Raw genomic sequence first — 144,179 nt, 5'->3', positions numbered from 1 at the left:
AACTCTAAATCCAACACGGTTTGTGCTAGCTTCTTGAAACTTGACACAATAAAGTAGTTTCACGTTCTATCTCTATGTTTTGTTTCCTCTTGATGTAGCCCTAACAGTGACTGGCGAGAAACACTTTCATGGAAAGGGGTTGCCAGGCTTCCCAAATATACGAATCTCCAGAAATCTCAGCAAATATTTTTTCACCCAAACAGGATGATACTTTCAGGTAATGATCAGTACACTAAGGCGACTTGGTTCCCCAAATGTCGTTCTTCTATGTTGAAGCGTTCGTTTCCAGTAACAGTTTGAATTTTTAGGTTTCACTCTGTTTTCTCCTATATTGATAGATGTATTTGGAACTCTAAATCCAACACGGTTTGTGCTAGCTTCTTGAAACTTGACACAATAAAGCAGTTTCACGTTCTATCTCTATGTTTTGTTTCCTCTTGATGTAGCCCTAAGCAGTGACTGGCAAGAAACACTTTCATGGAAAGGGGTTGCCATGCTTCCCAAAATTACGAATCTCCAGAAATCTCAGCAAATATTTTTACACCCAAACTGGATGATACTTTCAGGTAATGATCAGTACACTAAGGCGACTTGGTTCCCCAAATGTCGTTCTTCTATGTTGAAGCGTTCGTTTCCAGTAACAGTTTGAATTTTTAGGTTTCACTCTGTTTTCTCCTATATTGATAGATGTATTTGGAACTCTAAATCCAACACGGTTTGTGCTAGCTTCTTGAAACTTGACACAATAAAATAGTTTCACGTTCTATCTCTATGTTTTGTTTCCTCTTGATGTAGCCCTAAGCAGTGACTGGCGAGAAACACTTTCATGGAAAGGGGTTGCCAGGCTTCCCAAAATTACGAATCTCCAGAAATCTCAGCAAATATTTTTACACCCAAACTGGATGATACTTTCAGGTAATGATCACTACACTAACGCGACTTGGTTCCCCAAATTTCGTTCTTCTATGTTGAAGCGTTCGTTTCCAGTAACAGTTTGAATTTTTAGGTTTCACTCTGTTTTCTCCTATATTGATAGATGTATTTGGAACTCTAAATCCAACACGGTTTGTGCTAGCTTCTTGAAACTTGACACAATAAAGCAGTTTCACGTTCTATCTCTATGTTTTGTTTCCTCTTGATGTAGCCCTAAGCAGTGACTGGCAAGAAACACTTTCATGGAAAGGGGTTGCCATGCTTCCGAAAATTACGAATCTCCAGAAATCTCAGCAAATATTTTTACACCCAAACTGGATGATACTTTCAGGTAATGATCAGTACACTAAGGCGACTTGGTTCCCCAAATGTCGTTCTTCTATGTTGAAGCGTTCGTTTCCAGTAACAGTTTGAATTTTTAGGTTTCACTCTGTTTTCTCCTATATTGATAGATGTATTTGGAACTCTAAATCCAACACGGTTTGTGCTAGCTTCTTGAAACTTGACACAATAAAGTAGTTTCACGTTCTATCTCTATGTTTTGTTTCCTCTTGATGTAGCCCTAAGCAGTGACTGGCGAGAAACACTTTCATGGAAAGAGGTTGCCAGGCTTCCCAAAATTACGAATCTCCAGAAATCTCAGCAAATATTTTTTCACCCAAACAGGATGATACTTTCAGGTAATGATCAGTACACTAAGGCGACTTGGTTCCCCAAATTTCGTTCTTCTATGTTGAAGCGTTCGTTTCCAGTAACAGTTTGAATTTTTAGGTTTCACTCTGTTTTCTCCTATATTGATAGGTGTATTTGGAACTCTAAATCCAACACGGTTTGTGCTAGCTTCTTGAAACTTGACACAATAAAGTAGTTTCACGTTCTATCTCTATGTTTTGTTTCCTCTTGATGTAGCCCTAACAGTGACTGGCGAGAAACACTTTCATGGAAAGGGGTTGCCAGGCTTCCCAAATATACGAATCTCCAGAAATCTCAGCAAATATTTTTTCACCCAAACAGGATGATACTTTCAGGTAATGATCAGTACACTAAGGCGACTTGGTTCCCCAAATGTCGTTCTTCTATGTTGAAGCGTTCGTTTCCAGTAACAGTTTGAATTTTTAGGTTTCACTCTGTTTTCCCCTATATTGATAGATGTATTTGGAACTCTAAATCCAACACGGTTTGTGCTAGCTTCTTGAAACTTGACACAATAAAGTAATTTCACGTTCTATCTCTATGTTTTGTTTCCTCTTGATGTAGCCCCAAGCAGTGACTGAGGAGAAACACTTTCATGGAAAGGGGTTGCCAAGCTTCCTAAAATTACAAATCTCCAGAAATCTCAGCAAATATTTTTTCACCCAAACTGGATGATACTTTCAGGTAATGATCACTACACTAACGCGACTTGGTTCCCCAAATGTCGTTCTTCTATGTTGAAGCGTTCGTTTCCAGTAGCAGTTTGAATTTTTAGGTTTCACTCTGTTTTCTCCTATATTGATAGATGTATTTGGAACGCTAAATCCAACACGGTTTGTGCTAGCTTCTTGAAACTTGACACAATAAAGTAGTTTCACGTTCTATCTCTATGTTTTGTTTCCTCTTGATGTAGCCCTAACAGTGACTGGCGAGAAACACTTTCATGGAAAGGGGTTGCCAGGCTTCCCAAATATACGAATCTCCAGAAATCTCAGCAAATATTTTTTCACCCAAACAGGATGATACTTTCAGGTAATGATCAGTACACTAAGGCGACTTGGTTCCCCAAATTTCGTTCTTCTATGTTGAAGCGTTCGTTTCCAGTAACAGTTTGAATTTTTAGGTTTCACTCTGTTTTCTCCTATATTGATAGATGTATTTGGAACTCTAAATCCAACACGGTTTGTGCTAGCTTCTTGAAACTTGACACAATAAAGTAGTTTCACGTTCTATCTCTATGTTTTGTTTCCTCTTGATGTAGCCCTAAGCAGTGACTGGCGAGAAACACTTTCATGGAAAGAGGTTGTCAGGCTTCCCAAAATTACGAATCTCCAGAAATCTCAGCAAATATTTTTTCACCCAAACAGGATGATACTTTCAGGTAATGATCAGTACACTAAGGCGACTTGGTTCCCCAAATTTCGTTCTTCATTGTTGAAGCGTTCGTTTCCAGTAACAGTTTGAATTTTTAGGTTTCACTCTGTTTTCTCCTACATTGATAGATGTATTTGGAACTCTAAATCCAACACGGTTTGTGCTAGCTTCTTGAAACTTGACACAATATAGTAGTTTCACGTTCTATCTCTATGTTTTGTTTCCTCTTGATGTAGCCCTAAGCAGTGACTGGCGAGAAACACTTTCATGGAAAGGGGTGGCTTCCCAAAATTACGAATCTCCAGAAATCTCAGCAAATATTTTTTCACCCAAACAGGATGATACTTTCAGGTAATGATCAGTACACTAAGGCGACTTGGTTCCCCAAATTTCATTCTTCTATGTTGAAGCGTTCGTTTCCAGTAACAGTTTGAATTTTTAGGTTTCACTCTGTTTTCTCCTATATTGATAGATGTATTTGGAACTCTAAATCCAACACGGTTTGTGCTAGCTTCTTGAAACTTGACACAATAAAGTAGTTTCACGTTCTATCTCTATGTTTTGTTTCCTCTTGATGTAGCCCTAAGCAGTGACTGGCGAGAAACACTTTCATGGAAAGAGGTTGCCAGGCTTCCCAAAATTACGAATCTCCAGAAATCTCAGCAAATATTTTTTCACCCAAACAGGATGATACTTTCAGGTAATGATCAGTACACTAAGGCGACTTGGTTCCCCAAATTTCGTTCTTCTATGTTGAAGCGTTCGTTTCCAGTAACAGTTTGAATTTTTAGGTTTCACTCTGTTTTCTCCTATATTGATAGGTGTATTTGGAACTCTAAATCCAACACGGTTTGTGCTAGCTTCTTGAAACTTGACACAATAAAGTAGTTTCACGTTCTATCTCTATGTTTTGTTTCCTCTTGATGTAGCCCTAACAGTGACTGGCGAGAAACACTTTCATGGAAAGGGGTTGCCAGGCTTCCCAAATATACGAATCTCCAGAAATCTCAGCAAATATTTTTTCACCCAAACAGGATGATACTTTCAGGTAATGATCAGTACACTAAGGCGACTTGGTTCCCCAAATGTCGTTCTTCTATGTTGAAGCGTTCGTTTCCAGTAACAGTTTGAATTTTTAGGTTTCACTCTGTTTTCTCCTATATTGATAGATGTATTTGGAACTCTAAATCCAACACGGTTTGTGCTAGCTTCTTGAAACTTGACACAATAAAGCAGTTTCACGTTCTATCTCTATGTTTTGTTTCCTCTTGATGTAGCCCTAAGCAGTGACTGGCAAGAAACACTTTCATGGAAAGGGGTTGCCATGCTTCCCAAAATTACGAATCTCCAGAAATCTCAGCAAATATTTTTACACCCAAACTGGATGATACTTTCAGGTAATGATCAGTACACTAAGGCGACTTGGTTCCCCAAATGTCGTTCTTCTATGTTGAAGCGTTCGTTTCCAGTAACAGTTTGAATTTTTAGGTTTCACTCTGTTTTCTCCTATATTGATAGATGTATTTGGAACTCTAAATCCAACACGGTTTGTGCTAGCTTCTTGAAACTTGACACAATAAAATAGTTTCACGTTCTATCTCTATGTTTTGTTTCCTCTTGATGTAGCCCTAAGCAGTGACTGGCGAGAAACACTTTCATGGAAAGGGGTTGCCAGGCTTCCCAAAATTACGAATCTCCAGAAATCTCAGCAAATATTTTTACACCCAAACTGGATGATACTTTCAGGTAATGATCACTACACTAACGCGACTTGGTTCCCCAAATTTCGTTCTTCTATGTTGAAGCGTTCGTTTCCAGTAACAGTTTGAATTTTTAGGTTTCACTCTGTTTTCTCCTATATTGATAGATGTATTTGGAACTCTAAATCCAACACGGTTTGTGCTAGCTTCTTGAAACTTGACACAATAAAGCAGTTTCACGTTCTATCTCTATGTTTTGTTTCCTCTTGATGTAGCCCTAAGCAGTGACTGGCAAGAAACACTTTCATGGAAAGGGGTTGCCATGCTTCCGAAAATTACGAATCTCCAGAAATCTCAGCAAATATTTTTACACCCAAACTGGATGATACTTTCAGGTAATGATCAGTACACTAAGGCGACTTGGTTCCCCAAATGTCGTTCTTCTATGTTGAAGCGTTCGTTTCCAGTAACAGTTTGAATTTTTAGGTTTCACTCTGTTTTCTCCTATATTGATAGATGTATTTGGAACTCTAAATCCAACACGGTTTGTGCTAGCTTCTTGAAACTTGACACAATAAAGTAGTTTCACGTTCTATCTCTATGTTTTGTTTCCTCTTGATGTAGCCCTAAGCAGTGACTGGCGAGAAACACTTTCATGGAAAGAGGTTGCCAGGCTTCCCAAAATTACGAATCTCCAGAAATCTCAGCAAATATTTTTTCACCCAAACAGGATGATACTTTCAGGTAATGATCAGTACACTAAGGCGACTTGGTTCCCCAAATTTCGTTCTTCTATGTTGAAGCGTTCGTTTCCAGTAACAGTTTGAATTTTTAGGTTTCACTCTGTTTTCTCCTATATTGATAGGTGTATTTGGAACTCTAAATCCAACACGGTTTGTGCTAGCTTCTTGAAACTTGACACAATAAAGTAGTTTCACGTTCTATCTCTATGTTTTGTTTCCTCTTGATGTAGCCCTAACAGTGACTGGCGAGAAACACTTTCATGGAAAGGGGTTGCCAGGCTTCCCAAATATACGAATCTCCAGAAATCTCAGCAAATATTTTTTCACCCAAACAGGATGATACTTTCAGGTAATGATCAGTACACTAAGGCGACTTGGTTCCCCAAATGTCGTTCTTCTATGTTGAAGCGTTCGTTTCCAGTAACAGTTTGAATTTTTAGGTTTCACTCTGTTTTCCCCTATATTGATAGATGTATTTGGAACTCTAAATCCAACACGGTTTGTGCTAGCTTCTTGAAACTTGACACAATAAAGTAATTTCACGTTCTATCTCTATGTTTTGTTTCCTCTTGATGTAGCCCCAAGCAGTGACTGAGGAGAAACACTTTCATGGAAAGGGGTTGCCAAGCTTCCTAAAATTACAAATCTCCAGAAATCTCAGCAAATATTTTTTCACCCAAACTGGATGATACTTTCAGGTAATGATCACTACACTAACGCGACTTGGTTCCCCAAATGTCGTTCTTCTATGTTGAAGCGTTCGTTTCCAGTAGCAGTTTGAATTTTTAGGTTTCACTCTGTTTTCTCCTATATTGATAGATGTATTTGGAACGCTAAATCCAACACGGTTTGTGCTAGCTTCTTGAAACTTGACACAATAAAGTAGTTTCACGTTCTATCTCTATGTTTTGTTTCCTCTTGATGTAGCCCTAACAGTGACTGGCGAGAAACACTTTCATGGAAAGGGGTTGCCAGGCTTCCCAAATATACGAATCTCCAGAAATCTCAGCAAATATTTTTTCACCCAAACAGGATGATACTTTCAGGTAATGATCAGTACACTAAGGCGACTTGGTTCCCCAAATTTCGTTCTTCTATGTTGAAGCGTTCGTTTCCAGTAACAGTTTGAATTTTTAGGTTTCACTCTGTTTTCTCCTATATTGATAGATGTATTTGGAACTCTAAATCCAACACGGTTTGTGCTAGCTTCTTGAAACTTGACACAATAAAGTAGTTTCACGTTCTATCTCTATGTTTTGTTTCCTCTTGATGTAGCCCTAAGCAGTGACTGGCGAGAAACACTTTCATGGAAAGAGGTTGTCAGGCTTCCCAAAATTACGAATCTCCAGAAATCTCAGCAAATATTTTTTCACCCAAACAGGATGATACTTTCAGGTAATGATCAGTACACTAAGGCGACTTGGTTCCCCAAATGTCATTCTTCTATGTTGAAGCGTTCGTTTCCAGTAACAGTTTGAATTTTTAGGTTTCACTCTGTTTTCTCCTATATTGATAGGTGTATTTGGAACTCTAAATCCAACACGGTTTGTGCTAGCTTCTTGAAACTTGACACAATAAAGTAGTTTCACGTTCTATCTCTATGTTTTGTTTCCTCTTGATGTAGCCCTAACAGTGACTGGCGAGAAACACTTTCATGGAAAGGGGTTGCCAGGCTTCCCAAATATACGAATCTCCAGAAATCTCAGCAAATATTTTTTCACCCAAACAGGATGATACTTTCAGGTAATGATCAGTACACTAAGGCGACTTGGTTCCCCAAATGTCGTTCTTCTATGTTGAAGCGTTCGTTTCCAGTAACAGTTTGAATTTTTAGGTTTCACTCTGTTTTCTCCTATATTGATAGATGTATTTGGAACTCTAAATCCAACACGGTTTGTGCTAGCTTCTTGAAACTTGACACAATAAAGCAGTTTCACGTTCTATCTCTATGTTTTGTTTCCTCTTGATGTAGCCCTAAGCAGTGACTGGCAAGAAACACTTTCATGGAAAGGGGTTGCCATGCTTCCCAAAATTACGAATCTCCAGAAATCTCAGCAAATATTTTTACACCCAAACTGGATGATACTTTCAGGTAATGATCAGTACACTAAGGCGACTTGGTTCCCCAAATGTCGTTCTTCTATGTTGAAGCGTTCGTTTCCAGTAACAGTTTGAATTTTTAGGTTTCACTCTGTTTTCTCCTATATTGATAGATGTATTTGGAACTCTAAATCCAACACGGTTTGTGCTAGCTTCTTGAAACTTGACACAATAAAGTAGTTTCACGTTCTATCTCTATGTTTTGTTTCCTCTTGATGTAGCCCTAAGCAGTGACTGGCGAGAAACACTTTCATGGAAAGGGGTTGCCAGGCTTCCCAAAATTACGAATCTCCAGAAATCTCAGCAAATATTTTTTCACCCAAACTGGATGATACTTTCAGGTAATGATCACTACACTAACGCGACTTGGTTCCCCAAATTTCGTTCTTCTATGTTGAAGCGTTCGTTTCCAGTAACAGTTTGAATTTTTAGGTTTCACTCTGTTTTCTCCTATATTGATAGATGTATTTGGAACTCTAAATCCAACACGGTTTGTGCTAGCTTCTTGAAACTTGACACAATAAAGCAGTTTCACGTTCTATCTCTATGTTTTGTTTCCTCTTGATGTAGCCCTAAGCAGTGACTGGCAAGAAACACTTTCATGGAAAGGGGTTGCCATGCTTCCCAAAATTACGAATCTCCAGAAATCTCAGCAAATATTTTTACACCCAAACTGGATGATACTTTCAGGTAATGATCAGTACACTAAGGCGACTTGGTTCCCCAAATGTCGTTCTTCTATGTTGAAGCGTTCGTTTCCAGTAACAGTTTGAATTTTTAGGTTTCACTCTGTTTTCTCCTATATTGATAGATGTATTTGGAACTCTAAATCCAACACGGTTTGTGCTAGCTTCTTGAAACTTGACACAATAAAGCAGTTTCACGTTCTATCTCTATGTTTTGTTTCCTCTTGATGTAGCCCTAAGCAGTGACTGGCAAGAAACACTTTCATGGAAAGGGGTTGCCATGCTTCCCAAAATTACGAATCTCCAGAAATCTCAGCAAATATTTTTACACCCAAACTGGATGATACTTTCAGGTAATGATCAGTACACTAAGGCGACTTGGTTCCCCAAATGTCGTTCTTCTATGTTGAAGCGTTCGTTTCCAGTAACAGTTTGAATTTTTAGGTTTCACTCTGTTTTCTCCTATATTGATAGATGTATTTGGAACTCTAAATCCAACACGGTTTGTGCTAGCTTCTTGAAACTTGACACAATAAAGTAGTTTCACGTTCTATCTCTATGTTTTGTTTCCTCTTGATGTAGCCCTAAGCAGTGACTGGCGAGAAACACTTTCATGGAAAGGGGTTGCCAGGCTTCCCAAAATTACGAATCTCCAGAAATCTCAGCAAATATTTTTTCACCCAAACTGGATGATACTTTCAGGTAATGATCACTACACTAATGCGACTTGGTTCCCCAAATTTCGTTCTTCTATGTTGAAGCGTTCGTTTCCAGTAACAGTTTGAATTTTTAGGTTTCACTCTGTTTTCTCCTATATTGATAGATGTATTTGGAACTCTAAATCCAACACGGTTTGTGCTAGCTTCTTGAAACTTGACACAATAAAGCAGTTTCACGTTCTATCTCTATGTTTTGTTTCCTCTTGATGTAGCCCTAAGCAGTGACTGGCGAGAAACACTTTCATGGAAAGGGGTTGCCATGCTTCCCAAAATTACGAATCTCCAGAAATCTCAGCAAATATTTTTACACCCAAACTGGATGATACTTTCAGGTAATGATCAGTACACTAAGGCGACTTGGTTCCCCAAATGTCGTTCTTCTATGTTGAAGCGTTCGTTTCCAGTAACAGTTTGAATTTTTAGGTTTCACTCTGTTTTCTCCTATATTGATAGATGTATTTGGAACTCTAAATCCAACACGGTTTGTGCTAGCTTCTTGAAACTTGACACAATAAAGTAGTTTCACGTTCTATCTCTATGTTTTGTTTCCTCTTGATGTAGCCCTAAGCAGTGACTGGCGAGAAACACTTTCATGGAAAGAGGTTGCCAGGCTTCCCAAAATTACGAATCTCCAGAAATCTCAGCAAATATTTTTTCACCCAAACAGGATGATACTTTCAGGTAATGATCAGTACACTAAGGCGACTTGGTTCCCCAAATTTCGTTCTTCTATGTTGAAGCGTTCGTTTCCAGTAACAGTTTGAATTTTTAGGTTTCACTCTGTTTTCTCCTATATTGATAGGTGTATTTGGAACTCTAAATCCAACACGGTTTGTGCTAGCTTCTTGAAACTTGACACAATAAAGTAGTTTCACGTTCTATCTCTATGTTTTGTTTCCTCTTGATGTAGCCCTAACAGTGACTGGCGAGAAACACTTTCATGGAAAGGGGTTGCCAGGCTTCCCAAATATACGAATCTCCAGAAATCTCAGCAAATATTTTTTCACCCAAACAGGATGATACTTTCAGGTAATGATCAGTACACTAAGGCGACTTGGTTCCCCAAATGTCGTTCTTCTATGTTGAAGCGTTCGTTTCCAGTAACAGTTTGAATTTTTAGGTTTCACTCTGTTTTCTCCTATATTGATAGATGTATTTGGAACTCTAAATCCAACACGGTTTGTGCTAGCTTCTTGAAACTTGACACAATAAAGCAGTTTCACGTTCTATCTCTATGTTTTGTTTCCTCTTGATGTAGCCCTAAGCAGTGACTGGCAAGAAACACTTTCATGGAAAGGGGTTGCCATGCTTCCCAAAATTACGAATCTCCAGAAATCTCAGCAAATATTTTTACACCCAAACTGGATGATACTTTCAGGTAATGATCAGTACACTAAGGCGACTTGGTTCGCCAAATGTCGTTCTTCTATGTTGAAGCTTTCGTTTCCAGTAACAGTTTGAATTTTTAGGTTTCACTCTGTTTTCTCCTATATTGATAGATGTATTTGGAACTCTATATCCAACACGGTTTGTGCTAGCTTCTTGAAACTTGACACAATAAAGTAGTTTCACGTTCTATCTCTATGTTTTGTTTCCTCTTGATGTAGCCCTAAGCAGTGACTGGCGAGAAACACTTTCATGGAAAGGGGTTGCCAGGCTTCCCAAAATTACGAATCTCCAGAAATCTCAGCAAATATTTTTTCACCCAAACTGGATGATACTTTCAGGTAATGATCACTACACTAACGCGACTTGGTTCCCCAAATTTCGTTCTTCTATGTTGAAGCGTTCGTTTCCAGTAACAGTTTGAATTTTTAGGTTTCACTCTGTTTTCTCCTATATTGATAGATGTATTTGGAACTCTAAATCCAACACGGTTTGTGCTAGCTTCTTGAAACTTGACACAATAAAGCAGTTTCACGTTCTATCTCTATGTTTTGTTTCCTCTTGATGTAGCCCTAAGCAGTGACTGGCGAGAAACACTTTCATGGAAAGGGGTTGCCAGGCTTCCCAAAATTACGAATCTCCAGAAATCTCAGCAAATATTTTTTCACCCAAACTGGATGATACTTTCAGGTAATGATCAGTACACTAAGGCGACTTGGTTCCCCAAATGTCGTTCTTCTATGTTGAAGCGTTCGTTTCCAGTAACAGTTTGAATTTTTAGGTTTCACTCTGTTTTCTCCTATATTGATAGATGTATTTGGAACTCTAAATCCAACACGGTTTGTGCTAGCTTCTTGAAACTTGACACAATAAAGTAGTTTCACGTTCTATCTCTATGTTTTGTTTCCTCTTGATGTAGCCCTAAGCAGTGACTGGCGAGAAACACTTTCATGGAAAGGGGTTGCCAGGCTTCCCAAAATTACGAATCTCCAGAAATCTCAGCAAATATTTTTTCACCCAAACTGGATGATACTTTCAGGTAATGATCAGTACACTAAGGCGACTTGGTTCCCCAAATTTCGTTCTTCTATGTTGAAGCGTTCGTTTCCAGTAACAGTTTGAATTTTTAGGTTTCACTCTGTTTTCTCCTATATTGATAGATGTATTTGGAACTCTAAATCCAACACGGTTTGTGCTAGCTTCTTGAAACTTGACACAATAAAGCAGTTTCACGTTCTATCTCTATGTTTTGTTTCCTCTTGATGTAGCCCTAAGCAGTGACTGGCGAGAAACACTTTCATGGAAAGGGGTTGCCAGGCTTCCCAAAATTACGAATCTCCAGAAATCTCAGCAAATATTTTTTCACCCAAACTGGATGATACTTTCAGGTAATGATCACTACACTAACGCGACTTGGATCCCCAAATTTCGTTCTTCTATGTTGAAGCGTTCGTTTCCAGTAACAGTTTGAATTTTTAGGTTTCACTCTGTTTTCTCCTATATTGATAGATGTATTTGGAACTCTAAATCCAACACGGTTTGTGCTAGCTTCTTGAAACTTGACACAATAAAGCAGTTTCACGTTCTATCTCTATGTTTTGTTTCCTCTTGATGTAGCCCTAAGCAGTGACTGGCAAGAAACACTTTCATGGAAAGGGGTTGCCATGCTTCCCAAAATTACGAATCTCCAGAAATCTCAGCAAATATTTTTACACCCAAACTGGATGATACTTTCAGGTAATGATCAGTACACTAAGGCGACTTGGTTCCCCAAATGTCGTTCTTCTATGTTGAAGCGTTCGTTTCCAGTAACAGTTTGAATTTTTAGGTTTCACTCTGTTTTCTCCTATATTGATAGATGTATTTGGAACTCTAAATCCAACACGGTTTGTGCTAGCTTCTTGAAACTTGACACAATAAAGTAGTTTCACGTTCTATCTCTATGTTTTGTTTCCTCTTGATGTAGCCCTAAGCAGTGACTGGCGAGAAACACTTTCATGGAAAGGGGTTGCCAGGCTTCCCAAAATTACGAATCTCCAGAAATCTCAGCAAATATTTTTTCACCCAAACTGGATGATACTTTCAGGTAATGATCAGTACACTAAGGCGACTTGGTTCCCCAAATTTCGTTCTTCTATGTTGAAGCGTTCGTTTCCAGTAACAGTTTGAATTTTTAGGTTTCACTCTGTTTTCTCCTATATTGATAGATGTATTTGGAACTCTAAATCCAACACGGTTTGTGCTAGCTTCTTGAAACTTGACACAATAAAGTAGTTTCACGTTCTATCTCTATGTTTTGTTTCCTCTTGATATAGCCCTAAGCAGTGACTGGCGAGAAACACTTTCATGGAAAGGGGTGGCTTCCCAATATTATGAATCTCCAGAAATCTCAGCAAATATTTTTTCACCCAAACTGGATGATACTTTCAGGTAATGATCAGTACACTAAGGCGACTTGGTTCCCCAAATTTTGTTCTTCTATGTTGAAGCGTTCGTTTCCAGTAACAGTTTGAATTTTTAGGTTTCACTCTGTTTTCTCCTATATTGATAGATGTATTTGGAACTCTAAATCCAACACGGTTTGTGCTAGCTTTTTGAAACTTGACACAATAAAGTAGTTTCACGTTCTATCTCTATGTTTTGTTTCCTCTTGATGTAGCCCTAAGCAGTGACTGGCGAGAAACACTTTCATGGAAAGGGGTTGCCAGGCTTTCCAAAATTACGAATCTCCAGAAATCTCAGCAAATATTTTTTCACCCAAACTGGATGATACTTTCAGGTAATGATCACTACACTAACGCGACTTGGTCCCCAAATGTCGTTCTTCTATGTTGAAGCGTTCGTTTCCAGTAACAGTTTGAATTTTTAGGTTTCACTCTGTTTTCTCCTATATTGATAGATGTATTTGGAACTCTAAATCCAACACGGTTTGTGCTAGCTTCTTGAAACTTGACACAATAAAGTAGTTTCACGTTCTATCTCTATGTTTTGTTTCCTCTTGATGTAGCCCTAACAGTGACTGGCGAGAAACACTTTCATGGAAAGGGGTTGCCAGGCTTCCCAAATATACGAATCTCCAGAAATCTCAGCAAATATTTTTTCACCCAAACAGGATGATACTTTCAGGTAATGATCAGTACACTAAGGCGACTTGGTTCCCCAAATTTCGTTCTTCTATGTTGAAGCGTTCGTTTCCAGTAACAGTTTGAATTTTTAGGTTTCACTCTGTTTTCTCCTATATTGATAGATGTATTTGGAACTCTAAATCCAACACGGTTTGTGCTAGCTTCTTGAAACTTGACACAATAAAGTAGTTTCACGTTCTATCTCTATGTTTTGTTTCCTCTTGATGTAGCCCTAAGCAGTGACTGGCGAGAAACACTTTCATGGAAAGGGGTTGCCAGGCTTCCCAAAATTACGAATCTCCAGAAATCTCAGCAAATATTTTTTCACCCAAACTGGATGATACTTTCAGGTAATGATCAGTACACTAAGGCGACTTGGTTCCCCAAATGTCGTTCTTCTATGTTGAAGCGTTCGTTTCCAGTAACAGTTTGAATTTTTAGGTTTCACTCTGTTTTCTCCTATATTGATAGATGTATTTGGAACTCTAAATCCAACACGGTTTGTGCTAGCTTCTTGAAACTTGACACAATAAAGTAATTTCACGTTCTATCTCTATGTTTTGTTTCCTCTTGATGTAGCCCCAAGCAGTGACTGAGGAGAAACACTTTCATGGAAAGGGGTTACCATGCTTCCTAAAATTACAAATCTCCAGAAATCTCAGCAAATATTTTTTCACCCAAACTGGATGATACTTTCAGGTAATGATCAGTACACTAAGGTGACTTGGTTCCCCAAATGTCGTTCTTCTATGTTGAAGCGTTCGTTTCCAGTAACAGTTTGAATTTTTAGGTTTCACTCTGTTTTGTCTTATATTGATAGATGTATTTGGAACTCTAAATCCAACATGGTTTGTGCTAGCTTCTTGAAACTTGACACAATAAAGTAGTTTCACGTTCTATCTCTATGTTTTGTTTCCTCTTGATGTAGCCCTAACAGTGACTGGCGAGAAACACTTTCATGGAAAGGTGTTGCCAGGCTTCCCAAATATACGAATCTCCAGAAATCTCAGCAAATATTTTTTCACCCAAACTGGATGATACTTTCAGGTAATGATCAGTACACTAAGGCGACTTGGTTCCCCAAATGTCGTTCTTCTATGTTGAAGCGTTCGTTTCCAGTAACAGTTTGAATTTTTAGGTTTCACTCTGTTTTCTCCTATATTGATAGATGTATTTGGAACTCTAAATCCAACACGGTTTGTGCTAGCTTCTTGAAACTTGACACAATAAAGTAGTTTCACGTTCTATCTCTATGTTTTGTTTCCTCTTGATGTAGCCCTAACAGTGACTGGCGAGAAACACTTTCATGGAAAGAGGTTGCCAGGCTTCCCAAAATTACGAATCTCCAGAAATCTCAGCAAATATTTTTTCACCCAAACTGGATGATACTTTCAGGTAATGATCACTACACTAACGCGACTTGGTTCCCCAAATTTCGTTCTTCTATGTTGAAGCGTTCGTTTCCAGTAACAGTTTGAATTTTTAGGTTTCACTCTGTTTTCTCCTATATTGATAGATGTATTTGGAACTCTAAATCCAACACGGTTTGTGCTAGGTTCTTGAAACTTGACACAATAAAGCAGTTTCACGTTCTATCTCTATGTTTTGTTTCCTCTTGATGTAGCCCTAAGCAGTGACTGGCGAGAAACACTTTCATGGAAAGGGGTTGCCAGGCTTCCCAAAATTACGAATCTCCAGAAATCTCAGCAAATATTTTTTCACCCAAACTGGATGATACTTTCAGGTAATGATCAGTACACTAAGGCGACTTGGTTCCCCAAATGTCGTTCTTCTATGTTGAAGCGTTCGTTTCCAGTAACAGTTTGAATTTTTAGGTTTCACTCTGTTTTCCCCTATATTGATAGATGTATTTGGAACTCTAAATCCAACACGGTTTGTGCTAGCTTCTTGAAACTTGACACAATAAAGTAATTTCACGTTCTATCTCTATGTTTTGTTTCCTCTTGATGTAGCCCCAAGCAGTGACTGAGGAGAAACACTTTCATGGAAAGGGGTTGCCAAGCTTCCTAAAATTACAAATCTCCAGAAATCTCAGCAAATATTTTTTCACCCAAACTGGATGATACTTTCAGGTAATGATCACTACACTAATGCGACTTGGTTCCCCAAATGTCGTTCTTCTATGTTGAAGCATTCGTTTCCAGTAACAGTTTGAATTTTTAGGTTTCACTCTGTTTTCTCCTATATTGATAGATGTATTTGGAACTCTAAATCCAACACGGTTTGTGCTAGCTTCTTGAAACTTGACACAATAAAGTAGTTTCACGTTCTATCTCTATGTTTTGTTTCCTCTTGATGTAGCCCTAACAGTGACTGGCGAGAAACACTTTAATGGAAAGGGGTTGCCAGGCTTCCCAAATATACGAATCTCCAGAAATCTCAGCAAATATTTTTTCACCCAAACAGGATGATACTTTCAGGTAATGATCAGTACACTAAGGCGACTTGGTTCCCCAAATTTCGTTCTTCTATGTTGAAGCGTTCGTTTCCAGTAACAGTTTGAATTTTTAGGTTTCACTCTGTTTTCTCCTATATTGATAGATGTATTTGGAACTCTAAATCCAACACGGTTTGTGCTAGCTTCTTGAAACTTGACACAATAAAGTAGTTTCACGTTCTATCGCTATGTTTTGTTTCCTCTTGATGTAGCCCTAAGCAGTGACTGGCGAGAAACACTTTCATGGAAAGAGGTTGCCAGGCTTCCCAAAATTACGAATTTCCAGAAATCTCAGCAAATATTTTTTCACCCAAACAGGATGATACTTTCAGGTAATGATCAGTACACTAAGGCGACTTGGTTCCCCAAATTTCGTTCTTCTATGTTGAAGCGTTCGTTTCCAGTAACAGTTTGAATTTTTAGGTTTCACTCTGTTTTCTCCTATATTGATAGGTGTATTTGGAACTCTAAATCCAACACGGTTTGTGCTAGTTTCTTGAAACTTGACACAATAAAGTAGTTTCACGTTCTATCTCTATGTTTTGTTTCCTCTTGATGTAGCCCTAACAGTGACTGGCGAGAAACACTTTCATGGAAAGGGGTTGCCAGGCTTCCCAAATATACGAATCTCCAGAAATCTCAGCAAATATTTTTTCACCCAAACAGGATGATACTTTCAGGTAATGATCAGTACACTAAGGCGACTTGGTTCCCCAAATGTCGTTCTTCTATGTTGAAGCGTTCGTTTCCAGTAACAGTTTGAATTTTTAGGTTTCACTCTGTTTTCTCCTATATTGATAGATGTATTTGGAACTCTAAATCCAACACGGTTTGTGCTAGCTTCTTGAAACTTGACACAATAAAGCAGTTTCACGTTCTATCTCTATGTTTTGTTTCCTCTTGATGTAGCCCTAAGCAGTGACTGGCAAGAAACACTTTCATGGAAAGGGGTTGCCATGCTTCCCAAAATTACGAATCTCCAGAAATCTCAGCAAATATTTTTACACCCAAACTGGATGATACTTTCAGGTAATGATCAGTACACTAAGGCGACTTGGTTCCCCAAATGTCGTTCTTCTATGTTGAAGCGTTCGTTTCCAGTAACAGTTTGAATTTTTAGGTTTCACTCTGTTTTCTCCTATATTGATAGATGTATTTGGAACTCTAAATCCAACACGGTTTGTGCTAGCTTCTTGAAACTTGACACAATAAAGTAGTTTCACGTTCTATCTCTATGTTTTGTTTCCTCTTGATGTAGCCCTAAGCAGTGACTGGCGAGAAACACTTTCATGGAAAGGGGTTGCCAGGCTTCCCAAAATTACGAATCTCCAGAAATCTCAGCAAATATTTTTTCACCCAAACTGGATGATACTTTCAGGTAATGATCACTACACTAACGCGACTTGGTTCCCCAAATTTCGTTCTTCTATGTTGAAGCGTTCGTTTCCAGTAACAGTTTGAATTTTTAGGTTTCACTCTGTTTTCTCCTATATTGATAGATGTATTTGGAACTCTAAATCCAACACGGTTTGTGCTAGCTTCTTGAAACTTGACACAATAAAGCAGTTTCACGTTCTATCTCTATGTTTTGTTTCCTCTTGATGTAGCCCTAAGCAGTGACTGGCAAGAAACACTTTCATGGAAAGGGGTTGCCATGCTTCCCAAAATTACGAATCTCCAGAAATCTCAGCAAATATTTTTACACCCAAACTGGATGATACTTTCAGGTAATGATCAGTACACTAAGGCGACTTGGTTCCCCAAATGTCGTTCTTCTATGTTGAAGCGTTCGTTTCCAGTAACAGTTTGAATTTTTAGGTTTCACTCTGTTTTCTCCTATATTGATAGATGTATTTGGAACTCTAAATCCAACACGGTTTGTGCTAGCTTCTTGAAACTTGACACAATAAAGTAGTTTCACGTTCTATCTCTATGTTTTGTTTCCTATTGATGTAGCCCTAAGCAGTGACTGGCGAGAAACACTTTCATGGAAAGAGGTTGCCAGGCTTCCCAAAATTACGAATCTCCAGAAATCTCAGCAAATATTTTTTCACCCAAACAGGATGATACTTTCAGGTAATGATCAGTACACTAAGGCGACTTGGTTCCCCAAATTTCGTTCTTCTATGTTGAAGCGTTCGTTTCCAGTAACAGTTTGAATTTTTAGGTTTCACTCTGTTTTCTCCTATATTGATAGGTGTATTTGGTACTCTAAATCCAACATGGTTTGTGCTAGCTTCTTGAAACTTGACACAATAAAGTAGTTTCACGTTCTATCTCTATGTTTTGTTTCCTCTTGATGTAGCCCTAACAGTGACTGGCGAGAAACACTTTCATGGAAAGGGGTTGCCAGGCTTCCCAAATATACGAATCTCCAGAAATCTCAGCAAATATTTTTTCACCCAAACAGGATGATACTTTCAGGTAATGATCAGTACAAAAGGCGACTTGGTTCCCCAAATGTCGTTCTTCTATGTTGAAGCGTTCGTTTCCAGTAACAGTTTGAATTTTTAGGTTTCACTCTGTTTTCTCCTATATTGATAGATGTATTTGGAACTCTAAATCCAACACGGTTTGTGCTAGCTTCTTGAAACTTGACACAATAAAGTAGTTTCACGTTCTATCTCTATGTTTTGTTTCCTCTTGATGTAGCCCTAACAGTGACTGGCGAGAAACACTTTCATGGAAAGGGGTTGCCAGGCTTCCCAAAATTACGAGTCTCCAGAAATCTCAGCAAATATTTTTTCACCCAAACTGGATGATACTTTCAGGTAATGATCACTACACTAACGCGACTTGGTTCCCCAAATTTCGTTCTTCTATGTTGAAGCGTTCGTTTCCAGTAACAGTTTGAATTTTTAGGTTTCACTCTGTTTTCTCCTATATTGATAGATGTATTTGGAACTCTAAATCCAACACGGTTTGTGCTAGGTTCTTGAAACTTGACACAATAAAGCAGTTTCACGTTCTATCTCTATGTTTTGTTTCCTCTTGATGTAGCCCTAAGCAGTGACTGGCGAGAAACACTTTCATGGAAAGGGGTTGCCAGGCTTCCCAAAATTACGAATCTCCAGAAATCTCAGCAAATATTTTTTCACCCAAACTGGATGATACTTTCAGGTAATGATCAGTACACTAAGGCGACTTGGTTCCCCAAATGTCGTTCTTCTATGTTGAAGCGTTCGTTTCCAGTAACAGTTTGAATTTTTAGGTTTCACTCTGTTTTCCCCTATATTGATAGATGTATTTGGAACTCTAAATCCAACACGGTTTGTGCTAGCTTCTTGAAACTTGACACAATAAAGTAATTTCACGTTCTATCTCTATGTTTTGTTTCCTCTTGATGTAGCCCCAAGCAGTGACTGAGGAGAAACACTTTCATGGAAAGGGGTTGCCAAGCTTCCTAAAATTACAAATCTCCAGAAATCTCAGCAAATATTTTTTCACCCAAACTGGATGATACTTTCAGGTAATGATCACTACACTAATGCGACTTGGTTCCCCAAATGTCGTTCTTCTATGTTGAAGCATTCGTTTCCAGTAACAGTTTGAATTTTTAGGTTTCACTCTGTTTTCTCCTATATTGATAGATGTATTTGGAACTCTAAATCCAACACGGTTTGTGCTAGCTTCTTGAAACTTGACACAATAAAGTAGTTTCACGTTCTATCTCTATGTTTTGTTTCCTCTTGATGTAGCCCTAACAGTGACTGGCGAGAAACACTTTAATGGAAAGGGGTTGCCAGGCTTCCCAAATATACGAATCTCCAGAAATCTCAGCAAATATTTTTTCACCCAAACAGGATGATACTTTCAGGTAATGATCAGTACACTAAGGCGACTTGGTTCCCCAAATTTCGTTCTTCTATGTTGAAGCGTTCGTTTCCAGTAACAGTTTGAATTTTTAGGTTTCACTCTGTTTTCTCCTATATTGATAGATGTATTTGGAACTCTAAATCCAACACGGTTTGTGCTAGCTTCTTGAAACTTGACACAATAAAGTAGTTTCACGTTCTATCTCTATGTTTTGTTTCCTCTTGATGTAGCCCTAAGCAGTGACTGGCGAGAAACACTTTCATGGAAAGAGGTTGCCAGGCTTCCCAAAATTACGAATTTCCAGAAATCTCAGCAAATATTTTTTCACCCAAACAGGATGATACTTTCAGGTAATGATCAGTACACTAAGGCGACTTGGTTCCCCAAATTTCGTTCTTCTATGTTGAAGCGTTCGTTTCCAGTAACAGTTTGAATTTTTAGGTTTCACTCTGTTTTCTCCTATATTGATAGGTGTATTTGGAACTCTAAATCCAACACGGTTTGTGCTAGCTTCTTGAAACTTGACACAATAAAGTAGTTTCACGTTCTATCTCTATGTTTTGTTTCCTCTTGATGTAGCCCTAACAGTGACTGGCGAGAAACACTTTCATGGAAAGGGGTTGCCAGGCTTCCCAAATATACGAATCTCCAGAAATCTCAGCAAATATTTTTTCACCCAAACAGGATGATACTTTCAGGTAATGATCAGTACACTAAGGCGACTTGGTTCCCCAAATGTCGTTCTTCTATGTTGAAGCGTTCGTTTCCAGTAACAGTTTGAATTTTTAGGTTTCACTCTGTTTTCTCCTATATTGATAGATGTATTTGGAACTCTAAATCCAACACGGTTTGTGCTAGCTTCTTGAAACTTGACACAATAAAGCAGTTTCACGTTCTATCTCTATGTTTTGTTTCCTCTTGATGTAGCCCTAAGCAGTGACTGGCAAGAAACACTTTCATGGAAAGGGGTTGCCATGCTTCCCAAAATTACGAATCTCCAGAAATCTCAGCAAATATTTTTACACCCAAACTGGATGATACTTTCAGGTAATGATCAGTACACTAAGGCGACTTGGTTCCCCAAATGTTGTTCTTCTATGTTGAAGCGTTCGTTTCCAGTAACAGTTTGAATTTTTAGGTTTCACTCTGTTTTCTCCTATATTGATAGATGTATTTGGAACTCTAAATCCAACACGGTTTGTGCTAGCTTCTTGAAACTTGACACAATAAAGTAGTTTCACGTTCTATCTCTATGTTTTGTTTCCTCTTGATGTAGCCCTAAGCAGTGACTGGCGAGAAACACTTTCATGGAAAGGGGTTGCCAGGCTTCCCAAAATTACGAATCTCCAGAAATCTCAGCAAATATTTTTTCACCCAAACTGGATGATACTTTCAGGTAATGATCACTACACTAACGCGACTTGTTTCCCCAAATTTCGTTCTTCTATGTTGAAGCGTTCGTTTCCAGTAACAGTTTGAATTTTTAGGTTTCACTCTGTTTTCTCCTATATTGATAGATGTATTTGGAACTCTAAATCCAACACGGTTTGTGCTAGCTTCTTGAAACTTGACACAATAAAGCAGTTTCACGTTCTATCTCTATGTTTTGTTTCCTCTTGATGTAGCCCTAAGCAGTGACTGGCAAGAAACACTTTCATGGAAAGGGGTTGCCATGCTTCCCAAAATTACGAATCTCCAGAAATCTCAGCAAATATTTTTACACCCAAACTGGATGATACTTTCAGGTAATGATCAGTACACTAAGGCGACTTGGTTCCCCAAATGTCGTTCTTCTATGTTGAAGCGTTCGTTTCCAGTAACAGTTTGAATTTTTAGGTTTCACTCTGTTTTCTCCTATATTGATAGATGTATTTGGAACTCTAAATCCAACACGGTTTGTGCTAGCTTCTTGAAACTTGACACAATAAAGTAGTTTCACGTTCTATCTCTATGTTTTGTTTCCTATTGATGTAGCCCTAAGCAGTGACTGGCGAGAAACACTTTCATGGAAAGAGGTTGCCAGGCTTCCCAAAATTATGAATCTCCAGAAATCTCAGCAAATATTTTTTCACCCAAAAAGGATGATACTTTCAGGTAATGATCAGTACACTAAGGCGACTTGGTTCCCCAAATTTCGTTCTTCTATGTTGAAGCGTTCGTTTCCAGTAACAGTTTGAATTTTTAGGTTTCACTCTGTTTTCTCCTATATTGATAGGTGTATTTGGTACTCTAAATCCAACATGGTTTGTGCTAGCTTCTTGAAACTTGACACAATAAAGTAGTTTCACGTTCTATCTCTATGTTTTGTTTCCTCTTGATGTAGCCCTAACAGTGACTGGCGAGAAACACTTTCATGGAAAGGGGTTGCCAGGCTTCCCAAATATACGAATCTCCAGAAATCTCAGCAAATATTTTTTCACCCAAACAGGATGATACTTTCAGGTAATGATCAGTACAAAAGGCGACTTGGTTCCCCAAATGTCGTTCTTCTATGTTGAAGCGTTCGTTTCCAGTAACAGTTTGAATTTTTAGGTTTCACTCTGTTTTCTCCTATATTGATAGATGTATTTGGAACTCTAAATCCAACACGGTTTGTGCTAGCTTCTTGAAACTTGACACAATAAAGCAGTTTCACGTTCTATCTCTATGTTTTGTTTCCTCTTGATGTAGCCCTAAGCAGTGACTGGCAAGAAACACTTTCATGGAAAGGGGTTGCCATGCTTCCCAAAATTACGAATCTCCAGAAATCTCAGCAAATATTTTTACACCCAAACTGGATGATACTTTCAGGTAATGATCAGTACACTAAGGCGACTTGGTTCCCCAAATGTCGTTCTTCTATGTTGAAGCGTTCGTTTCCAGTAACAGTTTGAATTTTTAGGTTTCACTCTGTTTTCTCCTATATTGATAGATGTATTTGGAACTCTAAATCCAACACGGTTTGTGCTAGCTTCTTGAAACTTGACACAATAAAGTAGTTTCACGTTCTATCTCTATGTTTTGTTTCCTCTTGATGTAGCCCTAAGCAGTGACTGGCGAGAAACACTTTCATGGAAAGGGGTTGCCAGGCTTCCCAAAATTACGAATCTCCAGAAATCTCAGCAAATATTTTTTCACCCAAACTGGATGATACTTTCAGGTAATGATCACTACACTAACGCGACTTGGTTCCCCAAATTTCGTTCTTCTATGTTGAAGCGTTCGTTTCCAGTAACAGTTTGAATTTTTAGGTTTCACTCTGTTTTCTCCTATATTGATAGATGTATTTGGAACTCTAAATCCAACACGGTTTGTGCTAGCTTCTTGAAACTTGACACAATAAAGCAGTTTCACGTTCTATCTCTATGTTTTGTTTCCTCTTGATGTAGCCCTAAGCAGTGACTGGCAAGAAACACTTTCATGGAAAGGGGTTGCCATGCTTCCCAAAATTACGAATCTCCAGAAATCTCAGCAAATATTTTTACACCCAAACTGGATGATACTTTCAGGTAATGATCAGTACACTAAGGCGACTTGGTTCCCCAAATGTCGTTCTTCTATGTTGAAGCGTTCGTTTCCAGTAACAGTTTGAATTTTTAGGTTTCACTCTGTTTTCTCCTATATTGATAGATGTATTTGGAACTCTAAATCCAACACGGTTTGTGCTAGCTTCTTGAAACTTGACACAATAAAGTAGTTTCACGTTCTATCTCTATGTTTTGTTTCCTCTTGATGTAGCCCTAAGCAGTGACTGGCGAGAAACACTTTCATGGAAAGGGGTTGCCAGGCTTCCCAAAATTACGAATCTCCAGAAATCTCAGCAAATATTTTTTCACCCAAACTGGATGATACTTTCAGGTAATGATCAGTACACTAAGGCGACTTAGTTCCCCAAATTTCGTTCTTCTATGTTGAAGCGTTCGTTTCCAGTAACAGTTTGAATTTTTAGGTTTCACTCTGTTTTCTCCTATATTGATAGATGTATTTGGAACTCTAAATCCAACACGGTTTGTGCTAGCTTCTTGAAACTTGACACAATAAAGTAGTTTCACGTTCTATCTCTATGTTTTGTTTCCTCTTGATGTAGCCCTAAGCAGTGACTGGCGAGAAACACTTTCATGGAAAGAGGTTGCCAGGCTTCCCAAAATTACGAATCTCCAGAAATCTCAGCAAATATTTTTTCACCCAAACAGGATGATACTTTCAGGTAATGATCAGTACACTAAGGCGACTTGGTTCCCCAAATTTCGTTCTTCTATGTTGAAGCGTTCGTTTCCAGTAACAGTTTGAATTTTTAGGTTTCACTCTGTTTTCTCCTATATTGATAGGTGTATTTGGAACTCTAAATCCAACACGGTTTGTGCTAGCTTCTTGAAACTTGACACAATAAAGTAGTTTCACGTTCTATCTCTATGTTTTGTTTCCTCTTGATGTAGCCCTAACAGTGACTGGCGAGAAACACTTTCATGGAAAGGGGTTGCCAGGCTTCCCAAATATACGAATCTCCAGAAATCTCAGCAAATATTTTTTCACCCAAACAGGATGATACTTTCAGGTAATGATCAGTACACTAAGGCGACTTGGTTCCCCAAATGTCGTTCTTCTATGTTGAAGCGTTCGTTTCCAGTAACAGTTTGAATTTTTAGGTTTCACTCTGTTTTCTCCTATATTGATAGATGTATTTGGAACTCTAAATCCAACACGGTTTGTGCTAGCTTCTTGAAACTTGACACAATAAAGCAGTTTCACGTTCTATCTCTATGTTTTGTTTCCTCTTGATGTAGCCCTAAGCAGTGACTGGCAAGAAACACTTTCATGGAAAGGGGTTGCCATGCTTCCCAAAATTACGAATCTCCAGAAATCTCAGCAAATATTTTTACACCCAAACTGGATGATACTTTCAGGTAATGATCAGTACACTAAGGCGACTTGGTTCCCCAAATGTCGTTCTTCTATGTTGAAGCGTTCGTTTCCAGTAACAGTTTGAATTTTTAGGTTTCACTCTGTTTTCTCCTATATTGATAGATGTATTTGGAACTCTAAATCCAACACGGTTTGTGCTAGCTTCTTGAAACTTGACACAATAAAGTAGTTTCACGTTCTATCTCTATGTTTTGTTTCCTCTTGATGTAGCCCTAAGCAGTGACTGGCGAGAAACACTTTCATGGAAAGGGGTTTCCAGGCTTCCCAAAATTACGAATCTCCAGAAATCTCAGCAAATATTTTTTCACAAAAAATGGATGATACTTTCAGGTAATGATCACTACACTAACGCGACTTGGTTCCCCAAATTTCGTTCTTCTATGTTGAAGCGTTCGTTTCCAGTAACAGTTTGAATTTTTAGGTTTCACTCTGTTTTCTCCTATATTGATAGATGTATTTGGAACTCTAAATCCAACACGGTTTGTGCTAGCTTCTTGAAACTTGACACAATAAAGCAGTTTCACGTTCTATCTCTATGTTTTGTTTCCTCTTGATGTAGCCCTAAGCAGTGACTGGCAAGAAACACTTTCATGGAAAGGGGTTGCCATGCTTCCCAAAATTACGAATCTCCAGAAATCTCAGCAAATATTTTTACACCCAAACTGGATGATACTTTCAGGTAATGATCAGTACACTAAGGCGACTTGGTTCCCCAAATGTCGTTCTTCTATGTTGAAGCGTTCGTTTCCAGTAACAGTTTGAATTTTTAGGTTTCACTCTGTTTTCTCCTATATTGATAGATGTATTTGGAACTCTAAATCCAACACGGTTTGTGCTAGCTTCTTGAAACTTGACACAATAAAGTAGTTTCACGTTCTATCTCTATGTTTTGTTTCCTCTTGATGTAGCCCTAAGCAGTGACTGGCGAGAAACACTTTCATGGAAAGAGGTTGCCAGGCTTCCCAAAATTACGAATCTCCAGAAATCTCAGCAAATATTTTTTCACCCAAACAGGATGATACTTTCAGGTAATGATCAGTACACTAAGGCGACTTGGTTCCCCAAATTTCGTTCTTCTATGTTGAAGCGTTCGTTTCCAGTAACAGTTTGAATTTTTAGGTTTCACTCTGTTTTCTCCTATATTGATAGGTGTATTTGGAACTCTAAATCCAACATGGTTTGTGCTAGCTTCTTGAAACTTGACACAATAAAGTAGTTTCACGTTCTATCTCTATGTTTTGTTTCCTCTTGATGTAGCCCTAACAGTGACTGGCGAGAAACACTTTCATGGAAAGGGGTTGCCAGGCTTCCCAAATATACAAATCTCCAGAAATCTCAGCAAATATTTTTTCACCCAAACAGGATGATACTTTCAGGTAATGATCAGTACAAAAGGCGACTTGGTTCCCCAAATGTCGTTCTTCTATGTTGAAGCGTTCGTTTCCAGTAACAGTTTGAATTTTTAGGTTTCACTCTGTTTTCTCCTATATTGATAGATGTATTTGGAACTCTAAATCCAACACGGTTTGTGCTAGCTTCTTGAAACTTGACACAATAAAGCAGTTTCACGTTCTATCTCTATGTTTTGTTTCCTCTTGATGTAGCCCTAAGCAGTGACTGGCAAGAAACACTTTCATGGAAAGGGGTTGCCATGCTTCCCAAAATTACGAATCTCCAGAAATCTCAGCAAATATTTTTACAACCAAACTGGATGATACTTTCAGGTAATGATCAGTACACTAAGGCGACTTGGTTCCCCAAATGTCGTTCTTCTATGTTGAAGCGTTCGTTTCCAGTAACAGTTTGAATTTTTAGGTTTCACTCTGTTTTCTCCTATATTGATAGATGTATTTGGAACTCTAAATCCAACACGGTTTGTGCTAGCTTCTTGAAACTTGACACAATAAAGTAGTTTCACGTTCTATCTCTATGTTTTGTTTCCTCTTGATGTAGCCCTAAGCAGTGACTGGCGAGAAACACTTTCATGGAAAGGGGTTGCCAGGCTTCCCAAAATTACGAATCTCCAGAAATCTCAGCAAATATTTTTTCACCCAAACAGGATGATACTTTCAGGTAATGATCAGTACACTAAGGCGACTTGGTTCCCCAAATGTCGTTCTTCTATGTTGAAGCGTTCGTTTCCAGTAACAGTTTGAATTTTTAGGTTTCACTCTGTTTTCTCCTATATTGATAGATGTATTTGGAACTCTAAATCCAACACGGTTTGTGCTAGCTTCTTGAAACTTGACACAATAAAGCAGTTTCACGTTCTATCTCTATGTTTTGTTTCCTCTTGATGTAGCCCTAAGCAGTGACTGGCGAGAAACACTTTCATGGAAAGGGGTTGCCAGGCTTCCCAAAATTACGAATCTCCAGAAATCTCAGCAAATATTTTTTCACCCAAACTGGATGATACTTTCAGGTAATGATCACTACACTAACGCGACTTGGTTCCCCAAATTTCGTTCTTCTATGTTGAAGCGTTCGTTTCCAGTAACAGTTTGAATTTTTAGGTTTCACTCTGTTTTCTCCTATATTGATAGATGTATTTGGAACTCTAAATCCAACACGGTTTGTGCTAGGTTCTTGAAACTTGACACAATAAAGCAGTTTCACGTTCTATCTCTATGTTTTGTTTCCTCTTGATGTAGCCCTAAGCAGTGACTGGCGAGAAACACTTTCATGGAAAGGGGTTGCCAGGCTTCCCAAAATTACGAATCTCCAGAAATCTCAGCAAATATTTTTTCACCCAAACTGGATGATACTTTCAGGTAATGATCAGTACACTAAGGCGACTTGGTTCCCCAAATGTCGTTCTTCTATGTTGAAGCGTTCGTTTCCAGTAACAGTTTGAATTTTTAGGTTTCACTCTGTTTTCCCCTATATTGATAGATGTATTTGGAACTCTAAATCCAACACGGTTTGTGCTAGCTTCTTGAAACTTGACACAATAAAGTAATTTCACGTTCTATCTCTATGTTTTGTTTCCTCTTGATGTAGCCCCAAGCAGTGACTGAGGAGAAACACTTTCATGGAAAGGGGTTGCCAAGCTTCCTAAAATTACAAATCTCCAGAAATCTCAGCAAATATTTTTTCACCCAAACTGGATGATACTTTCAGGTAATGATCACTACACTAATGCGACTTGGTTCCCCAAATGTCGTTCTTCTATGTTGAAGCATTCGTTTCCAGTAACAGTTTGAATTTTTAGGTTTCACTCTGTTTTCTCCTATATTGATAGATGTATTTGGAACTCTAAATCCAACACGGTTTGTGCTAGCTTCTTGAAACTTGACACAATAAAGTAGTTTCACGTTCTATCTCTATGTTTTGTTTCCTCTTGATGTAGCCCTAACAGTGACTGGCGAGAAACACTTTAATGGAAAGGGGTTGCCAGGCTTCCCAAATATACGAATCTCCAGAAATCTCAGCAAATATTTTTTCACCCAAACAGGATGATACTTTCAGGTAATGATCAGTACACTAAGGCGACTTGGTTCCCCAAATTTCGTTCTTCTATGTTGAAGCGTTCGTTTCCAGTAACAGTTTGAATTTTTAGGTTTCACTCTGTTTTCTCCTATATTGATAGATGTATTTGGAACTCTAAATCCAACACGGTTTGTGCTAGCTTCTTGAAACTTGACACAATAAAGTAGTTTCACGTTCTATCGCTATGTTTTGTTTCCTCTTGATGTAGCCCTAAGCAGTGACTGGCGAGAAACACTTTCATGGAAAGAGGTTGCCAGGCTTCCCAAAATTACGAATTTCCAGAAATCTCAGCAAATATTTTTTCACCCAAACAGGATGATACTTTCAGGTAATGATCAGTACACTAAGGCGACTTGGTTCCCCAAATTTCGTTCTTCTATGTTGAAGCGTTCGTTTCCAGTAACAGTTTGAATTTTTAGGTTTCACTCTGTTTTCTCCTATATTGATAGGTGTATTTGGAACTCTAAATCCAACACGGTTTGTGCTAGTTTCTTGAAACTTGACACAATAAAGTAGTTTCACGTTCTATCTCTATGTTTTGTTTCCTCTTGATGTAGCCCTAACAGTGACTGGCGAGAAACACTTTCATGGAAAGGGGTTGCCAGGCTTCCCAAATATACGAATCTCCAGAAATCTCAGCAAATATTTTTTCACCCAAACAGGATGATACTTTCAGGTAATGATCAGTACACTAAGGCGACTTGGTTCCCCAAATGTCGTTCTTCTATGTTGAAGCGTTCGTTTCCAGTAACAGTTTGAATTTTTAGGTTTCACTCTGTTTTCTCCTATATTGATAGATGTATTTGGAACTCTAAATCCAACACGGTTTGTGCTAGCTTCTTGAAACTTGACACAATAAAGCAGTTTCACGTTCTATCTCTATGTTTTGTTTCCTCTTGATGTAGCCCTAAGCAGTGACTGGCAAGAAACACTTTCATGGAAAGGGGTTGCCATGCTTCCCAAAATTACGAATCTCCAGAAATCTCAGCAAATATTTTTACACCCAAACTGGATGATACTTTCAGGTAATGATCAGTACACTAAGGCGACTTGGTTCCCCAAATATCGTTCTTCTATGTTGAAGCGTTCGTTTCCAGTAACAGTTTGAATTTTTAGGTTTCACTCTGTTTTCTCCTATATTGATAGATGTATTTGGAACTCTAAATCCAACACGGTTTGTGCTAGCTTCTTGAAACTTGACACAATAAAGTAGTTTCACGTTCTATCTCTATGTTTTGTTTCCTCTTGATGTAGCCCTAAGCAGTGACTGGCGAGAAACACTTTCATGGAAAGGGGTTGCCAGGCTTCCCAAAATTACGAATCTCCAGAAATCTCAGCAAATATTTTTTCACCCAAACTGGATGATACTTTCAGGTAATGATCACTACACTAACGCGACTTGGTTCCCCAAATTTCGTTCTTCTATGTTGAAGCGTTCGTTTCCAGTAACAGTTTGAATTTTTAGGTTTCACTCTGTTTTCTCCTATATTGATAGATGTATTTGGAACTCTAAATCCAACACGGTTTGTGCTAGCTTCTTGAAACTTGACACAATAAAGCAGTTTCACGTTCTATCTCTATGTTTTGTTTCCTCTTGATGTAGCCCTAAGCAGTGACTGGCAAGAAACACTTTCATGGAAAGGGGTTGCCATGCTTCCCAAAATTACGAATCTCCAGAAATCTCAGCAAATATTTTTACACCCAAACTGGATGATACTTTCAGGTAATGATCAGTACACTAAGGCGACTTGGTTCCCCAAATGTCGTTCTTCTATGTTGAAGCGTTCGTTTCCAGTAACAGTTTGAATTTTTAGGTTTCACTCTGTTTTCTCCTATATTGATAGATGTATTTGGAACTCTAAATCCAACACGGTTTGTGCTAGCTTCTTGAAACTTGACACAATAAAGTAGTTTCACGTTCTATCTCTATGTTTTGTTTCCTATTGATGTAGCCCTAAGCAGTGACTGGCGAGAAACACTTTCATGGAAAGAGGTTGCCAGGCTTCCCAAAATTACGAATCTCCAGAAATCTCAGCAAATATTTTTTCACCCAAACAGGATGATACTTTCAGGTAATGATCAGTACACTAAGGCGACTTGGTTCCCCAAATTTCGTTCTTCTATGTTGAAGCGTTCGTTTCCAGTAACAGTTTGAATTTTTAGGTTTCACTCTGTTTTCTCCTATATTGATAGGTGTATTTGGTACTCTAAATCCAACATGGTTTGTGCTAGCTTCTTGAAACTTGACACAATAAAGTAGTTTCACGTTCTATCTCTATGTTTTGTTTCCTCTTGATGTAGCCCTAACAGTGACTGGCGAGAAACACTTTCATGGAAAGGGGTTGCCAGGCTTCCCAAATATACGAATCTCCAGAAATCTCAGCAAATATTTTTTCACCCAAACAGGATGATACTTTCAGGTAATGATCAGTACAAAAGGCGACTTGGTTCCCCAAATGTCGTTCTTCTATGTTGAAGCGTTCGTTTCCAGTAACAGTTTGAATTTTTAGGTTTCACTCTGTTTTCTCCTATATTGATAGATGTATTTGGAACTCTAAATCCAACACGGTTTGTGCTAGCTTCTTGAAACTTGACACAATAAAGTAGTTTCACGTTCTATCTCTATGTTTTGTTTCCTCTTGATGTAGCCCTAACAGTGACTGGCGAGAAACACTTTCATGGAAAGGGGTTGCCAGGCTTCCCAAAATTACGAGTCTCCAGAAATCTCAGCAAATATTTTTTCACCCAAACTGGATGATACTTTCAGGTAATGATCACTACACTAACGCGACTTGGTTCCCCAAATTTCGTTCTTCTATGTTGAAGCGTTCGTTTCCAGTAACAGTTTGAATTTTTAGGTTTCACTCTGTTTTCTCCTATATTGATAGATGTATTTGGAACTCTAAATCCAACACGGTTTGTGCTAGGTTCTTGAAACTTGACACAATAAAGCAGTTTCACGTTCTATCTCTATGTTTTGTTTCCTCTTGATGTAGCCCTAAGCAGTGACTGGCGAGAAACACTTTCATGGAAAGGGGTTGCCAGGCTTCCCAAAATTACGAATCTCCAGAAATCTCAGCAAATATTTTTTCACCCAAACTGGATGATACTTTCAGGTAATGATCAGTACACTAAGGCGACTTGGTTCCCCAAATGTCGTTCTTCTATGTTGAAGCGTTCGTTTCCAGTAACAGTTTGAATTTTTAGGTTTCACTCTGTTTTCCCCTATATTGATAGATGTATTTGGAACTCTAAATCCAACACGGTTTGTGCTAGCTTCTTGAAACTTGACACAATAAAGTAATTTCACGTTCTATCTCTATGTTTTGTTTCCTCTTGATGTAGCTTCAAGCAGTGACTGAGGAGAAACACTTTCATGGAAAGGGGTTGCCAAGCTTCCTAAAATTACAAATCTCCAGAAATCTCAGCAAATATTTTTTCACCCAAACTGGATGATACTTTCAGGTAATGATCACTACACTAATGCGACTTGGTTCCCCAAATGTCGTTCTTCTATGTTGAAGCATTCGTTTCCAGTAACAGTTTGAATTTTTAGGTTTCACTCTGTTTTCTCCTATATTGATAGATGTATTTGGAACTCTAAATCCAACACGGTTTGTGCTAGCTTCTTGAAACTTGACACAATAAAGTAGTTTCACGTTCTATCTCTATGTTTTGTTTCCTCTTGATGTAGCCCTAACAGTGACTGGCGAGAAACACTTTAATGGAAAGGGGTTGCCAGGCTTCCCAAATATACGAATCTCCAGAAATCTCAGCAAATATTTTTTCACCCAAACAGGATGATACTTTCAGGTAATGATCAGTACACTAAGGCGACTTGGTTCCCCAAATTTCGTTCTTCTATGTTGAAGCGTTCGTTTCCAGTAACAGTTTGAATTTTTAGGTTTCACTCTGTTTTCTCCTATATTGATAGATGTATTTGGAACTCTAAATCCAACACGGTTTGTGCTAGCTTCTTGAAACTTGACACAATAAAGTAGTTTCACGTTCTATCTCTATGTTTTGTTTCCTCTTGATGTAGCCCTAAGCAGTGACTGGCGAGAAACACTTTCATGGAAAGAGGTTGCCAGGCTTCCCAAAATTACGAATTTCCAGAAATCTCAGCAAATATTTTTTCACCCAAACAGGATGATACTTTCAGGTAATGATCAGTACACTAAGGCGACTTGGTTCCCCAAATTTCGTTCTTCTATGTTGAAGCGTTCGTTTCCAGTAACAGTTTGAATTTTTAGGTTTCACTCTGTTTTCTCCTATATTGATAGGTGTATTTGGAACTCTAAATCCAACACGGTTTGTGCTAGCTTCTTGAAACTTGACACAATAAAGTAGTTTCACGTTCTATCTCTATGTTTTGTTTCCTCTTGATGTAGCCCTAACAGTGACTGGCGAGAAACACTTTCATGGAAAGGGGTTGCCAGGCTTCCCAAATATACGAATCTCCAGAAATCTCAGCAAATATTTTTTCACCCAAACAGGATGATACTTTCAGGTAATGATCAGTACACTAAGGCGACTTGGTTCCCCAAATGTCGTTCTTCTATGTTGAAGCGTTCGTTTCCAGTAACAGTTTGAATTTTTAGGTTTCACTCTGTTTTCTCCTATATTGATAGATGTATTTGGAACTCTAAATCCAACACGGTTTGTGCTAGCTTCTTGAAACTTGACACAATAAAGCAGTTTCACGTTCTATCTCTATGTTTTGTTTCCTCTTGATGTAGCCCTAAGCAGTGACTGGCAAGAAACACTTTCATGGAAAGGGGTTGCCATGCTTCCCAAAATTACGAATCTCCAGAAATCTCAGCAAATATTTTTACACCCAAACTGGATGATACTTTCAGGTAATGATCAGTACACTAAGGCGACTTGGTTCCCCAAATGTTGTTCTTCTATGTTGAAGCGTTCGTTTCCAGTAACAGTTTGAATTTTTAGGTTTCACTCTGTTTTCTCCTATATTGATAGATGTATTTGGAACTCTAAATCCAACACGGTTTGTGCTAGCTTCTTGAAACTTGACACAATAAAGTAGTTTCACGTTCTATCTCTATGTTTTGTTTCCTCTTGATGTAGCCCTAAGCAGTGACTGGCGAGAAGCACTTTCATGGAAAGGGGTTGCCAGGCTTCCCAAAATTACGAATCTCCAGAAATCTCAGCAAATATTTTTTCACCCAAACTGGATGATACTTTCAGGTAATGATCACTACACTAACGCGACTTGTTTCCCCAAATTTCGTTCTTCTATGTTGAAGCGTTCGTTTCCAGTAACAGTTTGAATTTTTAGGTTTCACTCTGTTTTCTCCTATATTGATAGATGTATTTGGAACTCTAAATCCAACACGGTTTGTGCTAGCTTCTTGAAACTTGACACAATAAAGCAGTTTCACGTTCTATCTCTATGTTTTGTTTCCTCTTGATGTAGCCCTAAGCAGTGACTGGCAAGAAACACTTTCATGGAAAGGGGTTGCCATGCTTCCCAAAATTACGAATCTCCAGAAATCTCAGCAAATATTTTTACACCCAAACTGGATGATACTTTCAGGTAATGATCAGTACACTAAGGCGACTTGGTTCCCCAAATGTCGTTCTTCTATGTTGAAGCGTTCGTTTCCAGTAACAGTTTGAATTTTTAGGTTTCACTCTGTTTTCTCCTATATTGATAGATGTATTTGGAACTCTAAATCCAACACGGTTTGTGCTAGCTTCTTGAAACTTGACACAATAAAGTAGTTTCACGTTCTATCTCTATGTTTTGTTTCCTATTGATGTAGCCCTAAGCAGTGACTGGCGAGAAACACTTTCATGGAAAGAGGTTGCCAGGCTTCCCAAAATTATGAATCTCCAGAAATCTCAGCAAATATTTTTTCACCCAAAAAGGATGATACTTTCAGGTAATGATCAGTACACTAAGGCGACTTGGTTCCCCAAATTTCGTTCTTCTATGTTGAAGCGTTCGTTTCCAGTAACAGTTTGAATTTTTAGGTTTCACTCTGTTTTCTCCTATATTGATAGGTGTATTTGGTACTCTAAATCCAACATGGTTTGTGCTAGCTTCTTGAAACTTGACACAATAAAGTAGTTTCACGTTCTATCTCTATGTTTTGTTTCCTCTTGATGTAGCCCTAACAGTGACTGGCGAGAAACACTTTCATGGAAAGGGGTTGCCAGGCTTCCCAAATATACGAATCTCCAGAAATCTCAGCAAATATTTTTTCACCCAAACAGGATGATACTTTCAGGTAATGATCAGTACAAAAGGCGACTTGGTTCCCCAAATGTCGTTCTTCTATGTTGAAGCGTTCGTTTCCAGTAACAGTTTGAATTTTTAGGTTTCACTCTGTTTTCTCCTATATTGATAGATGTATTTGGAACTCTAAATCCAACACGGTTTGTGCTAGCTTCTTGAAACTTGACACAATAAAGCAGTTTCACGTTCTATCTCTATGTTTTGTTTCCTCTTGATGTAGCCCTAAGCAGTGACTGGCAAGAAACACTTTCATGGAAAGGGGTTGCCATGCTTCCCAAAATTACGAATCTCCAGAAATCTCAGCAAATATTTTTACACCCAAACTGGATGATACTTTCAGGTAATGATCAGTACACTAAGGCGACTTGGTTCCCCAAATGTCGTTCTTCTATGTTGAAGCGTTCGTTTCCAGTAACTGTTTGAATTTTTAGGTTTCACTCTGTTTTCTCCTATATTGATAGATGTATTTGGAACTCTAAATCCAACACGGTTTGTGCTAGCTTCTTGAAACTTGACACAATAAAGTAGTTTCACGTTCTATCTCTATGTTTTGTTTCCTCTTGATGTAGCCCTAAGCAGTGACTGGCGAGAAACACTTTCATGGAAAGGGGTTGCCAGGCTTCCCAAAATTACGAATCTCCAGAAATCTCAGCAAATATTTTTTCACCCAAACTGGATGATACTTTCAGGTAATGATCACTACACTAACGCGACTTGGTTCCCCAAATTTCGTTCTTCTATGTTGAAGCGTTCGTTTCCAGTAACAGTTTGAATTTTTAGGTTTCACTCTGTTTTCTCCTATATTGATAGATGTATTTGGAACTCTAAATCCAACACGGTTTGTGCTAGCTTCTTGAAACTTGACACAATAAAGCAGTTTCACGTTCTATCTCTATGTTTTGTTTCCTCTTGATGTAGCCCTAAGCAGTGACTGGCAAGAAACACTTTCATGGAAAGGGGTTGCCATGCTTCCCAAAATTACGAATCTCCAGAAATCTCAGCAAATATTTTTACACCCAAACTGGATGATACTTTCAGGTAATGATCAGTACACTAAGGCGACTTGGTTCCCCAAATGTCGTTCTTCTATGTTGAAGCGTTCGTTTCCAGTAACAGTTTGAATTTTTAGGTTTCACTCTGTTTTCTCCTATATTGATAGATGTATTTGGAACTCTAAATCCAACACGGTTTGTGCTAGCTTCTTGAAACTTGACACAATAAAGTAGTTTCACGTTCTATCTCTATGTTTTGTTTCCTCTTGATGTAGCCCTAACAGTGACTGGCGAGAAACACTTTCATGGAAAGGGGTTGCCAGGCTTCCCAAATATACGAATCTCCAGAAATCTCAGCAAATATTTTTTCACCCAAACAGGATGATACTTTCAGGTAATGATCAGTACACTAAGGCGACTTGGTTCCCCAAATGTCGTTCTTCTATGTTGAAGCGTTCGTTTCCAGTAACAGTTTGAATTTTTAGGTTTCACTCTGTTTTCTCCTATATTGATAGATGTATTTGGAACTCTAAATCCAACACGGTTTGTGCTAGCTTCTTGAAACTTGACACAATAAAGCAGTTTCACGTTCTATCTCTATGTTTTGTTTCCTCTTGATGTAGCCCTAAGCAGTGACTGGCAAGAAACACTTTCATGGAAAGGGGTTGCCATGCTTCCCAAAATTACGAATCTCCAGAAATCTCAGCAAATATTTTTACACCCAAACTGGATGATACTTTCAGGTAATGATCAGTACACTAAGGCGACTTGGTTCCCCAAATGTCGTTCTTCTATGTTGAAGCGTTCGTTTCCAGTAACAGTTTGAATTTTTAGGTTTCACTCTGTTTTCTCCTATATTGATAGATGTATTTGGAACTCTAAATCCAACACGGTTTGTGCTAGCTTCTTGAAACTTGACACAATAAAGTAGTTTCACGTTCTATCTCTATGTTTTGTTTCCTCTTGATGTAGCCCTAAGCAGTGACTGGCGAGAAACACTTTCATGGAAAGGGGTTGCCAGGCTTCCCAAAATTACGAATCTCCAGAAATCTCAGCAAATATTTTTTCACCCAAACTGGATGATACTTTCAGGTAATGATCAGTACACTAAGGCGACTTAGTTCCCCAAATTTCGTTCTTCTATGTTGAAGCGTTCGTTTCCAGTAACAGTTTGAATTTTTAGGTTTCACTCTGTTTTCTCCTATATTGATAGATGTATTTGGAACTCTAAATCCAACACGGTTTGTGCTAGCTTCTTGAAACTTGACACAATAAAGTAGTTTCACGTTCTATCTCTATGTTTTGTTTCCTCTTGATGTAGCCCTAAGCAGTGACTGGCGAGAAACACTTTCATGGAAAGAGGTTGCCAGGCTTCCCAAAATTACGAATCTCCAGAAATCTCAGCAAATATTTTTTCACCCAAACAGGATGATACTTTCAGGTAATGATCAGTACACTAAGGCGACTTGGTTCCCCAAATTTCGTTCTTCTATGTTGAAGCGTTCGTTTCCAGTAACAGTTTGAATTTTTAGGTTTCACTCTGTTTTCTCCTATATTGATAGGTGTATTTGGAACTCTAAATCCAACACGGTTTGTGCTAGCTTCTTGAAACTTGACACAATAAAGTAGTTTCACGTTCTATCTCTATGTTTTGTTTCCTCTTGATGTAGCCCTAACAGTGACTGGCGAGAAACACTTTCATGGAAAGGGGTTGCCAGGCTTCCCAAATATACGAATCTCCAGAAATCTCAGCAAATATTTTTTCACCCAAACAGGATGATACTTTCAGGTAATGATCAGTACACTAAGGCGACTTGGTTCCCCAAATGTCGTTCTTCTATGTTGAAGCGTTCGTTTCCAGTAACAGTTTGAATTTTTAGGTTTCACTCTGTTTTCTCCTATATTGATAGATGTATTTGGAACTCTAAATCCAACACGGTTTGTGCTAGCTTCTTGAAACTTGACACAATAAAGCAGTTTCACGTTCTATCTCTATGTTTTGTTTCCTCTTGATGTAGCCCTAAGCAGTGACTGGCAAGAAACACTTTCATGGAAAGGGGTTGCCATGCTTCCCAAAATTACGAATCTCCAGAAATCTCAGCAAATATTTTTACACCCAAACTGGATGATACTTTCAGGTAATGATCAGTACACTAAGGCAACTTGGTTCCCCAAATGTCGTTCTTCTATGTTGAAGCGTTCGTTTCCAGTAACAGTTTGAATTTTTAGGTTTCACTCTGTTTTCTCCTATATTGATAGATGTATTTGGAACTCTAAATCCAACACGGTTTGTGCTAGCTTCTTGAAACTTGACACAATAAAGTAGTTTCACGTTCTATCTCTATGTTTTGTTTCCTCTTGATGTAGCCCTAAGCAGTGACTGGCGAGAAACACTTTCATGGAAAGGGGTTTCCAGGCTTCCCAAAATTACGAATCTCCAGAAATCTCAGCAAATATTTTTTCACAAAAAATGGATGATACTTTCAGGTAATGATCACTACACTAACGCGACTTGGTTCCCCAAATTTCGTTCTTCTATGTTGAAGCGTTCGTTTCCAGTAACAGTTTGAATTTTTAGGTTTCACTCTGTTTTCTCCTATATTGATAGATGTATTTGGAACTCTAAATCCAACACGGTTTGTGCTAGCTTCTTGAAACTTGACACAATAAAGCAGTTTCACGTTCTATCTCTATGTTTTGTTTCCTCTTGATGTAGCCCTAAGCAGTGACTGGCAAGAAACACTTTCATGGAAAGGGGTTGCCATGCTTCCCAAAATTACGAATCTCCAGAAATCTCAGCAAATATTTTTACACCCAAACTGGATGATACTTTCAGGTAATGATCAGTACACTAAGGCGACTTGGTTCCCCAAATGTCGTTCTTCTATGTTGAAGCGTTCGTTTCCAGTAACAGTTTGAATTTTTAGGTTTCACTCTGTTTTCTCCTATATTGATAGATGTATTTGGAACTCTAAATCCAACACGGTTTGTGCTAGCTTCTTGAAACTTGACACAATAAAGTAGTTTCACGTTCTATCTCTATGTTTTGTTTCCTCTTGATGTAGCCCTAAGCAGTGACTGGCGAGAAACACTTTCATGGAAAGAGGTTGCCAGGCTTCCCAAAATTACGAATCTCCAGAAATCTCAGCAAATATTTTTTCACCCAAACAGGATGATACTTTCAGGTAATGATCAGTACACTAAGGCGACTTGGTTCCCCAAATTTCGTTCTTCTATGTTGAAGCGTTCGTTTCCAGTAACAGTTTGAATTTTTAGGTTTCACTCTGTTTTCTCCTATATTGATAGGTGTATTTGGAACTCTAAATCCAACATGGTTTGTGCTAGCTTCTTGAAACTTGACACAATAAAGTAGTTTCACGTTCTATCTCTATGTTTTGTTTCCTCTTGATGTAGCCCTAACAGTGACTGGCGAGAAACACTTTCATGGAAAGGGGTTGCCAGGCTTCCCAAATATACAAATCTCCAGAAATCTCAGCAAATATTTTTTCACCCAAACAGGATGATACTTTCAGGTAATGATCAGTACAAAAGGCGACTTGGTTCCCCAAATGTCGTTCTTCTATGTTGAAGCGTTCGTTTCCAGTAACAGTTTGAATTTTTAGGTTTCACTCTGTTTTCTCCTATATTGATAGATGTATTTGGAACTCTAAATCCAACACGGTTTGTGCTAGCTTCTTGAAACTTGACACAATAAAGCAGTTTCACGTTCTATCTCTATGTTTTGTTTCCTCTTGATGTAGCCCTAAGCAGTGACTGGCAAGAAACACTTTCATGGAAAGGGGTTGCCATGCTTCCCAAAATTACGAATCTCCAGAAATCTCAGCAAATATTTTTACAACCAAACTGGATGATACTTTCAGGTAATGATCAGTACACTAAGGCGACTTGGTTCCCCAAATGTCGTTCTTCTATGTTGAAGCGTTCGTTTCCAGTAACAGTTTGAATTTTTAGGTTTCACTCTGTTTTCTCCTATATTGATAGATGTATTTGGAACTCTAAATCCAACACGGTTTGTGCTAGCTTCTTGAAACTTGACACAATAAAGTAGTTTCACGTTCTATCTCTATGTTTTGTTTCCTCTTGATGTAGCCCTAAGCAGTGACTGGCGAGAAACACTTTCATGGAAAGGGGTTGCCAGGCTTCCCAAAATTACGAATCTCCAGAAATCTCAGCAAATATTTTTTCACCCAAACAGGATGATACTTTCAGGTAATGATCAGTACACTAAGGCGACTTGGTTCCCCAAATGTCGTTCTTCTATGTTGAAGCGTTCGTTTCCAGTAACAGTTTGAATTTTTAGGTTTCACTCTGTTTTCTCCTATATTGATAGATGTATTTGGAACTCTAAATCCAACACGGTTTGTGCTAGCTTCTTGAAACTTGACACAATAAAGCAGTTTCACGTTCTATCTCTATGTTTTGTTTCCTCTTGATGTAGCCCTAAGCAGTGACTGGCGAGAAACACTTTCATGGAAAGGGGTTGCCAGGCTTCCCAAAATTACGAATCTCCAGAAATCTCAGCAAATATTTTTTCACCCAAACTGGATGATACTTTCAGGTAATGATCACTACACTAACGCGACTTGGTTCCCCAAATTTCGTTCTTCTATGTTGAAGCGTTCGTTTCCAGTAACAGTTTGAATTTTTAGGTTTCACTCTGTTTTCTCCTATATTGATAGATGTATTTGGAACTCTAAATCCAACACGGTTTGTGCTAGCTTCTTGAAACTTGACTCAATAAAGCAGTTTCACGTTCTATCTCTATGTTTTGTTTCCTCTTGATGTAGCCCTAAGCAGTGACTGGCAAGAAACACTTTCATGGAAAGGGGTTGCCATGCTTCCCAAAATTACGAATCTCCAGAAATCTCAGCAAATATTTTTTCACCCAAACTGGATGATACTTTCAGGTAATGATCAGTACACTAAGGCGACTTGGTTCCCCAAATGTCGTTCTTCTATGTTGAAGCGTTCGTTTCCAGTAACAGTTTGAATTTTTAGGTTTCACTCTGTTTTCTCCTATATTGATAGATGTATTTGGAACTCTAAATCCAACACGGTTTGTGCTAGCTTCTTGAAACTTGACACAATAAAGTAGTTTCACGTTCTATCTCTATGTTTTGTTTCCTCTTGATGTAGCCCTAAGCAGTGACTGGCGAGAAACACTTTCATGGAAAGAGGTTGCCAGGCTTCCCAAAATTACGAATCTCCAGAAATCTCAGCAAATATTTTTTCACCCAAACAGGATGATACTTTCAGGTAATGATCAGTACACTAAGGCGACTTGGTTCCCCAAATTTCGTTCTTCTATGTTGAAGCGTTCGTTTCCAGTAACAGTTTGAATTTTTAGGTTTCACTCTGTTTTCTCCTATATTGATAGGTGTATTTGGAACTCTAAATCCAACACGGTTTGTGCTAGCTTCTTGAAACTTGACACAATAAAGTAGTTTCACGTTCTATCTCTATGTTTTGTTTCCTCTTGATGTAGCCCTAACAGTGACTGGCGAGAAACACTTTCATGGAAAGGGGTTGCCAGGCTTCCCAAATATACGAATCTCCAGAAATCTCAGCAAATATTTTTTCACCCAAACAGGATGATACTTTCAGGTAATGATCAGTACACTAAGGCGACTTGGTTCCCCAAATGTTGTTCTTCTATGTTGAAGCGTTCGTTTCCAGTAACAGTTTGAATTTTTAGGTTTCACTCTGTTTTCTCCTATATTGATAGATGTATTTGGAACTCTAAATCCAACACGGTTTGTGCTAGCTTCTTGAAACTTGACACAATAAAGCAGTTTCACGTTCTATCTCTATGTTTTGTTTCCTCTTGATGTAGCCCTAAGCAGTGACTGGCAAGAAACACTTTCATGGAAAGGGGTTGCCATGCTTCCCAAAATTACGAATCTCCAGAAATCTCAGCAAATATTTTTACACCCAAACTGGATGATACTTTCAGGTAATGATCAGTACACTAAGGCGACTTGGTTCCCCAAATGTCGTTCTTCTATGTTGAAGCGTTCGTTTCCAGTAACAGTTTGAATTTTTAGGTTTCACTCTGTTTTCTCCTATATTGATAGATGTATTTGGAACTCTAAATCCAACACGGTTTGTGCTAGCTTCTTGAAACTTGACACAATAAAGTAGTTTCACGTTCTATCTCTATGTTTTGTTTCCTCTTGATGTAGCCCTAAGCAGTGACTGGCGAGAAACACTTTCATGGAAAGGGGTTGCCAGGCTTCCCAAAATTACGAATCTCCAGAAATCTCAGCAAATATTTTTTCACCCAAACTGGATGATACTTTCAGGTAATGATCACTACACTAACGCGACTTGGTTCCCCAAATTTCGTTCTTCTATGTTGAAGCGTTCGTTTCCAGTAACAGTTTGAATTTTTAGGTTTCACTCTGTTTTCTCCTATATTGATAGATGTATTTGGAACTCTAAATCCAACACGGTTTGTGCTAGCTTTTTGAAACTTGACACAATAAAGCAGTTTCACGTTCTATCTCTATGTTTTGTTTCCTCTTGATGTAGCCCTAAGCAGTGACTGGCGAGAAACACTTTCATGGAAAGGGGTTGCCAGGCTTCCCAAAATTACGAATCTCCAGAAATCTCAGCAAATATTTTTTCACCCAAACTGGATGATACTTTCAGGTAATGATCACTACACTAACGCGACTTGGTTCCCCAAATTTCGTTCTTCTATGTTGAAGCGTTCGTTTCCAGTAACAGTTTGAATTTTTAGGTTTCACTCTGTTTTCTCCTATATTGATAGATGTATTTGGAACTCTAAATCCAACACGGTTTGTGCTAGCTTCTTGAAACTTGACACAATAAAGCAGTTTCACGTTCTATCTCTATGTTTTGTTTCCTCTTGATGTAGCCCTAAGCAGTGACTGGCAAGAAACACTTTCATGGAAAGGGGTTGCCATGCTTCCCAAAATTACGAATCTCCAGAAATCTCAGCAAATATTTTTACACCCAAACTGGATGATACTTTCAGGTAATGATCAGTACACTAAGGCGACTTGGTTCCCCAAATGTCGTTCTTCTATGTTGAAGCGTTCGTTTCCAGTAACAGTTTGAATTTTTAGGTTTCACTCTGTTTTCTCCTATATTGATAGATGTATTTGGAACTCTAAATCCAACACGGTTTGTGCTAGCTTCTTGAAACTTGACACAATAAAGTAGTTTCACGTTCTATCTCTATGTTTTGTTTCCTCTTGATGTAGCCCTAAGCAGTGACTGGCGAGAAACACTTTCATGGAAAGGGGTTGCCAGGCTTCCCAAAATTACGAATCTCCAGAAATCTCAGCAAATATTTTTTCACCCAAACTGGATGATACTTTCAGGTAATGATCACTACACTAACGCGACTTGGTTCCCCAAATTTCGTTCTTCTATGTTGAAGCGTTCGTTTCCAGTAACAGTTTGAATTTTTAGGTTTCACTCTGTTTTCTCCTATATTGATAGATGTATTTGGAACTCTAAATCCAACACGGTTTGTGCTAGCTTCTTGAAACTTGACACAATAAAGCAGTTTCACGTTCTATCTCTATGTTTTGTTTCCTCTTGATGTAGCCCTAAGCAGTGACTGGCAAGAAACACTTTCATGGAAAGGGGTTGCCATGCTTCCCAAAATTACGAATCTCCAGAAATCTCAGCAAATATTTTTTCACCCAAACTGGATGATACTTTCAGGTAATGATCAGTACACTAAGGCGACTTGGTTCCCCAAATGTCGTTCTTCTATGTTGAAGCGTTCGTTTCCAGTAACAGTTTGAATTTTTAGGTTTCACTCTGTTTTCTCCTATATTGATAGATGTATTTGGAACTCTAAATCCAACACGGTTTGTGCTAGCTTCTTGAAACTTGACACAATAAAGTAGTTTCACGTTCTTTCTCTATGTTTTGTTTCCTCTTGATGTAGCCCTAAGCAGTGACTGGCGAGAAACACTTTCATGGAAAGAGGTTGCCAGGCTTCCCAAAATTACGAATCTCCAGAAATCTCAGCAAATATTTTTTCACCCAAACAGGATGATACTTTCAGGTAATGATCAGTACACTAAGGCGACTTGGTTCCCCAAATTTCGTTCTTCTATGTTGAAGCGTTCGTTTCCAGTAACAGTTTGAATTTTTAGGTTTCACTCTGTTTTCTCCTATATTGATAGATGTATTTGGAACTCTAAATCCAACACGGTTTGTGCTAGCTTCTTGAAACTTGACACAATAAAGCAGTTTCACGTTCTATCTCTATGTTTTGTTTCCTCTTGATGTAGCCCTAAGCAGTGACTGGCAAGAAACACTTTCATGGAAAGGGGTTGCCATGCTTCCCAAAATTACGAATCTCCAGAAATCTCAGCAAATATTTTTACACCCAAACTGGATGATACTTTCAGGTAATGATCAGTACACTAAGGCGACTTGGTTCCCCAAATGTCGTTCTTCTATGTTGAAGCGTTCGTTTCCAGTAACAGTTTGAATTTTTAGGTTTCACTCTGTTTTCTCCTATATTGATAGATGTATTTGGAACTCTAAATCCAACACGGTTTGTGCTAGCTTCTTGAAACTTGACACAATAAAGTAGTTTCACGTTCTATCTCTATGTTTTGTTTCCTCTTGATGTAGCCCTAACAGTGACTGGCGAGAAACACTTTCATGGAAAGGGGTTGCCAGGCTTCCCAAATATACGAATCTCCAGAAATCTCAGCAAATATTTTTTCACCCAAACAGGATGATACTTTCAGGTAATGATCAGTACACTAAGGCGACTTGGTTCCCCAAATGTCGTTCTTCTATGTTGAAGCGTTCGTTTCCAGTAACAGTTTGAATTTTTAGGTTTCACTCTGTTTTCTCCTATATTGATAGATGTATTTGGAACTCTAAATCCAACACGGTTTGTGCTAGCTTCTTGAAACTTGACACAATAAAGCAGTTTCACGTTCTATCTCTATGTTTTGTTTCCTCTTGATGTAGCCCTAAGCAGTGACTGGCAAGAAACACTTTCATGGAAAGGGGTTGCCATGCTTCCCAAAATTACGAATCTCCAGAAATCTCAGCAAATATTTTTACACCCAAACTGGATGATACTTTCAGGTAATGATCAGTACACTAAGGCGACTTGGTTCCCCAAATGTCGTTCTTCTATGTTGAAGCGTTCGTTTCCAGTAACAGTTTGAATTTTTAGGTTTCACTCTGTTTTCTCCTATATTGATAGATGTATTTGGAACTCTAAATCCAACACGGTTTGTGCTAGCTTCTTGAAACTTGACACAATAAAGTAGTTTCACGTTCTATCTCTATGTTTTGTTTCCTCTTGATGTAGCCCGAAGCAGTGACTGGCGAGAAACACTTTCATGGAAAGAGGTTGCCAGGCTTCCCAAAATTACGAATCTCCAGAAATCTCAGCAAATATTTTTTCACCCAAACAGGATGATACTTTCAGGTAATGATCAGTACACTAAGGCGACTTGGTTCCCCAAATTTCGTTCTTCTATGTTGAAGCGTTCGTTTCCAGTAACAGTTTGAATTTTTAGGTTTCACTCTGTTTTCTCCTATATTGATAGGTGTATTTGGAACTCTAAATCCAACATGGTTTGTGCTAGCTTCTTGAAACTTGACACAATAAAGTAGTTTCACGTTCTATCTCTATGTTTTGTTTCCTCTTGATGTAGCCCTAACAGTGACTGGCGAGAAACACTTTCATGGAAAGGGGTTGCCAGGCTTCCCAAATATACAAATCTCCAGAAATCTCAGCAAATATTTTTTCACCCAAACAGGATGATACTTTCAGGTAATGATCAGTACAAAAGGCGACTTGGTTCCCCAAATGTCGTTCTTCTATGTTGAAGCGTTCGTTTCCAGTAACAGTTTGAATTTTTAGGTTTCACTCTGTTTTCTCCTATATTGATAGATGTATTTGGAACTCTAAATCCAACACGGTTTGTGCTAGCTTCTTGAAACTTGACACAATAAAGCAGTTTCACGTTCTATCTCTATGTTTTGTTTCCTCTTGATGTAGCCCTAAGCAGTGACTGGCAAGAAACACTTTCATGGAAAGGGGTTGCCATGCTTCCCAAAATTACGAATCTCCAGAAATCTCAGCAAATATTTTTACAACCAAACTGGATGATACTTTCAGGTAATGATCAGTACACTAAGGCGACTTGGTTCCCCAAATGTCGTTCTTCTATGTTGAAGCGTTCGTTTCCAGTAACAGTTTGAATTTTTAGGTTTCACTCTGTTTTCTCCTATATTGATAGATGTATTTGGAACTCTAAATCCAACACGGTTTGTGCTAGCTTCTTGAAACTTGACACAATAAAGTAGTTTCACGTTCTATCTCTATGTTTTGTTTCCTCTTGATGTAGCCCTAAGCAGTGACTGGCGAGAAACACTTTCATGGAAAGGGGTTGCCAGGCTTCCCAAAATTACGAATCTCCAGAAATCTCAGCAAATATTTTTTCACCCAAACAGGATGATACTTTCAGGTAATGATCAGTACACTAAGGCGACTTGGTTCCCCAAATGTCGTTCTTCTATGTTGAAGCGTTCGTTTCCAGTAACAGTTTGAATTTTTAGGTTTCACTCTGTTTTCTCCTATATTGATAGATGTATTTGGAACTCTAAATCCAACACGGTTTGTGCTAGCTTCTTGAAACTTGACACAATAAAGCAGTTTCACGTTCTATCTCTATGTTTTGTTTCCTCTTGATGTAGCCCTAAGCAGTGACTGGCGAGAAACACTTTCATGGAAAGGGGTTGCCAGGCTTCCCAAAATTACGAATCTCCAGAAATCTCAGCAAATATTTTTTCACCCAAACTGGATGATACTTTCAGGTAATGATCACTACACTAACGCGACTTGGTTCCCCAAATTTCGTTCTTCTATGTTGAAGCGTTCGTTTCCAGTAACAGTTTGAATTTTTAGGTTTCACTCTGTTTTCTCCTATATTGATAGATGTATTTGGAACTCTAAATCCAACACGGTTTGTGCTAGCTTCTTGAAACTTGACACAATAAAGCAGTTTCACGTTCTATCTCTATGTTTTGTTTCCTCTTGATGTAGCCCTAAGCAGTGACTGGCAAGAAACACTTTCATGGAAAGGGGTTGCCATGCTTCCCAAAATTACGAATCTCCAGAAATCTCAGCAAATATTTTTTCACCCAAACTGGATGATACTTTCAGGTAATGATCAGTACACTAAGGCGACTTGGTTCCCCAAATGTCGTTCTTCTATGTTGAAGCGTTCGTTTCCAGTAACAGTTTGAATTTTTAGGTTTCACTCTGTTTTCTCCTATATTGATAGATGTATTTGGAACTCTAAATCCAACACGGTTTGTGCTAGCTTCTTGAAACTTGACACAATAAAGTAGTTTCACGTTCTATCTCTATGTTTTGTTTCCTCTTGATGTAGCCCTAAGCAGTGACTGGCGAGAAACACTTTCATGGAAAGAGGTTGCCAGGCTTCCCAAAATTACGAATCTCCAGAAATCTCAGCAAATATTTTTTCACCCAAACAGGATGATACTTTCAGGTAATGATCAGTACACTAAGGCGACTTGGTTCCCCAAATTTCGTTCTTCTATGTTGAAGCGTTCGTTTCCAGTAACAGTTTGAATTTTTAGGTTTCACTCTGTTTTCTCCTATATTGATAGGTGTATTTGGAACTCTAAATCCAACACGGTTTGTGCTAGCTTCTTGAAACTTGACACAATAAAGTAGTTTCACGTTCTATCTCTATGTTTTGTTTCCTCTTGATGTAGCCCTAAGCAGTGACTGGCGAGAAACACTTTCATGGAAAGGGGTTGCCAGGCTTCCCAAAATTACGAATCTCCAGAAATCTCAGCAAATATTTTTTCACCCAAACTGGATGATACTTTCAGGTAATGATCACTACACTAACGCGACTTGGTTCCCCAAATTTCGTTCTTCTATGTTGAAGCGTTCGTTTCCAGTAACAGTTTGAATTTTTAGGTTTCACTCTGTTTTCTCCTATATTGATAGATGTATTTGGAACTCTAAATCCAACACGGTTTGTGCTAGCTTCTTGAAACTTGACACAATAAAGCAGTTTCACGTTCTATCTCTATGTTTTGTTTCCTCTTGATGTAGCCCTAAGCAGTGACTGGCGAGAAACACTTTCATGGAAAGGGGTTGCCAGGCTTCCCAAAATTACGAATCTCCAGAAATCTCAGCAAATATTTTTTCACCCAAACTGGATGATACTTTCAGGTAATGATCACTACACTAACGCGACTTGGTTCCCCAAATTTCGTTCTTCTATGTTGAAGCGTTCGTTTCCAGTAACAGTTTGAATTTTTAGGTTTCACTCTGTTTTCTCCTATATTGATAGATGTATTTGGAACTCTAAATCCAACACGGTTTGTGCTAGCTTCTTGAAACTTGACACAATAAAGCAGTTTCACGTTCTATCTCTATGTTTTGTTTCCTCTTGATGTAGCCCTAAGCAGTGACTGGCAAGAAACACTTTCATGGAAAGGGGTTGCCATGCTTCCCAAAATTACGAATCTCCAGAAATCTCAGCAAATATTTTTTCACCCAAACTGGATGATACTTTCAGGTAATGATCAGTACACTAAGGCGACTTGGTTCCCCAAATGTCGTTCTTCTATGTTGAAGCGTTCGTTTCCAGTAACAGTTTGAATTTTTAGGTTTCACTCTGTTTTCTCCTATATTGATAGATGTATTTGGAACTCTAAATCCAACACGGTTTGTGCTAGCTTCTTGAAACTTGACACAATAAAGTAGTTTCACGTTCTATCTCTATGTTTTGTTTCCTCTTGATGTAGCCCTAAGCAGTGACTGGCGAGAAACACTTTCATGGAAAGAGGTTGCCAGGCTTCCCAAAATTACGAATCTCCAGAAATCTCAGCAAATATTTTTTCACCCAAACAGGATGATACTTTCAGGTAATGATCAGTACACTAAGGCGACTTGGTTCCCCAAATTTCGTTCTTCTATGTTGAAGCGTTCGTTTCCAGTAACAGTTTGAATTTTTAGGTTTCACTCTGTTTTCTCCTATATTGATAGGTGTATTTGGAACTCTAAATCCAACACGGTTTGTGCTAGCTTCTTGAAACTTGACACAATAAAGTAGTTTCACGTTCTATCTCTATGTTTTGTTTCCTCTTGATGTAGCCCGAAGCAGTGACTGGCGAGAAACACTTTCATGGAAAGAGGTTGCCAGGCTTCCCAAAATTACGAATCTCCAGAAATCTCAGCAAATATTTTTTCACCCAAACAGGATGATACTTTCAGGTAATGATCAGTACACTAAGGCGACTTGGTTCCCCAAATTTCGTTCTTCTATGTTGAAGCGTTCGTTTCCAGTAACAGTTTGAATTTTTAGGTTTCACTCTGTTTTCTCCTATATTGATAGGTGTATTTGGAACTCTAAATCCAACATGGTTTGTGCTAGCTTCTTGAAACTTGACACAATAAAGTAGTTTCACGTTCTATCTCTATGTTTTGTTTCCTCTTGATGTAGCCCTAACAGTGACTGGCGAGAAACACTTTCATGGAAAGGGGTTGCCAGGCTTCCCAAATATACAAATCTCCAGAAATCTCAGCAAATATTTTTTCACCCAAACAGGATGATACTTTCAGGTAATGATCAGTACAAAAGGCGACTTGGTTCCCCAAATGTCGTTCTTCTATGTTGAAGCGTTCGTTTCCAGTAACAGTTTGAATTTTTAGGTTTCACTCTGTTTTCTCCTATATTGATAGATGTATTTGGAACTCTAAATCCAACACGGTTTGTGCTAGCTTCTTGAAACTTGACACAATAAAGCAGTTTCACGTTCTATCTCTATGTTTTGTTTCCTCTTGATGTAGCCCTAAGCAGTGACTGGCAAGAAACACTTTCATGGAAAGGGGTTGCCATGCTTCCCAAAATTACGAATCTCCAGAAATCTCAGCAAATATTTTTACAACCAAACTGGATGATACTTTCAGGTAATGATCAGTACACTAAGGCGACTTGGTTCCCCAAATGTCGTTCTTCTATGTTGAAGCGTTCGTTTCCAGTAACAGTTTGAATTTTTAGGTTTCACTCTGTTTTCTCCTATATTGATAGATGTATTTGGAACTCTAAATCCAACACGGTTTGTGCTAGCTTCTTGAAACTTGACACAATAAAGTAGTTTCACGTTCTATCTATATGTTTTGTTTCCTCTTGATGTAGCCCTAAGCAGTGACTGGCGAGAAACACTTTCATGGAAAGGGGTTGCCAGGCTTCCCAAAATTACGAATCTCCAGAAATCTCAGCAAATATTTTTTCACCCAAACAGGATGATACTTTCAGGTAATGATCAGTACACTAAGGCGACTTGGTTCCCCAAATGTCGTTCTTCTATGTTGAAGCGTTCGTTTCCAGTAACAGTTTGAATTTTTAGGTTTCACTCTGTTTTCTCCTATATTGATAGATGTATTTGGAACTCTAAATCCAACACGGTTTGTGCTAGCTTCTTGAAACTTGACACAATAAAGCAGTTTCACGTTCTATCTCTATGTTTTGTTTCCTCTTGATGTAGCCCTAAGCAGTGACTGGCGAGAAACACTTTCATGGAAAGGGGTTGCCAGGCTTCCCAAAATTACGAATCTCCAGAAATCTCAGCAAATATTTTTTCACCCAAACTGGATGATACTTTCAGGTAATGATCACTACACTAACGCGACTTGGTTCCCCAAATTTCGTTCTTCTATGTTGAAGCGTTCGTTTCCAGTAACAGTTTGAATTTTTAGGTTTCACTCTGTTTTCTCCTATATTGATAGATGTATTTGGAACTCTAAATCCAACACGGTTTGTGCTAGCTTCTTGAAACTTGACACAATAAAGCAGTTTCACGTTCTATCTCTATGTTTTGTTTCCTCTTGATGTAGCCCTAAGCAGTGACTGGCAAGAAACACTTTCATGGAAAGGGGTTGCCATGCTTCCCAAAATTACGAATCTCCAGAAATCTCAGCAAATATTTTTTCACCCAAACTGGATGATACTTTCAGGTAATGATCAGTACACTAAGGCGACTTGGTTCCCCAAATGTCGTTCTTCTATGTTGAAGCGTTCGTTTCCAGTAACAGTTTGAATTTTTAGGTTTCACTCTGTTTTCTCCTATATTGATAGATGTATTTGGAACTCTAAATCCAACACGGTTTGTGCTAGCTTCTTGAAACTTGACACAATAAAGTAGTTTCACGTTCTATCTCTATGTTTTGTTTCCTCTTGATGTAGCCCTAAGCAGTGACTGGCGAGAAACACTTTCATGGAAAGAGGTTGCCAGGCTTCCCAAAATTACGAATCTCCAGAAATCTCAGCAAATATTTTTTCACCCAAACAGGATGATACTTTCAGGTAATGATCAGTACACTAAGGCGACTTGGTTCCCCAAATTTCGTTCTTCTATGTTGAAGCGTTCGTTTCCAGTAACAGTTTGAATTTTTAGGTTTCACTCTGTTTTCTCCTATATTGATAGGTGTATTTGGAACTCTAAATCCAACACGGTTTGTGCTAGCTTCTTGAAACTTGACACAATAAAGTAGTTTCACGTTCTATCTCTATGTTTTGTTTCCTCTTGATGTAGCCCTAACAGTGACTGGCGAGAAACACTTTCATGGAAAGGGGTTGCCAGGCTTCCCAAATATACGAATCTCCAGAAATCTCAGCAAATATTTTTTCACCCAAACAGGATGATACTTTCAGGTAATGATCAGTACACTAAGGCGACTTGGTTCCCCAAATGTTGTTCTTCTATGTTGAAGCGTTCGTTTCCAGTAACAGTTTGAATTTTTAGGTTTCACTCTGTTTTCTCCTATATTGATAGATGTATTTGGAACTCTAAATCCAACACGGTTTGTGCTAGCTTCTTGAAACTTGACACAATAAAGCAGTTTCACGTTCTATCTCTATGTTTTGTTTCCTCTTGATGTAGCCCTAAGCAGTGACTGGCAAGAAACACTTTCATGGAAAGGGGTTGCCATGCTTCCCAAAATTACGAATCTCCAGAAATCTCAGCAAATATTTTTACACCCAAACTGGATGATACTTTCAGGTAATGATCAGTACACTAAGGCGACTTGGTTCCCCAAATGTCGTTCTTCTATGTTGAAGCGTTCGTTTCCAGTAACAGTTTGAATTTTTAGGTTTCACTCTGTTTTCTCCTATATTGATAGATGTATTTGGAACTCTAAATCCAACACGGTTTGTGCTAGCTTCTTGAAACTTGACACAATAAAGTAGTTTCACGTTCTATCTCTATGTTTTGTTTCCTCTTGATGTAGCCCTAAGCAGTGACTGGCGAGAAACACTTTCATGGAAAGGGGTTGCCAGGCTTCCCAAAATTACGAATCTCCAGAAATCTCAGCAAATATTTTTTCACCCAAACTGGATGATACTTTCAGGTAATGATCACTACACTAACGCGACTTGGTTCCCCAAATGTCGTTCTTCTATGTTGAAGCGTTCGTTTCCAGTAACAGTTTGAATTTTTAGGTTTCACTCTGTTTTCTCCTATATTGATAGATGTATTTGGAACTCTAAATCCAACACGGTTTGTGCTAGCTTCTTGAAACTTGACACAATAAAGCAGTTTCACGTTCTATCTCTATGTTTTGTTTCCTCTTGATGTAGCCCTAAGCAGTGACTGGCGAGAAACACTTTCATGGAAAGGGGTTGCCAGGCTTCCCAAAATTACGAATCTCCAGAAATCTCAGCAAATATTTTTTCACCCAAACTGGATGATACTTTCAGGTAATGATCACTACACTAACGCAACTTGGTTCCCCAAATTTCGTTCTTCTATGTTGAAGCGTTCGTTTCCAGTAACAGTTTGAATTTTTAGGTTTCACTCTGTTTTCTCCTATATTGATAGATGTATTTGGAACTCTAAATCCAACACGGTTTGTGCTAGCTTCTTGAAACTTGACACAATAAAGCAGTTTCACGTTCTATCTCTATGTTTTGTTTCCTCTTGATGTAGCCCTAAGCAGTGACTGGCAAGAAACACTTTCATGGAAAGGGGTTGCCATGCTTCCCAAAATTACGAATCTCCAGAAATCTCAGCAAATATTTTTTCACCCAAACTGGATGATACTTTCAGGTAATGATCAGTACACTAAGGCGACTTGGTTCCCCAAATGTCGTTCTTCTATGTTGAAGCGTTCGTTTCCAGTAACAGTTTGAATTTTTAGGTTTCACTCTGTTTTCTCCTATATTGATAGATGTATTTGGAACTCTAAATCCAACACGGTTTGTGCTAGCTTCTTGAAACTTGACACAATAAAGTAGTTTCACGTTCTATCTCTATGTTTTGTTTCCTCTTGATGTAGCCCTAAGCAGTGACTGGCGAGAAACACTTTCATGGAAAGAGGTTGCCAGGCTTCCCAAAATTACGAATCTCCAGAAATCTCAGCAAATATTTTTTCACCCAAACAGGATGATACTTTCAGGTAATGATCAGTACACTAAGGCGACTTGGTTCCCCAAATTTCGTTCTTCTATGTTGAAGCGTTCGTTTCCAGTAACAGTTTGAATTTTTAGGTTTCACTCTGTTTTCTCCTATATTGATAGGTGTATTTGGAACTCTAAATCCAACACGGTTTGTGCTAGCTTCTTGAAACTTGACACAATAAAGTAGTTTCACGTTCTATCTCTATGTTTTGTTTCCTCTTGATGTAGCCCTAACAGTGACTGGCGAGAAACACTTTCATGGAAAGGGGTTGCCAGGCTTCCCAAATATACGAATCTCCAGAAATCTCAGCAAATATTTTTTCACCCAAACAGGATGATACTTTCAGGTAATGATCAGTACACTAAGGCGACTTGGTTCCCCAAATGTTGTTCTTCTATGTTGAAGCGTTCGTTTCCAGTAACAGTTTGAATTTTTAGGTTTCACTCTGTTTTCTCCTATATTGATAGATGTATTTGGAACTCTAAATCCAACACGGTTTGTGCTAGCTTCTTGAAACTTGACACAATAAAGCAGTTTCACGTTCTATCTCTATGTTTTGTTTCCTCTTGATGTAGCCCTAAGCAGTGACTGGCAAGAAACACTTTCATGGAAAGGGGTTGCCATGCTTCCCAAAATTACGAATCTCCAGAAATCTCAGCAAATATTTTTACACCCAAACTGGATGATACTTTCAGGTAATGATCAGTACACTAAGGCGACTTGGTTCCCCAAATGTCGTTCTTCTATGTTGAAGCGTTCGTTTCCAGTAACAGTTTGAATTTTTAGGTTTCACTCTGTTTTCTCCTATATTGATAGATGTATTTGGAACTCTAAATCCAACACGGTTTGTGCTAGCTTCTTGAAACTTGACACAATAAAGTAGTTTCACGTTCTATCTCTATGTTTTGTTTCCTCTTGATGTAGCCCTAAGCAGTGACTGGCGAGAAACACTTTCATGGAAAGGGGTTGCCAGGCTTCCCAAAATTACGAATCTCCAGAAATCTCAGCAAATATTTTTTCACCCAAACTGGATGATACTTTCAGGTAATGATCACTACACTAACGCGACTTGGTTCCCCAAATTTCGTTCTTCTATGTTGAAGCGTTCGTTTCCAGTAACAGTTTGAATTTTTAGGTTTCACTCTGTTTTCTCCTATATTGATAGATGTATTTGGAACTCTAAATCCAACACGGTTTGTGCTAGCTTCTTGAAACTTGACACAATAAAGCAGTTTCACGTTCTATCTCTATGTTTTGTTTCCTCTTGATGTAGCCCTAAGCAGTGACTGGCAAGAAACACTTTCATGGAAAGGGGTTGCCATGCTTCCCAAAATTACGAATCTCCAGAAATCTCAGCAAATATTTTTACAACCAAACTGGATGATACTTTCAGGTAATGATCAGTACACTAAGGCGACTTGGTTCCCCAAATGTCGTTCTTCTATGTTGAAGCGTTCGTTTCCAGTAACAGTTTGAATTTTTAGGTTTCACTCTGTTTTCTCCTATATTGATAGATGTATTTGGAACTCTAAATCCAACACGGTTTGTGCTAGCTTCTTGAAACTTGACACAATAAAGTAGTTTCACGTTCTATCTATATGTTTTGTTTCCTCTTGATGTAGCCCTAAGCAGTGACTGGCGAGAAACACTTTCATGGAAAGGGGTTGCCAGGCTTCCCAAAATTACGAATCTCCAGAAATCTCAGCAAATATTTTTTCACCCAAACAGGATGATACTTTCAGGTAATGATCAGTACACTAAGGCGACTTGGTTCCCCAAATGTCGTTCTTCTATGTTGAAGCGTTCGTTTCCAGTAACAGTTTGAATTTTTAGGTTTCACTCTGTTTTCTCCTATATTGATAGATGTATTTGGAACTCTAAATCCAACACGGTTTGTGCTAGCTTCTTGAAACTTGACACAATAAAGCAGTTTCACGTTCTATCTCTATGTTTTGTTTCCTCTTGATGTAGCCCTAAGCAGTGACTGGCGAGAAACACTTTCATGGAAAGGGGTTGCCAGGCTTCCCAAAATTACGAATCTCCAGAAATCTCAGCAAATATTTTTTCACCCAAACTGGATGATACTTTCAGGTAATGATCACTACACTAACGCGACTTGGTTCCCCAAATTTCGTTCTTCTATGTTGAAGCGTTCGTTTCCAGTAACAGTTTGAATTTTTAGGTTTCACTCTGTTTTCTCCTATATTGATAGATGTATTTGGAACTCTAAATCCAACACGGTTTGTGCTAGCTTCTTGAAACTTGACACAATAAAGCAGTTTCACGTTCTATCTCTATGTTTTGTTTCCTCTTGATGTAGCCCTAAGCAGTGACTGGCAAGAAACACTTTCATGGAAAGGGGTTGCCATGCTTCCCAAAATTACGAATCTCCAGAAATCTCAGCAAATATTTTTTCACCCAAACTGGATGATACTTTCAGGTAATGATCAGTACACTAAGGCGACTTGGTTCCCCAAATGTCGTTCTTCTATGTTGAAGCGTTCGTTTCCAGTAACAGTTTGAATTTTTAGGTTTCACTCTGTTTTCTCCTATATTGATAGATGTATTTGGAACTCTAAATCCAACACGGTTTGTGCTAGCTTCTTGAAACTTGACACAATAAAGTAGTTTCACGTTCTATCTCTATGTTTTGTTTCCTCTTGATGTAGCCCTAAGCAGTGACTGGCGAGAAACACTTTCATGGAAAGAGGTTGCCAGGCTTCCCAAAATTACGAATCTCCAGAAATCTCAGCAAATATTTTTTCACCCAAACAGGATGATACTTTCAGGTAATGATCAGTACACTAAGGCGACTTGGTTCCCCAAATTTCGTTCTTCTATGTTGAAGCGTTCGTTTCCAGTAACAGTTTGAATTTTTAGGTTTCACTCTGTTTTCTCCTATATTGATAGGTGTATTTGGAACTCTAAATCCAACACGGTTTGTGCTAGCTTCTTGAAACTTGACACAATAAAGTAGTTTCACGTTCTATCTCTATGTTTTGTTTCCTCTTGATGTAGCCCTAACAGTGACTGGCGAGAAACACTTTCATGGAAAGGGGTTGCCAGGCTTCCCAAATATACGAATCTCCAGAAATCTCAGCAAATATTTTTTCACCCAAACAGGATGATACTTTCAGGTAATGATCAGTACACTAAGGCGACTTGGTTCCCCAAATGTTGTTCTTCTATGTTGAAGCGTTCGTTTCCAGTAACAGTTTGAATTTTTAGGTTTCACTCTGTTTTCTCCTATATTGATAGATGTATTTGGAACTCTAAATCCAACACGGTTTGTGCTAGCTTCTTGAAACTTGACACAATAAAGCAGTTTCACGTTCTATCTCTATGTTTTGTTTCCTCTTGATGTAGCCCTAAGCAGTGACTGGCAAGAAACACTTTCATGGAAAGGGGTTGCCATGCTTCCCAAAATTACGAATCTCCAGAAATCTCAGCAAATATTTTTACACCCAAACTGGATGATACTTTCAGGTAATGATCAGTACACTAAGGCGACTTGGTTCCCCAAATGTCGTTCTTCTATGTTGAAGCGTTCGTTTCCAGTAACAGTTTGAATTTTTAGGTTTCACTCTGTTTTCTCCTATATTGATAGATGTATTTGGAACTCTAAATCCAACACGGTTTGTGCTAGCTTCTTGAAACTTGACACAATAAAGTAGTTTCACGTTCTATCTCTATGTTTTGTTTCCTCTTGATGTAGCCCTAAGCAGTGACTGGCGAGAAACACTTTCATGGAAAGGGGTTGCCAGGCTTCCCAAAATTACGAATCTCCAGAAATCTCAGCAAATATTTTTTCACCCAAACTGGATGATACTTTCAGGTAATGATCACTACACTAACGCGACTTGGTTCCCCAAATGTCGTTCTTCTATGTTGAAGCGTTCGTTTCCAGTAACAGTTTGAATTTTTAGGTTTCACTCTGTTTTCTCCTATATTGATAGATGTATTTGGAACTCTAAATCCAACACGGTTTGTGCTAGCTTCTTGAAACTTGACACAATAAAGCAGTTTCACGTTCTATCTCTATGTTTTGTTTCCTCTTGATGTAGCCCTAAGCAGTGACTGGCGAGAAACACTTTCATGGAAAGGGGTTGCCAGGCTTCCCAAAATTACGAATCTCCAGAAATCTCAGCAAATATTTTTTCACCCAAACTGGATGATACTTTCAGGTAATGATCACTACACTAACGCAACTTGGTTCCCCAAATTTCGTTCTTCTATGTTGAAGCGTTCGTTTCCAGTAACAGTTTGAATTTTTAGGTTTCACTCTGTTTTCTCCTATATTGATAGATGTATTTGGAACTCTAAATCCAACACGGTTTGTGCTAGCTTCTTGAAACTTGACACAATAAAGCAGTTTCACGTTCTATCTCTATGTTTTGTTTCCTCTTGATGTAGCCCTAAGCAGTGACTGGCAAGAAACACTTTCATGGAAAGGGGTTGCCATGCTTCCCAAAATTACGAATCTCCAGAAATCTCAGCAAATATTTTTTCACCCAAACTGGATGATACTTTCAGGTAATGATCAGTACACTAAGGCGACTTGGTTCCCCAAATGTCGTTCTTCTATGTTGAAGCGTTCGTTTCCAGTAACAGTTTGAATTTTTAGGTTTCACTCTGTTTTCTCCTATATTGATAGATGTATTTGGAACTCTAAATCCAACACGGTTTGTGCTAGCTTCTTGAAACTTGACACAATAAAGTAGTTTCACGTTCTATCTCTATGTTTTGTTTCCTCTTGATGTAGCCCTAAGCAGTGACTGGCGAGAAACACTTTCATGGAAAGAGGTTGCCAGGCTTCCCAAAATTACGAATCTCCAGAAATCTCAGCAAATATTTTTTCACCCAAACAGGATGATACTTTCAGGTAATGATCAGTACACTAAGGCGACTTGGTTCCCCAAATTTCGTTCTTCTATGTTGAAGCGTTCGTTTCCAGTAACAGTTTGAATTTTTAGGTTTCACTCTGTTTTCTCCTATATTGATAGGTGTATTTGGAACTCTAAATCCAACACGGTTTGTGCTAGCTTCTTGAAACTTGACACAATAAAGTAGTTTCACGTTCTATCTCTATGTTTTGTTTCCTCTTGATGTAGCCCTAACAGTGACTGGCGAGAAACACTTTCATGGAAAGGGGTTGCCAGGCTTCCCAAATATACGAATCTCCAGAAATCTCAGCAAATATTTTTTCACCCAAACAGGATGATACTTTCAGGTAATGATCAGTACACTAAGGCGACTTGGTTCCCCAAATGTTGTTCTTCTATGTTGAAGCGTTCGTTTCCAGTAACAGTTTGAATTTTTAGGTTTCACTCTGTTTTCTCCTATATTGATAGATGTATTTGGAACTCTAAATCCAACACGGTTTGTGCTAGCTTCTTGAAACTTGACACAATAAAGCAGTTTCACGTTCTATCTCTATGTTTTGTTTCCTCTTGATGTAGCCCTAAGCAGTGACTGGCAAGAAACACTTTCATGGAAAGGGGTTGCCATGCTTCCCAAAATTACGAATCTCCAGAAATCTCAGCAAATATTTTTACACCCAAACTGGATGATACTTTCAGGTAATGATCAGTACACTAAGGCGACTTGGTTCCCCAAATGTCGTTCTTCTATGTTGAAGCGTTCGTTTCCAGTAACAGTTTGAATTTTTAGGTTTCACTCTGTTTTCTCCTATATTGATAGATGTATTTGGAACTCTAAATCCAACACGGTTTGTGCTAGCTTCTTGAAACTTGACACAATAAAGTAGTTTCACGTTCTATCTCTATGTTTTGTTTCCTCTTGATGTAGCCCTAAGCAGTGACTGGCGAGAAACACTTTCATGGAAAGGGGTTGCCAGGCTTCCCAAAATTACGAATCTCCAGAAATCTCAGCAAATATTTTTTCACCCAAACTGGATGATACTTTCAGGTAATGATCACTACACTAACGCGACTTGGTTCCCCAAATTTCGTTCTTCTATGTTGAAGCGTTCGTTTCCAGTAACAGTTTGAATTTTTAGGTTTCACTCTGTTTTCTCCTATATTGATAGATGTATTTGGAACTCTAAATCCAACACGGTTTGTGCTAGCTTCTTGAAACTTGACACAATAAAGCAGTTTCACGTTCTATCTCTATGTTTTGTTTCCTCTTGATGTAGCCCTAAGCAGTGATTGGCAAGAAACACTTTCATGGAAAGGGGTTGCCATGCTTCCCAAAATTACGAATCTCCAGAAATCTCAGCAAATATTTTTACACCCAAACTGGATGATACTTTCAGGTAATGATCAGTACACTAAGGCGACTTGGTTCCCCAAATGTCGTTCTTCTATGTTGAAGCGTTCGTTTCCAGTAACAGTTTGAATTTTTAGGTTTCACTCTGTTTTCTCCTATATTGATAGATGTATTTGGAACTCTAAATCCAACACAGTTTGTGCTAGCTTCTTGAAACTTGACACAATAAAGTAGTTTCACGTTCTATCTCTATGTTTTGTTTCCTCTTGATGTAGCCCTAAGCAGTGACTGGCGAGAAACACTTTCATGGAAAGGGGTTGCCAGGCTTCCCAAAATTACGAATCTCCAGAAATCTCAGCAAATATTTTTTCACCCAAACTGGATGATACTTTCAGGTAATGATCACTACACTAACGCGACTTGGTTCCCCAAATTTCGTTCTTCTATGTTGAAGCGTTCGTTTCCAGTAACAGTTTGAATTTTTAGGTTTCACTCTGTTTTCTCCTATATTGATAGATGTATTTGGAACTCTAAATCCAACACGGTTTGTGCTAGCTTCTTGAAACTTGACACAATAAAGTAATTTCACGTTCTATCTCTATGTTTTTTTTCCTCTTGATGTAGCCCCAAGCAGTGACTGAGGAGAAACACTTTCATGGAAAGGGGTTGCCAAGCTTCCTAAAATTACAAATCTCCAGAAATCTCAGCAAATATTTTTTCACCCAAACTGGATGATACTTTCAGGTAATGATCAGTACACTAAGGCGACTTGGTTCCCCAAATGTCGTTCTTCTATGTTGAAGCGTTCGTTTCCAGTAACAGTTTGAATTTTTAGGTTTCACTCTGTTTTCTCCTATATTGATAGATGTATTTGTAACTCTAAATCCAACACGGTTTGTGCTAGCTTCTTGAAACTTGACACAATAAAGTAGTTTCACGTTCTATCTCTATGTTTTGTTTCCTCTTGATGTAGCCCTAACAGTGACTGGCGAGAAACACTTTCATGGAAAGGGGTTGCCAGGCTTCCCAAATATACGAATCTCCAGAAATCTCAGCAAATATTTTTTCACCCAAACAGGATGATACTTTCAGGTAATGATCAGTACACTAAGGCGACTTGGTTCCCCAAATTTCGTTCTTCTATGTTGAAGCGTTCGCTTCCAGTAACAGTTTGAATTTTTAGGTTTCACTCTGTTTTCTCCTATATTGATAGATGTATTTGGAACTCTAAATCCAACACGGTTTGTGCTAGCTTCTTGAAACTTGACACAATAAAGCAGTTTCACGTTCTATCTCTATGTTTTGTTTCCTCTTGATGTAGCCCTAAGCAGTGACTGGCGAGAAATACTTTCATGGAAAGGGGTTGCCAGGCTTCCCAAAATTACGAATCTCCAGAAATCTCAGCAAATATTTTTTCACCCAAACTGGATGATACTTTCAGGTAATGATCAGTACACTAAGGCGACTTGGTTCCCCAAATGTCGTTCTTCTATGTTGAAGCGTTCGTTTCCAGTAACAGTTTGAATTTTTAGGTTTCACTCTGTTTTCCCCTATATTGATAGATGTATTTGGAACTCTAAATCCAACACGGTTTGTGCTAGCTTCTTGAAACTTGACACAATAAAGTAATTTCACGTTCTATCTCTATGTTTTGTTTCCTCTTGATGTAGCCCCAAGCAGTGACTGAGGAGAAACACTTTCATGGAAAGGGGTTGCCAAGCTTCCTAAAATTACAAATCTCCAGAAATCTCAGCAAATATTTTTTCACCCAAACTGGATGATACTTTCAGGTAATGATCACTACACTAACGCGACTTGGTTCCCCAAATTTCGTTCTTCTATGTTGAAGCGTTCGTTTCCAGTAACAGTTTGAATTTTTAGGTTTCGCTCTGTTTTCTCCTATATTGATAGATGTATTTGGAACTCCAAATTCAACACGGTTTGTGCTAGCTTCTTGAAACTTGACACAATAAAGTAGTTTCACGTTCTATCTCTATGTTTTGTTTCCTCTTGATGTAGCCCTAACAGTGACTGGCGAGAAACACTTTCATGGAAAGGGGTTGCCAGGCTTCCCAAATATACGAATCCCCAGAAATCTCAGCAAATATTTTTTCACCCAAACAGGATGATACTTTCAGGTAATGATCAGTACACTAAGGCGACTTGGTTCCCCAAATTTCGTTCTTCTATGTTGAAGCGTTCGTTTCCAGTAACAGTTTGAATTTTTAGGTTTCACTCTGTTTTCTCCTATATTGATAGATGCATTTGGAACTCCAAATCCAACACGGTTTGTGCTAGCTTCTTGAAACTTGACACAATAAAGTAGTTTCACGTTCTATCTCTATGTTTTGTTTCCTCTTGATGTAGCCCTAAGCAGTGACTGGCGAGAAACACTTTCATGGAAAGGGGTTGCCAGGCTTCCCAAAATTACGAATCTCCAGAAATCTCAGCAAATATTTTTTCACCCAAACTGGATGATACTTTCAGGTAATGATCACTACACTAACGCGACTTGGTTCCCCAAATTTCGTTCTTCTATGTTGAAGCGTTCGTTTCCAGTAACAGTTTGAATTTTTAGGTTTCACTCTGTTTTCTCCTATATTGATAGATGTATTTGGAACTCTAAATCCAACACGGTTTGTGCTAGCTTCTTGAAACTTGACACAATAAAGCAGTTTCACGTTCTATCTCTATGTTTTGTTTCCTCTTGATGTAGCCCTAAGCAGTGACTGGCGAGAAACACTTTCATGGAAAGGGGTTGCCAGGCTTCCCAAATATACGAATCTCCAGAAATCTCAGCAAATATTTTTTCACCCAAACAGGATGATACTTTCAGGTAATGATCAGTACACTAAGGCGACTTGGTTCCCCAAATGTCGTTCTTCTATGTTGAAGCGTTCGTTTCCAGTAACAGTTTGAATTTTTAGGTTTCACTCTGTTTTCTCCTATATTGATAGATGTATTTGGAACTCTAAATCCAACACGGTTTGTGCTAGCTTCTTGAAACTTGACACAATAAAGCAGTTTCACGTTCTATCTCTATGTTTTGTTTCCTCTTGATGTAGCCCTAAGCAGTGACTGGCGAGAAACACTTTCATGGAAAGGGGTTGCCAGGCTTCCCAAATATACGAATCTCCAGAAATCTCAGCAAATATTTTTTCACCCAAACAGGATGATACTTTCAGGTAATGATCAGTACACTAAGGCGACTTGGTTCCCCAAATGTCGTTCTTCTATGTTGAAGCGTTCGTTTCCAGTAACAGTTTGAATTTTTAGGTTTCACTCTGTTTTCTCCTATATTGATAGATGCATTTGGAACTCCAAATCCAACACGGTTTGTGCTAGCTTCTTGAAACTTGACACAATAAAGTAGTTTCACGTTCTATCTCTATGTTTTGTTTCCTCTTGATGTAGCCCTAAGCAGTGACTGGCGAGAAACACTTTCATGGAAAGGGGTTGCCAGGCTTCCCAAAATTACGAATCTCCAGAAATCTCAGCAAATATTTTTTCACCCAAACTGGATGATACTTTCAGGTAATGATCACTACACTAACGCGACTTGGTTCCCCAAATTTCGTTCTTCTATGTTGAAGCGTTCGTTTCCAGTAACAGTTTGAATTTTTAGGTTTCACTCTGTTTTCTCCTATATTGATAGATGTATTTGGAACTCTAAATCCAACACGGTTTGTGCTAGCTTCTTGAAACTTGACACAATAAAGCAGTTTCACGTTCTATCTCTATGTTTTGTTTCCTCTTGATGTAGCCCTAAGCAGTGACTGGCGAGAAACACTTTCATGGAAAGGGGTTGCCAGGCTTCCCAAATATACGAATCTCCAGAAATCTCAGCAAATATTTTTTCACCCAAACAGGATGATACTTTCAGGTAATGATCAGTACACTAAGGCGACTTGGTTCCCCAAATGTCGTTCTTCTATGTTGAAGCGTTCGTTTCCAGTAACAGTTTGAATTTTTAGGTTTCACTCTGTTTTCTCCTATATTGATAGATGTATTTGGAACTCTAAATCCAACACGGTTTGTGCTAGCTTCTTGAAACTTGACACAATAAAGCAGTTTCACGTTCTATCTCTATGTTTTGTTTCCTCTTGATGTAGCCCTAAGCAGTGACTGGCGAGAAACACTTTCATGGAAAGGGGTTGCCAGGCTTCCCAAATATACGAATCTCCAGAAATCTCAGCAAATATTTTTTCACCCAAACAGGATGATACTTTCAGGTAATGATCAGTACACTAAGGCGACTTGGTTCCCCAAATGTCGTTCTTCTATGTTGAAGCGTTCGTTTCCAGTAACAGTTTGAATTTTTAGGTTTCACTCTGTTTTCTCCTATATTGATAGATGCATTTGGAACTCCAAATCCAACACGGTTTGTGCTAGCTTCTTGAAACTTGACACAATAAAGTAGTTTCACGTTCTATCTCTATGTTTTGTTTCCTCTTGATGTAGCCCTAAGCAGTGACTGGCGAGAAACACTTTCATGGAAAGGGGTTGCCAGGCTTCCCAAAATTACGAATCTCCAGAAATCTCAGCAAATATTTTTTCACCCAAACTGGATGATACTTTCAGGTAATGATCACTACACTAACGCGACTTGGTTCCCCAAATTTCGTTCTTCTATGTTGAAGCGTTCGTTTCCAGTAACAGTTTGAATTTTTAGGTTTCACTCTGTTTTCTCCTATATTGATAGATGTATTTGGAACTCTAAATCCAACACGGTTTGTGCTAGCTTCTTGAAACTTGACACAATAAAGCAGTTTCACGTTCTATCTCTATGTTTTGTTTCCTCTTGATGTAGCCCTAAGCAGTGACTGGCGAGAAACACTTTCATGGAAAGGGGTTGCCAGGCTTCCCAAATATACGAATCTCCAGAAATCTCAGCAAATATTTTTTCACCCAAACAGGATGATACTTTCAGGTAATGATCAGTACACTAAGGCGACTTGGTTCCCCAAATGTCGTTCTTCTATGTTGAAGCGTTCGTTTCCAGTAACAGTTTGAATTTTTAGGTTTCACTCTGTTTTCTCCTATATTGATAGATGTATTTGGAACTCTAAATCCAACACGGTTTGTGCTAGCTTCTTGAAACTTGACACAATAAAGTAATTTCACGTTCTATCTCTATGTTTTGTTTCCTCTTGATGTAGCCCCAAGCAGTGACTGAGGAGAAACACTTTCATGGGAAGGGGTTGCCAAGCTTCCTAAAATTACAAATCTCCAGAAATCTCAGCAAATATTTTTTCACCCAAACTGGATGATACTTTCAGGTAATGATCAGTACACTAAGGCGACTTGGTTCCCCAAATTTCGTTCTTCTATGTTGAAGCGTTCGTTTCCAGTAACAGTTTGAATTTTTAGGTTTCGCTCTGTTTTCCCCTATATTGATAGATGTATTTGGAACTCCAAATCCAACACGGTTTGTGCTAGCTTCTTGAAACTTGACACAATAAAGTAGTTTCACGTTCTATCTCTATGTTTTGTTTCCTCTTGATGTAGCCCTAAGCAGTGACTTCGAGAAACACTTTCATGGAAAGGGGTGGCTTCCCAATATTATGAATCTCCAGAAATCTGAGCAAATATTTTTTCACCCAAACTGGATGATATTTTCAGGTAACGATCAGTACACTAAGGCGACTTGGTTCCCCAAATTTCGTTCTTCTATGTTGAAGCGTTCGTTTCCAGTAACAGTTTGAATTTTTAGGTTTCACTCTGTTTTCTCCTATATTGATAGATGTATTTGGAACTCTAAATCCAACACGGTTTGTGCTAGCTTCTTGAAACTTGACACAATAAAGTAGTTTCACGTTCTATCTCTATGTTTTGTTTCCTCTTGATGTAGCCCTAAGCAGTGACTGGCGAGAAACACTTTCATGGAAAGGGGTTGCCAGGCTTCCCAAAATTACGAATCTCCAGAAATCTCAGCAAATATTTTTTCACCCAAACTGGATGATACTTTCAGGTAATGATCAGTACACTAAGGCGACTTGGTTCCCCAAATGTCGTTCTTCTATGTTGAAGCGTTCGTTTCCAGTAACAGTTTGAATTTTTAGGTTTCACTCTGTTTTCTCCTATATTGATAGATGTATTTGGAACTCTAAATCCAACACGGTTTGTGCTAGCTTCTTGAAACTTGACACAATAAAGTAGTTTCACGTTCTATCTCTATGTTTTGTTTCCTCTTGATGTAGCCCTAAGCAGTGACTGGCGAGAAACACTTTCATGGAAAGGGGTTGCCAGGCTTCCCAAAATTACGAATCTCCAGAAATCTCAGCAAATATTTTTTCACCCAAACTGGATGATACTTTCAGGTAATGATCACTACACTAACGCGACTTGGTTCCCCAAATTTCGTTCTTCTATGTTGAAGCGTTCGTTTCCAGTAACAGTTTGAATTTTTAGGTTTCACTCTGTTTTCTCCTATATTGATAGATGTTTTTGGAACTCTAAATCCAACACGGTTTGTGCTAGCTTCTTGAAACTTGACACAATAAAGCAGTTTCACGTTCTATCTCTATGTTTTGTTTCCTCTTGATGTAGCCCTAAGCAGTGACTGGCAAGAAACACTTTCATGGAAAGGGGTTGCCATGCTTCCCAAAATTACGAATCTCCAGAAATCTCAGCAAATATTTTTACACCCAAACTGGATGATACTTTCAGGTAATGATCAGTACACTAAGGCGACTTGGTTCGCCAAATGTCGTTCTTCTATGTTGAAGCGTTCGTTTCCAGTAACAGTTTGAATTTTTAGGTTTCACTCTGTTTTCTCCTATATTGATAGATGTATTTGGAACTCTAAATCCAACACGGTTTGTGCTAGCTTCTTGAAACTTGACACAATAAAGTAGTTTCACGTTCTATCTCTATGTTTTGTTTCCTCTTGATGTAGCCCTAAGCAGTGACTGGCGAGAAACACTTTCATGGAAAGGGGTTGCCAGGCTTCCCAAAATTACGAATCTCCAGAAATCTCAGCAAATATTTTTTCACCCAAACTGGATGATACTTTCAGGTAATGATCACTACACTAACGCGACTTGGTTCCCCAAATTTCGTTCTTCTATGTTGAAGCGTTCGTTTCCAGTAACAGTTTGAATTTTTAGGTTTCACTCTGTTTTCTCCTATATTGATAGATGTATTTGGAACTCTAAATCCAACACGGTTTGTGCTAGCTTCTTGAAACTTGACACAATAAAGCAGTTTCACGTTCTATCTCTATGTTTTGTTTCCTCTTGATGTAGCCCTAAGCAGTGACTGGCGAGAAACACTTTCATGGAAAGGGGTTGCCAGGCTTCCCAAAATTACGAATCTCCAGAAATCTCAGCAAATATTTTTTCACCCAAACTGGATGATACTTTCAGGTAATGATCACTACACTAACGCGACTTGGTTCCCCAAATTTCGTTCTTCTATGTTGAAGCGTTCGTTTCCAGTAACAGTTTGAATTTTTAGGTTTCACTCTGTTTTCTCCTATATTGATAGATGTATTTGGAACTCTAAATCCAACACGGTTTGTGCTAGCTTCTTGAAACTTGACACAATAAAGTAGTTTCACGTTCTATCTCTATGTTTTGTTTCCTCTTGATGTAGCCCTAAGCAGTGACTGGCGAGAAACACTTTCATGGAAAGGGGTTGCCAGGCTTCCCAAAATTACGAATCTCCAGAAATCTCAGCAAATATTTTTTCACCCAAACTGGATGATACTTTCAGGTAATGATCACTACACTAACGCGACTTGGTTCCCCAAATTTCGTTCTTCTATGTTGAAGCGTTCGTTTCCAGTAACAGTTTGAATTTTTAGGTTTCACTCTGTTTTCTCCTATATTGATAAATGTATTTGGAACTCTAAATCCAACACGGTTTGTGCTAGCTTCTTGAAACTTGACACAATAAAGCAGTTTCACGTTCTATCTCTATGTTTTGTTTCCTCTTGATGTAGCCCTAAGCAGTGACTGGCGAGAAACACTTTCATGGAAAGGGGTTGCCAGGCTTCCCAAAATTACGAATCTCCAGAAATCTCAGCAAATATTTTTTCACCCAAACTGGATGATACTTTCAGGTAATGATCACTACACTAACGCGACTTGGATCCCCAAATTTCGTTCTTCTATGTTGAAGCGTTCGTTTCCAGTAACAGTTTGAATTTTTAGGTTTCACTCTGTTTTCTCCTATATTGATAGATGTATTTGGAACTCTAAATCCAACACGGTTTGTGCTAGCTTCTTGAAACTTGACACAATAAAGCAGTTTCACGTTCTATCTCTATGTTTTGTTTCCTCTTGATGTAGCCCTAAGCAGTGACTGGCGAGAAACACTTTCATGGAAAGGGGTTGCCATGCTTCCCAAAATTACGAATCTCCAGAAATCTCAGCAAATATTTTTACACCCAAACTGGATGATACTTTCAGGTAATGATCAGTACACTAAGGCGACTTGGTTCCCCAAATGTCGTTCTTCTATGTTGAAGCGTTCGTTTCCAGTAACAGTTTGAATTTTTAGGTTTCACTCTGTTTTCTCCTATATTGATAGATGTATTTGGAACTCTAAATCCAACACGGTTTGTGCTAGCTTCTTGAAACTTGACACAATAAAGTAGTTTCACGTTCTATCTCTATGTTTTGTTTCCTCTTGATGTAGCCCTAATCAGTGACTGGCGAGAAACACTTTCATGGAAAGGGGTTGCCAGGCTTCCCAAAATTACGAATCTCCAGAAATCTCAGCAAATATTTTTTCACCCAAACTGGATGATACTTTCAGGTAATGATCAGTACACTAAGGCGACTTGGTTCCCCAAATTTCGTTCTTCTATGTTGAAGCGTTCGTTTCCAGTAACAGTTTGAATTTTTAGGTTTCACTCTGTTTTCTCCTATATTGATAGATGTATTTGGAACTCTAAATCCAACACGGTTTGTGCTAGCTTCTTGAAACTTGACACAATAAAGTAGTTTCACGTTCTATCTCTATGTTTTGTTTCCTCTTGATATAGCCCTAAGCAGTGACTGGCGAGAAACACTTTCATGGAAAGGGGTGGCTTCCCAATATTATGAATCTCCAGAAATCTCAGCAAATATTTTTTCACCCAAACTGGATGATACTTTCAGGTAATGATCAGTACACTAAGGCGACTTGGTTCCCCAAATGTCGTTCTTCTATGTTGAAGCGTTCGTTTCCAGTAACAGTTTGAATTTTTAGGTTTCACTCTGTTTTCTCTTATATTGATAGATGTATTTGGAACTCTAAATCCAACATGGTTTGTGCTAGCTTCTTGAAACTTGACACAATAAAGTAGTTTCACGTTCTATCTCTATGTTTTGTTTCCTCTTGATGTAGCCCTAACAGTGACTGGCGAGAAACACTTTCATGGAAAGGTGTTGCCAGGCTTCCCAAATATACGAATCTCCAGAAATCTCAGCAAATATTTTTTCACCCAAACTGGATGATACTTTCAGGTAATGATCAGTACACTAAGGCGACTTGGTTCCCCAAATGTCGTTCTTCTATGTTGAAGCGTTCGTTTCCAGTAACAGTTTGAATTTTTAGGTTTCACTCTGTTTTCTCCTATATTGATAGATGTATTTGGAACTCTAAATCCAACACGGTTTGTGCTAGCTTCTTGAAACTTGACACAATAAAGTAGTTTCACGTTCTATCTCTATGTTTTGTTTCCTCTTGATGTAGCCCTAACAGTGACTGGCGAGAAACACTTTCATGGAAATGGGTTGCCAGGCTTCCCAAAATTACGAATCTCCAGAAATCTCAGCAAATATTTTTTCACCCAAACTGGATGATACTTTCAGGTAATGATCACTACACTAACGCGACTTGGTTCCCCAAATTTCGTTCTTCTATGTTGAAGCGTTCGTTTCCAGTAACAGTTTGAATTTTTAGGTTTCACTCTGTTTTCTCCTATATTGATAGATGTATTTGGAACTCTAAATCCAACACGGTTTGTGCTAGGTTCTTGAAACTTGACACAATAAAGCAGTTTCACGTTCTATCTCTATGTTTTGTTTCCTCTTGATGTAGCCCTAAGCAGTGACTGGCGAGAAACACTTTCATGGAAAGGGGTTGCCAGGCTTCCCAAAATTACGAATCTCCAGAAATCTCAGCAAATATTTTTTCACCCAAACTGGATGATACTTTCAGGTAATGATCAGTACACTAAGGCGACTTGGTTCCCCAAATGTCGTTCTTCTATGTTGAAGCGTTCGTTTCCAGTAACAGTTTGAATTTTTAGGTTTCACTCTGTTTTCCCCTATAATGATAGATGTATTTGGAACTCTAAATCCAACACGGTTTGTGCTAGCTTCTTGAAACTTGACACAATAAAGTAATTTCACGTTCTATCTCTATGTTTTGTTTCCTCTTGATGTAGCCCCAAGCAGTGACTGAGGAGAAACACTTTCATGGAAAGGGGTTGCCAAGCTTCCTAAAATTACAAATCTCCAGAAATCTCAGCAAATATTTTTTCACCCAAACTGGATGATACTTTCAGGTAATGATCACTACACTAATGCGACTTGGTTCCCCAAATGTCGTTCTTCTATGTTGAAGCATTCGTTTCCAGTAACAGTTTGAATTTTTAGGTTTCACTCTGTTTTCTCCTATATTGATAGATGTATTTGGAACTCTAAATCCAACACGGTTTGTGCTAGCTTCTTGAAACTTGACACAATAAAGTAGTTTCACGTTCTATCTCTATGTTTTGTTTCCTCTTGATGTAGCCCTAACAGTGACTGGCGAGAAACACTTTCATGGAAAGGGGTTGCCAGGCTTCCCAAATATACGAATCTCCAGAAATCTCAGCAAATATTTTTTCACCCAAACAGGATGATACTTTCAGGTAATGATCAGTACACTAAGGCGACTTGGTTCCCCAAATTTCGTTCTTCTATGTTGAAGCGTTCGTTTCCAGTAACAGTTTGAATTTTTAGGTTTCACTCTGTTTTCTCCTATATTGATAGATGTATTTGGAACTCTAAATCCAACACGGTTTGTGCTAGCTTCTTGAAACTTGACACAATAAAGTAGTTTCACGTTCTATCTCTATGTTTTGTTTCCTCTTGATGTAGCCCTAAGCAGTGACTGGCGAGAAACACTTTCATGGAAAGAGGTTGCCAGGCTTCCCAAAATTACGAATCTCCAGAAATCTCAGCAAATATTTTTTCACCCAAACAGGATGATACTTTCAGGTAATGATCAGTACACTAAGGCGACTTGGTTCCCCAAATTTCGTTCTTCTATGTTGAAGCGTTCGTTTCCAGTAACAGTTTGAATTTTTAGGTTTCACTCTGTTTTCTCCTATATTGATAGGTGTATTTGGAACTCTAAATCCAACACGGTTTGTGCTAGCTTCTTGAAACTTGACACAATAAAGTAGTTTCACGTTCTATCTCTATGTTTTGTTTCCTCTTGATGTAGCCCTAACAGTGACTGGCGAGAAACACTTTCATGGAAAGGGGTTGCCAGGCTTCCCAAATATACGAATCTCCAGAAATCTCAGCAAATATTTTTTCACCCAAACAGGATGATACTTTCAGGTAATGATCAGTACACTAAGGCGACTTGGTTCCCCAAATGTCGTTCTTCTATGTTGAAGCGTTCGTTTCCAGTAACAGTTTGAATTTTTAGGTTTCACTCTGTTTTCTCCTATATTGATAGATGTATTTGGAACTCTAAATCCAACACGGTTTGTGCTAGCTTCTTGAAACTTGACACAATAAAGCAGTTTCACGTTCTATCTCTATGTTTTGTTTCCTCTTGATGTAGCCCTAAGCAGTGACTGGCAAGAAACACTTTCATGGAAAGGGGTTGCCATGCTTCCCAAAATTACGAATCTCCAGAAATCTCAGCAAATATTTTTACACCCAAACTGGATGATACTTTCAGGTAATGATCAGTACACTAAGGCGACTTGGTTCCCCAAATGTCGTTCTTCTATGTTGAAGCGTTCGTTTCCAGTAACAGTTTGAATTTTTAGGTTTCACTCTGTTTTCTCCTATATTGATAGATGTATTTGGAACTCTAAATCCAACACGGTTTGTGCTAGCTTCTTGAAACTTGACACAATAAAGTAGTTTCACGTTCTATCTCTATGTTTTGTTTCCTCTTGATGTAGCCCTAATCAGTGACTGGCGAGAAACACTTTCATGGAAAGGGGTTGCCAGGCTTCCCAAAATTACGAATCTCCAGAAATCTCAGCAAATATTTTTTCACCCAAACTGGATGATACTTTCAGGTAATGATCAGTACACTAAGGCGACTTGGTTCCCCAAATTTCGTTCTTCTATGTTGAAGCGTTCGTTTCCAGTAACAGTTTGAATTTTTAGGTTTCACTCTGTTTTCTCCTATATTGATAGATGTATTTGGAACTCTAAATCCAACACGGTTTGTGCTAGCTTCTTGAAACTTGACACAATAAAGTAGTTTCACGTTCTATCTCTATGTTTTGTTTCCTCTTGATATAGCCCTAAGCAGTGACTGGCGAGAAACACTTTCATGGAAAGGGGTGGCTTCCCAATATTATGAATCTCCAGAAATCTCAGCAAATATTTTTTCACCCAAACTGGATGATACTTTCAGGTAATGATCAGTACACTAAGGCGACTTGGTTCCCCAAATGTCGTTCTTCTATGTTGAAGCGTTCGTTTCCAGTAACAGTTTGAATTTTTAGGTTTCACTCTGTTTTCTCTTATATTGATAGATGTATTTGGAACTCTAAATCCAACATGGTTTGTGCTAGCTTCTTGAAACTTGACACAATAAAGTAGTTTCACGTTCTATCTCTATGTTTTGTTTCCTCTTGATGTAGCCCTAACAGTGACTGGCGAGAAACACTTTCATGGAAAGGTGTTGCCAGGCTTCCCAAATATACGAATCTCCAGAAATCTCAGCAAATATTTTTTCACCCAAACTGGATGATACTTTCAGGTAATGATCAGTACACTAAGGCGACTTGGTTCCCCAAATGTCGTTCTTCTATGTTGAAGCGTTCGTTTCCAGTAACAGTTTGAATTTTTAGGTTTCACTCTGTTTTCTCCTATATTGATAGATGTATTTGGAACTCTAAATCCAACACGGTTTGTGCTAGCTTCTTGAAACTTGACACAATAAAGTCGTTTCACGTTCTATCTCTATGTTTTGTTTCCTCTTGATGTAGCCCTAAGCAGTGACTGGCGAGAAACACTTTCATGGAAAGGGGTTGCCAGGCTTCCCAAAATTACGAATCTCCAGAAATCTCAGCAAATATTTTTTCACCCAAACTGGATGATACTTTCAGGTAATGATCACTACACTAACGCGACTTGGTTCCCCAAATTTCGTTCTTCTATGTTGAAGCGTTCGTTTCCAGTAACAGTTTGAATTTTTAGGTTTCACTCTGTTTTCTCCTATATTGATAGATGTATTTGGAACTCTAAATCCAACACGGTTTGTGCTAGGTTCTTGAAACTTGACACAATAAAGCAGTTTCACGTTCTATCTCTATGTTTTGTTTCCTCTTGATGTAGCCCTAAGCAGTGACTGGCGAGAAACACTTTCATGGAAAGGGGTTGCCAGGCTTCCCAAAATTACGAATCTCCAGAAATCTCAGCAAATATTTTTTCACCCAAACTGGATGATACTTTCAGGTAATGATCAGTACACTAAGGCGACTTGGTTCCCCAAATGTCGTTCTTCTATGTTGAAGCGTTCATTTCCAGTAACAGTTTGAATTTTTAGGTTTCACTCTGTTTTCTCCTATATTGATAGATGTATTTGGAACTCTAAATCCAACACGGTTTGTGCTAGCTTCTTGAAACTTGACACAATAAAGTAATTTCACGTTCTATCTCTATGTTTTGTTTCCTCTTGATGTAGCCCCAAGCAGTGACTGAGGAGAAACACTTTCATGGAAAGGGGTTGCCAAGCTTCCTAAAATTACAAATCTCCAGAAATCTCAGCAAATATTTTTTCACCCAAACTGGATGATACTTTCAGGTAATGATCACTACACTAATGCGACTTGGTTCCCCAAATGTCGTTCTTCTATGTTGAAGCATTCGTTTCCAGTAACAGTTTGAATTTTTAGGTTTCACTCTGTTTTCTCCTATATTGATAGATGTATTTGGAACTCTAAATCCAACACGGTTTGTGCTAGCTTCTTGAAACTTGACACAATAAAGTAGTTTCACGTTCTATCTCTATGTTTTGTTTCCTCTTGATGTAGCCCTAACAGTGACTGGCGAGAAACACTTTCATGGAAAGGGGTTGCCAGGCTTCCCAAATATACGAATCTCCAGAAATCTCAGCAAATATTTTTTCACCCAAACAGGATGATACTTTCAGGTAATGATCAGTACACTAAGGCGACTTGGTTCCCCAAATTTCGTTCTTCTATGTTGAAGCGTTCGTTTCCAGTAACAGTTTGAATTTTTAGGTTTCACTCTGTTTTCTCCTATATTGATAGATGTATTTGGAACTCTAAATCCAACACGGTTTGTGCTAGCTTCTTGAAACTTGACACAATAAAGTAGTTTCACGTTCTATCTCTATGTTTTGTTTCCTCTTGATGTAGCCCTAAGCAGTGACTGGCGAGAAACACTTTCATGGAAAGAGGTTGCCAGGCTTCCCAAAATTACGAATCTCCAGAAATCTCAGCAAATATTTTTTCACCCAAACAGGATGATACTTTCAGGTAATGATCAGTACACTAAGGCGACTTGGTTCCCCAAATTTCGTTCTTCTATGTTGAAGCGTTCGTTTCCAGTAACAGTTTGAATTTTTAGGTTTCACTCTGTTTTCTCCTATATTGATAGGTGTATTTGGAACTCTAAATCCAACACGGTTTGTGCTAGCTTCTTGAAACTTGACACAATAAAGTAGTTTCACGTTCTATCTCTATGTTTTGTTTCCTCTTGATGTAGCCCTAACAGTGACTGGCGAGAAACACTTTCATGGAAAGGGGTTGCCAGGCTTCCCAAATATACGAATCTCCAGAAATCTCAGCAAATATTTTTTCACCCAAACAGGATGATACTTTCAGGTAATGATCAGTACACTAAGGCGACTTGGTTCCCCAAATGTCGTTCTTCTATGTTGAAGCGTTCGTTTCCAGTAACAGTTTGAATTTTTAGGTTTCACTCTGTTTTCTCCTATATTGATAGATGTATTTGGAACTCTAAATCCAACACGGTTTGTGCTAGCTTCTTGAAACTTGACACAATAAAGCAGTTTCACGTTCTATCTCTATGTTTTGTTTCCTCTTGATGTAGCCCTAAGCAGTGACTGGCAAGAAACACTTTCATGGAAAGGGGTTGCCATGCTTCCCAAAATTACGAATCTCCAGAAATCTCAGCAAATATTTTTACACCCAAACTGGATGATACTTTCAGGTAATGATCAGTACACTAAGGCGACTTGGTTCCCCAAATGTCGTTCTTCTATGTTGAAGCGTTCGTTTCCAGTAACAGTTTGAATTTTTAGGTTTCACTCTGTTTTCTCCTATATTGATAGATGTATTTGGAACTCTAAATCCAACACGGTTTGTGCTAGCTTCTTGAAACTTGACACAATAAAGTAGTTTCACGTTCTATCTCTATGTTTTGTTTCCTCTTGATGTAGCCCTAAGCAGTGACTGGCGAGAAACACTTTCATGGAAAGGGGTTGCCAGGCTTCCCAAAATTACGAATCTCCAGAAATCTCAGCAAATATTTTTTCACCCAAACTGGATGATACTTTCAGGTAATGATCACTACACTAACGCGACTTGGTTCCCCAAATTTCGTTCTTGTATGTTGAAGCGTTCGTTTCCAGTAACAGTTTGAATTTTTAGGTTTCACTCTGTTTTCTCCTATATTGATAGATGTATTTGGAACTCTAAATCCAACACGGTTTGTGCTAGCTTCTTGAAACTTGACACAATAAAGCAGTTTCACGTTCTATCTCTATGTTTTGTTTCCTCTTGATGTAGCCCTAAGCAGTGACTGCCAAGAAACACTTTCATGGAAAGGGGTTGCCATGCTTCCCAAAATTACGAATCTCCAGAAATCTCAGCAAATATTTTTACACCCAAACTGGATGATACTTTCAGGTAATGATCAGTACACTAAGGCGACTTGGTTCCCCAAATGTCGTTCTTCTATGTTGAAGCGTTCATTTACAGTAACAGTTTGAATTTTTAGGTTTCACTCTGTTTTCTCCTATATTGATAGATGTATTTGGAACTCTAAATCCAACACGGTTTGTGCTAGCTTCTTGAAACTTGACACAATAAAGTAGTTTCACGTTCTATCTCTATGTTTTGTTTCCTATTGATGTAGCCCTAAGCAGTGACTGGCGAGAAACACTTTCATGGAAAGAGGTTGCCAGGCTTCCCAAAATTACGAATCTCCAGAAATCTCAGCAAATATTTTTTCACCCAAACAGGATGATACTTTCAGGTAATGATCAGTACACTAAGGCGACTTGGTTCCCCAAATTTCGTTCTTCTATGTTGAAGCGTTCGTTTCCAGTAACAGTTTGAATTTTTAGGTTTCACTCTGTTTTCTCCTATATTGATAGGTGTATTTGGTACTCTAAATCCAACATGGTTTGTGCTAGCTTCTTGAAACTTGACACAATAAAGTAGTTTCACGTTCTATCTCTATGTTTTGTTTCCTCTTGATGTAGCCCTAACAGTGACTGGCGAGAAACACTTTCATGGAAAGGGGTTGCCAGGCTTCCCAAATATACGAATCTCCAGAAATCTCAGCAAATATTTTTTCACCCAAACAGGATGATACTTTCAGGTAATGATCAGTACAAAAGGCGACTTGGTTCCCCAAATGTCGTTCTTCTTTGTTGAAGCGTTCGTTTCCAGTAACAGTTTGAATTTTTAGGTTTCACTCTGTTTTCTCCTATATTGATAGATGTATTTGGAACTCTAAATCCAACACGGTTTGTGCTAGCTTCTTGAAACTTGACACAATAAAGCAGTTTCACGTTCTATCTCTATGTTTTGTTTCCTCTTGATGTAGCCCTAAGCAGTGACTGGCAAGAAACACTTTCATGGAAAGGGGTTGCCATGCTTCCCAAAATTACGAATCTCCAGAAATCTCAGCAAATATTTTTACACCCAAACTGGATGATACTTTCAGGTAATGATCAGTACACTAAGGCGACTTGGTTCCCCAAATGTCGTTCTTCTATGTTGAAGCGTTCGTTTCCAGTAACAGTTTGAATTTTTAGGTTTCACTCTGTTTTCTCCTATATTGATAGATGTATTTGGAACTCTAAATCCAACACGGTTTGTGCTAGCTTCTTGAAACTTGACACAATAAAGCAGTTTCACGTTCTATCTCTATGTTTTGTTTCCTCTTGATGTAGCCCTAAGCAGTGACTGGCAAGAAACACTTTCATGGAAAGGGGTTGCCATGCTTCCCAAAATTACGAATCTCCAGAAATCTCAGCAAATATTTTTACACCCAAACTGGATGATACTTTCAGGTAATGATCAGTACACTAAGGCGACTTGGTTCCCCAAATGTCGTTCTTCTATGTTGAAGCGTTCGTTTCCAGTAACAGTTTGAATTTTTAGGTTTCACTCTGTTTTCTCCTATATTGATAGATGTATTTGGAACTCTAAATCCAACACGGTTTGTGCTAGCTTCTTGAAACTTGACACAATAAAGTAGTTTCACGTTCTATCTCTATGTTTTGTTTCCTCTTGATGTAGCCCTAACAGTGACTGGCGAGAAACACTTTCATGGAAAGGGGTTGCCAGGCTTCCCAAATATACGAATCTCCAGAAATCTCAGCAAATATTTTTTCACCCAAACAGGATGATACTTTCAGGTAATGATCAGTACACTAAGGCGACTTGGTTCCCCAAATGTCGTTCTTCTATGTTGAAGCGTTCGTTTCCAGTAACAGTTTGAATTTTTAGGTTTCACTCTGTTTTCTCCTATATTGATAGATGTATTTGGAACTCTAAATCCAACACGGTTTGTGCTAGCTTCTTGAAACTTGACACAATAAAGCAGTTTCACGTTCTATCTCTATGTTTTGTTTCCTCTTGATGTAGCCCTAAGCAGTGACTGGCAAGAAACACTTTCATGGAAAGGGGTTGCCATGCTTCCCAAAATTACGAATCTCCAGAAATCTCAGCAAATATTTTTACACCCAAACTGGATGATACTTTCAGGTAATGATCAGTACACTAAGGCGACTTGGTTCCCCAAATGTCGTTCTTCTATGTTGAAGCGTTCGTTTCCAGTAACAGTTTGAATTTTTAGGTTTCACTCTGTTTTCTCCTATATTGATAGATGTATTTGGAACTCTAAATCCAACACGGTTTGTGCTAGCTTCTTGAAACTTGACACAATAAAGTAGTTTCACGTTCTATCTCTATGTTTTGTTTCCTCTTGATGTAGCGCTAAGCAGTGACTGGCGAGAAACACTTTCATGGAAAGGGGTTGCCAGGCTTCCCAAAATTACGAATCTCCAGAAATCTCAGCAAATATTTTTTCACCCAAACTGGATGATACTTTCAGGTAATGATCAGTACACTAAGGCGACTTTGTTCCCCAAATTTCGTTCTTCTATGTTGAAGCGTTCGTTTCCAGTAACAGTTTGAATTTTTAGGTTTCACTCTGTTTTCTCCTATATTGATAGATGTATTTGGAACTCTAAATCCAACACGGTTTGTGCTAGCTTCTTGAAACTTGACACAATAAAGTAGTTTCACGTTCTATCTCTATGTTTTGTTTCCTCTTGATGTAGCCCTAAGGAGTGACTGGCGAGAAACACTTTCATGGAAAGAGGTTGCCAGGCTTCCCAAAATTACGAATCTCCAGATATCTCAGCAAATATTTTTTCACCCAAACAGGATGATACTTTCAGGTAATGATCAGTACACTAAGGCGACTTGGTTCCCCAAATATCGTTCTTCTATGTTGAAGCGTTCGTTTCCAGTAACAGTTTGAATTTTTAGGTTTCACTCTGTTTTCTCCTATATTGATAGGTGTATTTGGAACTCTAAATCCAACACGGTTTGTGCTAGCTTCTTGAAACTTGACACAATAAAGTAGTTTCACGTTCTATCTCTATGTTTTGTTTCCTCTTGATGTAGCCCTAACAGTGACTGGCGAGAAACACTTTCATGGAAAGGGGTTGCCAGGCTTCCCAAATATACGAATCTCCAGAAATCTCAGCAAATATTTTTTCACCCAAACAGGATGATACTTTCAGGTAATGATCAGTACACTAAGGCGACTTGGTTCCCCAAATGTCGTTCTTCTATGTTGAAGCGTTCGTTTCCAGTAACAGTTTGAATTTTTAGGTTTCACTCTGTTTTCTCCTATATTGATAGATGTATTTGGAACTCTAAATCCAACACGGTTTGTGCTAGCTTCTTGAAACTTGACACAATAAAGCAGTTTCACGTTCTATCTCTATGTTTTGTTTCCTCTTGATGTAGCCCTAAGCAGTGACTGGCAAGAAACACTTTCATGGAAAGGGGTTGCCATGCTTCCCAAAATTACGAATCTCCAGAAATCTCAGCAATTATTTTTACACCCAAACTGGATGATACTTTCAGGTAATGATCAGTACACTAAGGCGACTTGGTTCCCCAAATGTCGTTCTTCTATGTTGAAGCGTTCGTTTCCAGTAACAGTTTGAATTTTTAGGTTTCACTCTGTTTTCTCCTATATTGATAGATGTATTTGGAACTCTAAATCCAACACGGTTTGTGCTAGCTTCTTGAAACTTGACACAATAAAGTAGTTTCACGTTCTATCTCTATGTTTTGTTTCCTCTTGATGTAGCCCTAAGCAGTGACTGGCGAGAAACACTTTCATGGAAAGGGGTTGCCAGGCTTCCCAAAATTACGAATCTCCAGAAATCTCAGCAAATATTTTTTCACCCAAACTGGATGATACTTTCAGGTAATGATCACTACACTAACGCGACTTGGTTCCCCAAATTTCGTTCTTCTATGTTGAAGCGTTCGTTTCCAGTAACAGTTTGAATTTTTAGGTTTCACTCTGTTTTCTCCTATATTGATAGATGTATTTGGAACTCTAAATCCAACACGGTTTGTGCTAGCTTCTTGAAACTTGACACAATAAAGCAGTTTCACGTTCTATCTCTATGTTTTGTTTCCTCTTGATGTAGCCCTAAGCAGTGACTGGCAAGAAACACTTTCATGGAAAGGGGTTGCCATGCTTCCCAAAATTACGAATCTCCAGAAATCTCAGCAAATATTTTTACACCCAAACTGGATGATACTTTCAGGTAATGATCAGTACACTAAGGCGACTTGGTTCCCCAAATGTCGTTCTTCTATGTTGAAGCGTTCGTTTCCAGTAACAGTTTGAATTTTTAGGTTTCACTCTGTTTTCTCCTATATTGATAGATGTATTTGGAACTCTAAATCCAACACGGTTTGTGCTAGCTTCTTGAAACTTGACACAATAAAGTAGTTTCACGTTCTATCTCTATGTTTTGTTTCCTCTTGATGTAGCCCTAAGCAGTGACTGGCGAGAAACACTTTCATGGAAAATGGTTGCCAGGCTTCCCAAAATTACGAATCTCCAGAAATCTCAGCAAATATTTTTTCACCCAAACAGGATGATACTTTCAGGTAATGATCAGTACACTAAGGCGACTTGGTTCCCCAAATTCCGTTCTTCTATGTTGAAGCGTTCGTTTCCAGTAACAGTTTGAATTTTTAGGTTTCACTCTGTTTTCTCCTATATTGATAGGTGTATTTGGAACTCTAAATCCAACATGGTTTGTGCTAGCTTCTTGAAACTTGACACAATAAAGTAGTTTCACGTTCTATCTCTATGTTTTGTTTCCTCTTGATGTAGCCCTAACAGTGACTGGCGAGAAACACTTTCATGGAAAGGGGTTGCCAGGCTTCCCAAATATACAAATCTCCAGAAATCTCAGCAAATATTTTTTCACCCAAACAGGATGATACTTTCAGGTAATGATCAGTACAAAAGGCGACTTGGTTCCCCAAATGTCGTTCTTCTATGTTGAAGCGTTCGTTTGCAGTAACAGTTTGAATTTTTAGGTTTCACTCTGTTTTCTCCTATATTGATAGATGTATTTGGAACTCTAAATCCAACACGGTTTGTGCTAGCTTCTTGAAACTTGACACAATAAAGCAGTTTCACGTTCTATCTCTATGTTTTGTTTCCTCTTGATGTAGCCCTAAGCAGTGACTGGCAAGAAACACTTTCATGGAAAGGGGTTGCCATGCTTCCCAAAATTACGAATCTCCAGAAATCTCAGCAAATATTTTTACACCCAAACTGGATGATACTTTCAGGTAATGATCAGTACACTAAGGCGACTTGGTTCCCCAAATGTCGTTCTTCTATGTTGAAGCGTTCGTTTCCAGTAACAGTTTGAATTTTTAGGTTTCACTCTGTTTTCTCCTATATTGATAGATGTATTTGGAACTCTAAATCCAACACGGTTTGTGCTAGCTTCTTGAAACTTGACACAATAAAGCAGTTTCACGTTCTATCTCTATGTTTTGTTTCCTCTTGATGTAGCCCTAAGCAGTGACTGGCAAGAAACACTTTCATGGAAAGGGGTTGCCATGCTTCCCAAAATTACGAATCTCCAGAAATCTCAGCAAATATTTTTACACCCAAACTGGATGATACTTTCAGGTAATGATCAGTACACTAAGGCGACTTGGTTCCCCAAATGTCGTTCTTCTATGTTGAAGCGTTCGTTTCCAGTAACAGTTTGAATTTTTAGGTTTCACTCTGTTTTCTCCTATATTGATAGATGTATTTGGAACTCTAAATCCAACACGGTTTGTGCTAGCTTCTTGAAACTTGACACAATAAAGTAGTTTCACGTTCTATCTCTATGTTTTGTTTCCTCTTGATGTAGCCCTAACAGTGACTGGCGAGAAACACTTTCATGGAAAGGGGTTGCCAGGCTTCCCAAATATACGAATCTCCAGAAATCTCAGCAAATATTTTTTCACCCAAACAGGATGATACTTTCAGGTAATGATCAGTACACTAAGGCGACTTGGTTCCCCAAATGTCGTTCTTCTATGTTGAAGCGTTCGTTTCCAGTAACAGTTTGAATTTTTAGGTTTCACTCTGTTTTCTCCTATATTGATAGATGTATTTGGAACTCTAAATCCAACACGGTTTGTGCTAGCTTCTTGAAACTTGACACAATAAAGCAGTTTCACGTTCTATCTCTATGTTTTGTTTCCTCTTGATGTAGCCCTAAGCAGTGACTGGCAAGAAACACTTTCATGGAAAGGGGTTGCCATGCTTCCCAAAATTACGAATCTCCAGAAATCTCAGCAAATATTTTTACACCCAAACTGGATGATACTTTCAGGTAATGATCAGTACACTAAGGCGACTTGGTTCCCCAAATGTCGTTCTTCTATGTTGAAGCGTTCGTTTCCAGTAACAGTTTGAATTTTTAGGTTTCACTCTGTTTTCTCCTATATTGATAGATGTATTTGGAACTCTAAATCCAACACGGTTTGTGCTAGCTTCTTGAAACTTGACACAATAAAGTGGTTTCACGTTCTATCTCTATGTTTTGTTTCCTCTTGATGTAGCGCTAAGCAGTGACTGGCGAGAAACACTTTCATGGAAAGGGGTTGCCAGGCTTCCCAAAATTACGAATCTCCAGAAATCTCAGCAAATATTTTTTCACCCAAACTGGATGATACTTTCAGGTAATGATCAGTACACTAAGGCGACTTTGTTCCCCAAATTTCGTTCTTCTATGTTGAAGCGTTCGTTTCCAGTAACAGTTTGAATTTTTAGGTTTCACTCTGTTTTCTCCTATATTGATAGATGTATTTGGAACTCTAAATCCAACACGGTTTGTGCTAGCTTCTTGAAACTTGACACAATAAAGTAGTTTCACGTTCTATCTCTATGTTTTGTTTCCTCTTGATGTAGCCCTAAGGAGTGACTGGCGAGAAACACTTTCATGGAAAGAGGTTGCCAGGCTTCCCAAAATTACGAATCTCCAGATATCTCAGCAAATATTTTTTCACCCAAACAGGATGATACTTTCAGGTAATGATCAGTACACTAAGGCGACTTGGTTCCCCAAATATCGTTCTTCTATGTTGAAGCGTTCGTTTCCAGTAACAGTTTGAATTTTTAGGTTTCACTCTGTTTTCTCCTATATTGATAGGTGTATTTGGAACTCTAAATCCAACACGGTTTGTGCTAGCTTCTTGAAACTTGACACAATAAAGTAGTTTCACGTTCTATCTCTATGTTTTGTTTCCTCTTGATGTAGCCCTAACAGTGACTGGCGAGAAACACTTTCATGGAAAGGGGTTGCCAGGCTTCCCAAATATACGAATCTCCAGAAATCTCAGCAAATATTTTTTCACCCAAACAGGATGATACTTTCAGGTAATGATCAGTACACTAAGGCGACTTGGTTCCCCAAATGTCGTTCTTCTATGTTGAAGCGTTCGTTTCCAGTAACAGTTTGAATTTTTAGGTTTCACTCTGTTTTCTCCTATATTGATAGATGTATTTGGAACTCTAAATCCAACACGGTTTGTGCTAGCTTCTTGAAACTTGACACAATAAAGCAGTTTCACGTTCTATCTCTATGTTTTGTTTCCTCTTGATGTAGCCCTAAGCAGTGACTGGCAAGAAACACTTTCATGGAAAGGGGTTGCCATGCTTCCCAAAATTACGAATCTCCAGAAATCTCAGCAATTATTTTTACACCCAAACTGGATGATACTTTCAGGTAATGATCAGTACACTAAGGCGACTTGGTTCCCCAAATGTCGTTCTTCTATGTTGAAGCGTTCGTTTCCAGTAACAGTTTGAATTTTTAGGTTTCACTCTGTTTTCTCCTATATTGATAGATGTATTTGGAACTCTAAATCCAACACGGTTTGTGCTAGCTTCTTGAAACTTGACACAATAAAGTAGTTTCACGTTCTATCTCTATGTTTTGTTTCCTCTTGATGTAGCCCTAAGCAGTGACTGGCGAGAAACACTTTCATGGAAAGGGGTTGCCAGGCTTCCCAAAATTACGAATCTCCAGAAATCTCAGCAAATATTTTTTCACCCAAACTGGATGATACTTTCAGGTAATGATCACTACACTAACGCGACTTGGTTCCCCAAATTTCGTTCTTCTATGTTGAAGCGTTCGTTTCCAGTAACAGTTTGAATTTTTAGGTTTCACTCTGTTTTCTCCTATATTGATAGATGTATTTGGAACTCTAAATCCAACACGGTTTGTGCTAGCTTCTTGAAACTTGACACAATAAAGCAGTTTCACGTTCTATCTCTATGTTTTGTTTCCTCTTGATGTAGCCCTAAGCAGTGACTGGCAAGAAACACTTTCATGGAAAGGGGTTGCCATGCTTCCCAAAATTACGAATCTCCAGAAATCTCAGCAAATATTTTTACACCCAAACTGGATGATACTTTCAGGTAATGATCAGTACACTAAGGCGACTTGGTTCCCCAAATGTCGTTCTTCTATGTTGAAGCGTTCGTTTCCAGTAACAGTTTGAATTTTTAGGTTTCACTCTGTTTTCTCCTATATTGATAGATGTATTTGGAACTCTAAATCCAACACGGTTTGTGCTAGCTTCTTGAAACTTGACACAATAAAGTAGTTTCACGTTCTATCTCTATGTTTTGTTTCCTCTTGATGTAGCCCTAAGCAGTGACTGGCGAGAAACACTTTCATGGAAAATGGTTGCCAGGCTTCCCAAAATTACGAATCTCCAGAAATCTCAGCAAATATTTTTTCACCCAAACAGGATGATACTTTCAGGTAATGATCAGTACACTAAGGCGACTTGGTTCCCCAAATTCCGTTCTTCTATGTTGAAGCGTTCGTTTCCAGTAACAGTTTGAATTTTTAGGTTTCACTCTGTTTTCTCCTATATTGATAGGTGTATTTGGAACTCTAAATCCAACATGGTTTGTGCTAGCTTCTTGAAACTTGACACAATAAAGTAGTTTCACGTTCTATCTCTATGTTTTGTTTCCTCTTGATGTAGCCCTAACAGTGACTGGCGAGAAACACTTTCATGGAAAGGGGTTGCCAGGCTTCCCAAATATACAAATCTCCAGAAATCTCAGCAAATATTTTTTCACCCAAACAGGATGATACTTTCAGGTAATGATCAGTACAAAAGGCGACTTGGTTCCCCAAATGTCGTTCTTCTATGTTGAAGCGTTCGTTTGCAGTAACAGTTTGAATTTTTAGGTTTCACTCTGTTTTCTCCTATATTGATAGATGTATTTGGAACTCTAAATCCAACACGGTTTGTGCTAGCTTCTTGAAACTTGACACAATAAAGCAGTTTCACGTTCTATCTCTATGTTTTGTTTCCTCTTGATGTAGCCCTAAGCAGTGACTGGCAAGAAACACTTTCATGGAAAGGGGTTGCCATGCTTCCCAAAATTACGAATCTCCAGAAATCTCAGCAAATATTTTTACACCCAAACTGGATGATACTTTCAGGTAATGATCAGTACACTAAGGCGACTTGGTTCCCCAAATGTCGTTCTTCTATGTTGAAGCGTTCGTTTCCAGTAACAGTTTGAATTTTTAGGTTTCACTCTGTTTTCTCCTATATTGATAGATGTATTTGGAACTCTAAATCCAACACGGTTTGTGCTAGCTTCTTGAAACTTGACACAATAAAGTAGTTTCACGTTCTATCTCTATGTTTTGTTTCCTCTTGATGTAGCCCTAAGCAGTGACTGGCGAGAAACACTTTCATGGAAAGGGGTTGCCAGGCTTCCCAAAATTACGAATCTCCAGAAATCTCAGCAAATATTTTTTCACCCAAACTGGATGATACTTTCAGGTAATGATCACTACACTAACGCGACTTGGGTCCCCAAATTTCGTTCTTCTATGTTGAAGCGTTCGTTTCCAGTAACAGTTTGAATTTTTAGGTTTCACTCTGTTTTCTCCTATATTGATAGATGTATTTGGAACTCTAAATCCAACACGGTTTGTGCTAGCTTCTTGAAACTTGACACAATAAAGCAGTTTCACGTTCTATCTCTATGTTTTGTTTCCTCTTGATGTAGCCCTAAGCAGTGATTGGCAAGAAACACTTTCATGGAAAGGGGTTGCCATGCTTCCCAAAATTACGAATCTCCAGAAATCTCAGCAAATATTTTTACACCCAAACTGGATGATACTTTCAGGTAATGATCAGTACACTAAGGCGACTTGGTTCCCCAAATGTCGTTCTTCTATGTTGAAGCGTTCGTTTCCAGTAACAGTTTGAATTTTTAGGTTTCACTCTGTTTTCTCCTATATTGATAGATGTATTTGGAACTCTAAATCCAACACGGTTTGTGCTAGCTTCTTGAAACTTGACACAATAAAGCAGTTTCACGTTCTATCTCTATGTTTTGTTTCCTCTTGATGTAGCCCTAAGCAGTGACTGGCAAGAAACACTTTCATGGAAAGGGGTTGCCATGCTTCCCAAAATTACGAATCTCCAGAAATCTCAGCAATTATTTTTACACCCAAACTGGATGATACTTTCAGGTAATGATCAGTACACTAAGGCGACTTGGTTCCCCAAATGTCGTTCTTCTATGTTGAAGCGTTCGTTTCCAGTAACAGTTTGAATTTTTAGGTTTCACTCTGTTTTCTCCTATATTGATAGATGTATTTGGAACTCTAAATCCAACACGGTTTGTGCTAGCTTCTTGAAACTTGACACAATAAAGTAGTTTCACGTTCTATCTCTATGTTTTGTTTCCTCTTGATGTAGCCCTAAGCAGTGACTGGCGAGAAACACTTTCATGGAAAGGGGTTGCCAGGCTTCCCAAAATTACGAATCTCCAGAAATCTCAGCAAATATTTTTTCACCCAAACTGGATGATACTTTCAGGTAATGATCACTACACTAACGCGACTTGGTTCCCCAAATTTCGTTCTTCTATGTTGAAGCGTTCGTTTCCAGTAACAGTTTGAATTTTTAGGTTTCACTCTGTTTTCTCCTATATTGATAGATGTATTTGGAACTCTAAATCCAACACGGTTTGTGCTAGCTTCTTGAAACTTGACACAATAAAGCAGTTTCACGTTCTATCTCTATGTTTTGTTTCCTCTTGATGTAGCCCTAAGCAGTGACTGGCAAGAAACACTTTCATGGAAAGGGGTTGCCATGCTTCCCAAAATTACGAATCTCCAGAAATCTCAGCAAATATTTTTACACCCAAACTGGATGATACTTTCAGGTAATGATCAGTACACTAAGGCGACTTGGTTCCCCAAATGTCGTTCTTCTATGTTGAAGCGTTCGTTTCCAGTAACAGTTTGAATTTTTAGGTTTCACTCTGTTTTCTCCTATATTGATAGATGTATTTGGAACTCTAAATCCAACACGGTTTGTGCTAGCTTCTTGAAACTTGACACAATAAAGTAGTTTCACGTTCTATCTCTATGTTTTGTTTCCTCTTGATGTAGCCCTAAGCAGTGACTGGCGAGAAACACTTTCATGGAAAATGGTTGCCAGGCTTCCCAAAATTACGAATCTCCAGAAATCTCAGCAAATATTTTTTCACCCAAACAGGATGATACTTTCAGGTAATGATCAGTACACTAAGGCGACTTGGTTCCCCAAATTCCGTTCTTCTATGTTGAAGCGTTCGTTTCCAGTAACAGTTTGAATTTTTAGGTTTCACTCTGTTTTCTCCTATATTGATAGGTGTATTTGGAACTCTAAATCCAACATGGTTTGTGCTAGCTTCTTGAAACTTGACACAATAAAGTAGTTTCACGTTCTATCTCTATGTTTTGTTTCCTCTTGATGTAGCCCTAACAGTGACTGGCGAGAAACACTTTCATGGAAAGGGGTTGCCAGGCTTCCCAAATATACAAATCTCCAGAAATCTCAGCAAATATTTTTTCACCCAAACAGGATGATACTTTCAGGTAATGATCAGTACAAAAGGCGACTTGGTTCCCCAAATGTCGTTCTTCTATGTTGAAGCGTTCGTTTGCAGTAACAGTTTGAATTTTTAGGTTTCACTCTGTTTTCTCCTATATTGATAGATGTATTTGGAACTCTAAATCCAACACGGTTTGTGCTAGCTTCTTGAAACTTGACACAATAAAGCAGTTTCACGTTCTATCTCTATGTTTTGTTTCCTCTTGATGTAGCCCTAAGCAGTGACTGGCAAGAAACACTTTCATGGAAAGGGGTTGCCATGCTTCCCAAAATTACGAATCTCCAGAAATCTCAGCAAATATTTTTACACCCAAACTGGATGATACTTTCAGGTAATGATCAGTACACTAAGGCGACTTGGTTCCCCAAATGTCGTTCTTCTATGTTGAAGCGTTCGTTTCCAGTAACAGTTTGAATTTTTAGGTTTCACTCTGTTTTCTCCTATATTGATAGATGTATTTGGAACTCTAAATCCAACACGGTTTGTGCTAGCTTCTTGAAACTTGACACAATAAAGCAGTTTCACGTTCTATCTCTATGTTTTGTTTCCTCTTGATGTAGCCCTAAGCAGTGACTGGCAAGAAACACTTTCATGGAAAGGGGTTGCCATGCTTCCCAAAATTACGAATCTCCAGAAATCTCAGCAAATATTTTTACACCCAAACTGGATGATACTTTCAGGTAATGATCAGTACACTAAGGCGACTTGGTTCCCCAAATGTCGTTCTTCTATGTTGAAGCGTTCGTTTCCAGTAACAGTTTGAATTTTTAGGTTTCACTCTGTTTTCTCCTATATTGATAGATGTATTTGGAACTCTAAATCCAACACGGTTTGTGCTAGCTTCTTGAAACTTGACACAATAAAGTAGTTTCACGTTCTATCTCTATGTTTTGTTTCCTCTTGATGTAGCCCTAACAGTGACTGGCGAGAAACACTTTCATGGAAAGGGGTTGCCAGGCTTCCCAAATATACGAATCTCCAGAAATCTCAGCAAATATTTTTTCACCCAAACAGGATGATACTTTCAGGTAATGATCAGTACACTAAGGCGACTTGGTTCCCCAAATGTCGTTCTTCTATGTTGAAGCGTTCGTTTCCAGTAACAGTTTGAATTTTTAGGTTTCACTCTGTTTTCTCCTATATTGATAGATGTATTTGGAACTCTAAATCCAACACGGTTTGTGCTAGCTTCTTGAAACTTGACACAATAAAGCAGTTTCACGTTCTATCTCTATGTTTTGTTTCCTCTTGATGTAGCCCTAAGCAGTGACTGGCAAGAAACACTTTCATGGAAAGGGGTTGCCATGCTTCCCAAAATTACGAATCTCCAGAAATCTCAGCAAATATTTTTACACCCAAACTGGATGATACTTTCAGGTAATGATCAGTACACTAAGGCGACTTGGTTCCCCAAATGTCGTTCTTCTATGTTGAAGCGTTCGTTTCCAGTAACAGTTTGAATTTTTAGGTTTCACTCTGTTTTCTCCTATATTGATAGATGTATTTGGAACTCTAAATCCAACACGGTTTGTGCTAGCTTCTTGAAACTTGACACAATAAAGTGGTTTCACGTTCTATCTCTATGTTTTGTTTCCTCTTGATGTAGCGCTAAGCAGTGACTGGCGAGAAACACTTTCATGGAAAGGGGTTGCCAGGCTTCCCAAAATTACGAATCTCCAGAAATCTCAGCAAATATTTTTTCACCCAAACTGGATGATACTTTCAGGTAATGATCAGTACACTAAGGCGACTTTGTTCCCCAAATTTCGTTCTTCTATGTTGAAGCGTTCGTTTCCAGTAACAGTTTGAATTTTTAGGTTTCACTCTGTTTTCTCCTATATTGATAGATGTATTTGGAACTCTAAATCCAACACGGTTTGTGCTAGCTTCTTGAAACTTGACACAATAAAGTAGTTTCACGTTCTATCTCTATGTTTTGTTTCCTCTTGATGTAGCCCTAAGGAGTGACTGGCGAGAAACACTTTCATGGAAAGAGGTTGCCAGGCTTCCCAAAATTACGAATCTCCAGATATCTCAGCAAATATTTTTTCACCCAAACAGGATGATACTTTCAGGTAATGATCAGTACACTAAGGCGACTTGGTTCCCCAAATATCGTTCTTCTATGTTGAAGCGTTCGTTTCCAGTAACAGTTTGAATTTTTAGGTTTCACTCTGTTTTCTCCTATATTGATAGGTGTATTTGGAACTCTAAATCCAACACGGTTTGTGCTAGCTTCTTGAAACTTGACACAATAAAGTAGTTTCACGTTCTATCTCTATGTTTTGTTTCCTCTTGATGTAGCCCTAACAGTGACTGGCGAGAAACACTTTCATGGAAAGGGGTTGCCAGGCTTCCCAAATATACGAATCTCCAGAAATCTCAGCAAATATTTTTTCACCCAAACAGGATGATACTTTCAGGTAATGATCAGTACACTAAGGCGACTTGGTTCCCCAAATGTCGTTCTTCTATGTTGAAGCGTTCGTTTCCAGTAACAGTTTGAATTTTTAGGTTTCACTCTGTTTTCTCCTATATTGATAGATGTATTTGGAACTCTAAATCCAACACGGTTTGTGCTAGCTTCTTGAAACTTGACACAATAAAGCAGTTTCACGTTCTATCTCTATGTTTTGTTTCCTCTTGATGTAGCCCTAAGCAGTGACTGGCAAGAAACACTTTCATGGAAAGGGGTTGCCATGCTTCCCAAAATTACGAATCTCCAGAAATCTCAGCAATTATTTTTACACCCAAACTGGATGATACTTTCAGGTAATGATCAGTACACTAAGGCGACTTGGTTCCCCAAATGTCGTTCTTCTATGTTGAAGCGTTCGTTTCCAGTAACAGTTTGAATTTTTAGGTTTCACTCTGTTTTCTCCTATATTGATAGATGTATTTGGAACTCTAAATCCAACACGGTTTGTGCTAGCTTCTTGAAACTTGACACAATAAAGTAGTTTCACGTTCTATCTCTATGTTTTGTTTCCTCTTGATGTAGCCCTAAGCAGTGACTGGCGAGAAACACTTTCATGGAAAGGGGTTGCCAGGCTTCCCAAAATTACGAATCTCCAGAAATCTCAGCAAATATTTTTTCACCCAAACTGGATGATACTTTCAGGTAATGATCACTACACTAACGCGACTTGGTTCCCCAAATTTCGTTCTTCTATGTTGAAGCGTTCGTTTCCAGTAACAGTTTGAATTTTTAGGTTTCACTCTGTTTTCTCCTATATTGATAGATGTATTTGGAACTCTAAATCCAACACGGTTTGTGCTAGCTTCTTGAAACTTGACACAATAAAGCAGTTTCACGTTCTATCTCTATGTTTTGTTTCCTCTTGATGTAGCCCTAAGCAGTGACTGGCAAGAAACACTTTCATGGAAAGGGGTTGCCATGCTTCCCAAAATTACGAATCTCCAGAAATCTCAGCAAATATTTTTACACCCAAACTGGATGATACTTTCAGGTAATGATCAGTACACTAAGGCGACTTGGTTCCCCAAATGTCGTTCTTCTATGTTGAAGCGTTCGTTTCCAGTAACAGTTTGAATTTTTAGGTTTCACTCTGTTTTCTCCTATATTGATAGATGTATTTGGAACTCTAAATCCAACACGGTTTGTGCTAGCTTCTTGAAACTTGACACAATAAAGTAGTTTCACGTTCTATCTCTATGTTTTGTTTCCTCTTGATGTAGCCCTAAGCAGTGACTGGCGAGAAACACTTTCATGGAAAATGGTTGCCAGGCTTCCCAAAATTACGAATCTCCAGAAATCTCAGCAAATATTTTTTCACCCAAACAGGATGATACTTTCAGGTAATGATCAGTACACTAAGGCGACTTGGTTCCCCAAATTCCGTTCTTCTATGTTGAAGCGTTCGTTTCCAGTAACAGTTTGAATTTTTAGGTTTCACTCTGTTTTCTCCTATATTGATAGGTGTATTTGGAACTCTAAATCCAACATGGTTTGTGCTAGCTTCTTGAAACTTGACACAATAAAGTAGTTTCACGTTCTATCTCTATGTTTTGTTTCCTCTTGATGTAGCCCTAACAGTGACTGGCGAGAAACACTTTCATGGAAAGGGGTTGCCAGGCTTCCCAAATATACAAATCTCCAGAAATCTCAGCAAATATTTTTTCACCCAAACAGGATGATACTTTCAGGTAATGATCAGTACAAAAGGCGACTTGGTTCCCCAAATGTCGTTCTTCTATGTTGAAGCGTTCGTTTGCAGTAACAGTTTGAATTTTTAGGTTTCACTCTGTTTTCTCCTATATTGATAGATGTATTTGGAACTCTAAATCCAACACGGTTTGTGCTAGCTTCTTGAAACTTGACACAATAAAGCAGTTTCACGTTCTATCTCTATGTTTTGTTTCCTCTTGATGTAGCCCTAAGCAGTGACTGGCAAGAAACACTTTCATGGAAAGGGGTTGCCATGCTTCCCAAAATTACGAATCTCCAGAAATCTCAGCAATTATTTTTACACCCAAACTGGATGATACTTTCAGGTAATGATCAGTACACTAAGGCGACTTGGTTCCCCAAATGTCGTTCTTCTATGTTGAAGCGTTCGTTTCCAGTAACAGTTTGAATTTTTAGGTTTCACTCTGTTTTCTCCTATATTGATAGATGTATTTGGAACTCTAAATCCAACACGGTTTGTGCTAGCTTCTTGAAACTTGACACAATAAAGTAGTTTCACGTTCTATCTCTATGTTTTGTTTCCTCTTGATGTAGCCCTAAGCAGTGACTGGCGAGAAACACTTTCATGGAAAGGGGTTGCCAGGCTTCCCAAAATTACGAATCTCCAGAAATCTCAGCAAATATTTTTTCACCCAAACTGGATGATACTTTCAGGTAATGATCACTACACTAACGCGACTTGGTTCCCCAAATTTCGTTCTTCTATGTTGAAGCGTTCGTTTCCAGTAACAGTTTGAATTTTTAGGTTTCACTCTGTTTTCTCCTATATTGATAGATGTATTTGGAACTCTAAATCCAACACGGTTTGTGCTAGCTTCTTGAAACTTGACACAATAAAGCAGTTTCACGTTCTATCTCTATGTTTTGTTTCCTCTTGATGTAGCCCTAAGCAGTGACTGGCAAGAAACACTTTCATGGAAAGGGGTTGCCATGCTTCCCAAAATTACGAATCTCCAGAAATCTCAGCAAATATTTTTACACCCAAACTGGATGATACTTTCAGGTAATGATCAGTACACTAAGGCGACTTGGTTCCCCAAATGTCGTTCTTCTATGTTGAAGCGTTCGTTTCCAGTAACAGTTTGAATTTTTAGGTTTCACTCTGTTTTCTCCTATATTGATAGATGTATTTGGAACTCTAAATCCAACACGGTTTGTGCTAGCTTCTTGAAACTTGACACAATAAAGTAGTTTCACGTTCTATCTCTATGTTTTGTTTCCTCTTGATGTAGCCCTAAGCAGTGACTGGCGAGAAACACTTTCATGGAAAATGGTTGCCAGGCTTCCCAAAATTACGAATCTCCAGAAATCTCAGCAAATATTTTTTCACCCAAACAGGATGATACTTTCAGGTAATGATCAGTACACTAAGGCGACTTGGTTCCCCAAATTCCGTTCTTCTATGTTGAAGCGTTCGTTTCCAGTAACAGTTTGAATTTTTAGGTTTCACTCTGTTTTCTCCTATATTGATAGGTGTATTTGGAACTCTAAATCCAACATGGTTTGTGCTAGCTTCTTGAAACTTGACACAATAAAGTAGTTTCACGTTCTATCTCTATGTTTTGTTTCCTCTTGATGTAGCCCTAACAGTGACTGGCGAGAAACACTTTCATGGAAAGGGGTTGCCAGGCTTCCCAAATATACAAATCTCCAGAAATCTCAGCAAATATTTTTTCACCCAAACAGGATGATACTTTCAGGTAATGATCAGTACAAAAGGCGACTTGGTTCCCCAAATGTCGTTCTTCTATGTTGAAGCGTTCGTTTGCAGTAACAGTTTGAATTTTTAGGTTTCACTCTGTTTTCTCCTATATTGATAGATGTATTTGGAACTCTAAATCCAACACGGTTTGTGCTAGCTTCTTGAAACTTGACACAATAAAGCAGTTTCACGTTCTATCTCTATGTTTTGTTTCCTCTTGATGTAGCCCTAAGCAGTGACTGGCAAGAAACACTTTCATGGAAAGGGGTTGCCATGCTTCCCAAAATTACGAATCTCCAGAAATCTCAGCAAATATTTTTACACCCAAACTGGATGATACTTTCAGGTAATGATCAGTACACTAAGGCGACTTGGTTCCCCAAATGTCGTTCTTCTATGTTGAAGCGTTCGTTTCCAGTAACAGTTTGAATTTTTAGGTTTCACTCTGTTTTCTCCTATATTGATAGATGTATTTGGAACTCTAAATCCAACACGGTTTGTGCTAGCTTCTTGAAACTTGACACAATAAAGTAGTTTCACGTTCTATCTCTATGTTTTGTTTCCTCTTGATGTAGCCCTAAGCAGTGACTGGCGAGAAACACTTTCATGGAAAGGGGTTGCCAGGCTTCCCAAAATTACGAATCTCCAGAAATCTCAGCAAATATTTTTTCACCCAAACTGGATGATACTTTCAGGTAATGATCACTACACTAACGCGACTTGGGTCCCCAAATTTCGTTCTTCTATGTTGAAGCGTTCGTTTCCAGTAACAGTTTGAATTTTTAGGTTTCACTCTGTTTTCTCCTATATTGATAGATGTATTTGGAACTCTAAATCCAACACGGTTTGTGCTAGCTTCTTGAAACTTGACACAATAAAGCAGTTTCACGTTCTATCTCTATGTTTTGTTTCCTCTTGATGTAGCCCTAAGCAGTGATTGGCAAGAAACACTTTCATGGAAAGGGGTTGCCATGCTTCCCAAAATTACGAATCTCCAGAAATCTCAGCAAATATTTTTACACCCAAACTGGATGATACTTTCAGGTAATGATCAGTACACTAAGGCGACTTGGTTCCCCAAATGTCGTTCTTCTATGTTGAAGCGTTCGTTTCCAGTAACAGTTTGAATTTTTAGGTTTCACTCTGTTTTCTCCTATATTGATAGATGTATTTGGAACTCTAAATCCAACACAGTTTGTGCTAGCTTCTTGAAACTTGACACAATAAAGTAGTTTCACGTTCTATCTCTATGTTTTGTTTCCTCTTGATGTAGCCCTAAGCAGTGACTGGCGAGAAACACTTTCATGGAAAGGGGTTGCCAGGCTTCCCAAAATTACGAATCTCCAGAAATCTCAGCAAATATTTTTTCACCCAAACTGGATGATACTTTCAGGTAATGATCACTACACTAACGCGACTTGGTTCCCCAAATTTCGTTCTTCTATGTTGAAGCGTTCGTTTCCAGTAACAGTTTGAATTTTTAGGTTTCACTCTGTTTTCTCCTATATTGATAGATGTATTTGGAACTCTAAATCCAACACGGTTTGTGCTAGCTTCTTGAAACTTGACACAATAAAGTAATTTCACGTTCTATCTCTATGTTTTTTTTCCTCTTGATGTAGCCCCAAGCAGTGACTGAGGAGAAACACTTTCATGGAAAGGGGTTGCCAAGCTTCCTAAAATTACAAATCTCCAGAAATCTCAGCAAATATTTTTTCACCCAAACAGGATGATACTTTCAGGTAATGATCAGTACACTAAGGCGACTTGGTTCCCCAAATTTCGTTCTTCTATGTTGAAGCGTTCGTTTCCAGTAACAGTTTGAATTTTTAGGTTTCACTCTGTTTTCTCCTATATTGATAGATGCATTTGGAACTCCAAATCCAACACGGTTTGTGCTAGCTTCTTGAAACTTGACACAATAAAGTAGTTTCACGTTCTATCTCTATGTTTTGTTTCCTCTTGATGTAGCCCTAAGCAGTGACTGGCGAGAAACACTTTCATGGAAAGGGGTTGCCAGGCTTCCCAAAATTACGAATCTCCAGAAATCTCAGCAAATATTTTTTCACCCAAACTGGATGATACTTTCAGGTAATGATCACTACACTAACGCGACTTGGTTCCCCAAATTTCGTTCTTCTATGTTGAAGCGTTCGTTTCCAGTAACAGTTTGAATTTTTAGGTTTCACTCTGTTTTCTCCTATATTGATAGATGTATTTGGAACTCTAAATCCAACACGGTTTGTGCTAGCTTCTTGAAACTTGACACAATAAAGCAGTTTCACGTTCTATCTCTATGTTTTGTTTCCTCTTGATGTAGCCCTAAGCAGTGACTGGCGAGAAACACTTTCATGGAAAGGGGTTGCCAGGCTTCCCAAATATACGAATCTCCAGAAATCTCAGCAAATATTTTTTCACCCAAACAGGATGATACTTTCAGGTAATGATCAGTACACTAAGGCGACTTGGTTCCCCAAATGTCGTTCTTCTATGTTGAAGCGTTCGTTTCCAGTAACAGTTTGAATTTTTAGGTTTCACTCTGTTTTCTCCTATATTGATAGATGTATTTGGAACTCTAAATCCAACACGGTTTGTGCTAGCTTCTTGAAACTTGACACAATAAAGTAATTTCACGTTCTATCTCTATGTTTTGTTTCCTCTTGATGTAGCCCCAAGCAGTGACTGAGGAGAAACACTTTCATGGGAAGGGGTTGCCAAGCTTCCTAAAATTACAAATCTCCAGAAATCTCAGCAAATATTTTTTCACCCAAACTGGATGATACTTTCAGGTAATGATCAGTACACTAAGGCGACTTGGTTCCCCAAATGTCGTTCTTCTATGTTGAAGCGTTCGTTTCCAGTAACAGTTTGAATTTTTAGGTTTCACTCTGTTTTCTCCTATATTGATAGATGTATTTGTAACTCTAAATCCAACACGGTTTGTGCTAGCTTCTTGAAACTTGACACAATAAAGTAGTTTCACGTTCTATCTCTATGTTTTGTTTCCTCTTGATGTAGCCCTAACAGTGACTGGCGAGAAACACTTTCATGGAAAGGGGTTGCCAGGCTTCCCAAATATACGAATCTCCAGAAATCTCAGCAAATATTTTTTCACCCAAACTGGATGATACTTTCAGGTAATGATCACTACACTAACGCGACTTGGTTCCCCAAATGTCGTTCTTCTATGTTGAAGCGTTCGTTTCCAGTAACAGTTTGAATTTTTAGGTTTCACTCTGTTTTCTCCTATATTGATAGATGTATTTGGAACTCTAAATCCAACACGGTTTGTGCTAGCTTCTTGAAACTTGACACAATAAAGCAGTTTCACGTTCTATCTCTATGTTTTGTTTCCTCTTGATGTAGCCCTAAGCAGTGACTGGCGAGAAACACTTTCATGGAAAGGGGTTGCCAGGCTTCCCAAAATTACGAATCTCCAGAAATCTCAGCAAATATTTTTTCACCCAAACTGGATGATACTTTCAGGTAATGATCAGTACACTAAGGCGACTTGGTTCCCCAAATGTCGTTCTTCTATGTTGAAGCGTTCGTTTCCAGTAACAGTTTGAATTTTTAGGTTTCACTCTGTTTTCCCCTATATTGATAGATGTATTTGGAACTCTAAATCCAACACGGTTTGTGCTAGCTTCTTGAAACTTGACACAATAAAGTAATTTCACGTTCTATCTCTATGTTTTGTTTCCTCTTGATGTAGCCCCAAGCAGTGACTGAGGAGAAACACTTTCATGGAAAGGGGTTGCCAAGCTTCCTAAAATTACAAATCTCCAGAAATCTCAGCAAATATTTTTTCACCCAAACTGGATGATACTTTCAGGTAATGATCAGTACACTAAGGCAACTTGGTTCCCCAAATTTCGTTCTTCTATGTTGAAGCGTTCGTTTCCAGTAACAGTTTGAATTTTTAGGTTTCGCTCTGTTTTCTCCTATATTGATAGATGTATTTGGAACTCTAAATCCAACACGGTTTGTGCTAGCTTCTTGAAACTTGACACAATAAAGTAGTTTCACGTTCTATCTCTATGTTTTGTTTCCTCTTGATGTAGCCCTAACAGTGACTGGCGAGAAACACTTTCATGGAAAGGGGTTGCCAGGCTTCCCAATATACGAATCTCCAGAAATCTCAGCAAATATTTTTTCACCCAAACAGGATGATACTTTCAGGTAATGATCAGTACACTAAGGCGACTTGGTTCCCCAAATTTCGTTCTTCTATGTTGAAGCGTTCGTTTCCAGTAACAGTTTGAATTTTTAGGTTTCACTCTGTTTTCTCCTATATTGATAGATGCATTTGGAACTCCAAATCCAACACGGTTTGTGCTAGCTTCTTGAAACTTGACACAATAAAGTAGTTTCACGTTCTATCTCTATGTTTTGTTTCCTCTTGATGTAGCCCTAAGCAGTGACTGGCGAGAAACACTTTCATGGAAAGGGGTTGCCAGGCTTCCCAAAATTACGAATCTCCAGAAATCTCAGCAAATATTTTTTCACCCAAACTGGATGATACTTTCAGGTAATGATCACTACACTAACGCGACTTGGTTCCCCAAATTTCGTTCTTCTATGTTGAAGCGTTCGTTTCCAGTAACAGTTTGAATTTTTAGGTTTCACTCTGTTTTCTCCTATATTGATAGATGTATTTGGAACTCTAAATCCAACACGGTTTGTGCTAGCTTCTTGAAACTTGACACAATAAAGCAGTTTCACGTTCTATCTCTATGTTTTGTTTCCTCTTGATGTAGCCCTAAGCAGTGACTGGCGAGAAACACTTTCATGGAAAGGGGTTGCCAGGCTTCCCAAATATACGAATCTCCAGAAATCTCAGCAAATATTTTTTCACCCAAACAGGATGATACTTTCAGGTAATGATCAGTACACTAAGGCGACTTGGTTCCCCAAATGTCGTTCTTCTATGTTGAAACGTTCGTTTCCAGTAACAGTTTGAATTTTTAGGTTTCACTCTGTTTTCTCCTATATTGATAGATGTATTTGGAACTCTAAATCCAACACGGTTTGTGCTAGCTTCTTGAAACTTGACACAATAAAGTAATTTCACGTTCTATCTCTATGTTTTGTTTCCTCTTGATGTAGCCCCAAGCAGTGACTGAGGAGAAACACTTTCATGGGAAGGGGTTGCCAAGCTTCCTAAAATTACAAATCTCCAGAAATCTCAGCAAATATTTTTTCACCCAAACTGGATGATACTTTCAGGTAATGATCAGTACACTAAGGCGACTTGGTTCCCCAAATTTCGTTCTTCTATGTTGAAGCGTTCGTTTCCAGTAACAGTTTGAATTTTTAGGTTTCGCTCTGTTTTCTCCTATATTGATAGATGTATTTGGAACTCCAAATCCAACACGGTTTGTGCTAGCTTCTTGAAACTTGACACAATAAAGTAGTTTCACGTTCTATCTCTATGTTTTGTTTCCTCTTGATGTAGCCCTAAGCAGTGACTTCGAGAAACACTTTCATGGAAAGGGGTGGCTTCCCAATATTATGAATCTCCAGAAATCTCAGCAAATATTTTTTCACCCAAACTGGATGATATTTTCAGGTAACGATCAGTACACTAAGGCGACTTGGTTCCCCAAATTTCGTTCTTCTATGTTGAAGCGTTCGTTTCCAGTAACAGTTAGAATTTTTAGGTTTCACTCTGTTTTCTCCTATATTCATAGATGTATTTGGAACTCTAAATCCAACACGGTTTGTGCTAGCTTCTTGAAACTTGACACAATAAAGTAGTTTCACGTTCTATCTCTATGTTTTGTTTCCTCTTGATGTAGCCCTAAGCAGTGACTGGCGAGAAACACTTTCATGGAAAGGGGTTGCCAGGCTTCCCAAAATTACGAATCTCCAGAAATCTCAGCAAATATTTTTTCACCCAAACTGGATGATACTTTCAGGTAATGATCAGTACACTAAGGCGACTTGGTTCCCCAAATGTCGTTCTTCTATGTTGAAGCGTTCGTTTCCAGTAACAGTTTGAATTTTTAGGTTTCACTCTGTTTTCTCCTATATTGATAGATGTATTTGGAACTCTAAATCCAACACGGTTTGTGCTAGCTTCTTGAAACTTGACACAATAAAGTAGTTTCACGTTCTATCTCTATGTTTTGTTTCCTCTTGATGTAGCCCTAAGCAGTGACTGGCGAGAAACACTTTCATGGAAAGGGGTTGCCAGGCTTCCCAAAATTACGAATCTCCAGAAATCTCAGCAAATATTTTTTCACCCAAACTGGATGATACTTTCAGGTAATGATCACTACACTAACGCGACTTGGTTCCCCAAATTTCGTTCTTCTATGTTGAAGCGTTCGTTTCCAGTAACAGTTTGAATTTTTAGGTTTCACTCTGTTTTCTCCTATATTGATAGATGTATTTGGAACTCTAAATCCAACACGGTTTGTGCTAGCTTCTTGAAACTTGACACAATAAAGCAGTTTCACGTTCTATCTCTATGTTTTGTTTCCTCTTGATGTAGCCCTAAGCAGTGACTGGCAAGAAACACTTTCATGGAAAGGGGTTGCCATGCTTCCCAAAATTACGAATCTCCAGAAATCTCAGCAAATATTTTTACACCCAAACTGGATGATACTTTCAGGTAATGATCAGTACACTAAGGCGACTTGGTTCCCCAAATGTCGTTCTTCTATGTTGAAGCGTTCGTTTCCAGTAACAGTTTGAATTTTTAGGTTTCACTCTGTTTTCTCCTATATTGATAGATGTATTTGGAACTCTAAATCCAACACGGTTTGTGCTAGCTTCTTGAAACTTGACACAATAAAGTAGTTTCACGTTCTATCTCTATGTTTTGTTTCCTCTTGATGTAGCCCTAAGCAGTGACTGGCGAGAAACACTTTCATGGAAAGAGGTTGCCAGGCTTCCCAAAATTACGAATCTCCAGAAATCTCAGCAAATATTTTTTCACCCAAACAGGATGATACTTTCAGGTAATGATCAGTACACTAAGGCGACTTGGTTCCCCAAATTTCGTTCTTCTATGTTGAAGCCTTCGTTTCCAGTAACAGTTTGAATTTTTAGGTTTCACTCTGTTTTCTCCTATATTGATAGGTGTATTTGGAACTCTAAATCCAACACGGTTTGTGATAGCTTCTTGAAACTTGACACAATAAAGTAGTTTCACGTTCTATCTCTATGTTTTGTTTCCTCTTGATGTAGCCCTAACAGTGACTGGCGAGAAACACTTTCATGGAAAGGGGTTGCCAGGCTTCCCAAATATACGAATCTCCAGAAATCTCAGCAAATATTTTTTCACCCAAACAGGATGATACTTTCAGGTAATGATCAGTACACTAAGGCGACTTGGTTCCCCAAATGTCGTTCTTCTATGTTGAAGCGTTCGTTTCCAGTAACAGTTTGAATTTTTAGGTTTCACTCTGTTTTCTCCTATATTGATAGATGTATTTGGAACTCTAAATCCAACACGGTTTGTGCTAGCTTCTTGAAACTTGACACAATAAAGCAGTTTCACGTTCTATCTCTATGTTTTGTTTCCTCTTGATGTAGCCCTAAGCAGTGACTGGCAAGAAACACTTTCATGGAAAGGGGTTGCCATGCTTCCCAAAATTACGAATCTCCAGAAATCTCAGCAAATATTTTTACACCCAAACTGGATGATACTTTCAGGTAATGATCAGTACACTAAGGCGACTTGGTTCGCCAAATGTCGTTCTTCTATGTTGAAGCGTTCGTTTCCAGTAACAGTTTGAATTTTTAGGTTTCACTCTGTTTTCTCCTATATTGATAGATGTATTTGGAACTCTAAATCCAACACGGTTTGTGCTAGCTTCTTGAAACTTGACACAATAAAGTAGTTTCACGTTCTATCTCTATGTTTTGTTTCCTCTTGATGTAGCCCTAAGCAGTGACTGGCGAGAAACACTTTCATGGAAAGGGGTTGCCAGGCTTCCCAAAATTACGAATCTCCAGAAATCTCAGCAAATATTTTTTCACCCAAACTGGATGATACTTTCAGGTAATGATCACTACACTAACGCGACTTGGTTCCCCAAATTTCGTTCTTCTATTTTGAAGCGTTCGTTTCCAGTAACAGTTTGAATTTTTAGGTTTCACTCTGTTTTCTCCTATATTGATAGATGTATTTGGAACTCTAAATCCAACACGGTTTGTGCTAGCTTCTTGAAACTTGACACAATAAAGCAGTTTCACGTTCTATCTCTATGTTTTGTTTCCTCTTGATGTAGCCCTAAGCAGTGACTGGCGAGAAACACTTTCATGGAAAGGGGTTGCCAGGCTTCCCAAAATTACGAATCTCCAGAAATCTCAGCAAATATTTTTTCACCCAAACTGGATGATACTTTCAGGTAATGATCACTACACTAACGCGACTTGGTTCCCCAAATTTCGTTCTTCTATGTTGAAGCGTTCGTTTCCAGTAACAGTTTGAATTTTTAGGTTTCACTCTGTTTTCTCCTATATTGATAGATGTATTTGGAACTCTAAATCCAACACGGTTTGTGCTAGCTTCTTGAAACTTGACACAATAAAGTAGTTTCACGTTCTATCTCTATGTTTTGTTTCCTCTTGATGTAGCCCTAAGCAGTGACTGGCGAGAAACACTTTCATGGAAAGGGGTTGCCAGGCTTCCCAAAATTACGAATCTCCAGAAATCTCAGCAAATATTTTTTCACCCAAACTGGATGATACTTTCAGGTAATGATCAGTACACTAAGCCGACTTGGTTCCCCAAATGTCGTTCTTCTATGTTGAAGCGTTCGTTTCCAGTAACAGTTTGAATTTTTAGGTTTCACTCTGTTTTCTCCTATATTGATAGATGTATTTGGAACTCTAAATCCAACACGGTTTGTGCTAGCTTCTTGAAACTTGACACAATAAAGTAGTTTCACGTTCTATCTCTATGTTTTGTTTCCTCTTGATGTAGCCCTAAGCAGTGACTGGCGAGAAACACTTTCATGGAAAGGGGTTGCCAGGCTTCCCAAAATTACGAATCTCCAGAAATCTCAGCAAATATTTTTTCACCCAAACTGGATGATACTTTCAGGTAATGATCACTACACTAACGCGACTTGGTTCCCCAAATTTCGTTCTTCTATGTTGAAGCGTTCGTTTCCAGTAACAGTTTGAATTTTTAGGTTTCACTCTGTTTTCTCCTATATTGATAGATGTATTTGGAACTCTAAATCCAACACGGTTTGTGCTAGCTTCTTGAAACTTGACACAATAAAGCAGTTTCACGTTCTATCTCTATGTTTTGTTTCCTCTTGATGTAGCCCTAAGCAGTGACTGGCAAGAAACACTTTCATGGAAAGGGGTTGCCATGCTTCCCAAAATTACGAATCTCCAGAAATCTCAGCAAATATTTTTACACCCAAACTGGATGATACTTTCAGGTAATGATCAGTACACTAAGGCGACTTGGTTCCCCAAATGTCGTTCTTCTATGTTGAAGCGTTCGTTTCCAGTAACAGTTTGAATTTTTAGGTTTCACTCTGTTTTCTCCTATATTGATAGATGTATTTGGAACTCTAAATCCAACACGGTTTGTGCTAGCTTCTTGAAACTTGACACAATAAAGTAGTTTCACGTTCTATCTCTATGTTTTGTTTCCTCTTGATGTAGCCCTAAGCAGTGACTGGCGAGAAACACTTTCATGGAAAGAGGTTGCCAGGCTTCCCAAAATTACGAATCTCCAGAAATCTCAGCAAATATTTTTTCACCCAAACAGGATGATACTTTCAGGTAATGATCACTACACTAACGCGACTTGGTTCCCCAAATTTCGTTCTTCTATGTTGAAGCGTTCGTTTCCAGTAACAGTTTGAATTTTTAGGTTTCACTCTGTTTTCTCCTATATTGATAGATGTATTTGGAACTCTAAATCCAACACGGTTTGTGCTAGCTTCTTGAAACTTGACACAATAAAGCAGTTTCACGTTCTATCTCTATGTTTTGTTTCCTCTTGATGTAGCCCTAAGCAGTGACTGGCGAGAAACACTTTCATGGAAAGGGGTTGCCAGGCTTCCCAAAATTACGAATCTCCAGAAATCTCAGCAAATATTTTTTCACCCAAACTGGATGATACTTTCAGGTAATGATCACTACACTAACGCGACTTGGTTCCCCAAATTTCGTTCTTCTATGTTGAAGCGTTCGTTTCCAGTAACAGTTTGAATTTTTAGGTTTCACTCTGTTTTCTCCTATATTGATAGATGTATTTGGAACTCTAAATCCAACACGGTTTGTGCTAGGTTCTTGAAACTTGACACAATAAAGCAGTTTCACGTTCTATCTCTATGTTTTGTTTCCTCTTGATGTAGCCCTAAGCAGTGACTGGCGAGAAACACTTTCATGGAAAGGGGTTGCCAGGCTTCCCAAAATTACGAATCTCCAGAAATCTCAGCAAATATTTTTTCACCCAAACTGGATGATACTTTCAGGTAATGATCACTACACTAACGCGACTTGGTTCCCCAAATTTCGTTCTTCTATGTTGAAGCGTTCGTTTCCAGTAACAGGTTGAATTTTTAGGTTTCACTCTGTTTTCTCCTATATTGATAGATGTATTTGGAACTCTAAATCCAACACGGTTTGTGCTAGCTTCTTGAAACTTGACACAATAAAGCAGTTTCACGTTCTATCTCTATGTTTTGTTTCCTCTTGATGTAGCCCTAAGCAGTGACTGGCGAGAAACACTTTCATGGAAAGGGGTTGCCAGGCTTCCCAAAATTACGAATCTCCAGAAATCTCAGCAAATATTTTTTCACCCAAACTGGATGATACTTTCAGGTAATGATCACTACACTAACGCGACTTGGATCCCCAAATTTCGTTCTTCTATGTTGAAGCGTTCGTTTCCAGTAACAGTTTGAATTTTTAGGTTTCACTCTGTTTTCTCCTATATTGATAGATGTATTTGGAACTCTAAATCCAACACGGTTTGTGCTAGCTTCTTGAAACTTGACACAATAAAGCAGTTTCACGTTCTATCTCTATGTTTTGTTTCCTCTTGATGTAGCCCTAAGCAGTGACTGGCAAGAAACACTTTCATGGAAAGGGGTTGCCATGCTTCCCAAAATTACGAATCTCCAGAAATCTCAGCAAATATTTTTACACCCAAACTGGATGATACTTTCAGGTAATGATCAGTACACTAAGGCGACTTGGTTCCCCAAATGTCGTTCTTCTATGTTGAAGCGTTCGTTTCCAGTAACAGTTTGAATTTTTAGGTTTCACTCTGTTTTCTCCTATATTGATAGATGTATTTGGAACTCTAAATCCAACACGGTTTGTGCTAGCTTCTTGAAACTTGACACAATAAAGTAGTTTCACGTTCTATCTCTATGTTTTGTTTCCTCTTGATGTAGCCCTAAGCAGTGACTGGCGAGAAACACTTTCATGGAAAGGGGTTGCCAGGCTTCCCAAAATTACGAATCTCCAGAAATCTCAGCAAATATTTTTTCACCCAAACTGGATGATACTTTCAGGTAATGATCAGTACACTAAGGCGACTTGGTTCCCCAAATTTCGTTCTTCTATGTTGAAGCGTTCGTTTCCAGTAACAGTTTGAATTTTTAGGTTTCACTCTGTTTTCTCCTATATTGATAGATGTATTTGGAACTCTAAATCCAACACGGTTTGTGCTAGCTTCTTGAAACTTGACACAATAAAGTAGTTTCACGTTCTATCTCTATGTTTTGTTTCCTCTTGATATAGCCCTAAGCAGTGACTGGCGAGAAACACTTTCATGGAAAGGGGTGGCTTCCCAATATTATGAATCTCCAGAAATCTCAGCAAATATTTTTTCACCCAAACTGGATGATACTTTCAGGTAATGATCAGTACACTAAGGCGACTTGGTTCCCCAAATTTTGTTCTTCTATGTTGAAGCGTTCGTTTCCAGTAACAGTTTGAATTTTTAGGTTTCACTCTGTTTTCTCCTATATTGATAGATGTATTTGGAACTCTAAATCCAACACGGTTTGTGCTAGCTTTTTGAAACTTGACACAATAAAGTAGTTTCACGTTCTATCTCTATGTTTTGTTTCCTCTTGATGTAGCCCTAAGCAGTGACTGGCGAGAAACACTTTCATGGAAAGGGGTTGCCAGGCTTTCCAAAATTACGAATCTCCAGAAATCTCAGCAAATATTTTTTCACCCAAACTGGATGATACTTTCAGGTAATGATCACTACACTAACGCGACTTGGTTCCCCAAATGTCGTTCTTCTATGTTGAAGCGTTCGTTTCCAGTAACAGTTTGAATTTTTAGGTTTCACTCTGTTTTCTCCTATATTGATAGATGTATTTGGAACTCTAAATCCAACACGGTTTGTGCTAGCTTCTTGAAACTTGACACAATAAAGCAGTTTCACGTTCTATCTCTATGTTTTGTTTCCTCTTGATGTAGCCCTAACAGTGACTGGCGAGAAACACTTTCATGGAAAGGGGTTGCCAGGCTTCCCAAATATACGAATCTCCAGAAATCTCAGCAAATATTTTTTCACCCAAACAGGATGATACTTTCAGGTAATGATCAGTACACTAAGGCGACTTGGTTCCCCAAATGTCGTTCTTCTATGTTGAAGCGTTCGTTTCCAGTAACAGTTTGAATTTTTAGGTTTCACTCTGTTTTCTCCTATATTGATAGATGTATTTGGAACTCTAAATCCAACACGGTTTGTGCTAGCTTCTTGAAACTTGACACAATAAAGTAGTTTCACGTTCTATCTCTATGTTTTGTTTCCTCTTGATGTAGCCCTAATCAGTGACTGGCGAGAAACACTTTCATGGAAAGGGGTTGCCAGGCTTCCCAAAATTACGAATCTCCAGAAATCTCAGCAAATATTTTTTCACCCAAACTGGATGATACTTTCAGGTAATGATCAGTACACTAAGGCGACTTGGTTCCCCAAATGTCGTTCTTCTATGTTGAAGCGTTCGTTTCCAGTAACAGTTTGAATTTTTAGGTTTCACTCTGTTTTCTCCTATATTGATAGATGTATTTGGAACTCTAAATCCAACACGGTTTGTGCTAGCTTCTTGAAACTTGACACAATAAAGTAATTTCACGTTCTATCTCTATGTTTTGTTTCCTCTTGATGTAGCCCCAAGCAGTGACTGAGGAGAAACACTTTCATGGAAAGGGGTTACCATGCTTCCTAAAATTACAAATCTCCAGAAATCTCAGCAAATATTTTTTCACCCAAACTGGATGATACTTTCAGGTAATGATCAGTACACTAAGGCGACTTGGTTCCCCAAATGTCGTTCTTCTATGTTGAAGCGTTCGTTTCCAGTAACAGTTTGAATTTTTAGGTTTCACTCTGTTTTCTCTTATATTGATAGATGTATTTGGAACTCTAAATCCAACATGGTTTGTGCTAGCTTCTTGAAACTTGACACAATAAAGTAGTTTCACGTTCTATCTCTATGTTTTGTTTCCTCTTGATGTAGCCCTAACAGTGACTGGCGAGAAACACTTTCATGGAAAGGTGTTGCCAGGCTTCCCAAATATACGAATCTCCAGAAATCTCAGCAAATATTTTTTCACCCAAACTGGATGATACTTTCAGGTAATGATCAGTACACTAAGGCGACTTGGTTCCCCAAATGTCGTTCTTCTATGTTGAAGCGTTCGTTTCCAGTAACAGTTTGAATTTTTAGGTTTCACTCTGTTTTCTCCTATATTGATAGATGTATTTGGAACTCTAAATCCAACACGGTTTGTGCTAGCTTCTTGAAACTTGACACAATAAAGTAGTTTCACGTTCTATCTCTATGTTTTGTTTCCTCTTGATGTAGCCCTAACAGTGACTGGCGAGAAACACTTTCATGGAAAGGGGTTGCCAGGCTTCCCAAAATTACGAATCTCCAGAAATCTCAGCAAATATTTTTTCACCCAAACTGGATGATACTTTCAGGTAATGATCACTACACTAACGCGACTTGGTTCCCCAAATGTCGTTCTTCTATGTTGAAGCGTTCGTTTCCAGTAACAGTTTGAATTTTTAGGTTTCACTCTGTTTTCTCCTATATTGATAGATGTATTTGGAACTCTAAATCCAACACGGTTTGTGCTAGGTTCTTGAAACTTGACACAATAAAGCAGTTTCACGTTCTATCTCTATGTTTTGTTTCCTCTTGATGTAGCCCTAAGCAGTGACTGGCGAGAAACACTTTCATGGAAAGGGGTTGCCAGGCTTCCCAAAATTACGAATCTCCAGAAATCTCAGCAAATATTTTTTCACCCAAACTGGATGATACTTTCAGGTAATGATCAGTACACTAAGGCGACTTGGTTCCCCAAATGTCGTTCTTCTATGTTGAAGCGTTCGTTTCCAGTAACAGTTTGAATTTTTAGGTTTCACTCTGTTTTCCCCTATAATGATAGATGTATTTGGAACTCTAAATCCAACACGGTTTGTGCTAGCTTCTTGAAACTTGACACAATAAAGTAATTTCACGTTCTATCTCTATGTTTTGTTTCCTCTTGATGTAGCCCCAAGCAGTGACTGAGGAGAAACACTTTCATGGAAAGGGGTTGCCAAGCTTCCTAAAATTACAAATCTCCAGAAATCTCAGCAAATATTTTTTCACCCAAACTGGATGATACTTTCAGGTAATGATCAGTACACTAAGGCGACTTGGTTCCCCAAATTTTGTTCTTCTATGTTGAAGCGTTCGTTTCCAGTAACAGTTTGAATTTTTAGGTTTCACTCTGTTTTCTCCTATATTGATAGATGTATTTGGAACTCTAAATCCAACACGGTTTGTGCTAGCTTTTTGAAACTTGACACAATAAAGTAGTTTCACGTTCTATCTCTATGTTTTGTTTCCTCTTGATGTAGCCCTAAGCAGTGACTGGCGAGAAACACTTTCATGGAAAGGGGTTGCCAGGCTTTCCAAAATTACGAATCTCCAGAAATCTCAGCAAATATTTTTTCACCCAAACTGGATGATACTTTCAGGTAATGATCACTACACTAACGCGACTTGGTTCCCCAAATGTCGTTCTTCTATGTTGAAGCGTTCGTTTCCAGTAACAGTTTGAATTTTTAGGTTTCACTCTGTTTTCTCCTATATTGATAGATGTATTTGGAACTCTAAATCCAACACGGTTTGTGCTAGCTTCTTGAAACTTGACACAATAAAGCAGTTTCACGTTCTATCTCTATGTTTTGTTTCCTCTTGATGTAGCCCTAACAGTGACTGGCGAGAAACACTTTCATGGAAAGGGGTTGCCAGGCTTCCCAAATATACGAATCTCCAGAAATCTCAGCAAATATTTTTTCACCCAAACAGGATGATACTTTCAGGTAATGATCAGTACACTAAGGCGACTTGGTTCCCCAAATTTCGTTCTTCTATGTTGAAGCGTTCGTTTCCAGTAACAGTTTGAATTTTTAGGTTTCACTCTGTTTTCTCCTATATTGATAGATGTATTTGGAACTCTAAATCCAACACGGTTTGTGCTAGCTTCTTGAAACTTGACACAATAAAGTAGTTTCACGTTCTATCTCTATGTTTTGTTTCCTCTTGATGTAGCCCTAAGCAGTGACTGGCGAGAAACACTTTCATGGAAAGGGGTTGCCAGGCTTCCCAAAATTACGAATCTCCAGAAATCTCAGCAAATATTTTTTCACCCAAACTGGATGATACTTTCAGGTAATGATCAGTACACTAAGGCGACTTGGTTCCCCAAATGTCGTTCTTCTATGTTGAAGCGTTCGTTTCCAGTAACAGTTTGAATTTTTAGGTTTCACTCTGTTTTCTCCTATATTGATAGATGTATTTGGAACTCTAAATCCAACACGGTTTGTGCTAGCTTCTTGAAACTTGACACAATAAAGTAATTTCACGTTCTATCTCTATGTTTTGTTTCCTCTTGATGTAGCCCCAAGCAGTGACTGAGGAGAAACACTTTCATGGAAAGGGGTTACCATGCTTCCTAAAATTACAAATCTCCAGAAATCTCAGCAAATATTTTTTCACCCAAACTGGATGATACTTTCAGGTAATGATCAGTACACTAAGGCGACTTGGTTCCCCAAATGTCGTTCTTCTATGTTGAAGCGTTCGTTTCCAGTAACAGTTTGAATTTTTAGGTTTCACTCTGTTTTCTCTTATATTGATAGATGTATTTGGAACTCTAAATCCAACATGGTTTGTGCTAGCTTCTTGAAACTTGACACAATAAAGTAGTTTCACGTTCTATCTCTATGTTTTGTTTCCTCTTGATGTAGCCCTAACAGTGACTGGCGAGAAACACTTTCATGGAAAGGTGTTGCCAGGCTTCCCAAATATACGAATCTCCAGAAATCTCAGCAAATATTTTTTCACCCAAACTGGATGATACTTTCAGGTAATGATCAGTACACTAAGGCGACTTGGTTCCCCAAATGTCGTTCTTCTATGTTGAAGCGTTCGTTTCCAGTAACAGTTTGAATTTTTAGGTTTCACTCTGTTTTCTCCTATATTGATAGATGTATTTGGAACTCTAAATCCAACACGGTTTGTGCTAGCTTCTTGAAACTTGACACAATAAAGTAGTTTCACGTTCTATCTCTATGTTTTGTTTCCTCTTGATGTAGCCCTAACAGTGACTGGCGAGAAACACTTTCATGGAAAGGGGTTGCCAGGCTTCCCAAAATTACGAATCTCCAGAAATCTCAGCAAATATTTTTTCACCCAAACTGGATGATACTTTCAGGTAATGATCACTACACTAACGCGACTTGGTTCCCCAAATTTCGTTCTTCTATGTTGAAGCGTTCGTTTCCAGTAACAGTTTGAATTTTTAGGTTTCACTCTGTTTTCTCCTATATTGATAGATGTATTTGGAACTCTAAATCCAACACGGTTTGTGCTAGGTTCTTGAAACTTGACACAATAAAGCAGTTTCACGTTCTATCTCTATGTTTTGTTTCCTCTTGATGTAGCCCTAAGCAGTGACTGGCGAGAAACACTTTCATGGAAAGGGGTTGCCAGGCTTCCCAAAATTACGAATCTCCAGAAATCTCAGCAAATATTTTTTCACCCAAACTGGATGATACTTTCAGGTAATGATCAGTACACTAAGGCGACTTGGTTCCCCAAATGTCGTTCTTCTATGTTGAAGCGTTCGTTTCCAGTAACAGTTTGAATTTTTAGGTTTCACTCTGTTTTCCCCTATAATGATAGATGTATTTGGAACTCTAAATCCAACACGGTTTGTGCTAGCTTCGTGAAACTTGACACAATAAAGTAATTTCACGTTCTATCTCTATGTTTTGTTTCCTCTTGATGTAGCCCCAAGCAGTGACTGAGGAGAAACACTTTCATGGAAAGGGGTTGCCAAGCTTCCTAAAATTACAAATCTCCAGAAATCTCAGCAAATATTTTTTCACCCAAACTGGATGATACTTTCAGGTAATGATCACTACACTAATGCGACTTGGTTCCCCAAATGTCGTTCTTCTATGTTGAAGCATTCGTTTCCAGTAACAGTTTGAATTTTTAGGTTTCACTCTGTTTTCTCCTATATTGATAGATGTATTTGGAACTCTAAATCCAACACGGTTTGTGCTAGCTTCTTGAAACTTGACACAATAAAGTAGTTTCACGTTCTATCTCTATGTTTTGTTTCCTCTTGATGTAGCCCTAACAGTGACTGGCGAGAAACACTTTCATGGAAAGGGGTTGCCAGGCTTCCCAAATATACGAATCTCCAGAAATCTCAGCAAATATTTTTTCACCCAAACAGGATGATACTTTCAGGTAATGATCAGTACACTAAGGCGACTTGGTTCCCCAAATGTCGTTCTTCTATGTTGAAGCGTTCGTTTCCAGTAACAGTTTGAATTTTTAGGTTTCACTCTGTGTTCTCCTATATTGATAGATGTATTTGGAACTCTAAATCCAACACGGTTTGTGCTAGCTTCTTGAAACTTGACACAATAAAGTAGTTTCACGTTCTATCTCTATGTTTTGTTTCCTCTTGATGTAGCCCTAACAGTGACTGGCGAGAAACACTTTCATGGAAAGGGGTTGCCAGGCTTCCCAAAATTACGAATCTCCAGAAATCTCAGCAAATATTTTTTCACCCAAACTGGATGATACTTTCAGGTAATGATCACTACACTAACGCGACTTGGTTCCCCAAATTTCGTTCTTCTATGTTGAAGCGTTCGTTTCCAGTAACAGTTTGAATTTTTAGGTTTCACTCTGTTTTCTCCTATATTGATAGATGTATTTGGAACTCTAAATCCAACACGGTTTGTGCTAGGTTCTCGAAACTTGACACAATAAAGCGGTTTCACGTTCTATCTCTATGTTTTGTTTCCTCTTGATGTAGCCCTAAACAGTGACTGGCGAGAAACACTTTCATGGAAAGGGGTTGCCAGGCTTCCCAAAATTACGAATCTCCAGAAATCTCAGCAAATATTTTTTCACCCAAACTGGATGATACTTTCAGGTAATGATCAGTACACTAAGGCGACTTGGTTCCCCAAATGTCGTTCTTCTATGTTGAAGCGTTCGTTTCCAGTAACAGTTTGAATTTTTAGGTTTCACTCTGTTTTCCCCTATATTGATAGATGTATTTGGAACTCTAAATCCAACACGGTTTGTGCTAGCTTCTTGAAACTTGACACAATAAAGTAATTTCACGTTCTATCTCTATGTTTTGTTTCCTCTTGATGTAGCCCCAAGCAGTGACTGAGGAGAAACACTTTCATGGAAAGGGGTTGCCAAGCTTCCTAAAATTACAAATCTCCAGAAATCTCAGCAAATATTTTTTCACCCAAACTGGATGATACTTTCAGGTAATGATCACTACACTAATGCGACTTGGTTCCCCAAATGTCGTTCTTCTATGTTGAAGCATTCGTTTCCAGTAACAGTTTGAATTTTTAGGTTTCACTCTGTTTTCTCCTATATTGATAGATGTATTTGGAACTCTAAATCCAACACGGTTTGTGCTAGCTTCTTGAAACTTGACACAATAAAGTAGTTTCACGTTCTATCTCTATGTTTTGTTTCCTCTTGATGTAGCCCTAACAGTGACTGGCGAGAAACACTTTCATGGAAAGGGGTTGCCAGGCTTCCCAAATATACGAATCTCCAGAAATCTCAGCAAATATTTTTTCACCCAAACAGGATGATACTTTCAGGTAATGATCAGTACACTAAGGCGACTTGGTTCCCCAAATTTCGTTCTTCTATGTTGAAGCGTTCGTTTCCAGTAACAGTTTGAATTTTTAGGTTTCACTCTGTGTTCTCCTATATTGATAGATGTATTTGGAACTCTAAATCCAACACGGTTTGTGCTAGCTTCTTGAAACTTGACACAATAAAGTAGTTTCACGTTCTATCTCTATGTTTTGTTTCCTCTTGATGTAGCCCTAACAGTGACTGGCGAGAAACACTTTCATGGAAAGGGGTTGCCAGGCTTCCCAAATATACGAATCTCCAGAAATCTCAGCAAATATTTTTTCACCCAAACAGGATGATACTTTCAGGTAATGATCAGTACACTAAGGCGACTTGGTTCCCCAAATTTCGTTCTTCTATGTTGAAGCGTTCGTTTCCAGTAACAGTTTGAATTTTTAGGTTTCACTCTGTGTTCTCCTATATTGATAGATGTATTTGGAACTCTAAATCCAACACGGTTTGTGCTAGCTTCTTGAAACTTGACACAATAAAGTAGTTTCACGTTCTATCTCTATGTTTTGTTTCCTCTTGATGTAGCCCTAACAGTGACTGGCGAGAAACACTTTCATGGAAAGGGGTTGCCAGGCTTCCCAAAATTACGAATCTCCAGAAATCTCAGCAAATATTTTTTCACCCAAACTGGATGATACTTTCAGGTAATGATCACTACACTAACGCGACTTGGTTCCCCAAATTTCGTTCTTCTATGTTGAAGCGTTCGTTTCCAGTAACAGTTTGAATTTTTAGGTTTCACTCTGTTTTCTCCTATATTGATAGATGTATTTGGAACTCTAAATCCAACACGGTTTGTGCTAGGTTCTCGAAACTTGACACAATAAAGCAGTTTCACGTTCTATCTCTATGTTTTGTTTCCTCTTGATGTAGCCCTAAACAGTGACTGGCGAGAAACACTTTCATGGAAAGGGGTTGCCAGGCTTCCCAAAATTACGAATCTCCAGAAATCTCAGCAAATATTTTTTCACCCAAACTGGATGATACTTTCAGGTAATGATCAGTACACTAAGGCGACTTGGTTCCCCAAATGTCGTTCTTCTATGTTGAAGCGTTCGTTTCCAGTAACAGTTTGAATTTTTAGGTTTCACTCTGTTTTCCCCTATATTGATAGATGTATTTGGAACTCTAAATCCAACACGGTTTGTGCTAGCTTCTTGAAACTTGACACAATAAAGTAATTTCACGTTCTATCTCTATGTTTTGTTTCCTCTTGATGTAGCCCCAAGCAGTGACTGAGGAGAAACACTTTCATGGAAAGGGGTTGCCAAGCTTCCTAAAATTACAAATCTCCAGAAATCTCAGCAAATATTTTTTCACCCAAACTGGATGATACTTTCAGGTAATGATCACTACACTAATGCGACTTGGTTCCCCAAATGTCGTTCTTCTATGTTGAAGCATTCGTTTCCAGTAACAGTTTGAATTTTTAGGTTTCACTCTGTTTTCTCCTATATTGATAGATGTATTTGGAACTCTAAATCCAACACGGTTTGTGCTAGCTTCTTGAAACTTGACACAATAAAGTAGTTTCACGTTCTATCTCTATGTTTTGTTTCCTCTTGATGTAGCCCTAACAGTGACTGGCGAGAAACACTTTCATGGAAAGGGGTTGCCAGGCTTCCCAAATATACGAATCTCCAGAAATCTCAGCAAATATTTTTTCACCCAAACAGGATGATACTTTCAGGTAATGATCAGTACACTAAGGCGACTTGGTTCCCCAAATTTCGTTCTTCTATGTTGAAGCGTTCGTTTCCAGTAACAGTTTGAATTTTTAGGTTTCACTCTGTTTTCTCCTATATTGATAGATGTATTTGGAACTCTAAATCCAACACGGTTTGTGCTAGCTTCTTGAAACTTGACACAATAAAGTAGTTTCACGTTCTATCTCTATGTTTTGTTTCCTCTTGATGTAGCCCTAAGCAGTGACTGGCGAGAAACACTTTCATGGAAAGAGGTTGCCAGGCTTCCCAAAATTACGAATCTCCAGAAATCTCAGCAAATATTTTTTCACCCAAACAGGATGATACTTTCAGGTAATGATCAGTACACTAAGGCGACTTGGTTCCCCAAATTTCGTTCTTCTATGTTGAAGCGTTCGTTTCCAGTAACAGTTTGAATTTTTAGGTTTCACTCTGTTTTCTCCTATATTGATAGGTGTATTTGGAACTCTATATCCAACACGGTTTGTGCTAGCTTCTTGAAACTTGACACAATAAAGTAGTTTCACGTTCTATCTCTATGTTTTGTTTCCTCTTGATGTAGCCCTAAGCAGTGACTGGCGAGAAACACTTTCATGGAAAGGGGTTGCCAGGCTTCCCAAATATACGAATCTCCAGAAATCTCAGCAAATATTTTTTCACCCAAACAGGATGATACTTTCAGGTAATGATCAGTACACTAAGGCGACTTGGTTCCCCAAATGTCGTTCTTCTATGTTGAAGCGTTCGTTTCCAGTAACAGTTTGAATTTTTAGGTTTCACTCTGTTTTCTCCTATATTGATAGATGTATTTGGAACTCTAAATCCAACACGGTTTGTGCTAGCTTCTTGAAACTTGACACAATAAAGCAGTTTCACGTTCTATCTCTATGTTTTGTTTCCTCTTGATGTAGCCCTAAGCAGTGACTGGCAAGAAACACTTTCATGGAAAGGGGTTGCCAGGCTTCCCAAAATTACGAATCTCCAGAAATCTCAGCAAATATTTTTTCACCCAAACTGGATGATACTTTCAGGTAATGATCAGTACACTAAGGCGACTTGGTTCCCCAAATTTCGTTCTTCTATGTTGAAGCGTTCGTTTCCAGTAACAGTTTGAATTTTTAGGTTTCACTCTGTTTTCTCCTATATTGATAGATGTATTTGGAACTCTAAATCCAACACGGTTTGTGCTAGCTTCTTGAAACTTGACACAATAAAGTAGTTTCACGTTCTATCTCTATGTTTTGTTTCCTCTTGATGTAGCCCTAAGCAGTGACTGGCGAGAAACACTTTCATGGAAAGAGGTTGCCAGGCTTCCCAAAATTACGAATCTCCAGAAATCTCAGCAAATATTTTTTCACCCAAACAGGATGATACTTTCAGGTAATGATCAGTACACTAAGGCGACTTGGTTCCCCAAATTTCGTTCTTCTATGTTGAAGCGTTCGTTTCCAGTAACAGTTTGAATTTTTAGGTTTCACTCTGTTTTCTCCTATATTGATAGGTGTATTTGGAACTCTAAATCCAACACGGTTTGTGCTAGCTTCTTGAAACTTGACACAATAAAGTAGTTTCACGTTCTATCTCTATGTTTTGTTTCCTCTTGATGTAGCCCTAACAGTGACTGGCGAGAAACACTTTCATGGAAAGGGGTTGCCAGGCTTCCCAAATATACGAATCTCCAGAAATCTCAGCAAATATTTTTTCACCCAAACAGGATGATACTTTCAGGTAATGATCAGTACACTAAGGCGACTTGGTTCCCCAAATGTCGTTCTTCTATGTTGAAGCGTTCGTTTCCAGTAACAGTTTGAATTTTTAGGTTTCACTCTGTTTTCTCCTATATTGATAGATGTATTTGGAACTCTAAATCCAACACGGTTTGTGCTAGCTTCTTGAAACTTGACACAATAAAGCAGTTTCACGTTCTATCTCTATGTTTTGTTTCCTCTTGATGTAGCCCTAAGCAGTGACTGGCAAGAAACACTTTCATGGAAAGGGGTTGCCATGCTTCCCAAAATTACGAATCTCCAGAAATCTCAGCAAATATTTTTACACCCAAACTGGATGATACTTTCAGGTAATCATCAGTACACTAAGGCGACTTGGTTCCCCAAATGTCGTTCTTCTATGTTGAAGCGTTCGTTTCCAGTAACAGTTTGAATTTTTAGGTTTCACTCTGTTTTCTCCTATATTGATAGATGTATTTGGAACTCTAAATCCAACACGGTTTGTGCTAGCTTCTTGAAACTTGACACAATAAAGTAGTTTCACGTTCTATCTCTATGTTTTGTTTCCTCTTGATGTAGCCCTAAGCAGTGACTGGCGAGAAACACTTTCATGGAAAGGGGTTGCCAGGCTTCCCAAAATTACGAATCTCCAGAAATCTCAGCAAATATTTTTTCACCCAAACTGGATGATACTTTCAGGTAATGATCACTACACTAACGCGACTTGGTTCCCCAAATTTCGTTCTTCTATGTTGAAGCGTTCGTTTCCAGTAACAGTTTGAATTTTTAGGTTTCACTCTGTTTTCTCCTATATTGATAGATGTATTTGGAACTCTAAATCCAACACGGTTTGTGCTAGCTTCTTGAAATTTGACACAATAAAGCAGTTTCACGTTCTATCTCTATGTTTTGTTTCCTCTTGATGTAGCCCTAAGCAGTGACTGGCAAGAAACACTTTCATGGAAAGGGGTTGCCATGCTTCCCAAAATTACGAATCTCCAGAAATCTCAGCAAATATTTTTACACCCAAACTGGATGATACTTTCAGGTAATGATCAGTACACTAAGGCGACTTGGTTCCCCAAATGTCGTTCTTCTATGTTGAAGCGTTCGTTTCCAGTAACAGTTTGAATTTTTAGGTTTCACTCTGTTTTCTCCTATATTGATAGATGTATTTGGAACTCTAAATCCAACACGGTTTGTGCTAGCTTCTTGAAACTTGACACAATAAAGTAGTTTCACGTCTATCTCTATGTTTTGTTTCCTCTTGATGTAGCCCTAAGCAGTGACTGGCGAGAAACACTTTCATGGAAAGAGGTTGCCAGGCTTCCCAAAATTACGAATCTCCAGAAATCTCAGCAAATATTTTTTCACCCAAACAGGATGATACTTTCAGGTAATGATCAGTACACTAAGGCGACTTGGTTCGCCAAATTTCGTTCTTCTATGTTGAAGCGTTCGTTTCCAGTAACAGTTTGAATTTTTAGGTTTCACTCTGTTTTCTCCTATATTGATAGATGTATTTGGAACTCTAAATCCAACACGGTTTGTGCTAGCTTCTTGAAACTTGACACAATAAAGCAGTTTCACGTTCTATCTCTATGTTTTGTTTCCTCTTGATGTAGCCCTAAGCAGTGACTGGCGAGAAACACTTTCATGGAAAGGGGTTGCCAGGCTTCCCAAAATTACGAATCTCCAGAAATCTCAGCAAATATTTTTCACCCAAACTGGATGATACTTTCAGGTAATGATCACTACACTAACGCGACTTGGTTCCCCAAATTTCGTTCTTCTATGTTGAAGCGTTCGTTTCCAGTAACAGTTTGAATTTTTAGGTTTCACTCTGTTTTCTCCTATATTGATAGATGTATTTGGAACTCTAAATCCAACACGGTTTGTGCTAGCTTCTTGAAATTTGACACAATAAAGCAGTTTCACGTTCTATCTCTATGTTTTGTTTCCTCTTGATGTAGCCCTAAGCAGTGACTGGCAAGAAACACTTTCATGGAAAGGGGTTGCCATGCTTCCCAAAATTACGAATCTCCAGAAATCTCAGCAAATATTTTTACACCCAAACTGGATGATACTTTCAGGTAATGATCAGTACACTAAGGCGACTTGGTTCCCCAAATGTCGTTCTTCTATGTTGAAGCGTTCGTTTCCAGTAACAGTTTGAATTTTTAGGTTTCACTCTGTTTTCTCCTATATTGATAGATGTATTTGGAACTCTAAATCCAACACGGTTTGTGCTAGCTTCTTGAAACTTGACACAATAAAGTAGTTTCACGTCTATCTCTATGTTTTGTTTCCTCTTGATGTAGCCCTAAGCAGTGACTGGCGAGAAACACTTTCATGGAAAGAGGTTGCCAGGCTTCCCAAAATTACGAATCTCCAGAAATCTCAGCAAATATTTTTTCACCCAAACAGGATGATACTTTCAGGTAATGATCAGTACACTAAGGCGACTTGGTTCGCCAAATTTCGTTCTTCTATGTTGAAGCGTTCGTTTCCAGTAACAGTTTGAATTTTTAGGTTTCACTCTGTTTTCTCCTATATTGATAGATGTATTTGGAACTCTAAATCCAACACGGTTTGTGCTAGCTTCTTGAAACTTGACACAATAAAGCAGTTTCACGTTCTATCTCTATGTTTTGTTTCCTCTTGATGTAGCCCTAAGCAGTGACTGGCGAGAAACACTTTCATGGAAAGGGGTTGCCAGGTTTCCCAAAATTACGAATCTCCAGAAATCTCAGCAAATATTTTTCACCCAAACTGGATGATACTTTCAGGTAATGATCACTACACTAACGCGACTTGGTTCCCCAAATTTCGTTCTTCTATGTTGAAGCGTTCGTTTCCAGTAACAGTTTGAATTTTTAGGTTTCACTCTGTTTTCTCCTATATTGATAGATGTATTTGGAACTCTAAATCCAACACGGTTTGTGCTAGCTTCTTGAAACTTGACACAATAAAGTAGTTTCACGTTCTATCTCTATGTTTTGTTTCCTCTTGATGTAGCCCTAAGCAGTGACTGGCGAGAAACACTTTCATGGAAAGGGGTTGCCAGGCTTCCCAAAATTACGAATCTCCAGAAATCTCAGCAAATATTTTTTCACCCAAACTGGATGATACTTTCAGGTAATGATCAGTACACTAAGGCGACTTGGTTCCCCAAATGTCGTTCTTCTATGTTGAAGCGTTCGTTTCCAGTAACAGTTTGAATTTTTAGGTTTCACTCTGTTTTCTCCTATATTGATAGATGTATTTGGAACTCTAAATCCAACACGGTTTGTGCTAGCTTCTTGAAACTTGACACAATAAAGTAGTTTCACGTTCTATCTCTATGTTTTGTTTCCTCTTGATGTAGCCCTAAGCAGTGACTGGCGAGAAACACTTTCATGGAAAGGGGTTGCCAGGCTTCCCAAAATTACGAATCTCCAGAAATCTCAGCAAATATTTTTTCACCCAAACTGGATGATACTTTCAGGTAATGATCACTACACTAACGCGACTTGGTTCCCCAAATTTCGTTCTTCTATGTTGAAGCGTTCGTTTCCAGTAACAGTTTGAATTTTTAGGTTTCACTCTGTTTTCTCCTATATTGATAGATGTATTTGGAACTCTAAATCCAACACGGTTTGTGCTAGCTTCTTGAAACTTGACACAATAAAGCAGTTTCACGTTCTATCTCTATGTTTTGTTTCCTCTTGATGTAGCCCTAAGCAGTGACTGGCAAGAAACACTTTCATGGAAAGGGGTTGCCATGCTTCCCAAAATTACGAATCTCCAGAAATCTCAGCAAATATTTTTACACCCAAACTGGATGATACTTTCAGGTAATGATCAGTACACTAAGGCGACTTGGTTCCCCAAATGTCGTTCTTCTATGTTGAAGCGTTCGTTTCCAGTAACAGTTTGAATTTTTAGGTTTCACTCTGTTTTCTCCTATATTGATAGATGTATTTGGAACTCTAAATCCAACACGGTTTGTGCTAGCTTCTTGAAACTTGACACAATAAAGTAGTTTCACGTTCTATCTCTATGTTTTGTTTCCTCTTGATGTAGCCCTAAGCAGTGACTGGCGAGAAACACTTTCATGGAAAGAGGTTGCCAGGCTTCCCAAAATTACGAATCTCCAGAAATCTCAGCAAATATTTTTTCACCCAAACAGGATGATACTTTCAGGTAATGATCAGTACACTAAGGCGACTTGGTTCCCCAAATTTCGTTCTTCTATGTTGAAGCCTTCGTTTCCAGTAACAGTTTGAATTTTTAGGTTTCACTCTGTTTTCTCCTATATTGATAGGTGTATTTGGAACTCTAAATCCAACACGGTTTGTGCTAGCTTCTTGAAACTTGACACAATAAAGTAGTTTCACGTTCTATCTCTATGTTTTGTTTCCTCTTGATGTAGCCCTAACAGTGACTGGCGAGAAACACTTTCATGGAAAGGGGTTGCCAGGCTTCCCAAATATACGAATCTCCAGAAATCTCAGCAAATATTTTTTCACCCAAACAGGATGATACTTTCAGGTAATGATCAGTACACTAAGGCGACTTGGTTCCCCAAATGTCGTTCTTCTATGTTGAAGCGTTCGTTTCCAGTAACAGTTTGAATTTTTAGGTTTCACTCTGTTTTCTCCTATATTGATAGATGTATTTGGAACTCTAAATCCAACACGGTTTGTGCTAGCTTCTTGAAACTTGACACAATAAAGCAGTTTCACGTTCTATCTCTATGTTTTGTTTCCTCTTGATGTAGCCCTAAGCAGTGACTGGCAAGAAACACTTTCATGGAAAGGGGTTGCCATGCTTCCCAAAATTACGAATCTCCAGAAATCTCAGCAAATATTTTTACACCCAAACTGGATGATACTTTCAGGTAATGATCAGTACACTAAGGCGACTTGGTTCGCCAAATGTCGTTCTTCTATGTTGAAGCGTTCGTTTCCAGTAACAGTTTGAATTTTTAGGTTTCACTCTGTTTTCTCCTATATTGTTAGATGTATTTGGAACTCTAAATCCAACACGGTTTGTGCTAGCTTCTTGAAACTTGACACAATAAAGTAGTTTCACGTTCTATCTCTATGTTTTGTTTCCTCTTGATGTAGCCCTAAGCAGTGACTGGCGAGAAACACTTTCATGGAAAGGGGTTGCCAGGCTTCCCAAAATTACGAATCTCCAGAAATCTCAGCAAATATTTTTTCACCCAAACTGGATGATACTTTCAGGTAATGATCACTACACTAACGCGACTTGGTTCCCCAAATTTCGTTCTTCTATGTTGAAGCGTTCGTTTCCAGTAACAGTTTGAATTTTTAGGTTTCACTCTGTTTTCTCCTATATTGATAGATGTATTTGGAACTCTAAATCCAACACGGTTTGTGCTAGCTTCTTGAAACTTGACACAATAAAGCAGTTTCACGTTCTATCTCTATGTTTTGTTTCCTCTTGATGTAGCCCTAAGCAGTGACTGGCGAGAAACACTTTCATGGAAAGGGGTTGCCAGGCTTCCCAAAATTACGAATCTCCAGAAATCTCAGCAAATATTTTTTCACCCAAACTGGATGATACTTTCAGGTAATGATCACTACACTAACACGACTTGGTTCCCCAAATTTCGTTCTTCTATGTTGAAGCGTTCGTTTCCAGTAACAGTTTGAATTTTTAGGTTTCACTCTGTTTTCTCCTATATTGATAGATGTATTTGGAACTCTAAATCCAACACGGTTTGTGCTAGCTTCTTGAAACTTGACACAATAAAGTAGTTTCACGTTCTATCTCTATGTTTTGTTTCCTCTTGATGTAGCCCTAAGCAGTGACTGGCGAGAAACACTTTCATGGAAAGGGGTTGCCAGGCTTCCCAAAATTACGAATCTCCAGAAATCTCAGCAAATATTTTTTCACCCAAACTGGATGATACTTTCAGGTAATGATCACTACACTAACGCGACTTGGTTCCCCAAATTTCGTTCTTCTATGTTGAAGCGTTCGTTTCCAGTAACAGGTTGAATTTTTAGGTTTCACTCTGTTTTCTCCTATATTGATAGATGTATTTGGAACTCTAAATCCAACACGGTTTGTGCTAGCTTCTTGAAACTTGACACAATAAAGCAGTTTCACGTTCTATCTCTATGTTTTGTTTCCTCTTGATGTAGCCCTAAGCAGTGACTGGCGAGAAACACTTTCATGGAAAGGGGTTGCCAGGCTTCCCAAAATTACGAATCTCCAGAAATCTCAGCAAATATTTTTTCACCCAAACTGGATGATACTTTCAGGTAATGATCACTACACTAACGCGACTTGGATCCCCAAATTTCGTTCTTCTATGTTGAAGCGTTCGTTTCCAGTAACAGTTTGAATTTTTAGGTTTCACTCTGTTTTCTCCTATATTGATAGATGTATTTGGAACTCTAAATCCAACACGGTTTGTGCTAGCTTCTTGAAACTTGACACAATAAAGCAGTTTCACGTTCTATCTCTATGTTTTGTTTCCTCTTGATGTAGCCCTAAGCAGTGACTGGCAAGAAACACTTTCATGGAAAGTGGTTGCCATGCTTCCCAAAATTACGAATCTCCAGAAATCTCAGCAAATATTTTTACACCCAAACTGGATGATACTTTCAGGTAATGATCAGTACACTAAGGCGACTTGGTTCCCCAAATGTCGTTCTTCTATGTTGAAGCGTTCGTTTCCAGTAACAGTTTGAATTTTTAGGTTTCACTCTGTTTTCTCCTATATTGATAGATGTATTTGGAACTCTAAATCCAACACGGTTTGTGCTAGCTTCTTGAAACTTGACACAATAAAGTAGTTTCACGTTCTATCTCTATGTTTTGTTTCCTCTTGATATAGCCCTAAGCAGTGACTGGCGAGAAACACTTTCATGGAAAGGGGTGGCTTCCCAATATTATGAATCTCCAGAAATCTCAGCAAATATTTTTTCACCCAAACTGGATGATACTTTCAGGTAATGATCAGTACACTAAGGCGACTTGGTTCCCCAAATTTTGTTCTTCTATGTTGAAGCGTTCGTTTCCAGTAACAGTTTGAATTTTTAGGTTTCACTCTGTTTTCTCCTATATTGATAGATGTATTTGGAACTCTAAATCCAACACGGTTTGTGCTAGCTTTTTGAAACTTGACACAATAAAGTAGTTTCACGTTCTATCTCTATGTTTTGTTTCCTCTTGATGTAGCCCTAAGCAGTGACTGGCGAGAAACACTTTCATGGAAAGGGGTTGCCAGGCTTTCCAAAATTACGAATCTCCAGAAATCTCAGCAAATATTTTTTCACCCAAACTGGATGATACTTTCAGGTAATGATCACTACACTAACGCGACTTGGTTCCCCAAATGTCGTTCTTCTATGTTGAAGCGTTCGTTTCCAGTAACAGTTTGAATTTTTAGGTTTCACTCTGTTTTCTCCTATATTGATAGATGTATTTGGAACTCTAAATCCAACACGGTTTGTGCTAGCTTCTTGAAACTTGACACAATAAAGCAGTTTCACGTTCTATCTCTATGTTTTGTTTCCTCTTGATGTAGCCCTAACAGTGACTGGCGAGAAACACTTTCATGGAAAGGGGTTGCCAGGCTTCCCAAATATACGAATCTCCAGAAATCTCAGCAAATATTTTTTCACCCAAACAGGATGATACTTTCAGGTAATGATCAGTACACTAAGGCGACTTGGTTCCCCAAATTTCGTTCTTCTATGTTGAAGCGTTCGTTTCCAGTAACAGTTTGAATTTTTAGGTTTCACTCTGTTTTCTCCTATATTGATAGATGTATTTGGAACTCTAAATCCAACACGGTTTGTGCTAGCTTCTTGAAACTTGACACAATAAAGTAGTTTCACGTTCTATCTCTATGTTTTGTTTCCTCTTGATGTAGCCCTAAGCAGTGACTGGCGAGAAACACTTTCATGGAAAGGGGTTGCCAGGCTTCCCAAAATTACGAATCTCCAGAAATCTCAGCAAATATTTTTTCACCCAAACTGGATGATACTTTCAGGTAATGATCAGTACACTAAGGCGACTTGGTTCCCCAAATGTCGTTCTTCTATGTTGAAGCGTTCGTTTCCAGTAACAGTTTGAATTTTTAGGTTTCACTCTGTTTTCTCCTATATTGATAGATGTATTTGGAACTCTAAATCCAACACGGTTTGTGCTAGCTTCTTGAAACTTGACACAATAAAGTAATTTCACGTTCTATCTCTATGTTTTGTTTCCTCTTGATGTAGCCCCAAGCAGTGACTGAGGAGAAACACTTTCATGGAAAGGGGTTACCATGCTTCCTAAAATTACAAATCTCCAGAAATCTCAGCAAATATTTTTTCACCCAAACTGGATGATACTTTCAGGTAATGATCACTACACTAACGCGACTTGGTTCCCCAAATTTCGTTCTTCTATGTTGAAGCGTTCGTTTCCAGTAACAGTTTGAATTTTTAGGTTTCACTCTGTTTTCTCCTATATTGATAGATGTATTTGAACTCTAAATCCAACACGGTTTGTGCTAGGTTCTTGAAACTTGACACAATAAAGCAGTTTCACGTTCTATCTCTATGTTTTGTTTCCTCTTGATGTAGCCCTAAGCAGTGACTGGCGAGAAACACTTTCATGGAAAGGGGTTGCCAGGCTTCCCAAAATTACGAATCTCCAGAAATCTCAGCAAATATTTTTTCACCCAAACTGGATGATACTTTCAGGTAATGATCAGTACACTAAGGCGACTTGGTTCCCCAAATGTCGTTCTTCTATGTTGAAGCGTTCGTTTCCAGTAACAGTTTGAATTTTTAGGTTTCACTCTGTTTTCCCCTATAATGATAGATGTATTTGGAACTCTAAATCCAACACGGTTTGTGCTAGCTTCTTGAAACTTGACACAATAAAGTAATTTCACGTTCTATCTCTATGTTTTGTTTCCTCTTGATGTAGCCCCAAGCAGTGACTGAGGAGAAACACTTTCATGGAAAGGGGTTGCCAAGCTTCCTAAAATTACAAATCTCCAGAAATCTCAGCAAATATTTTTTCACCCAAACTGGATGATACTTTCAGGTAATGATCAGTACACTAAGGCGACTTGGTTCCCCAAATTTTGTTCTTCTATGTTGAAGCGTTCGTTTCCAGTAACAGTTTGAATTTTTAGGTTTCACTCTGTTTTCTCCTATATTGATAGATGTATTTGGAACTCTAAATCCAACACGGTTTGTGCTAGCTTTTTGAAACTTGACACAATAAAGTAGTTTCACGTTCTATCTCTATGTTTTGTTTCCTCTTGATGTAGCCCTAAGCAGTGACTGGCGAGAAACACTTTCATGGAAAGGGGTTGCCAGGCTTTCCAAAATTACGAATCTCCAGAAATCTCAGCAAATATTTTTTCACCCAAACTGGATGATACTTTCAGGTAATGATCACTACACTAACGCGACTTGGTTCCCCAAATGTCGTTCTTCTATGTTGAAGCGTTCGTTTCCAGTAACAGTTTGAATTTTTAGGTTTCACTCTGTTTTCTCCTATATTGATAGATGTATTTGGAACTCTAAATCCAACACGGTTTGTGCTAGCTTCTTGAAACTTGACACAATAAAGCAGTTTCACGTTCTATCTCTATGTTTTGTTTCCTCTTGATGTAGCCCTAACAGTGACTGGCGAGAAACACTTTCATGGAAAGGGGTTGCCAGGCTTCCCAAATATACGAATCTCCAGAAATCTCAGCAAATATTTTTTCACCCAAACAGGATGATACTTTCAGGTAATGATCAGTACACTAAGGCGACTTGGTTCCCCAAATTTCGTTCTTCTATGTTGAAGCGTCGTTTCCAGTAACAGTTTGAATTTTTAGGTTTCACTCTGTTTTCTCCTATATTGATAGATGTATTTGGAACTCTAAATCCAACACGGTTTGTGCTAGCTTCTTGAAACTTGACACAATAAAGTAGTTTCACGTTCTATCTCTATGTTTTGTTTCCTCTTGATGTAGCCCTAAGCAGTGACTGGCGAGAAACACTTTCATGGAAAGGGGTTGCCAGGCTTCCCAAAATTACGAATCTCCAGAAATCTCAGCAAATATTTTTTCACCCAAACTGGATGATACTTTCAGGTAATGATCAGTACACTAAGGCGACTTGGTTCCCCAAATGTCGTTCTTCTATGTTGAAGCGTTCGTTTCCAGTAACAGTTTGAATTTTTAGGTTTCACTCTGTTTTCTCCTATATTGATAGATGTATTTGGAACTCTAAATCCAACATGGTTTGTGCTAGCTTCTTGAAACTTGACACAATAAAGTAATTTCACGTTCTATCTCTATGTTTTGTTTCCTCTTGATGTAGCCCCAAGCAGTGACTGAGGAGAAACACTTTCATGGAAAGGGGTTACCATGCTTCCTAAAATTACAAATCTCCAGAAATCTCAGCAAATATTTTTTCACCCAAACTGGATGATACTTTCAGGTAATGATCAGTACACTAAGGCGACTTGGTTCCCCAAATGTCGTTCTTCTATGTTGAAGCGTTCGTTTCCAGTAACAGTTTGAATTTTTAGGTTTCACTCTGTTTTCTCTTATATTGATAGATGTATTTGGAACTCTAAATCCAACATGGTTTGTGCTAGCTTCTTGAAACTTGACACAATAAAGTAGTTTCACGTTCTATCTCTATGTTTTGTTTCCTCTTGATGTAGCCCTAACAGTGACTGGCGAGAAACACTTTCATGGAAAGGTGTTGCCAGGCTTCCCAAATATACGAATCTCCAGAAATCTCAGCAAATATTTTTTCACCCAAACTGGATGATACTTTCAGGTAATGATCAGTACACTAAGGCGACTTGGTTCCCCAAATGTCGTTCTTCTATGTTGAAGCGTTCGTTTCCAGTAACAGTTTGAATTTTTAGGTTTCACTCTGTTTTCTCCTATATTGATAGATGTATTTGGAACTCTAAATCCAACACGGTTTGTGCTAGCTTCTTGAAACTTGACACAATAAAGTAGTTTCACGTTCTATCTCTATGTTTTGTTTCCTCTTGATGTAGCCCTAACAGTGACTGGCGAGAAACACTTTCATGGAAAGGGGTTGCCAGGCTTCCCAAAATTACGAATCTCCAGAAATCTCAGCAAATATTTTTTCACCCAAACTGGATGATACTTTCAGGTAATGATCACTACACTAACGCGACTTGGTTCCCCAAATTTCGTTCTTCTATGTTGAAGCGTTCGTTTCCAGTAACAGTTTGAATTTTTAGGTTTCACTCTGTTTTCTCCTATATTGATAGATGTATTTGGAACTCTAAATCCAACACGGTTTGTGCTAGGTTCTTGAAACTTGACACAATAAATCAGTTTCACGTTCTATCTCTATGTTTTGTTTCCTCTTGATGTAGCCCTAAGCAGTGACTGGCGAGAAACACTTTCATGGAAAGGGGTTGCCAGGCTTCCCAAAATTACGAATCTCCAGAAATCTCAGCAAATATTTTTTCACCCAAACTGGATGATACTTTCAGGTAATGATCAGTACACTAAGGCGACTTGGTTCCCCAAATGTCGTTCTTCTATGTTGAAGCGTTCGTTTCCAGTAACAGTTTGAATTTTTAGGTTTCACTCTGTTTTCCCCTATAATGATAGATGTATTTGGAACTCTAAATCCAACACGGTTTGTGCTAGCTTCTTGAAACTTGACACAATAAAGTAATTTCACGTTCTATCTCTATGTTTTGTTTCCTCTTGATGTAGCCCCAAGCAGTGACTGAGGAGAAACACTTTCATGGAAAGGGGTTGCCAAGCTTCCTAAAATTACAAATCTCCAGAAATCTCAGCAAATATTTTTTCACCCAAACTGGATGATACTTTCAGGTAATGATCACTACACTAATGCGACTTGGTTCCCCAAATGTCGTTCTTCTATGTTGAAGCATTCGTTTCCAGTAACAGTTTGAATTTTTAGGTTTCACTCTGTTTTCTCCTATATTGATAGATGTATTTGGAACTCTAAATCCAACACGGTTTGTGCTAGCTTCTTGAAACTTGACACAATAAAGTAGTTTCACGTTCTATCTCTATGTTTTGTTTCCTCTTGATGTAGCCCTAACAGTGACTGGCGAGAAACACTTTCATGGAAAGGGGTTGCCAGGCTTCCCAAATATACGAATCTCCAGAAATCTCAGCAAATATTTTTTCACCCAAACAGGATGATACTTTCAGGTAATGATCAGTACACTAAGGCGACTTGGTTCCCCAAATTTCGTTCTTCTATGTTGAAGCGTTCGTTTCCAGTAACAGTTTGAATTTTTAGGTTTCACTCTGTGTTCTCCTATATTGATAGATGTATTTGGAACTCTAAATCCAACACGGTTTGTGCTAGCTTCTTGAAACTTGACACAATAAAGTAGTTTCACGTTCTATCTCTATGTTTTGTTTCCTCTTGATGTAGCCCTAACAGTGACTGGCGAGAAACACTTTCATGGAAAGGGGTTGCCAGGCTTCCCAAAATTACGAATCTCCAGAAATCTCAGCAAATATTTTTTCACCCAAACTGGATGATACTTTCAGGTAATGATCACTACACTAACGCGACTTGGTTCCCCAAATTTCGTTCTTCTATGTTGAAGCGTTCGTTTCCAGTAACAGTTTGAATTTTTAGGTTTCACTCTGTTTTCTCCTATATTGATAGATGTATTTGGAACTCTAAATCCAACACGGTTTGTGCTAGGTTCTCGAAACTTGACACAATAAAGCGGTTTCACGTTCTATCTCTATGTTTTGTTTCCTCTTGATGTAGCCCTAAACAGTGACTGGCGAGAAACACTTTCATGGAAAGGGGTTGCCAGGCTTCCCAAAATTACGAATCTCCAGAAATCTCAGCAAATATTTTTTCACCCAAACTGGATGATACTTTCAGGTAATGATCAGTACACTAAGGCGACTTGGTTCCCCAAATGTCGTTCTTCTATGTTGAAGCGTTCGTTTCCAGTAACAGTTTGAATTTTTAGGTTTCACTCTGTTTTCCCCTATATTGATAGATGTATTTGGAACTCTAAATCCAACACGGTTTGTGCTAGCTTCTTGAAACTTGACACAATAAAGTAATTTCACGTTCTATCTCTATGTTTTGTTTCCTCTTGATGTAGCCCCAAGCAGTGACTGAGGAGAAACACTTTCATGGAAAGGGGTTGCCAAGCTTCCTAAAATTACAAATCTCCAGAAATCTCAGCAAATATTTTTTCACCCAAACTGGATGATACTTTCAGGTAATGATCACTACACTAATGCGACTTGGTTCCCCAAATGTCGTTCTTCTATGTTGAAGCATTCGTTTCCAGTAACAGTTTGAATTTTTAGGTTTCACTCTGTTTTCTCCTATATTGATAGATGTATTTGGAACTCTAAATCCAACACGGTTTGTGCTAGCTTCTTGAAACTTGACACAATAAAGTAGTTTCACGTTCTATCTCTATGTTTTGTTTCCTCTTGATGTAGCCCTAACAGTGACTGGCGAGAAACACTTTCATGGAAAGGGGTTGCCAGGCTTCCCAAATATACGAATCTCCAGAAATCTCAGCAAATATTTTTTCACCCAAACAGGATGATACTTTCAGGTAATGATCAGTACACTAAGGCGACTTGGTTCCCCAAATTTCGTTCTTCTATGTTGAAGCGTTCGTTTCCAGTAACAGTTTGAATTTTTAGGTTTCACTCTGTTTTCTCCTATATTGATAGATGTATTTGGAACTCTAAATCCAACACGGTTTGTGCTAGCTTCTTGAAACTTGACACAATAAAGTAGTTTCACGTTCTATCTCTATGTTTTGTTTCCTCTTGATGTAGCCCTAAGCAGTGACTGGCGAGAAACACTTTCATGGAAAGAGGTTGCCAGGCTTCCCAAAATTACGAATCTCCAGAAATCTCAGCAAATATTTTTTCACCCAAACAGGATGATACTTTCAGGTAATGATCAGTACACTAAGGCGACTTGGTTCCCCAAATTTCGTTCTTCTATGTTGAAGCGTTCGTTTCCAGTAACAGTTTGAATTTTTAGGTTTCACTCTGTTTTCTCCTATATTGATAGGTGTATTTGGAACTCTATATCCAACACGGTTTGTGCTAGCTTCTTGAAACTTGACACAATAAAGTAGTTTCACGTTCTATCTCTATGTTTTGTTTCCTCTTGATGTAGCCCTAAGCAGTGACTGGCGAGAAACACTTTCATGGAAAGGGGTTGCCAGGCTTCCCAAATATACGAATCTCCAGAAATCTCAGCAAATATTTTTTCACCCAAACAGGATGATACTTTCAGGTAATGATCAGTACACTAAGGCGACTTGGTTCCCCAAATGTCGTTCTTCTATGTTGAAGCGTTCGTTTCCAGTAACAGTTTGAATTTTTAGGTTTCACTCTGTTTTCTCCATATTGATAGATGTATTTGGAACTCTAAATCCAACACGGTTTGTGCTAGCTTCTTGAAACTTGACACAATAAAGCAGTTTCACGTTCTATCTCTATGTTTTGTTTCCTCTTGATGTAGCCCTAAGCAGTGACTGGCAAGAAACACTTTCATGGAAAGGGGTTGCCAGGCTTCCCAAAATTACGAATCTCCAGAAATCTCAGCAAATATTTTTTCACCCAAACTGGATGATACTTTCAGGTAATGATCAGTACACTAAGGCGACTTGGTTCCCCAAATTTCGTTCTTCTATGTTGAAGCGTTCGTTTCCAGTAACAGTTTGAATTTTTAGGTTTCACTCTGTTTTCTCCTATATTGATAGATGTATTTGGAACTCTAAATCCAACACGGTTTGTGCTAGCTTCTTGAAACTTGACACAATAAAGTAGTTTCACGTTCTATCTCTATGTTTTGTTTCCTCTTGATGTAGCCCTAAGCAGTGACTGGCGAGAAACACTTTCATGGAAAGAGGTTGCCAGGCTTCCCAAAATTACGAATCTCCAGAAATCTCAGCAAATATTTTTTCACCCAAACAGGATGATACTTTCAGGTAATGATCAGTACACTAAGGCGACTTGGTTCCCCAAATTTCGTTCTTCTATGTTGAAGCGTTCGTTTCCAGTAACAGTTTGAATTTTTAGGTTTCACTCTGTTTTCTCCTATATTGATAGGTGTATTTGGAACTCTAAATCCAACACGGTTTGTGCTAGCTTCTTGAAACTTGACACAATAAAGTAGTTTCACGTTCTATCTCTATGTTTTGTTTCCTCTTGATGTAGCCCTAACAGTGACTGGCGAGAAACACTTTCATGGAAAGGGGTTGCCAGGCTTCCCAAATATACGAATCTCCAGAAATCTCAGCAAATATTTTTTCACCCAAACAGGATGATACTTTCAGGTAATGATCAGTACACTAAGGCGACTTGGTTCCCCAAATGTCGTTCTTCTATGTTGAAGCGTTCGTTTCCAGTAACAGTTTGAATTTTTAGGTTTCACTCTGTTTTCTCCTATATTGATAGATGTATTTGGAACTCTAAATCCAACACGGTTTGTGCTAGCTTCTTGAAACTTGACACAATAAAGCAGTTTCACGTTCTATCTCTATGTTTTGTTTCCTCTTGATGTAGCCCTAAGCAGTGACTGGCAAGAAACACTTTCATGGAAAGGGGTTGCCATGCTTCCCAAAATTACGAATCTCCAGAAATCTCAGCAAATATTTTTACACCCAAACTGGATGATACTTTCAGGTAATGATCAGTACACTAAGGCGACTTGGTTCCCCAAATGTCGTTCTTCTATGTTGAAGCGTTCGTTTCCAGTAACAGTTTGAATTTTTAGGTTTCACTCTGTTTTCTCCTATATTGATAGATGTATTTGGAACTCTAAATCCAACACGGTTTGTGCTAGCTTCTTGAAACTTGACACAATAAAGTAGTTTCACGTTCTATCTCTATGTTTTGTTTCCTCTTGATGTAGCCCTAAGCAGTGACTGGCGAGAAACACTTTCATGGAAAGGGGTTGCCAGGCTTCCCAAAATTACGAATCTCCAGAAATCTCAGCAAATATTTTTTCACCCAAACTGGATGATACTTTCAGGTAATGATCACTACACTAACGCGACTTGGTTCCCCAAATTTCGTTCTTCTATGTTGAAGCGTTCGTTTCCAGTAACAGTTTGAATTTTTAGGTTTCACTCTGTTTTCTCCTATATTGATAGATGTATTTGGAACTCTAAATCCAACACGGTTTGTGCTAGCTTCTTGAAATTTGACACAATAAAGCAGTTTCACGTTCTATCTCTATGTTTTGTTTCCTCTTGATGTAGCCCTAAGCAGTGACTGGCAAGAAACACTTTCATGGAAAGGGGTTGCCATGCTTCCCAAAATTACGAATCTCCAGAAATCTCAGCAAATATTTTTACACCCAAACTGGATGATACTTTCAGGTAATGATCAGTACACTAAGGCGACTTGGTTCCCCAAATGTCGTTCTTCTATGTTGAAGCGTTCGTTTCCAGTAACAGTTTGAATTTTTAGGTTTCACTCTGTTTTCTCCTATATTGATAGATGTATTTGGAACTCTAAATCCAACACGGTTTGTGCTAGCTTCTTGAAACTTGACACAATAAAGTAGTTTCACGTCTATCTCTATGTTTTGTTTCCTCTTGATGTAGCCCTAAGCAGTGACTGGCGAGAAACACTTTCATGGAAAGAGGTTGCCAGGCTTCCCAAAATTACGAATCTCCAGAAATCTCAGCAAATATTTTTTCACCCAAACAGGATGATACTTTCAGGTAATGATCAGTACACTAAGGCGACTTGGTTCCCCAAATTTCGTTCTTCTATGTTGAAGCGTTCGTTTCCAGTAACAGTTTGAATTTTTAGGTTTCACTCTGTTTTCTCCTATATTGATAGATGTATTTGGAACTCTAAATCCAACACGGTTTGTGCTAGGTTCTTGAAACTTGACACAATAAAGCAGTTTCACGTTCTATCTCTATGTTTTGTTTCCTCTTGATGTAGCCCTAAGCAGTGACTGGCGAGAAACACTTTCATGGAAAGGGGTTGCCAGGCTTCCCAAAATTACGAATCTCCAGAAATCTCAGCAAATATTTTTTCACCCAAACTGGATGATACTTTCAGGTAATGATCAGTACACTAAGGCGACTTGGTTCCCCAAATGTCGTTCTTCTATGTTGAAGCGTTCGTTTCCAGTAACAGTTTGAATTTTTAGGTTTCACTCTGTTTTCCCCTATAATGATAGATGTATTTGGAACTCTAAATCCAACACGGTTTGTGCTAGCTTCTTGAAACTTGACACAATAAAGTAATTTCACGTTCTATCTCTATGTTTTGTTTCCTCTTGATGTAGCCCCAAGCAGTGACTGAGGAGAAACACTTTCATGGAAAGGGGTTGCCAAGCTTCCTAAAATTACAAATCTCCAGAAATCTCAGCAAATATTTTTTCACCCAAACTGGATGATACTTTCAGGTAATGATCAGTACACTAAGGCGACTTGGTTCCCCAAATGTCGTTCTTCTATGTTGAAGCGTTCGTTTCCAGTAACAGTTTGAATTTTTAGGTTTCACTCTGTTTTCTCCTATATTGATAGATGTATTTGGAACTCTAAATCCAACACGGTTTGTGCTAGCTTTTTGAAACTTGACACAATAAAGTAGTTTCACGTTCTATCTCTATGTTTTGTTTCCTCTTGATGTAGCCCTAAGCAGTGACTGGCGAGAAACACTTTCATGGAAAGGGGTTGCCAGGCTTTCCAAAATTACGAATCTCCAGAAATCTCAGCAAATATTTTTTCACCCAAACTGGATGATACTTTCAGGTAATGATCACTACACTAACGCGACTTGGTTCCCCAAATGTCGTTCTTCTATGTTGAAGCGTTCGTTTCCAGTAACAGTTTGAATTTTTAGGTTTCACTCTGTTTTCTCCTATATTGATAGATGTATTTGGAACTCTAAATCCAACACGGTTTGTGCTAGCTTCTTGAAACTTGACACAATAAAGCAGTTTCACGTTCTATCTCTATGTTTTGTTTCCTCTTGATGTAGCCCTAACAGTGACTGGCGAGAAACACTTTCATGGAAAGGGGTTGCCAGGCTTCCCAAATATACGAATCTCCAGAAATCTCAGCAAATATTTTTTCACCCAAACTGGATGATACTTTCAGGTAATGATCAGTACACTAAGGCGACTTGGTTCCCCAAATGTCGTTCTTCTATGTTGAAGCGTTCGTTTCCAGTAACAGTTTGAATTTTTAGGTTTCACTCTGTTTTCTCCTATATTGATAGATGTATTTGGAACTCTAAATCCAACACGGTTTGTGCTAGCTTCTTGAAACTTGACACAATAAAGTAATTTCACGTTCTATCTCTATGTTTTGTTTCCTCTTGATGTAGCCCCAAGCAGTGACTGAGGAGAAACACTTTCATGGAAAGGGGTTACCATGCTTCCTAAAATTACAAATCTCCAGAAATCTCAGCAAATATTTTTTCACCCAAACTGGATGATACTTTCAGGTAATGATCAGTACACTAAGGCGACTTGGTTCCCCAAATGTCGTTCTTCTATGTTGAAGCGTTCGTTTCCAGTAACAGTTTGAATTTTTAGGTTTCACTCTGTTTTCTCTTATATTGATAGATGTATTTGGAACTCTAAATCCAACATGGTTTGTGCTAGCTTCTTGAAACTTGACACAATAAAGTAGTTTCACGTTCTATCTCTACGTTTTGTTTCCTCTTGATGTAGCCCTAACAGTGACTGGCGAGAAACACTTTCATGGAAAGGTGTTGCCAGGCTTCCCAAATATACGAATCTCCAGAAATCTCAGCAAATATTTTTTCACCCAAACTGGATGATACTTTCAGGTAATGATCAGTACACTAAGGCGACTTGGTTCCCCAAATGTCGTTCTTCTATGTTGAAGCGTTCGTTTCCAGTAACAGTTTGAATTTTTAGGTTTCACTCTGTTTTCTCCTATATTGATAGATGTATTTGGAACTCTAAATCCAACACGGTTTGTGCTAGCTTCTTGAAACTTGACACAATAAAGTAGTTTCACGTTCTATCTCTATGTTTTGTTTCCTCTTGATGTAGCCCTAACAGTGACTGGCGAGAAACACTTTCATGGAAAGGGGTTGCCAGGCTTCCCAAAATTACGAATCTCCAGAAATCTCAGCAAATATTTTTTCACCCAAACTGGATGATACTTTCAGGTAATGATCACTACACTAACGCGACTTGGTTCCCCAAATTTCGTTCTTCTATGTTGAAGCGTTCGTTTCCAGTAACAGTTTGAATTTTTAGGTTTCACTCTGTTTTCTCCTATATTGATAGATGTATTTGGAACTCTAAATCCAACACGGTTTGTGCTAGCTTCTTGAAACTTGACACAATAAAGCAGTTTCACGTTCTATCTCTATGTTTTGTTTCCTCTTGATGTAGCCCTAAGCAGTGACTGGCGAGAAACACTTTCATGGAAAGGGGTTGCCAGGCTTCCCAAAATTACGAATCTCCAGAAATCTCAGCAAATATTTTTTCACCCAAACTGGATGATACTTTCAGGTAATGATCAGTACACTAAGGCGACTTGGTTCCCCAAATGTCGTTCTTCTATGTTGAAGCGTTCGTTTCCAGTAACAGTTTGAATTTTTAGGTTTCACTCTGTTTTCCCCTATAATGATAGATGTATTTGGAACTCTAAATCCAACACGGTTTGTGCTAGCTTCTTGAAACTTGACACAATAAAGTAATTTCACGTTCTATCTCTATGTTTTGTTTCCTCTTGATGTAGCCCCAAGCAGTGACTGAGGAGAAACACTTTCATGGAAAGGGGTTGCCAAGCTTCCTAAAATTACAAATCTCCAGAAATCTCAGCAAATATTTTTTCACCCAAACTGGATGATACTTTCAGGTAATGATCACTACACTAATGCGACTTGGTTCCCCAAATGTCGTTCTTCTATGTTGAAGCATTCGTTTCCAGTAACAGTTTGAATTTTTAGGTTTCACTCTGTTTTCTCCTATATTGATAGATGTATTTGGAACTCTAAATCCAACACGGTTTGTGCTAGCTTCTTGAAACTTGACACAATAAAGTAGTTTCACGTTCTATCTCTATGTTTTGTTTCCTCTTGATGTAGCCCTAACAGTGACTGGCGAGAAACACTTTCATGGAAAGGGGTTGCCAGGCTTCCCAAATATACGAATCTCCAGAAATCTCAGCAAATATTTTTTCACCCAAACAGGATGATACTTTCAGGTAATGATCAGTACACTAAGGCGACTTGGTTCCCCAAATTTCGTTCTTCTATGTTGAAGCGTTCGTTTCCAGTAACAGTTTGAATTTTTAGGTTTCACTCTGTGTTCTCCTATATTGATAGATGTATTTGGAACTCTAAATCCAACACGGTTTGTGCTAGCTTCTTGAAACTTGACACAATAAAGTAGTTTCACGTTCTATCTCTATGTTTTGTTTCCTCTTGATGTAGCCCTAACAGTGACTGGCGAGAAACACTTTCATGGAAAGGGGTTGCCAGGCTTCCCAAAATTACGAATCTCCAGAAATCTCAGCAAATATTTTTTCACCCAAACTGGATGATACTTTCAGGTAATGATCACTACACTAACGCGACTTGGTTCCCCAAATTTCGTTCTTCTATGTTGAAGCGTTCGTTTCCAGTAACAGTTTGAATTTTTAGGTTTCACTCTGTTTTCTCCTATATTGATAGATGTATTTGGAACTCTAAATCCAACACGGTTTGTGCTAGGTTCTCGAAACTTGACACAATAAAGCAGTTTCACGTTCTATCTCTATGTTTTGTTTCCTCTTGATGTAGCCCTAAACAGTGACTGGCGAGAAACACTTTCATGGAAAGGGGTTGCCAGGCTTCCCAAAATTACGAATCTCCAGAAATCTCAGCAAATATTTTTTCACCCAAACTGGATGATACTTTCAGGTAATGATCAGTACACTAAGGCGACTTGGTTCCCCAAATGTCGTTCTTCTATGTTGAAGCGTTCGTTTCCAGTAACAGTTTGAATTTTTAGGTTTCACTCTGTTTTCCCCTATATTGATAGATGTATTTGGAACTCTAAATCCAACACGGTTTGTGCTAGCTTCTTGAAACTTGACACAATAAAGTAATTTCACGTTCTATCTCTATGTTTTGTTTCCTCTTGATGTAGCCCCAAGCAGTGACTGAGGAGAAACACTTTCATGGAAAGGGGTTGCCAAGCTTCCTAAAATTACAAATCTCCAGAAATCTCAGCAAATATTTTTTCACCCAAACTGGATGATACTTTCAGGTAATGATCACTACACTAATGCGACTTGGTTCCCCAAATGTCGTTCTTCTATGTTGAAGCATTCGTTTCCAGTAACAGTTTGAATTTTTAGGTTTCACTCTGTTTTCTCCTATATTGATAGATGTATTTGGAACTCTAAATCCAACACGGTTTGTGCTAGCTTCTTGAAACTTGACACAATAAAGTAGTTTCACGTTCTATCTCTATGTTTTGTTTCCTCTTGATGTAGCCCTAACAGTGACTGGCGAGAAAATCTTTCATGGAAAGGGGTTGCCAGGCTTCCCAAATATACGAATCTCCAGAAATCTCAGCAAATATTTTTTCACCCAAACAGGATGATACTTTCAGGTAATGATCAGTACACTAAGGCGACTTGGTTCCCCAAATTTCGTTCTTCTATGTTGAAGCGTTCGTTTCCAGTAACAGTTTGAATTTTTAGGTTTCACTCTGTGTTCTCCTATATTGATAGATGTATTTGGAACTCTAAATCCAACACGGTTTGTGCTAGCTTCTTGAAACTTGACACAATAAAGTAGTTTCACGTTCTATCTCTATGTTTTGTTTCCTCTTGATGTAGCCCTAACAGTGACTGGCGAGAAACACTTTCATGGAAAGGGGTTGCCAGGCTTCCCAAAATTACGAATCTCCAGAAATCTCAGCAAATATTTTTTCACCCAAACTGGATGATACTTTCAGGTAATGATCACTACACTAACGCGACTTGGTTCCCCAAATTTCGTTCTTCTATGTTGAAGCGTTTGTTTCCAGTAACAGTTTGAATTTTTAGGTTTCACTCTGTTTTCTCCTATATTGATAGATGTATTTGGAACTCTAAATCCAACACGGTTTGTGCTAGGTTCTCGAAACTTGACACAATAAAGCAGTTTCACGTTCTATCTCTATGTTTTGTTTCCTCTTGATGTAGCCCTAAACAGTGACTGGCGAGAAACACTTTCATGGAAAGGGGTTGCCAGGCTTCCCAAAATTACGAATCTCCAGAAATCTCAGCAAATATTTTTTCACCCAAACTGGATGATACTTTCAGGTAATGATCAGTACACTAAGGCGACTTGGTTCCCCAAATGTCGTTCTTCTATGTTGAAGCGTTCGTTTCCAGTAACAGTTTGAATTTTTAGGTTTCACTCTGTTTTCCCCTATATTGATAGATGTATTTGGAACTCTAAATCCAACACGGTTTGTGCTAGCTTCTTGAAACTTGACACAATAAAGTAATTTCACGTTCTATCTCTATGTTTTGTTTCCTCTTGATGTAGCCCCAAGCAGTGACTGAGGAGAAACACTTTCATGGAAAGGGGTTTCCAAGCTTCCTAAAATTACAAATCTCCAGAAATCTCAGCAAATATTTTTTCACCCAAACTGGATGATACTTTCAGGTAATGATCACTACACTAATGCGACTTGGTTCCCCAAATGTCCTTCTTCTATGTTGAAGCATTCGTTTCCAGTAACAGTTTGAATTTTTAGGTTTCACTCTGTTTTCTCCTATATTGATAGATGTATTTGGAACTCTAAATCCAACACGGTTTGTGCTAGCTTCTTGAAACTTGACACAATAAAGTAGTTTCACGTTCTATCTCTATGTTTTGTTTCCTCTTGATGTAGCCCTAACAGTGACTGGCGAGAAACACTTTCATGGAAAGGGGTTGCCAGGCTTCCCAAATATACGAATCTCCAGAAATCTCAGCAAATATTTTTTCACCCAAACAGGATGATACTTTCAGGTAATGATCAGTACACTAAGGCGACTTGGTTCCCCAAATTTCGTTCTTCTATGTTGAAGCGTTCGTTTCCAGTAACAGTTTGAATTTTTAGGTTTCACTCTGTTTTCTCCTATATTGATAGATGTATTTGGAACTCTAAATCCAACACGGTTTGTGCTAGCTTCTTGAAACTTGACACAATAAAGTAGTTTCACGTTCTATCTCTATGTTTTGTTTCCTCTTGATGTAGCCCTAAGCAGTGACTGGCGAGAAACACTTTCATGGAAAGAGGTTGCCAGGCTTCCCAAAATTACGAATCTCCAGAAATCTCAGCAAATATTTTTTCACCCAAACAGGATGATACTTTCAGGTAATGATCAGTACACTAAGGCGACTTGGTTCCCCAAATTTCGTTCTTCTATGTTGAAGCGTTCGTTTCCAGTAACAGTTTGAATTTTTAGGTTTCACTCTGTTTTCTCCTATATTGATAGGTGTATTTGGAACTCTATATCCAACACGGTTTGTGCTAGCTTCTTGAAACTTGACACAATAAAGTAGTTTCACGTTCTATCTCTATGTTTTGTTTCCTCTTGATGTAGCCCTAAGCAGTGACTGGCGAGAAACACTTTCATGGAAAGGGGTTGCCAGGCTTCCCAAATATACGAATCTCCAGAAATCTCAGCAAATATTTTTTCACCCAAACAGGATGATACTTTCAGGTAATGATCAGTACACTAAGGCGACTTGGTTCCCCAAATGTCGTTCTTCTATGTTGAAGCGTTCGTTTCCAGTAACAGTTTGAATTTTTAGGTTTCACTCTGTTTTCTCCTATATTGATAGATGTATTTGGAACTCTAAATCCAACACGGTTTGTGCTAGCTTCTTGAAACTTGACACAATAAAACAGTTTCACGTTCTATCTCTATGTTTTGTTTCCTCTTGATGTAGCCCTAAGCAGTGACTGGCAAGAAACACTTTCATGGAAAGGGGTTGCCAGGCTTCCCAAAATTACGAATCTCCAGAAATCTCAGCAAATATTTTTTCACCCAAACTGGATGATACTTTCAGGTAATGATCAGTACACTAAGGCGACTTGGTTCCCCAAATTTCGTTCTTCTATGTTGAAGCGTTCGTTTCCAGTAACAGTTTGAATTTTTAGGTTTCACTCTGTTTTCTCCTATATTGATAGATGTATTTGGAACTCTAAATCCAACACGGTTTGTGCTAGCTTCTTGAAACTTGACACAATAAAGTAGTTTCACGTTCTATCTCTATGTTTTGTTTCCTCTTGATGTAGCCCTAAGCAGTGACTGGCGAGAAACACTTTCATGGAAAGAGGTTGCCAGGCTTCCCAAAATTACGAATCTCCAGAAATCTCAGCAAATATTTTTTCACCCAAACAGGATGATACTTTCAGGTAATGATCAGTACACTAAGGCGACTTGGTTCCCCAAATTTCGTTCTTCTATGTTGAAGCGTTCGTTTCCAGTAACAGTTTGAATTTTTAGGTTTCACTCTGTTTTCTCCTATATTGATAGGTGTATTTGGAACTCTAAATCCAACACGGTTTGTGCTAGCTTCTTGAAACTTGACACAATAAAGTAGTTTCACGTTCTATCTCTATGTTTTGTTTCCTCTTGATGTAGCCTTAACAGTGACTGGCGAGAAACACTTTCATGGAAAGGGGTTGCCAGGCTTCCCAAATATACGAATCTCCAGAAATCTCAGCAAATATTTTTTCACCCAAACAGGATGATACTTTCAGGTAATGATCAGTACACTAAGGCGACTTGGTTCCCCAAATGTCGTTCTTCTATGTTGAAGCGTTCGTTTCCAGTAACAGTTTGAATTTTTAGGTTTCACTCTGTTTTCTCCTATATTGATAGATGTATTTGGAACTCTAAATCCAACAAGGTTTGTGCTAGCTTCTTGAAACTTGACACAATAAAGCAGTTTCACGTTCTATCTCTATGTTTTGTTTCCTCTTGATGTAGCCCTAAGCAGTGACTGGCAAGAAACACTTTCATGGAAAGGGGTTGCCATGCTTCCCAAAATTACGAATCTCCAGAAATCTCAGCAAATATTTTTACACCCAAACTGGATGATACTTTCAGGTAATGATCAGTACACTAAGGCGACTTGGTTCCCCAAATGTCGTTCTTCTATGTTGAAGCGTTCGTTTCCAGTAACAGTTTGAATTTTTAGGTTTCACTCTGTTTTCTCCTATATTGATAGATGTATTTGGAACTCTAAATCCAACACGGTTTGTGCTAGCTTCTTGAAACTTGACACAATAAAGTAGTTTCACGTTCTATCTCTATGTTTTGTTTCCTCTTGATGTAGCCCTAAGCAGTGACTGGCGAGAAACACTTTCATGGAAAGGGGTTGCCAGGCTTCCCAAAATTACGAATCTCCAGAAATCTCAGCAAATATTTTTTCACCCAAACTGGATGATACTTTCAGGTAATGATCACTACACTAACGCGACTTGGTTCCCCAAATTTCGTTCTTCTATGTTGAAGCGTTCGTTTCCAGTAACAGTTTGAATTTTTAGGTTTCACTCTGTTTTCTCCTATATTGATAGATGTATTTGGAACTCTAAATCCAACACGGTTTGTGCTAGCTTCTTGAAATTTGACACAATAAAGCAGTTTCACGTTCTATCTCTATGTTTTGTTTCCTCTTGATGTAGCCCTAAGCAGTGACTGGCAAGAAACACTTTCATGGAAAGGGGTTGCCATGCTTCCCAAAATTACGAATCTCCAGAAATCTCAGCAAATATTTTTACACCCAAACTGGATGATACTTTCAGGTAATGATCAGTACACTAAGGCGACTTGGTTCCCCAAATGTCGTTCTTCTATGTTGAAGCGTTCGTTTCCAGTAACAGTTTGAATTTTTAGGTTTCACTCTGTTTTCTCCTATATTGATAGATGTATTTGGAACTCTAAATCCAACACGGTTTGTGCTAGCTTCTTGAAACTTGACACAATAAAGTAGTTTCACGTCTATCTCTATGTTTTGTTTCCTCTTGATGTAGCCCTAAGCAGTGACTGGCGAGAAACACTTTCATGGAAAGAGGTTGCCAGGCTTCCCAAAATTACGAATCTCCAGAAATCTCAGCAAATATTTTTTCACCCAAACAGGATGATACTTTCAGGTAATGATCAGTACACTAAGGCGACTTGGTTCCCCAAATTTCGTTCTTCTATGTTGAAGCGTTCGTTTCCAGTAACAGTTTGAATTTTTAGGTTTCACTCTGTTTTCTCCTATATTGATAGGTGTATTTGGAACTCTAAATCCAACATGGTTTGTGCTAGCTTCTTGAAACTTGACACAATAAAGTAGTTTCACGTTCTATCTCTATGTTTTGTTTTCTCTTGATGTAGCCCTAACAGTGACTGGCGAGAAACACTTTCATGGAAAGGGGTTGCCAGGCTTCCCAAATATACGAATCTCCAGAAATCTCAGCAAATATTTTTTCACCCAAACAGGATGATACTTTCAGGTAATGATCAGTACAAAAGGCGACTTGGTTCCCCAAATGTCGTTCTTCTATGTTGAAGCGTTCGTTTCCAGTAACAGTTTGAATTTTTAGGTTTCACTCTGTTTTCTCCTATATTGATAGATGTATTTGGAACTCTAAATCCAACACGGTTTGTGCCAGCTTCTTGAAACTTGACACAATAAAGCAGTTTCACGTTCTATCTCTATGTTTTGTTTCCTCTTGATGTAGCCCTAAGCAGTGACTGGCAAGAAACACTTTCATGGAAAGGGGTTGCCATGCTTCCCAAAATTACGAATCTCCAGAAATCTCAGCAAATATTTTTACACCCAAACTGGATGATACTTTCAGGTAATGATCAGTACACTAAGGCGACTTGGTTCCCCAAATGTCGTTCTTCTATGTTGAAGCGTTCGTTTCCAGTAACAGTTTGAATTTTTAGGTTTCACTCTGTTTTCTCCTATATTGATAGATGTATTTGGAACTCTAAATCCAACACGGTTTGTGCTAGCTTCTTGAAACTTGACACAATAAAGTAGTTTCACTTTCTATCTCTATGTTTTGTTTCCTCTTGATGTAGCCCTAAGCAGTGACTGGCGAGAAACACTTTCATGGAAAGGGGTTGCCAGGCTTCCCAAAATTACGAATCTCCAGAAATCTCAGCAAATATTTTTTCACCCAAACAGGATGATACTTTCAGGTAATGATCAGTACACTAAGGCGACTTGGTTCCCCAAATGTCGTTCTTCTATGTTGAAGCGTTCGTTTCCAGTAACAGTTTGAATTTTTAGGTTTCACTCTGTTTTCTCCTATATTGATAGATGTATTTGGAACTCTAAATCCAACACGGTTTGTGCTAGCTTCTTGAAACTTGACACAATAAAGCAGTTTCACGTTCTATCTCTATGTTTTGTTTCCTCTTGATGTAGCCCTAAGCAGTGACTGGCGAGAAACACTTTCATGGAAAGGGGTTGCCAGGCTTCCCAAAATTACGAATCTCCAGAAATCTCAGCAAATATTTTTTCACCCAAACTGGATGATACTTTCAGGTAATGATCACTACACTAACGCGACTTGGTTCCCCAAATTTCGTTCTTCTATGTTGAAGCGTTCGTTTCCAGTAACAGTTTGAATTTTTAGGTTTCACTCTGTTTTCTCCTATATTGATAGATGTATTTGGAACTCTAAATCCAACACGGTTTGTGCTAGCTTCTTGAAACTTGACACAATAAAGCAGTTTCACGTTCTATCTCTATGTTTTGTTTCCTCTTGATGTAGCCCTAAGCAGTGACTGGCAAGAAACACTTTCATGGAAAGGGGTTGCCGTGCTTCCCAAAATTACGAATCTCCAGAAATCTCAGCAAATATTTTTTCACCCAAACAGGATGATACTTTCAGGTAATGATCAGTACACTAAGGCGACTTGGTTCCCCAAATGTCGTTCTTCTATGTTGAAGCGTTCGTTTCCAGTAACAGTTTGAATTTTTAGGTTTCACTCTGTTTTCTCCTATATTGATAGATGTATTTGGAACTCTAAATCCAACACGGTTTGTGCTAGCTTCTTGAAACTTGACACAATAAAGCAGTTTCACGTTCTATCTCTATGTTTTGTTTCCTCTTGATGTAGCCCTAAGCAGTGACTGGCAAGAAACACTTTCATGGAAAGGGGTTGCCATGCTTCCCAAAATTACGAATCTCCAGAAATCTCAGCAAATATTTTTACACCCAAACTGGATGATACTTTCAGGTAATGATCAGTACACTAAGGCGACTTGGTTCCCCAAATGTCGTTCTTCTATGTTGAAGCGTTCGTTTCCAGTAACAGTTTGAATTTTTAGGTTTCACTCTGTTTTCTCCTATATTGATAGATGTATTTGGAACTCTAAATCCAACACGGTTTGTGCTAGCTTCTTGAAACTTGACACAATAAAGTAGTTTCACGTTCTATCTCTATGTTTTGTTTCCTCTTGATGTAGCCCTAAGCAGTGACTGGCGAGAAACACTTTCATGGAAAGGGGTTGCCAGGCTTCCCAAAATTACGAATCTCCAGAAATCTCAGCAAATATTTTTTCACCCAAACTG

Source organism: Spermophilus citellus (assembly GCF_964194105.1).
Source record: "Spermophilus citellus genome assembly, chromosome: 7".
Classification (NCBI taxonomy): domain Eukaryota; kingdom Metazoa; phylum Chordata; class Mammalia; order Rodentia; family Sciuridae; genus Spermophilus; species Spermophilus citellus.
The sequence above is the reverse complement of the archived record's forward strand: the minus strand, read 5'-3'. Positions refer to the sequence as shown.